The following is a 144179-nucleotide window of genomic DNA, read 5'->3' as shown; positions in this document are numbered from 1 at the left end:
ATGATAACCTCAGGCAAGGTCTTCTTCCAAGGTGTGTACCCAGTCAGTCTGCATCATTCATGCTTAAGTCACTTCTACCATCTAAATAATGCTCTATTTTTCTGTTCAGTGGTGACATCTAAGTATTTAGGTAATATAATTTTTCTTAAACTGTAAATATGGTTTTTCTTATTTTAAAAATGTAAAACACTCACGATGGCAGCCCAAACCAGTAAGACATGCTAGAGAGAATGGGGCAGAAGAAATATAAAATGTATACCAAAATAGATGGCCTATTTATTCAAGAACATTTTTGGTTTTGGTTAACATTGTGAATAAATTGAAATTGTTATTTTTTACATGGGAAATTGCATTTCTAACAAAACATATATAATGATAATGGAAATGAAACACAAGTTGTTCATAAATACAATTCTCTTAATCTATATTTTAGGACATTTTATGACTATATCAGTTGCTATTTAACCATTTGTGTATCATAGCATTAAATAGAGCCTCAGTAGTCCTCTGTTTATTGAAGCCGTGCAAGTTTTCAATTTATTCTCAATATAATCATTGGATAAGTCTTTCCTTAAAGTAAGGAAACTGCATATTAGTTATCTCTGACTATTTTGTTTTTTCTGGTAACCTAGACATCCAGTCTTAAATTTCCAGCAATAGTGCACACAAGTAAAAGTAAATAACAATGTAATACATATTTATAGAAGAATCCTGTTTATTTTAAAGTTAAAGGATTTATAAATTTATAAAAATTGGTTAACTTATAAATAAATGCAACACTAAAATTATATTGTTATTTAAATGTGTCTATAAAATTCCATGTTTTAAAAAATATTTCTTTGCATTAATTACATTATTCAAAAGACTATGTAAATATTTTGTCATATAGGTAAAATTTTAAAGGCATTATCAAACCATAGCTTTAAGTTGATGCTGAGGTGCAATCATTTTAACTGTAACATTAAAAAATAAGAAACAAACTTAGGATAACCAAGATATAAGATACAATTTATGAAACACATGAAACTCAAGAAGAACGAAGACCAAAGTGTGGACACTTTGCCCCTTCTTAGAATTGGGAACAAAACATCCATGGAAGGAGTTACAGAGACAAAGTTTGGAGCTGAGACAAAAGGATGGACCATCTAGATACGCCATATCCAGGGATCCATCCCATAATCAGCATCCAAACGCTGACACCATTGCATACACTAGCAAGATTTTGATAAAAGGACCCTGATATAGTTGTCTCTTGTGAGACTATGCCAGGGCCTAGCAAACACAGAAGTGGATGCTCACAGTCAGCTATTGGATGGATCACAGGGCCCCCAATGGAGGAGCTAGAGAAAGTACCCAAGGAGCTAAAGGGATCTGCAACCCTATAGGTGGAACAACAATATGAACTAACCAGTACCCCGGGGCTCATGTCTCTAGCTGCATATGTATCAGAAGATGGCCTAGTCGGCCATCAGTGGAAAGAGAGGCCCATTGGTCATGCAAACTTTATATGCCTCAGTACAGGTGAACGCCAGGGCCAAAATGTGGGAGTGGGTGGGTAGGGGAGTGGGGGGGAGGCTATGGGGGACTTTTGGGATAGCATTGGAAATGTAAATCAGGAAAATACCTAATAAAAATATTTTTAAAAATTAAGAAACAGCTGATTATATTTTTATTAGTAGTATTTTGAGTGAAATTATTATTAATTATTATTAATTATTAAAATTACTATTATTAGTTTAGTACATGCAGTAAGAAACTTTTAGATGTTTGTTCAGTCACTAAATACAGCTAAAATAACTAGAGTAAAAACATGTTTTATATTTATGTCAATATGTCAATTAATACAGAAGTAGTTGCCTTATAACTATTAAAAACATGTTTTACATTTATGTCAATGTAATTAATATAGAATTAATATAGAAGTAGATACCTTAATTTTCTCAAAATTGCTTGAAGTCAATTTCAAAATACAAATTTTTTTTTTAATTTAACAACAATTGAAGATACAGTCGTTTCTTAGGAAGATGAGAACAGATGAACCTCAGGATTCAGTTACGGATTCTTGGGCATATACTTAAAGGACCCTGCATTCTACTGCAAGGAAACTTGGTCAAACATTGTCATTGCTACTCTCGCCATAGTAACCAGAAATTGAAACTGACTAGATATGTCAAAGAATAATAGATAAAGAAAATCTGATAGAGTCACTCAATGTAATACTGCATAGCTTTTCTTAAAAAAAAAATGAAATCATCAAATTTGTGGGCAAATGTATGAAGCAAAAAATTATATTGAATGAGGTAATGCAGACCCCAAAAGAAAAAAATCCAGTAGATATTTGCTTATATGTGGTAATTGTCTCTTAAATTTTCCATGAGCAAGCTATAATCTTTATAACCACAAGTTTAGGTATAGATTTATTGAATCTGAGGGAGACCAAGGTTATAAGAAGGTGATCTAAATGAAATTGCCAAATAACAAGGGATATGGATCCCCTACTGAGCAACTTTATTCATCAAAAGAAATCCCCAGGACTCCATTTCTGCGTGTGTGTTACATCTAATTGAGTTATTGGCCTAAGCGGCCTCATGAGAACTCTAAACCACCTATCTACATCCAAGGCTATCAGTTTTTCTAAAAAAAGAAAAAAAAAAAGGCAAGGAGTTATGCTGAAGTCAACAGCTACACCTATTTGAACATGGAGAAATTGACCCGATGCCTACCACTGAGCCAAACTGATCCTTCACCACTAGGAATGTTCATAGGAGTAGGAGATAGTCTGCATCCTTTGAGTAAACACCAATCCAGCTACAGACCATTCAATCTGCAGTGATTATCTGTCTGTAAGATCCACTAGTTAAATACTTGCAAAAAGTTATGGAACTTGCCAACAAATATGTGATTGCATTTAAGGAACAGTGAATAATAAGGAACTCACCCAACAATTCTAGGGTGACCAAGGACCTGAGTTTTGATTAGCCAGTCCCTTAGAAGGAATCAAATTCTTCTGGTCTCCTAAAGAATTGCAGTAGTAAAATGACACTAATGCTATTCAACTGTATAAATGGAACAGTGTCTTATTTAGCCATCATCAGAGACACATCCTCCTACAGTATATAAGAACAAATTCATAGCCTCACTATCAGACTTTATGAAAATTGATGATAGATATATGATAGATAGGCAGATATAAATAGATATGTTAATAAATATGTAGATAGGCAGTCAGGTAGATGGATAGAAGGTAGATGATAGAAAGTTAGACACATAGATATGTAGATAGATAATTTATAAATGATAGATTATAAACAGATGATAGATAGGTAGATAGATTATAAATAGCTAGATGCATAGATAAGTGGGTAGGTGATTGGTAGATAAATAGATTTGTAAATAAATTATAATAAATAGACAATTAGATGATAGACATATAGATAAATGATAGGTAAATACATAGATGATAGAATAATTATAGAAAGAAAGAAAGAAAGAATGAGAGAATGAGAAAAAGAGGGAAAGAGGTAGATAGATGACACATAGATAGACAGACAGACAGATATATGAAAGCTGGGATTCCCAAAGCAGATATGCGTGAATAAACAACAAAGGTAAGTTAAACATGTAACTATTGTATAAGTATGAAAAATCAAAGGTCCAAAAGAATGTTTTATCTCTGCTTAACATGATAAAACATGATAAAAGGACTTCCTGAAGCAATAACATACAATTTTATGTTGATTATAATACACGCAAAATGTTTATCCTCAAAGCCAAATTGCTATATTAAATTAGTATTATTTAAAAAACAAAACAAAACTGGTTAACTGGTTTTCTCTACTATTCTTTTTTTTTTTATTTCAAAAGATGCATGCTGGTCTCACATGGCCACCCAAGGGACAATGTGACATCCCTGAATCAGAGCTAGTAGGGCATGTGTCTTCTCAAGTGCTGATGTTTGTTATAGGTGTAAGGATTATTTGTATAATATTAAGCATATAATTATAATATATAATTATAATATATGTATACACACACACACACACACACACACACACACATATCTTATGTTCTTCCTTTGGGGAATGATATCCTTGCCAAGGTTAAAGACTCTATGATAGTCAGAAACACCATCATTCCAGGAAGGATGAGTGTATTTGGTGTTCCTCCGGAAACTCTTAATACTGTGACCTTCAGAAAAGCCCTTAAGTCTCGGAGAATAACTCTGAGAACAGAAGTTCTAGAATATGTAAATCAATGTAAGAATTGTTTTTTTACAGGATTTCTCAAATATGCAAAATGAAGGATGCATTTGAATTGTATGAGGGGTTTCACAGACCTGACCAAAAAAAAAAAAAAAAAAAAAAAAAAAAAAAAAAAAAGGAAGTAAAGAGATTTATGGAGAGGAGATCTCAGGGCAAGCTCCCACCCAGCTAAACTTATTGTTTGTTTTGATGTTGAAACAGGGATAGTTTTGACTTTTAATCTGGAATTAACTACAATCTAGAAAGGGAGGATATACTTATGATCCAAATCTTGGTTCTGGAAGACACAGGCTTTGGATCTGGATCATGAGGAATAGTGGTCTAAAAACTTTAGGCCCAGGCATAGTTATACACACCATTAATCCCAGGAAACAATGACAATCAGACTTCTGATTTCAAGGACAGGCAGGGATAAAGCAAGCTCTAGGTGAAGAAAAGTTTAGGTTCAGGTCTGGTGGTACATGCTGTCAGTCCTAGAATTTAGGAGAAAATTTATGTATATCTTGGGGATCGAGGTCTGTCTACAGAGCAAGTTCCAGGACAATCTGGCTTAGGCAGTGAAAGTTGGAAAACAGAAAGATTGTGATAATGTAATAGAATACGGGAGCCATGTTCCAGTTCCAGCAAGCAGCAGAACTCTGCAGCTCCAGCCATGTGGTTCTGTCTTCAGAATCAAAGGACTAAGGTCATAAAATCCTCATTTGTGGGATAATCAAAAGAGAACCTGGGGTAAAAGATAGAATTGATAAGCAATAATTCATAAGGAAGTAGCTTATATAAAATAAAAACTGGGCTCTGGCCTTCCAGAGAAAGCTGTCTCAAGGAGACAGCTGTCTTGAGCAGAACACAGAGCTGGTAGCTTGCATCTGAGCAGCCAAAGCTTTTAAGTTCAAACTCCATTTTAGAGATTCTGACCTAAGTTTGAACTCGGGAAAACCAACAGGCTGGTGCCTAACATTAATTTCCAAGTTGTCTCCCAACAAAACCTTAGCCTGGCTCCAGTCTCTAGGCTTATCCTCAATAAGATCAGAGTTTCAAGGGTACACCTCAGTAAGACCAGTGTCTCTAGGTCATTTTCCCAACAAACATGCACCCCAGGTTTCAAGCCTACCCCTTGTCTAACGACCACCAATACACCACAGTAGCTTTCCAATTAGATGTTTTGACATGTACTCTCTGCTTGATTCTTACAATAAAGCCTTGTTTTATATACTAAATATTACTATAAAGTAATTTGGTAGTGGGGATCCCCCACTACCAAAACCATTCTGCCTGACAGTGGTACATTGCGGGCAGGGGAAAGGCAAGCTAGCTGGAATAGAATAAAGACCCTGCTGTGAATTGCATCAGATGGGATCCTGTCTGTTTTGGGAGGATCACTGACATTTCCCTGGCACAACACATCCATCACGGACTCAAAGATTGTTCATCAGCTGCTCCCGAATCCCCTTCCACAGGATACCCAGCCAAGCTGAGGCTGGTCCTCAGCATTTGCATGCTACCAAAATCCACATAATCTGTATTTAGTTTTTGTCTAAAAAAGTAAGAAATTTCAAACAGAAATATGACAAAAACAAAGGAGTTCTTTTGCTTAAGAACAGAAACTCTCCCAAACTAGAACTTTCTCCCTACATGGACAAAAAGAATTTAAATCAGGTAGAAATATAGTAAACTGATTAGTTATTTACTCATTTCTATTTCTAAATTAAGATGGATCTTTTTTTAAGTGCTAAATCCTTGATATTGGACAATAAGCATTCTGAAACTGACATCATTTCAAGATGCTATGGATAAATAGCTCATGTCAAACTTCATTTTAGCCATCGGTTTGCGTTAATTCCATCCACACTAATTTTATAATTATTTATTGAAGTTGCTCTACTGAATCATTTGAAAATTTTAAGAAACAAAGCAATTATATGTATAAACAGAAATTTTATAATTTTATAGAATGATACTGTTGTGTTGACTGCTTTTGTCATCAAATTAACATTTTAGTATGATACATGATGAAATAATAAAATTAATATTGGTAACAGAATTTTCGGTAAAATTAGTTACCGTGCTATATGCAATCAAGGTAACAAAAATTGTACTTAGATATAGATATTAAATTCATAATTTTATAGTGAAACAACAAATTAAAATATCATCATGTAATCATAGGATTAAATATCTAAAATATTGAGTATTATATGAATTTTATCTATAATAAGAAGAACAATAATTGTAGCTAATGGGATGCCAACACACTTGAGAAACTGACATTGTATCTATTATCAGAGAGGAAATAATAGGCATTACTTTACTGCAAGCAAAATTTGCTAAAAGAAAAAGAATCAACTATTATAAAAACTTTTTTCTTTTTTAATTAATTTATTTTACAGATCAATCTTTTTTTAAAAATTTATTTATTTTACACCTCCTCTCCTTCCAGTCCCACCCTCATGTGTCCATCCGCTCATTATCACATCTCTTTCTCCCCAGAGAAGAGGAGATCCCACATGGACACCAATCAACCCTTGCACATCAAATAGCAGCAGGACTAAATATAGCATCTCCCATTGAGGCCAAACAAAATAGCACAGCTTGAGAAAGGGGATCTAAAGGTAGGCAACAGAGTCAGAGATAGCCAACACTCTCATCGTTACAGGGCACATATAAAGACCAACATTCATATCTGCTACAAATGTGTAGGTAGCCTAGGTTCAGACCATTCATGCTCTTTGGCTGGTATTTATTCTCTGTGAGGCCCCATGGGCCCAGGTTAGTAGACTCTGTAGGTAACCTTGTTCTAGACCCCTCTGGCTCCCTCATCTTTTTACTCACTCTTCCACAGGACACCTCTAGCTCTGTATACTATTTGGCTGTGGGTCTTTGCATCTGTTGCCATCAACAGGATAAAGCCTCTCAGAAGACAGCTATGCTAGGTTCCTGTCTGCATGCATATCAGAGTATCATTAATAGTTTCAGCAGGTGGCTTTCTCCCATGGGGTGGGTCTCACGTTGGTCCAGTCATTAGTTGGCCCTTCCTTCAATCTCTGTTCCATCATCCTTGCACATCTTGTAGACAGGAAGGAGATGCCTCATTAGTATTGGGAGGCATTCCAAGACTCTCAAGTGCTTGCCAAATGAGTTTCTCTCACAAGAAAGGAAACTGAATCTGTAAGAAGAAAAATTATAGGTACAAGAACAGCTAGTGCACCCATGCAGGCTTATCGGTTAGACATTTTAAACGTAGGGTAGTCAATAGCTTGTGAAGACCCACACCTGTTCTGCTCTGCTTGTGTTCAGTCTGTGACTGTTCTTGATCATAAGTTCTAATATTTTTCTTCAGAAACATTCTTTCATTTATGGTTTGTTTCTGTGATTAGAGGAGTGTTAATCTGTGCTTTCCATTGCTGCAACAAATCACATCTCAATAAATTTGTGGCTATATTAGACACAAATGGCTTTGATTTTCCTATTTGTCCTTCTGACCATATATACTAGACCGGTCTTGCATTTTGTTTTACCTTAGCTAAAGTTCCATCTCTTGATGCAAAATATTTAACTCCCGGAGAGGTCAATCTGGATGGCAAGATTTTGGTGAAATTATTATTACAGCTGTTCCTATGTCTACCAAATCTTCGTTTCAATTCCATTTAATTTATTTTCAGCTTTCATTTCTATTCATTTACAGTATTTACAGAAAATCCTTCTTTCAGATTCTCTCTTGAATTTTTCGTTTTATGTACTGAAACTAGCCTGACATTAATTATATTCAAAGTAGTGTTGTTTTAAACAACAGACATTAAATCTTTTAAGTGCTCTATGGCTTAATTTCTCTGAATGATTGAATCAAATTTCATATTGATGCCTGAAGGACCTCACCCACCCACCCAGGGTGTTTCCCAATGGCAAAGGTTTACCTTGCCTGTACCTTGTTGATCTGCATTCATTACTCTAGTACTAGCCTTTGCAGCAACCTCTGCACTCTACAGAAGGCTGGGAGCTTCTTGATGGATTATATCTAGAAATAACATTGTTTCTAGGAACACCTTGACTACAATCCCTTTTCAAATGACCTTGTTTACCACAAACAAAGCATCTGCATTTTGACATTTTTCTTAAGAGTTTTTTGAAATTACTCCTTCTATTAGATTAGCATCAGGCATATTAGATCTCCAATCCGTTTCTCTATTGGTGCTGACCTTGCCTTTAAAGATCTAATCACCCTTTTGCATTTTGAATTAGCATTTTCAAAAGCCAAAGTTACTATCAGTTTCAGTAGGTGTAAGACCCTCATCCTAGTTGCCTGTAGGTAAGTCTTCCCCTAGTGGACGTCATATGATGGTGTAGAACATTCAACTCCTCCTGTACCATACCTACCTGGATGGTGTCATGCTTCTGACTTAATGATAATTGACTGAAATTGTTGAACCTGTACTAAAACACAGGTGAAGACAGAATGAGAAGAGAATGAGAAGGAGCCAGAAGATTAGAACAGATTGCCAGAGTTAGTGTAAGGGCAAGCAGAGCAATTTAGTAAAAAGCTGAGAGAAACAAGTTTTAATCAGTCATTTTGAAGAGGAGTTTGTGTCAGAACAGCTCAGTTAAACCAGGCAGCTGGAGTTCAGAAAGAACTAGAAAGGAAAAGCTTATGCAAATAAAAGTTACTTTAACACACGTTTATGAAATATCTCTTACACTTAAGATACTAGAACTTTTGCTGAACTTGGCTAGATTTTTATGGAAATATCTTTTACATTTAAGAGACTAGAACTTTTGTTGAATTTTTAATGTACCTTAAGGTCACTTAAGACTTAAGGACTGATTACCTTACTGTGTAATCAGCCTGTTTGTTTAACCTTCTTCTAAAAGAACAATATAACATCCAACATTACTTGCTTTGGATTTTTCAGGCACTAGGCTTTTAAAATCTAAGCTAATGCATAACTTCTAATTTGTCTTAGATATTCTTCCATGGTTTTGACCCAGAGAGCAATGCAAGTATTTAATGGTAATCATGAAAACAAATACCAAGTCAAATGTGAAGTTACAAAACAAACATGCTCTCTAAATGTTGAAGTCATCATGAATTTTGCCTGTTTCCAGTAATGTTTGTTATATGGATCAGTTGGTGTCAGTTGAAGTCAGTGGCTCCTTTAATAGTAAATCTTTGTGAAATTTTTCTGCATGCATTCCTCATTCTTTCCCTCATGTGTATACATACTGTCTTGTTCAGTAAAATAAGAGAACATGGCACTTTGCTAGTGACAAAGTCACAGGATGGTATTCAGGAAAGCACAAATTCAGGCACAGAAAACAATGGGTTGAAGATAGGGCAGAAACCCAAAGCTACACACTGATGTAAATTGTGAAGGGAACAGTGAAAAAATTCAAACTTAACCTAGTTTTTGTTCAAACTAGCTCAAGAAAAAGTGTTTTTATTTCTCTTTTAATATGACCAAGTTTAGCTAGGCTGGGTCCTTCACACTACATGCCTTTCAGTAACATCATCCAAACATAGTACAAGAAATTTCAAGGAGAGAAGGCACAAACCTTCATATCAAGGCAGAAAACGCATTCCAATAGGAATAAAAGGGTCCCAAGTACATGCAGAAGAGTTAGCAATATTCTCCCTCCCTTTTTTAGAAGTTCCACAAGAACAGCACGCATCACAATCATAATATATATGCCCAGAGGACATAGCTCAGACCCATACAATATCATTGATTGTTGCTTCAGTCTTTGTGAAACTGTATGAGCGCTGCTTAGTTGATTTGGTGAGTCATGTTGATGTGGTGTCTTTGATCCCTCTAGCTCCTATAATCCTTCTTCCCCCTTTTCTGCAGAGTTCCTATGGCTTCTCCTAATATTCATGTTTGAGTCTTTACATATACTCCCATCTGTTGATAGGGAATGACTCTCTGATGACAATTGACCATTATACTTTTTAAAGACAAAAATAATTCATAATTATGACCTTTTGTATTTCTAAGCTTGTAGTCTCACATAAAATATATATCAAATAGTCTTGTCATTTACTGAATCCATAGTTGAAAACATTGCTTTACTATGTCAGAAATGATTGGAACACTTAATGGAAATCCACACCTCATGACATATTAAGTCACTATACTACAAAGAAGAAAGAAATAAAACTATAGCAGCATTGTAACAAGAAAATTATTTCTCTACCTCTTTGGCAAAATATATCTTGAAATAGAAAGAGATAAGAAAATTCAGTGAAAAATATTTTAATAGTATATTCTTGAAATTTCTTTTCTTTTCTGAAAAATTTTGCTCTATTTTTATAATCACCACCACTGTCATCTGCATCATCATCATCATTTGTTTTATGTCTATTCTGTTGTAAGAGCAAAGACATTGTCTGTAGACATGAAATATAATAGCATGTTAGTATATGGAGACAGATCTCTGCTGGATCAGAGCATAGAACAAAAATTGAATTGCTGTCAGTCTGACACTCAATAGCCATTTTGTGCAGAAATTTCTTGTGAAGGTAGTCATTGCACAAGAAATATTTCCATTTTTTCTATTATAATTAGGAACTCAAACAAAAGACAAGGTTTATTTAGAAGAAAATAGAAAAATGGTTTGCTATAGTGAACCTAATTTCCTTATAGCTTTTCTGGGGACACAGCAGTCTACTTTGTGTGGACAATAAGAAGGGAAAAGGGAAAAGTGACTGAGGAAAACTGAGCATAGAATTACTGGGAGTGGTTTTGTTCAGAGATGATGACTAATTCAACACGGATGGGAATGATTTTTCAAAGATCATGAAAAATTTTTACATGGGAACTCCATCTGATGAGCCATTGAACTTAGACATGCTATTAATCCATATGTTAATAAATCAAATAAAAATAAAAGATGAGGCATTTAGCGTGTTAAAGTATTCCTTGTCATGGTTACTATACAGTCATTAAATTTTCAATTTCAGGCTCCTGAGTGTGGTGGTTTGAATGAAAATGGCCCCAATAGACACATAAGGAGTGACATTATTGGAGATGAGACCTCCTATGAGTAGATGTGACCTCGTTAGAGGAAGTATGTCATTGGAATTGGCTATGAGGTTTCAGAAGCTCAATCCAGGCCAAGCATCACTCTGTTTTTCTGATGCCTACTGATCAGAAAAGACATAGCAACAATATCTCCACTACCATGTGTGATACCATGCTTCCTACCATGAATATAATGGGCTAAACCCCAAAACGAGTAAGGCAATACCAATTAATTTTTTATAAGTGTTGTCCTGGTCATGGTATCTCTTCACAGTAATAAAGCATTAACAAAAAACAGAATTTGTCACCAAGGACTGGAGTATTGATGTTATTGATTGACAGGTTGGACTTGTTTGGAGAAATTTGGAACACTTGGATTTGGATAAAAGAAGAAAAAAAAAAACCTGATAGGACAGGATTGGAGAGTTGGCCCAGTGTTTAACAGCACTTCTTATTGTTGCAAAGGTGCCAGTTCTATTCCCAGCACCTACATGTAGGCTCACTATATCCTCAAGCATGAGCATGTATGGTGCACAGACACACATGGAAACAGATACACATAAAATAATAATTAAAAAAACTAAAATAAAATATATGATTGGACATTTTGAGGGGGCCTTAATGGGCAGCATGGAAGCCGTGGTACTGAGGATGGTTTGAACTGTGGGGACATACTTCACGAGGTTCCAGGGGACAACAATATTGATATGTGGCCTAGAGACTATTCTTGTAAGATTTTAGTGAATAATATGACTGATTTTCCTGCTTGTCTGAAAATTCTGCCTTATGTGAAATTGAAGAGATTGGGTTAATTACATCTACAGAGCAGAGGTGATTTCTAAACAACCTGGTCCTCAGGTTATTAGTGTCCATCTTCCTCAAATCTATAATGAAAAGGAACAAACTGAGCAAGGAAAACTATAAAGTATAGCTTGTGGAGAAAAAAAAAATGTACCAGAAAGTATCAATAGATTAAAGAAAAGCCTGATTCTAAGTGGAGTACTGAGAATGCTAATCTCAAAGCAAGATGCCACCCAGCTAAGCTTCCAACATATAAAAAGGAATTAAAGAAAAGCTTATGGCTTGGAACAGTGGTACACAGACTTTTTATCCCAGATATCAGAAGACAGAGAATGGCTGATCTCTGAGTTCAAATCCAGCCTAGACTACAGAGCAAATTCCAGGACAGCTTAATTTAGGCAATGAAGGAAACTGTTCAAACAGAAAGCTAATGAGAATTTATTTGAACTACACAGCCATGTTCTACGTCTAGCAAGCAGTACAACATTGTAGCTTCAGCCAAGTGGTTCTCTGTTTAGAGTCAAGGATACACTAATGCAGTTCTTGAATCTCCATCTAGGGCTGAAGGAAGTCCCTGAAGCCAGGCATTGCAGATCTGTGCACCAGATCCAGAAGGTCTCTGGCACAGCCCAGTAAGAGTGATCAAGTGAAGGGGAAAGGGCACAAGCAAGGAGGGGGAAGTACAGCTGCCACTGCTGGTCTGGTGCTGCTGCTGTCCTGGCCACCAGCGTGGTATAGAGCTGAGCCTGTGGACGGCTTGGCTAATAGTCAGAGGTCCAGGGGAGCTTCTAGCAGTGAAAGCTTCAGGAAAGCATTCTCTTCCCAAGAAATGTTACAGCTCTTACATGGCCGATCCTCTCAGGTGATGGAGTCATTCTCACTTACCTTTATTCCTTCTGGATAGGATCTGATATACACTTTTGGGGTGGGGTGGGGTCTGACAGCAGATTCTTCCTATGGGTTTGGTCTGAGATGCTAGGGATGCCTCATCTGCATATGTCGGGGCTTGGGGCGCTGCTCCTACATGACTGATGGTCACAGTTATCTCTATGGGGGTGGGGGATACAGCTATATGAGAGGGGGCCTAGTATTCCTTCATTTTCTGGGGGTTTTCAACACCGCTCAACCTTGCCAGGTTTTCCTCTCATGGTCTACTGCCCCACAAGGCATGTGTCTGAGTTATTCCTGGATGGATCCCCAGAGAAGCCATGCATGAACCTATAAAGAGAAAGCCTGGCTTGTCTTGGAGACCCTAAGTTGATTGTGATTCTAGAATGTGGCACGAGTGCCAAGGAAAGCTCGAAACAAGGTGTTTAGCAAGGCCAAGTGAGAAAAGAGTATGTTGCCTTCAACCAAAAGTAAAAGTAATGGAAGACCTGAAGACCAATTTAATATGAGACTTGGAGATGTAACGTTTGAAGCTTGCCCTGCTGCTGTCTGTCTTGGTTTGGTCTTGTATTTCTTCACTATACCCTCTTTCCTCCATTTTCAAACAGTAATGTAAATTTGTTGTGACTTTTGTTGTTGGAAGTATGTGATCTGCCTTATTATATTAATTTTGCAAGGGTCACAGTTAAGAGGCTGACACGAGTCTCTGAAGAGTCTTTGGACATTTAAACTGTTTTGAGAGTGTTAGAAACTATGAAGACTTTTGAGTTTGAAATAAATGCATTTTGTATTGTGATACAGCTATAAACCTAAAGGGGTCTGATAGTAGAATGTGGTGATTTAAATGAAAATGGTCCCCATACACTCATCAAGAGTGGTTCTATTGAAGGTGAGACCTAGCTGAAGTAGATGTGGCCTTGTTGGAGGAAGTATGTCTACACGGGGGGAGTGTTGAGGTTCCGGAAACTCAAACTAGGCTCAGTGTCCACTCTCTCTTCCTGATGGAAGAAAGCAGAGTTGAGCAGAGGAAGAGCTAACAATTTATCTGATGATTTTTATAAAGAACACTGGGATGAAACTCCTTTGAAGAAAGGGACTGAGAGTGGGTGAGTGACACGGGGCTCAGAAGAGGCAGAGCCTGTCTCCATATAAGCAAGGGCAGCCAAAGTAAGGAACACGACTGAAATGAAGTTTTCAGAGTTAACATGGCTGCAAGTGATACCACAAGGGATGGTGGTGTCACCTGACAGCTACCTTTGAAGTGTCTTATCAGGCTTAGAGGATTTAGGTTCCTGTGGCTATTTATAAAGAACCAAAAAAATATATATATAGAAAAGAAAAGAAAAACAATCAAATAGGAGTGAAAATTATTTCAGCATTCTTGAGACCACTTGGACTGACTCTTTGAAGAAGCTTTCTGCCTTTGGCAGTCTACCATTTCTTGGCCAGGAACATTCCCTTTGTGACATGTGCTCCTGTGTAGTTTTTGCCAGAGGCATTCCCTAACAACAGAAGTTTTTAAAAACTTTCATCCTACCTCTCTTTCCCTTGCTTTCTCTTTCTCTAAGTTTATGTTTCCTCACAAATAGAGGAAAGATATGGGTATATAGATAGATTCCAAACAGATAATCTCTTACGAAACATTTCAGTCTTTAATTGCCATAGACTAAATAGTTGTATTCACTTAAGTATCTCAAGTCAAGTAACCTCATGCCTTTCTTTGAGGTTTGTGACAACAATAAGTTAATATTTTTTTCTCACACAAAGACACAAACACTTATGTATGCTCATTTCTCCAGTTCAGAATCAGGATTAGCTGATCAGTACATTTTGAGACTTTTAATCATATAATTTACTCCATTTCCTGGATCAAATTGCTTTTACTAGATATTGTTACTTGTTTCTTTTTTCAAATTACTTTAAAAATTTTTATTTGTATATAATATAGTTTATATTTGTATATAATGAATAAATATGCCTGGGTTGGTTTTGATAAGTAAAATAACCAAAATTAACCAGGGATGAATATTCGCTCATTGCAGAAGAATTCTTATAACACCATTTTTAATCTCCAGCCATGTATATTTGTACATTTGAGTTGATTTTTTAAAATTTTTATTCAAGTGATATTATATATTATTGAAATCTTTAATAGCTGACATTTTATGTTCAATATAGTATTTAGTAAGTAGTCCTTATAGCTTTTGTCAAAGTTATTGAGTACCAAAATTGATCATCAAATATGATTCCATTGGAGAGGCAAGATGAGAGCCTATTGAAGTTGTTATACTAAAGTATTTTAGCTCTGAGGGGGAAGCATTCACCAATAGAAACCTTGCAGCTCTGTAAGGAAAGATTTTCCCAAAACAAGGATTGCAGCTATAGGCAGGATAGCTTCCTCCAAAAAACCTGTTGCAGCTCTGAAGGGAAAGGTATCCTGGAATCCCAGAGCCATTACACAAGAGGTTTATTAGAAAAGACACAGAATTTGTTCAGGCAAAAAAGAAAAAGAAAAGAGCAGAGACACTGACAAGTTTATATACGGTTTCTTGGTGTGGAGTTTTCCAAGATGGAGATTTTCAGAGTGGGGGTTGGTGGGATTTCAAATCCTGAGTAATGGGTGCATTTTTTTTGAGTGTAGGTATTGGTAAATTTTAAGCCTCAAGAATTGAGTTTGTACTTTTTTCTCTAGAAACAGTTCCAAGAATATTTCACCTCATTGATGTTGGTCTTTTCTTCATCACTAACTTTGTAGTTTCAACTGACCAGCATCTATTATTCTAGTAAAGCAAAGGTTTTACTTTATTGTTTCTGGTCTCTAGTAATCCCAGGAAAGTATTCAGTCCAAGAAACCAGAACCAAAACTTCTTCACTCAAAAAACCTGGTTAAGTCTTGCTTCCCTCTAAAATTTCACAAGCCAGCTTCTGTCATTGGCACTGTCTTAACATCCTTAGATTCCAAGCTCCTGCAGAATCTCCATGTGAGCTCACAATGCTCAGTGGATTTTCTAGCCCAAAGTTCTAAAGTCCTTCCGGAATCTTTTCAAAATTATGTCGTATACAGCAGTACTACAAAATACTGGTACTAACACTATTGCTGATAAGAAACATCATGGCCAAGGGCAACATGGAAGAAAAGGAGGGAGTGCTTATTTCATTAATAGTTCTGTATAACATGTTCATTATCAAAAGCAGTGTGGGCAAGACCCTAAGCATGGCTGGATCTTGGAGGCAGGAACTGATGCAGAGGCTATGGAGGGATGCTGTTAATTGGCTTGCTCCTTGTGGCTTGCTCAGATGGCTTTCTTATAGAACCCACAAACTGCCCAAGTGTGGTCACTCACAACATGAGCTAACCCCTCCACATCAATTATTGATTAAGAAAAATACCATGCAGGCTTGCCCAAACCACCATCTTAGTGAGATATTTTCTTATATGAGGATTGCTTGTCTCCAGTGACTCTTTGTTAAGATGACACAAAACTACCCAGAACAACCTGTTTATAACGACTGTAAAAAAACTATTTTTTTTTATTGACCTAGAATGTTTTGACTTATCTTACACGCGTTCACGACCGGCCAGGAAGAACGCAGCAAACCGGAATCTTCTGCGGCAAAGCTTTATTGCTTACATCTTCAGGAGCCAGAGAGCAAGAGCAAGAGCTCTATTGCTTACATCTTCAGGAGCAAGAGAGCAAGAGCCAGAGCAAGAGCAAGAACAAGAGCAAGAGAGAGCAAGAGAGCAAGAAAAAGAATGGCGAAACCCTGTCCCTTTTAAGGAGAATTATCCTCCGCCTAGGACGTGTCACTCCCTGATTGGCTGCAGCCCATCGGCCCAGTTGTCATCAGGAGAAAGGCAGAACACATGGCGGGAAAACTGCCCCTGCATGTGTGCAGATTATGTTTACCACTTAGAACACAGCTGTCAGTGCCATCTTGTAATGGCAAATGTGAGGGCGGCTCCCCACAGACTTATACCTATCTCATTCTTTAAATTCATATCTGCTTCTCAGGTCAGATAAATGAGTTAAATGGACTACGGTTGTCAAAACCAACTCTGAAATTGTCCTTACCAATGCAATTGTATTGATCCAATTCAAGCTTTGTTCTCAATGTGTGTATCATGATTTACTCTCCAGGGAACTTGGCTAGTTCTCCTTTGCATAGATAACCCAGGCACATTTTACTGATATTATGCTAATTTGACTGAATCATTAAGCACTGGCAATTGCATATGAATGTATTGGTAAAATACCTGTGAGATAGCTTAAAATAAATACTATCACGGTTTATGAACTTTGTCCTAAGGGAAACTTTTATTGGTTTAGTAGTGTGAAGAATGTAGATATACTAACCTGAGTACAATCCAATATGGAAAGTTGCTTATGTTATTTTCTACTTCTAGGTATAAACACAAACAAAGGGGAAAAAAGGCAATCAACTGACATCTCTCGCATCACTTTGGATGTTGCGATTATTATATTTCTCGATTGGTGAGATGGTTTGAATGAGAATTTCCCCACAGGCTCTAATATTTGAAGACTTCTTTCCATTTGGTAACAGTATTTGGGGAAGTCTAGGCCATGTGCCCTCTCTGAAGTAAGGACATCAGTGAGAGCAGGCTTTGGATTTTCAGTAACTTTCTCCACTCACTCTTCATGCTTTCTAAATTGTGCAGTAGTTCAAGATAACGAGTTCTCAGATTCTGTTCCAGACATGACACCAACTCCCTACCATTTCTGTTCTTACATCAAACTATTATCCCTTTCAAGCTGGAAGCCCACATAAACCTTTCTGCTATGTGTTGCTTTAGTTAGAGTGTTTTATCACAGCAACACGAAAGTAACTAATAGAGCGAGATGCTCCACAAGCGCTTCATTGTTAAGTTATAAGAATGCCTATTTGTTTTCAGCAGAATCAGAAAAGAATGGTTTTCAATAAGTTTTCTGTGTCATGGAACCTGCTCTGAGACTTCAGCTACATAGAGGAACAGATCAAATTGGGTTTGGTGTGTCAGTTGCAGATAGAAGTGTGTTTTTGTCCCTGTAATATGTGAATAACAGCACATTCCTTTAAGATATTGGACCAAAGCCACTAGTAGTGTTTCTTTCACCTTTAGAAAGAATTTTTGACTTGATATTGGGCAGTAGTAAATGCTGAACGTTTAATAATGAACTCACAAGATGTTGTCCAAATATACATAAATGGCAGTTTGTCTTATTCATCAAAATATAAAATAGGGCATAGAATCAACTTATTTTAAATGAAAGTCATAAATATAAGACTAATCTTTGGAAGTTCCACATGTAAGTAAATTTCCTAATACACAGGCCTCTTCATTTTTTTATTATGAGAAACCCACCAAAAGCAAGAAATAATTATGATTTATATGTGACCAATAATATATAATTTCAGAGAAAATGAAGAGGAGCTTCAACATAGCCTACTACTAATATGTCAATAAACAATTGTGGGTAAAAGGGATCCTTGTGAAAGACAGGAGGCTGGCATCACACTGGCTGTGGATTTGGACAGCAAGGAGAAGTGAGCAGACATGTGAGTCTATGCAGATCTGAGGACTATTGCCACTTGCTTCATTATGTAACTAGAGAATTAGAAAGAAATAGAAAAAATGAATAAAATTCTGTAACAACGTTGTTTTTCTTGAAGTCTATTGGTAAAACGTATGTGGGGTTTGGAGAGACACCTCAGAGGTTAAGCACTGCACTGGCTGCTTTTCTAGAGAATCCTGATTAAATTTATATCATCTGTATAATAACCATCTACATCTCCAGGTACAAAGATACAAAAGGTGTTCCTGGCCTCTGTGAATTGCAGAAACATAAGTGAGAGGTAGCCATGTATACAGTTAAAGCATGCATACAGATAAAATAAAATTTAATAATGAAAAATAGAATGTATGTCTTATTAGTACTGTCACATCCTCTGAATAAACTTGATTAAGAACTATAAAATGAAATCCACTCAGACTGTGAAGATTCAGTGTCTTTTAGGAATGTTTATCTAAGGTTATCAGCCAAAGTCTCATGATCACTCTAGATTATTTTACAGAATGAAGTAAATTATATACTGTAAATAATTATATCATATTTGTGTTTACACAAAAGTATTTCCCAGTTTGAAATGGCATCTGTGGACTGATAAGAGATTTGGTGATAATTCACAACACTGATGATAGATTAAGTACTTCAGTATCTAGATGGAAAATATCCTTTAATACCCACCTTAGTAGTATGATCCTATTATAAACTTAATACAGTATATTAATGAACACAGAATTTCAGAGAGCATTGGACTAAATATAATAGAATTCAATAGTTTTAAGTTATTGTGCAGTCACTGAGTTAATAAATGTGTAGCAGGTGTTAATTATGTGTAGAATAAATTCAAAAAGTCTAATTTTCAAATAGTTTTAAAGAAAAATAGTTTTCTTAATTCTTTTAGAGGAATATGCATATAAATTGCAATGACCTGCTAATTTTGTAAATGTTATCCACACAAGATGACTTGTAAATGGCCTAGCCATACAGGAGTAATGAAAAGCTCTCATTAAAATTTCAAGTTATACTAAAAAGAGAGGATAAATTCTAGGAGTAATGGTTGTACAAAAACAAATTCATATTTATCTTTAGTAGAAATACATTGTAGTAGTGCAACTATAAACCACATTAATCAGCAACTACCTCCCCCCACCACCAAGCAACTACTTTTGAAAGTCTATAATCTAAAGAGTGAGTGGGGGTGGAGAGGAAGATCAGTAAATAAGCTTACTGCTTTTGCAGAGAATCCAAATTTGGTCCCCATTGCCCAAGTAAAGAAGCTCAAAAAGGCCTGTAACTAGCTCAAGGGCATCTGACATCCTCTTAGTGCCTCAATGGACATCCGCACATACACACATGCTTAAAGACAAACACTTTAAATTCAGAAACTTAAAACTTTCATGCCTGAGAACATGAAAGATCAGCCAATTCAATGAAAGTCAGAGCTCAGTGTAGAAATTGTCCATGCTTTAAAGTAAACTTCTTGAGGCATCCACTCTCTTTGTACAGAATATTATGAAAAAATACAATCAAGGCTTTTAAAGGAAGCATAAAAAATATGGTTGAAATTGAGACAGATAAAGAAGGCCTGAATAAAGCAAGATATATACAGTGTGGCAAAGGTAGCATGGTGATTAATGACACAGCCTTTGCAATCACACTGGCTTCATTTCAAATAATTCAAATCAGCACTGCAAGCTGTGTCACCTTGGACCAAGTTTCTAAGTGTTCCTGCTTTAGTGTCCTAATTTGTAAGATAGGGATATCATCATCTGTCCCTCATGTAATGACAAAATTTAAATGTCAGAATATATGTGAATGCTTATCAGAGATAAAGGCTCAGGCTGATTAAGTGCTTAGGAATGGCAGTTAGCAGAGGCATGAAGAAGAAAAGGCAATACTATAAAATTGCCGTAAATCTGCCTCTAAACAGATTTTGGGTTTTTGCTCTGTGAGTTCCACAGAACGTTTTCCGCATTACATGATTTATCTGGCATAAAGTGAGAGTTTTGCATACTGTTGCTCTTAAAAATTACAGCAACTTTCCAAGCACCTTCTCTAAAATTCTTTTATAAAGAGGTTCTTTCCTGGAGATTTGAAAGGATTTGGAAACCACTTGATGCTACCCTTTTCTGTGACACTTTGACAAAAAATAACTTTTTAATACTCTACATTATCTTTCATGCTTAAGCAATAAAACATTTATTCTATATAACCCATCAAGCATAGATAAAAACAAATTATTCACTATTGTTGAAATGTGCTCCTGTTAAGGGGTAGCAGCAAATTCTAATCCTGAAGGGGCTTGGATAGTATATCAGTAAGGGGCACTATTGGGTAGTCAGTAGAGCTGAACTGAAGAAATAGTTTCCATGAGAGAGAAGGCCTCAATAAAAAAGGTGGAAACCAACCAAGGAGTAAACTACAGGATGACATTTGGCATGTTAATTCACATACACATATGTTCTTACAGACCTACCCTCCTAAGTGTGCACATGTGCGTGTGCGCTTGCATACACACACACACACACACACAGACACACACACACACACACACACACACTATAAAATTAAGAACAATGCATTTCAATAAAAATGCTTAGGAAAAATCTATTATGTTTTCAGATGATGTCTATAGTCATCTTTTTTAAGAACACTAAAGAAAGATTCAGAATTATAGCTAATATGATTATTAAAGGTTATTTTTATTTAACTTTTTACATATGATGTAATTTGTATACTTTCTCATTCATTTGTTTGTAACCTCTTCTCCCAGGTTCATCTACATATCCTTCCCAATTCACCTTCTTTCTGTCTCTGTGTCTCAAAACTAATAAAAGCAGAATATAAAAGCAAGTGAAAAACTACATTAAGACGAAAAAATACTACAACAAATCAAAAACCACGCACCAATACACATATGTAAGTTAATTTGATCATGACATTTTAAGTAATATTTTAATTAAAAAACAAAAAGAGTCCATGTGTTATGGCTACCTGTTCTTGGGCATGGGGTGAGTCTATGTGTGATGGCTACCTGTTCTTGGGCATGGGGTCAGCTTTGGAGTGTACTTGCTATTCCAGCAACATTCTACTTAGGAAAACCAATTTTCCATTCCCAGTAGGGACTAATTGCTACTCTTGTCTTCCTTAGCGATGGAACTCTGTATTCATTTCTCCTTCTCAGTGCTCAGTTCTCTCTGCTCTTTTCTTGGGCCAGCCTTGTGCTTGCCACAGTACATGTGAGTGCACATGTGCATCCATTCTGTTGCTTTGGAAGACAATGTTTCAGTAGAGTTAGATACCACCTCTGGGTGGGGGATGGCTTGATAAACATCCCATTTAATGCTAGGTATTCCAAAGGCTCTCTCTCTCTCTCTCTCTCTCTCTCTCTCTCTCTCTCTCTCTGTTTACAATCATGACTTTCTATGTTAATTACCATCTACTGAACATAGAAACCTAGCTGAAGAAATTTGAACAGTCCTCTTATCTATAGATATAATAACATGTCATGACAAGTCATTTCATTGTTATGTTCCCTTAGCAGAGTAGAAATAGCAGCTCTCCCCAAGCCCCCACATGAGGATCTGTGACCTATCTAGCCTCAGGTTCTAGTCCAGTTTACAAGTATCAGGTATTGGTTCCATCTCATGAATTAGGATTTAAATCCAATAAAAATGTGCTTTGTTAATCCTAAAAAGATTTTAACATGATTTTCCCCATATATCTCTCAGACAGGCTACCGAATTAGGTCCCAGGGTTTGTAACTGGGTCAGTCTGGTGATTACTTTCTTCCTACAGTTCTACGCAAAGTCCATTCTAGCATCATGCCTGCAAGTCACTCGGGGTGGAACTTCAGTCTTTCACCTGTATGTTGATGGCATAGTAAGCAATACCCTCATGAATAGGGATGGCTCTATCATCAGGCTTTGCAGTGTAACCTAGGGGGGTGAAGACAGAAGCAGCCTGGGTCGCTTGTGTGGATGCAGGTGCTGGTGGTCATAAAGCGGTTTTGATACAAAAGGGGCTCAAATGTCTTTGACTGGGTCACGATTCTGAAGCGGTAGTAATCTGCTTGCTGGATGTTTTTGCAGAATAAATGATCCTTGTTCTCATAGAATAATTGTTTCTGGGATCTTCTGTCAGCAATTCTTAAACCCTAACACTATTTAACACATGTATGTGTTATTTTCAAAACATGGGGCATTTTAAAATATTCATGTTAAAAAAATCGCATCATTTGGTATTTAACAGTTTCAAATTTAAGCTGATTTTATAAGAAAGTTACCAAATTGAAAATAATAATATTTCCAAAATGTAGAAATATTCTTTACATTATATTGGTTAGACATACTAGCATTATTCCCTTGTTCAACTAAAATTAAATCCTGGCAACAGATATTGCAGAAATAAAACACATAAAACAATGTCTTAAGTAATATTGCAAATGAAGTAATATGATGTAAAGAATAACTAACACCCGGACAGACAAATCCTATCAATTATGATTGTATAGCCATTTCCTCCAATATTAAAATCTTCCATCTTGGAGGGAAGCTCATTAAAACACAGGTGCTAAAAGGGAGGAAAAACAACAGGATATTCTAAGATAGGATGTTTACAGTGAATTGAAACAGCAGGTTTTTCATAGGGGACATGAAACTTTCTCTCCTGCTGTAAAGATCCATAAACTCAGACAGAAAGCAACACAAAATGGTTTCAGGAAATCCCTGAAACTTATCAGATTCAATAGACACCTCCATTCCCATATATACATATGCATACATATATAGACACACACACACATAGACACACTCTCATTTATTTTATATATATATAATAAATGAGAGACCAAATGCCTATGTTGAAAATGCTCAGACCAGCCATACAATCTGGAAGAAACACAGGTCAGGCAGGCAGGCTGGAAGGTTGTCAGACTGACTTTCTACTTGGAAAGGGCTCTCTCCCTGAGAAGCTCACTTATGGCAGTGGAGCACATGTCCTGTTTCCAGCTGATGACATCTGTTGTCTTTGCTAATGTCGGATTTGGTGCTACAGCAGTGTTTGGGTCCTATCTGCTACTGTAAGTAACCTTCACTCATCATACTGTGAACAACCTCATTGGTTCACCAAGTTTTCGTTTGGTAGTATCTGTATTCTGGCCAGTCTTTGATGCCTTCTCTAGTGTATATACACATTTTAGTTTTATATTTTAAACTTCTCCCTAGTAAGGATGTTACACAACAACTGTGAAATGATCTGTACTGGCACAAGACTCTCTAAGTCTAAGTTCTCAGCACAAAGGAGGTTAATTTTCTCAGATGGACAAAAAGTAGGGAATAAGAGACAAACACTGGAGATATAGGATGAATGAGATGGAGGAAGGAGGCAAGGGAAAATGGGCAGGGATATTTGTCCCAGGCAACAAAGGACTACTTCTGGAAAGAAAGGAGACTGTTGCGGCCCTTAGTAAAATGGCAGCCTAGAAACATAAAAAAGGAAATTCCATGTTAAGATGAAGTGTTTAATTTTAAGTAGGCAGGTTTATAAAGGTAGCCAAAAGGGGGCTTTAGATTAATGGGCTTCAATACTTTGATAGTTGGAATCTGGTAGTCAGACTCAGGCAAAGGAAGTAGCCAAATAAGGGAACAGACCCTGTGGCTCGCTTTAGAAATGTAATTTAGGGGTGTTTAGCAAGAAAGAGGGAAGAGTGGAAGGGAAAGGACTGACAGAGCCATGGTTGCCATGCCTGGGCTCGCCAAGGTTCCTCAGTCTGGGTTTGGGGTGAATTCTATGCAGAGCCAGCTCCAGTTGCTTGAATTTGACTTGAAGCTGACAATCTGTAAATAAAGGCTCTGTGATTATAAAGAGCACACAACTGGAGAAGGATGAGCTCCAGGGGCACAGAGATGTGCATCTCTGCAGGAGGCTCATGCACACTGCTAAGCATAATCAAACTCTTAGTGAAATATTGTGAATATTTTATTGTGATTAAAATTCTAGCATGTTTAATCATATACAAGAAATAGGGTTAGAAGTGAATAAATGGCCTGAAGGTGTTCGATGCCCCAGTGTAGTGGAATGCCAGGGTGGGAAGATAGGAGTGGGTGGGGTGGGGGAGCACCCTCATAGAAGCAGGAGGAGAAGGAGGGGGTAGTGGGTTTCCAAAGGGTAGACCTGGAAAGGGGAAGTCATTTGAAATGTAAATAAAGAAAATATCCAATAAAAAATAAAATAAAATAAAATAAAATAGAAGGGAGTAAATGAACTTTGTATTTTAAGTACAAGGTAATAAAATCAGGTATTACTTATATTTCATAAGTAGATTTTTTAAATAAATTTAACCTCTAGATTTGTTTTTAAAATTGAATTTAACCTCACAATATTTTATGCATATGAGTATAGTCTTAAAAAGAGCCATACCTTGTGTGCAAATACAAAACAAAAAAAGAAGAAAAACCAAGAAAGTAGATATTCCTCAATTTTATAGTCGATGCAATCTTTGCATTTCTCTTTGTGACTTTCAGTAGCAGATTGTAATGTGTTCATGAACTCTTTTTGAAAAATTTTTATTACAAATCACTTATTCATTGTGTGTATGTGGCAGTGGAGTATTTGTGTGTATAAAGGATGACATACATATGTCACAACATGTGTGTACTTGCAAGCAATAATTTATAAGTGTTGTTCAATGGGAATTTGGGGCCTTGAACTCAGGTCTTCAAGATTTGCAACTATATATCAGTATATATTTTTCTGACAATATTCTAATTTCATTTTCTGCTAAAAGTTTATATTATGAGCTAATAAAATTGTGAAGCTTCAGTTTAATATGAAAATCAATTTGTATTTGACATGTACATAAGTATTTGTGTGTTTGTGTGCTGTGTAAATATCAAAACTCAAAATATCTTTTGCTGGGATCTGACACAGGACATAAGAATGCTTGCTGCAGAAGTCTGGGATCCTGAGGTCTGTCCACAGGACTGTGCAGTACAAAGCAAGGAAGATCTCTAGAGCTTGTCTGCTGTCATCCAGGCTCAACATGTACTGAAAAACCTTGCCTTAAGGGGTAATGACAAGAGTTATATAGCAGGAAACCAGGTAATCTCTGCTATCTTTTTACATACAAACATGCATACATACATACTTACATATATATATACATACACACAAACAAGCAAATACAGATACACACACATTTAGTGAAAGGTTAATAAGGCTAAAAATATGGTGATATCTTCTATTTGGACTAATGAATACATGGATGAACATTTTGAGATATAGTAGAAAAATATAAACACTAATCTCCATTTTTGCCACAATAGCTCATGACTAGACAAAAACGAAACATAACATTGAATTGATAGGGATAATCTGGGAGAAGTTGAAGGAAAGCCAAAAATATATATTGTAAAACAATTTTGAATAAAACATGCACTATAAATACATAAATCAATAAGCAAACAAACAAAATATTTTTTAAAAAAATGAAATATGAAGCCCACATCCCCTTGTTTCATAATAGAGGGTCATTTTCAACAGAGTAAAGTGTCCCATGTAAAACAACACTTTCCAAGCCTAGCATCCAAACTGTGGCTGTGAAGAAAAGGCTGGCATTTAAATTAAAAGGTAATCTCAGCTACCAAAAGATTGATATTATTAGCACAGGGTATTTTCTGTCTATTCTTTTTCCTGCACTGTATTTTCGTTCCATTTAGCTGGAGATGGTCTGCGTTTCTTTTGTCCAACTATACCACAAGGAGAAATTGCCAGATGCTCTAGATGATTTTAAATGGTCCCCACAGCATGCATGACAGGGTAATAGGATAGTGGATGTCTCAAGATGGTTCCAAATGTTCTTAGTCTTGTTTTGAGGTGGTATAAGTGGCTAGCTGCTGTTACAAACTTATTCACTGACTTGTCAAAAACCCAGAAAACAATTTGTCAGCTTCACACCATGTCTACACATTCATTTTATTTGTCCTGTGTTATCTGACTGTCATCCCCTCACGCCAGTTGTGATAGCCGTAATGAAGAGCTAAACACTTAAAGAAAATGAATGGAAGTAGGTTTTACCTGAAAATGTAATTTAAAGCCTAACAGGATTCTGTCATGAGGAATCTTTGTAACACAATATTGATAATATTTTTTCTAATTTTACTGTCTTTCTGTCAACCTAACAAACAACTTTAAGAAGTTTGTAAACACCTAGGAAATATTCTAAAATTAATACGTAGTTTGATGGCTATAGGTCATACATTAAATGAACTTGATACACTTGAATATGATGTATAATAATAATAAAAGGCACTTTAAATAGTTCTTTATATGAGCATTAAGCTTCAGAGAAAGATGAAGCTGAGTACAATCTACTTACACTTTACAAAACAGTGCAATCTAGTTCATGCTAAAATCAGTCTCTACAAATCACATAGAACTTTATTTTGGCGACCTGTTTCTTGAGGAATTTCTTTGAGAAGAATCAGACTGTCAAGATAATTTGGGAACTATTATATGCCTTTCATGATGCTTTGTTTCTTCAATTAATGCCAGTATAAATATTTCGAATGTGCATTTAATTTCCCAAGAACTGGAAGCTCAAGTCACCAGTCAATATTGTCTCTGTTACATTTAGTCACGGGCCAAACTGAAGAATATCTAAAAGTTGAATGAGTTTACCTTATGTATCTTCCAAAACAAAATATGCATAGCACCATCCAAAAAATATTTTAAGGTTCTTCATTGCACCTGATGACATGAAGTGGATAAAAAAACAAACAAGGAATTTGATATTTTCAATACAGAACACAGCATCATTCCTCATCAACATTGATTGATGTCAGTCAATTCCCTAACTCCATGTTTAAACAGGAAGCCATTAACAGAAGGAGCAGGCAGATGAAATCTATTGAAAAGCCAACCTTTATATAGATTATAAATTTTAACACCTCCCCTTTTAATGTCATTATTAATTTACTGTGTGTGTGCACATATGTGTGTGTGGCAGGTCCAATTGCACACTACATAGATCAAGTGTGAGGGCTGTTGGACGTTGATTGTCTTTTTACACTCAGCAAATTCTAGAGATGTAATTCAGGCTTTATGTTCATTTCTGAAGAACCAGTCTTCAGAAATGTTACAGAAAATCACAACCAAACAAAATGCAGAGTTGTTGAGTCCAGTCCAAATGAAGACAATATAACTCCATCACCTGGGGTTCAGAGATCATTGCCTAAGAGGTGGTGAAAGATTGCTAGAGCCATAGAAACAGGAAATTGTCTCTCCTAGAAATAATAGAAGCTATGTCCAAAAAAATCTCACTAACATGATTAGCAAAACATGAACTATACAAAAACAATTGCAATAGAAACCCTAACATAAACGTGGAAAGTCTCATGAAACTTAAAGCCAAACAAATGTATTAAAGTTAACAAAGGAAATCTGAGAGTAGAAAAAAAAAAGTCTTCCCTACGTATGTGCCCACAAATTGATTTTCCAATGGCAAAAGTTTGGATCTGAGAACTTATAGATACAAGTAATATTATATATAAATATTATATATATTGGGCATGTTTCAATTATATATTAAGAAAAAACATATATTGAAAAAGAGGCTATAAATTAGAACTAGATTGAGGAAATATATATGGGTGTGATTGGGGAGGGTTAAAGGAATGAGAAAATTATATTTTATTGTAACTTCAAAAAAATTAAATTAGAAGTGATATTAGAGTTGATGATATGAGAGGGAAATATTAAGTACAGAGAATATTTTGTGTAATCAAATACATTTATATACATAGTATATATATATATATATATACATATATAATTTTCTAAATTTTCAGCTGACATATAAATGCAGAGCAATGACAATGAATATATATGTCAGTGCCAATGCCAAAGTAAACTGACATTGCCACAAGGAATGAAACCAGGCTCAGATTGGCAGGGCAAAAGCAAGATTATGGCTGTAACAATTTTATTGAGAGCAATCAGACGTTTTACCCCTTTATCAGAAACAGAATATAATGGCAATTGCCAGGATCATTGCAGTTGCAGTTGCCAGGGTACAATGCAAGCTATACAGAGCACACAAGATTAATTTCTAAGACCAATTGTTCTGTCAAGTTTCCATGCTTCCTTGAATTCTAGGGGAGCATACAGAAAAACAACAAAAGGCCTGAATGCTTCACTGCTTGAGGTCTGCATCGGTCTTTCCAACACTGAAGGGCAGGCACATTGTATCCCAGAAGCCATCAACTCTAACCTGGAAATCCTATGACACTCCCTCTCAAAATTGTTAGGCTAAGCCTATGCAATAGTAGTTCCATGCATGTGAGAAAACTGGATGCCTTAAAAAATTGTACACATATAAACATTTAGATAAAATGTACGTTAGTTTGTGTGTCATCAAAATCATCAAGGTGAGATTTGACTTATGTTATTAATTTTATATATTTTATTATTCAAATTTGGAATAATTAATTTGAAATAAATTTAAAGAAAAAATAATAGTCCATAAAATATTTGTTCACAAATGTACAATGTTGGAAAAGTAGATAAATATGTTAGAAGTCATAGTACATGATGCTGCATGAAATATGTATATACTTTTACTATGCTTTAAGCCATATATAGATACACCAATTTCTTTTTTATTGGATATTTGATTTACATTTCATATATATATATATATATGTGTATATATATATATATATATAACTACATATTTTCTTTATTTACATTTCAAATGCTATCTGGAAAGTTCCCTATATCCTCCCCCTACCCTGCTCTGCCACCCACCCACTCCCACTTCTTGGCCCTGGCATCCCACTGTACTGGGGCATATAAAGTTTGCAAGACGTATAAATCTTTCTAAAACACAGGTTTTTTTTTAGTGTATTCTGTGATAATTTCATGTATGTACATAACTCATTTGCTGACAGCCACCCCCTCCCCCCATTACTCTCTCTTATCTCTTCAGTTCACCTAAACCTTGTCTTTCCATCAAGGCTCCTCATTATTTTAGATGCTTTAGTGATCTACCTTGTTTCATTAAGCTTGCTGACTTGTGCATGGGTAAGGGGTTATGTACTGGAGCAAGGATACCTCATCAGTGGCTACACCATTGAAGAAAATGTCTCTCCTTTCCCCAGAAATCATAACTGCCAAAAGTTCTTCATCCAGGGTTGGGACCTCATAAAGTCCTTCTGAATTGATGCTGGCCCATCTACTGGCTTGGCCCAGCTGTGTACTGGTAACCACAACTGCAGGGTTCATGAGTGAAAAAGTCATGTCGAGAAGACAGCATTTCTTCTTCTTCTTCTTTTTGTTTTTCCTACTTTTTAAAATACATTTTATTAGGTATTTTCCTCATTTACATTTCCAATGCTATCCCAAAACTCCCCCATACCCTCCCACCCACTCCCCTATCCACCCACTTCTACTTTTTGGCCCTGGCCTTCCCCTGTACTGGGGCATATAAAGTTTGCAAGTCCAGTGGGCCTCTCTTTCCAATGATGGCCAATTAGGCCATCTTTTGATACATATGCAGCTAGAGTCAAGAGCTCCGGGGTACTGGTTAGTTCATAATGTTGTTCCACCTATAGGGTTGCAGATCCCTTTAGCTCCTTGGGTACTTTCTCTAGCTCCTCCATTGGGGGCCCTGTGATCCATCCAATACCTGATTGTGAGCATCCACTTCTGTGTTTGCTAGGCCCTGGCATAGTCTCACAAGAGACAGCTATATCTGGGTCCTTTCAGCAAAATCTTGCTAGTACATGCAATGGTGTCAGCGTTTGGAAGCTGATTATGGGATGGAACCCTGGATATGGCAGGCTAAAGTTTGCAAGGCCTAGGGGCCTCTCTTCCCATTGATGGCCAACTAGGACATCTTCTACTACATATGTAGCATTTTCTTCCCTGCCCCCAGGAACCCCCTCCTTTTATGAGGGTGTGCCCCCACCCACCCACCCATGCACTCCCACATCCATGCCCTTGATTCTCCTACACTAGGGAATCTCTATTGAGCATTAATAAAACCAAGGGCCTCTCCTCCCCTTGATGCATGACAAGGTCATCCTCTGCTACATATGCAGTCAGAGCCATGTTTTCTCCTTGGTTGATGGCTTAGTCCCTGGGAGCTCTGGGGAGTCTGGTTGGTTGATATTGTTGTTCTTCCTATGGGGTTGTAAACCCCTTCAACTCATTCAGTCCATTCTCCAACTCCTCTATTGAGGACCCCGAGCTCAGTCCAATGGTTGACTACTAACATCTGTCTCTGTAAGGCTCTGGCAGGGCATCTCAGGAAACAGCAATATTAGGCTCCTTTCAGCAGGCACTTTCTGGCATCCACAATAGACTCTGGGTTTGGTAACTGTATATGGGAAGAATCCACATGTTGGACAGTCTCTGGATGGCTTTTCCTTTAGTGTCTGCTCTACACTCTATCTCCATATTTGCTCCTGTGAATATTTTGTTCACCTTCTAAGGACGACTGAAGCACCCACACTTTGGTATTTCCTCTTCTTGAATTTCGTTTGGTCTGGTGATTCCTCAGAAAATTAGACGTAGGTATACCACTCCTGGGCATATACCCAGAAAATGCTCCAACATGTAATAAAGACACATGCTCCACTATGTCCATAACAGTCTTATTTTTATTAGCCAGAAGCAGGAAAGAACCCATATGCTCTTCAGCAGAGGAATGGACACAGAAAATGTGGTACATTTACATAATAGAGTACTACTCAGCTATTAGAACAATGAATTAATGAAATTCTTAGGCAAGTTAAGGGAACCAGAAAATATCATCCTAAGTGAGGTAACCCAGTCACAAAAGAACACCAAAGGTGTGTGCTCACTGATAATTGCCTATTAGCCCCAAAGCTCCAAATACCCAAGATACACTCATTTCTTAAAATAGCAGAAAGTGTGCAGCAGTCATGCAAGAGGAAGAAAACAATAATACAATTGCGTTGCTGAAGAGTTTCACTCTTTGTGTAACTCTCCAATGTTATTGACAAAAATCACAATTGACTTTGACTCTGGGAATGCCTTTTGTTTTTTTTCTTTTCTTTTTTTCTTTTTATAAAACAGACATGAAAATTGACAGACCAAAACATGAATCAGAAAGAGAATCTAAGTCTATACCCTTTAATTCAGAAATAATTTTCTTTTTTTTTTCTTTCCATTTTTTATTAGGTATTTAGCTCATTTACATTTCCAATGCTATACCAAAAGTCCCCCATACCCACCCACCCCCACTCCCCTACCCGCCCACTCCCCCTTTTTGGCCCTGGCGTTCCCCTGTTCTGGGGCATATAAAGTTTGTGTGTCCAATGGGCCTCTCTTTCCAGTGATGGCCGACTAGGCCATCTTTTGATATATATGCAGCTAGAGTCAAGAGCTCCGGGGTACTGGTTAGTTCATAATGTTGTTCCACCTATAGGGTTGCAGATCCCTTTAGCTCCTTGGCTACTTTCTCTAGCTCCTCCATTGGGAGCCCTATGATCCATCCATTAGCTGACTGTGAGCATCCACTTCTGTGTTTGCTAGGCCCCGGCATAGTCTCACAAGAGACAGCTACATATGGGTCCTTTCAATAAAATCTTGCTAGTGTATGCAATGGTGTCAGCGTTTGGATGCTGATTATGGGGTGGATCCCTGGATAAGGCAGTCTCTACATGGTCCATCCTTTCATCTCAGCTCCAAACTTTGTCTCTGTAACTCCTTCCAAGGGTGTTTTGTTCCCACTTCTAAGGAGGTGCATAGTGTCCACACTTCAGTCTTCATTTTTCTTAAGTTTCATGTGTTTAGGAAATTGTATCTTATAACTTGGGTATCATAGGTTTTGGGCTAATATCCACTTATCAGTGAGTACATATTGTGTGAGTTCCTTTGTGAATGTGTTACCTCACTCAAGATGATGCCCTCCAGGTCCATCCATTTGGCTAGGAATTTCATAAATTCATTCTTTTTAATAGCTGAGTAGTACTCCATTGTGTAGATGTACCACATTTTCTGTATCCATTCCTCTGTTGAGGGGCATCTGGGTTCTTTCCAGCTTCTGGCTATTATAAATAAGGCTGCTATGAACATAGTGGAGCATGTGTCCTTCTTACCAGTTGGGGCATCTTCTGGATATATGCCCAGGAGAGGTATTGCTGGATCCTCCGGTAGTACTATGTCCAATTTTCTGAGGAACCGCCAGACGGATTTCCAGAGTGGTTGTACAAGCTTGCAATCCCACCAACAATGGAGGAGTGTTCCTCTTTCTCCACATCCTCGCCAGCATCTGCTGTCACCTGAATTTTTGATCTTAGACATTCTGACTGGTGTGAGGTGGAATCTCAGGGTTGTTTTGATTTGAATTTCCCTGATGATTAAGGATGTTGAACATTTTTTTCAGGTGCTTCTCTGCCATTTGGTATTCCTCAGGTGAGAAATCTTTGTTCAGTTCTGAGACCCATTTTTTAATGGGGTTATTTGATTTTCTGAAGTCCACCTTCTTGAGTTCTTTATATGTGTTGGATATTAGTCCCCTATCTGATTTAGGATAGGTAAAGATCCTTTCCCAATCTGTTGGTGGTCTCTTTGTCTTATTGACGGTGTCTTTTGCCTTGCAGAAACTTTGGAGTTTCAATAGGTCCCATTTGTCAATTCTCGATCTTACAGCACAAGCCATTGCTGTTCTGTTCAGGAATTTTTCCCCTGTGCCCATATCTTCAAGGCTTTTCCCCACTTTCTCCTCTATAAGTTTCAGTGTCTCTGGTTTTATGTGAAGTTCTTTGATCCATTTAGATTTGACCTTAGTACAAGGAGATAAGTATGGATCGATTCGCATTCTTCTACATGATAACAACCAGTTGTGCCAGAACCAATTGTTGAAAAGGCTGTCTTTCTTCCACTGGATGGTTTTAGCTCCCTTGTCGAAGATCAAGTAACCATAGGTGTGTGGGTTCATTTCTGGGTCTTCAATTCTATTCCATTGGTCTACTTGTCTGTCTCTATACCAGTACCATGCAGTTTTTACCACAATTGCTCTGTAGTAAAGCTTTAGGTCAGGCATGGTCATTCCACCAGAGGTTCTTTTATCCTTGAGAAGAGTTTTTGCTATCCTAGGTTTTTTGTTATTCCAGATGAATTTGCAAATTGCTCCTTCTAATTCGTTGAAGAATTGAGTTGGAATTTTGATGGGGATTGCATTGAATCTGTAGATTGCTTTTGGCAAGATAGCCATTTTTACAATGTTGATCCTGCCAATCCATGAGCATGGGAGATCTTTCCATCTTCTGAGATCTTCTTTAATTTCTTTCTTCAGAGACTTGAAGTTTTTATCATACAGATCTTTCACTTCCTTAGTTAGAGTCACGCCGATTTTTTTTATATTATTTGTGACTATTGAGATGGGTGTTGTTTCCCTAATTTCTTTCTCAGCCTGTTTATTCTTTGTGTAGAGAAAGGCCATTAACTTGTTTGAGTTAATTTTAAATCCAGCTACTTAACCGAAGCTGTTTATCAGGTTTAGGAGTTCTCTGGTGGAATTTTTAGGGTCACTTATATATACTATCATATCATCTCAAAAAGTGATATTTTGACTTCCTCCTTTCCAATTTGTATCCCCTTGATCTCCTTTTGTTGTCGAATTGCTCTGGCTAATACTTCAAGTACTATGTTGAAAAGGTAGGGAGAAAGTGGGCAGCCTTGTCTAGTCCCTGATTTTAGTGGGATTGCTTCCAGCTTCTCTCCATTTACTTTGATGTTGGCTACTGGTTTGCTGTAGATTGCTTTTATCATGTTTAGGTATGGGCCTTGAATTCCTGATCTTTCCAGAACTTTTATCATGAATGGGTGTTGGATCTTGTCAAATGCTTTTTCTGCATCTAACGAGATGATCATGTGGTTTTTGTCTTTGAGTTTGTTTATATAGCGGATTACATTGATGGATTTTCGTATATTAAACCATCCCTGCATCCCTGGAATAAAACCTACTTGGTCAGGATGGATGATTGCTTTAATGTGTTCTTGGATTCGGTTAGCGAGAATTTTATTGAGGATTTTTGCATCGATATTCATAAGAGAAATTGGTCTGAAGTTCTCTATCTTTGTTGGGTCTTTCTGTGGTTTAGGTATCAGAGTAATAGTGGCTTCATAAAATGAGTTGGGTAGAGTACCTTCTACTTCTATTTTGTGAAATAGTTTGTGCAGAACTGGAATTAGATCTTCTTTGAAGGTCTGATAGAACTCTGCACTAAACCCATCTGGTCCTGGGCTTTCTTTGGTTGGGAGACTATTAATAACTGCTTCTATTTCTTTAGGTGATATGGGACTGTTTAGATGGTCAACTTGATCCTGATTCAACTTTGGTACCTGGTATCTGTCCAGAAATTTGTCCATTTTGTCCAGGTTTTCCAGTTTTGTTGAGTATAGCCTTTTGTAGAAGGATCTGATGGTGTTTTGGATTTCTTCAGGATCTGTTGTTATGTCTCCATTTTCATTTCTGATTTTGTTAATTAGGATTTTGTCCCTGTGCCCTTTAGTGAGTCAAGCTAAGGGTTTATCTATCTTGTTGATTTTCTCAAAGAACCAACTCCTCGTTTGGTTAATTCTTTGAATAGTTCTTCTTGTTTCCACTTGGTTAATTTCACCCCTGAGTTTGATTATTTCCTGCCGTCTACTCCTCTTGGGTGAATTTGCTTCCTTTTTTTCTAGAGCTTTTATATGTGTTGTCAAGCTGCTAGTATGTGCTCTCTCCCGTTTCTTCTTGGAGGCAGTCAGAGCTATGAGTTTCCCTCTTAGAAATGCTTTCATTGTGTCCCAAAGGTTTGGGTACGTTGTGGTTTCATTTTCATTAAACTCTAAAAAGTCTTTAATTTCTTTCTTTATTCCTTCCTTGACCAAGGTATCATTGAGAAGAGTGTTGTTCAGTTTCCACGTGAGTGTTGGCTTTCTGTTATTTTTTTTTTTTTTGTTATTGAAGATCAGCCTTAGTGCATGGTGATCTGATAGGATACATGGGACAATTTCAATATTTTTGAATCTGTTGAGGCCTGTTTTGTGACCTATTATGTGGTCAATTTTGGAGAAGGTACCATAAGGTGCTGAGAAGAAGGTATATCCTTTTGTTTTAGGATAAAATGTTCTGTAGATATCTGTCAGATCCATTTGTTTCATCACTTCTGTTAGTTTCAGTGTGTCCCTGTTTAGTTTCTGTTTCCATGATCTGCCCATTGGTGAAAGTGGTGTGTTGAAGTCTCCCACTATTATTGTGTGAAGTGCAATGTGTGCTTTGAGCTTTACTAAAGTTTCTTTAATGAATGTGGCTGCCCTTGTATTTGGAGCATAGATATTCAGAATTGAGAGTTCCTCTTGGAGGATTTTACCTTTGATGAGAACAAAGTGCCCCTCCTTGTCTTTTTTGATGACTTCGGGTTGGAAGTCAATCTTATCAGATATTAGAATGGCTACTCCAGCTTGTTTCTTCATACCATTTGCTTGGAAAATTGTTTTCCAGCCTTTTATTCTGAGGTAGTGTCTATCTTTTTCTCTGAGATGTGTCTCCTGTAAACAGCAAAATATTGGGTCTTGTTTGTGTAGCCAGTTTGTTAGTCTATGTCTTTTTATTGGGGAGTTGAGACCATTGATCTTAAGAGATATTAAGGAAAAGTAATTGTTGCTTCCTGTTATTTTTGTTGTTAAAGTTGGCATTCTGTTCTTGTGGCTGTCTTCTTTTAGGTTTGTTGAGGGATTACCTTCTTGTTTTTTCTAGGGCATTGTTCCCGTTCTTGTATTGTTTTTTTTCTGTTATTAACCTTTGAAGGGCTGGATTCGTGGAGAGATAATGTGTGAATTTGGTTTTGTCATGGAATACTTTGGTTTCTCCATCTATGGTAATTGAGAGTTTGGCTGGGTATAGTAGCCTGGGCTGGAATTTGTGTTCTCTTCGTGTCTGTATAACATCTGTCCAGGCTCTTCTGGCTTTCATAGTCTCTGGTGAAAAATCTGGTGTAATTCTGATAGGCTTGCCTTTGTATGTTACTTGACCTTTTTCCCTTACTGCTTTTAGTATTCTATCTTTATTTAGTGCATTTGTTGTTCTGATTATTATGTGTCGGGAGGAATTTCTTTTCTGGTCCAGTCTATTTGGAGTTCTGTAGGCTTCTTGTATGTTCATAGGTATCTCTTTCTTTATATTTGGGAAGTTTTCTTCAATAATTTTGTTGAAGATGTTTGCTGGTCCTTTGAGTTGAAAATCTTCATTCTCATCCACTCCTATTATCCGTAGGTTTGGTCTTCTCATTGTGTCCTGGATTTCCTGGATATTTTGAGTTAGGATCTTTTTGCATTTTCCATTTTCTTTGATTGTTGTGCCGATGTTGTCTATGGAATCTTCTGCACCTGAGATTCTCTCTTCCATCTCTTGTATTCTGTTGCTGATGCTCAAATCTATAGTTCCAGATTTCTTTCCTAGGGTTTCTATCTCCAGTGTTGCCTCACTTTGAGTTTTCTTTATTGTGTCTACTTCCCTTTTTAGGTCTAGTATGGTTTTGTTCATTTCCATCACTTGTTTGTATGTTTTTTCCTCTTTTTCTGTAAGGACTTCTACCTGTTTGATTGTGTTTTTTTCTGTTTTTCTTTAAGGACTTGTAACTCTTTAGCAGTGTTCTCCTGTATTTCTTTAAGTGATTTATTAAAGTCCTTCTTGATGTCCTCTACCATCATCATGAGATATGCTTTTAAATCTTGGTCTAGGTTTTCGGGTGTGTTGGGGTGCCCTGGACTGGGCGAAGTGGGAGTGCTGGGTTCTGATGATGGTGAGTGGTCTTGGTTCCTGTTAGTAGGATTCCTACGTTTATCTTTCGCCATCTGGTAATCTCTGGACTTAGTAGTTATAGTTGACTCTGTTTAGAGATTGTTCTTCTGGTGATTCTGTTACCATCTCTCAACAGACCTGGGAGACAGATTCTCTCCTCTGAGTTTCAGTGCTCAGAGCACTCTCTGCTGGCAAGCTCTCTTACAGGGAAGGTGCGCAGATATCTTGTTTTTGGACCTCCTCCTGGTCGAAGAAGAAGGCCCAAAACAGGGCCTCTCTCAGAAGCTGTGTTGCTTTGGCAGTTCCCAGAAGCTGTCTGGTTCTCTGGCGCACCCTCTAACCTGTTCAGACTAATTTCCTAAGTTCTGCTGAGTCCTGGAACCAAGATGGCGACCGCTGCTACTGAGGCTGAGGCTGCCTCCCAAGCCAGGTGGACACCTGTCCTCTGGTCCGGACAGTGGCTGGCTGTCTGCGGCCCGCCAAAGGTGCTGCCTCAGCGGCTCTGTGCTTCCGCCAGTCCCAGAAGCTGTCCGGTTCTCTGGCGCACCCTCTAACCTGTTCAGACTAATTTCCTAGGTCCCGCGTTGTCCTGGAACCCAGATGGTGACCGCTGCTGCTCCAGAAATAATTTTCTATGGTTCAGACCATATGTGTGGACTTTAGCTTTTATTCTTAATATTGTAAAGGGTGGACAAACATTTAGAAGAGAATTTTGCATATTTATTTTAAAGAGTTTTTACTGTCTGATGATGCTTTATAATGTATTTATGAAAATTGTATGCATTAATTATTCACAATTTGTTGACTTCATTTTACTGTATTCTTTAATTTTGAAGATTTCTGTAATTCTTTTTAGAAACTTTGCAATTGCTGTATGCAAATGGGATTAAATATAATTCCCAAGATATCCCAATACATTTTATTTAATTTACTTAATTTACTGTTGTGTTATGATATTTTTCCTTATCTATATCCAAATTTCAAAATATAATAAATATACTCTTTAAAATATGTTCACATACTTTTTCATGAAAAAAATACAAATCTTTTCAATTTATTATGAATTAACAGTTAGATTGACATTGAAATTATAAGAAAAACATTTCATGTAAAAGTTAATTCGAATAATGTAGTGTATATATACATGAAAAATTGTGTGTTTATATCAGTTTATGTATACATTAAACAATATGCAGTAATGGAATAAAGGTTATTACAAAGATAATCTTAATATTTTGTGATTTATTAAGATTATATTTCATTAACTTAGCTATGTTATCTTTTACACATGAGAAATAATAAAAAAGAAGGTATCATTTAAGATAAGAGCATCTCATCTATTCCTTTTTAAAGAAACTCTATGACATATTCAATAAGTGTTTGTTACATGTGAGAAATTACTTTGAGTATCATAATATTTGTATATTGAGATGCTTCATTAGAAAGCAATCAGTATCTCCTTATAATTACATCAGGAATAAAAATACAAAACTTTATGTAAATTGATTTTAGGCATGCAATATTCCCAAAGTTATGAAAATGAAAATAGCATTATTCAATAGTTTGGCAAGCAGATTGATAAATAGCTCTAGGGCACACATTAATTCAACATCTAAGTTTGATTTTAGTATAATACACACAATCTAACATTTCCTTATAGAAATGTATGTACTACAAATTACTTGTATGAGCAGTGTATCTTTTTGTCATTGACCTCAAACATAAATTTTATTCACTAATAAAACCAACAGAATGTATATTAATATATAAAAATAGTAGCACTTTAATGTGAAATTTTCATTTTATATAATTAATGGTGTTGTCTTTAGAATTGATTGTTTGCTATTTAATTAGTAGTAACTATGGGGAAATGATAGAATGTTTAAATTTTACAATCAATCTATAAGTATAGACAATATCCAATTGTCAGCAAGCATTACTGTTGATGTTTTTGTAAACACAGTAAACCCTCCCAGAAATAAAAACCATGTTTATACTGTCTGTCCAACTGTTTATTTGTTTTGTTGTGTTTTGTTTTGTTTTAATCCTTTTTAAAATTATTTATTAGGTATTTTGTTCATTTACATTTCCAATGCTATCCTAGAAGTCTCCCATACTCTCCCCCACACTTCCCCTACCCAACCCCTCCCACTTCTTGGCCCTGGCATTCCCCTGTACTGAGGAATATAAAGTTTGCAAGACCAATGGGCCTCTCTTTCCAATGATGGCCAACTAGGCCATCTTTTGATACATATGCAGCTAGAGTCAAGAGCTCCGGGGTACTGGTTAGTTCATAATGTTGATCCACCTATAGGGTTGCAGTTCTCTTTAGCTCCTTGGGTACTTTCTTTAGCTCCTCCATTGGGAGCCCTGTGTTCCATCCAATAGCTGACTGTGAGCATCCACTTCTGTGTTTGCTAGGCCCTGGCATAGCCTCAAAAGAGACAGCTATATCTGGGTCCTTTCAGCAAAATCTTGCTAGTGTATGCAATGGTGTCAGCGTTTGGAGGCTGATTATGGGATGGATCCCCGGGTATGGCAGTCTCTAGATGGTCCATCCTTTCGTCTCCGCTCCAAACTTTGTCTCTGTAACTCCTTCCATGGGTGTTTTATCCCCAATTCTATGAAGAGGCAGAGTGTCCACACTTTAGTCTTTGTTCTTCTTGAGTTTCATGTGTTTTGCAAGTTGTATCTTGTATCTTGTGTATTCAAAGTATCTGGGCTAATGTCCACTTATCAGTGAGTACATATCATGCAAGTTCTTTTGTGATTGGGTTACCTCACTCAGGATGATGCCCTCCAGGTCCATCCATTTGCCTAGGAATTTCATAAATTCATTCTTTTTAATAGCTTTGTGTAAATGTACCACATTTTCTGTATCCATTCCTCTGTTGAGGGACAACTGGGTTCTTTCCAGCTTCTAGCTATTATAAATAAGGCTGCTATGAACATAGTGGAGCACATGTCCTTCTTACCAGTTAGAACATCTTTTGGCTATATGCCCAGGAGAGGTATTGCTGGATCCTCTGGTAATATTATGTCAAATTTTCTAAGAAACCGCCAGACTGATTTCCAGAGTGGTTGTACAAGCTTGCAATACCACCAACAATGGAGGAGTGTTGCTCTTTCTCCACATCCTCTCCAGCATCTGCTGTCACCTGAATTTTTGATCTTAGCCATTCTGACTGGTTTGAGGTGGAATCTCAGGGTTGTTTTGATTTGCATTTCCCTGATGATTAAGGATACTGAACATTTTTTCAGGTGCTTCTCAGCCATTTGTATTCCTCAGGTGAGAATTCTTCGTTTAGCTCTGAGTCCTGATAATGGGGTTATTTGTTTTTCTGGAGGCCACCTTCTTGAGTTCTTTATATATATATTGCATATTAGTCCCCTATCTGATTTAGGATAGGTACAGATCCTTTCCAAATCTGTTTGTGGTCTTATTGTCTTATTGAAGGCCTCTTTTGCCTTACAGAAGCTTTACAATTTTATGAGGTCCCATTTGTTGATTCTCGATCTTACAGCACAAGCCATTGCTGTTCTATTCAGGAATTTTTCCCCTGTGCCCATATCTTTGAGGCTTTCCCCCACTTTCTCCTCTATAAGTTTCAGTGTCTCTGGTTTTATGTGGAGCTCATTGATCCACTTAGATTTGACCTTAGTACGAGGAGATAAGTTTTATTGTAAATATTGTAGCATATCTGTGATAGTTTGCTTTAAGTTGTTATGATAAAACCCTGCCCAAAGAATGAATTGGAAGTAATGTGTTTCCATCATATAGAACCCAAGGCAGGAATCTAAAGCAAGAACTGAAGCTGACACCATGGAGGGATACTGGTTTACTGACTTGTTCTACCTGTCCTACTTAGTTTTATCATCATTGTTATCAATGATACTCCATTTTGTAAATGTACCACATTTTCTGTATCCATTCTTCTGTTTAAGGACATCTGGGTTCCTCGAGCTTCTGTCTATTATAAATAAGGCTGCTATGAAAAGAGTGGAGCATGAGCATGAGTCTTTGTGATATGGTGAAGCATTTTCTAGATATACAGTCAGAAGTGGTATAGCTGGGTCCTTAAGTAGAACTATTGCCAGTTTTCTGCCATATTGTTTTCCAAAGTGGCTGTACCAGCTTGTAGTAGAGGAGTGTTCCTCTTTATCTTCATCCTGGCCAACATATGTTGTCACCTGAGTTTTTGATCTTAGCCTTTCTGATTGGTGTAAGTTGGAATTCTAGGGTCGTTTTGATTTGCATTCCCCTAATTATTTTGAACATTTCCTTAGGTGCTTCTCAACTATTCAAGATTCCTCAGTTGAGAATTCTTTAACTATGTACCCCATTTTAAATAGGTTTTGTTGTTGTTGTTGTTGTTGTTTTTCAGAGTCTAACTTCTTGAGTTCTTTTCAGTTTGCTTTTTTATACAATCCAGAATCACATGCCTGGAATGCCATAACCCACAGCGGGCTAGACTCTCTCTCAGCAATTAGTAATGAATGACACACCAATGTGATGATGAAAATTCCCCAAAGGAACTTCCCTCTTCCAAAGTGACACTAGTTTTGTCCCAAAAAGGAAAAATAATGCAAATCGTTCCATTCTTATCTCTTTGTACAAAGCTCATATCCAAGTGGATAAAGGACCTCCACATAAAACCAGAGACACTGAAACTTTTAGAGGAGAAAGTGGGGAAGAACCTTGAGCACATGGGCACAGAGGACATGTTCCTGAACAGAATAACAGTATCTTATGTTCTAAGATCAAGAATAGACAAATGGGACCTTATAAAATTGCAAAGCTTCTCTAAGGCAAAGGACACTGTCAATAGGGCAAAAGGCAACCAACAGATTGAGAAAAGATCTTTACCAATGTTACATCTGATAGAGGGCTAATATCCAATACATACAAAGAACTCGAGAAGACAGACTCCAGAGAAACAAATAAACTTATTTTAAAAATGGAGTACAGAACTAAACAAAGAATTCTCCACTGAGGAATCCTGAATGAGTGAGAAGCACCTAAAGAAATGTACAACATCCTTATTCATCAGGGAAATGCAAATCAAAACAACACTGAGATTCCACCTCACTCCAGTCAGAATGGTTAAGATCAAAAACTCAGGTGACAGCAGATCCTGGAGAGGATGTGGAGAAAGAGGAAGACTTCTCCATTGCTGGTGATATTGCAAGCTTGTCCAACCACTCTGGAAATCAGTTTGGTGGTTCCTCAGAAAATTGGATGTAGTACTGCCTTAAGATCCAGCAATACCACTCTTGGTCATATACCCAGAAGATGCTCCAACATGTAATAAGGACATATGCTCTACTATGTTCATAGCAGCCTTATTCATAATAGCCAGAAGCTGGATAGAGCCCAGATGTCCCTCAACGGAGGAATAGATATAGCTGTTGATTTGATAATCCTGCCAGTTACCCCGTGTTTCATCCTATGGATTAAGACATCAATCCAATCAAAATGTTGTTTAATTTCATGGTGCTCATGCTACCAGTGTCAGTCTAAGCATCATTGTAGCTAGTGGCAGCATGCAGACATGGGAAAAGCTGATGATTACATCTTGGTACAGAATTGGTTAAGTGGAGTGGGCAGTTGGGAGGACAGGTTCAAAGAGACATAATGGGAGGAGTAGCTAATACTCAAGGCATTTCAGAATAGTCCTCATGAAATCAATTATTGTTGAGGCTTTCTAAAACATGCCTGTATATAAAATGGCTTTAAATGTGATGCTATAATGAGATGACTATGCCCTATTATAAAGTAAACAAGTAAACAAGGACAAACAAATAAAAATCCCAGTGCCAGGGTTGGATTACCTCTTCTGCAGAGGCAGTTCATTGAGTTCCCTAGATTGCCAAATATTGTAGGTCTATGTCAAAGCTTTATGTTACCTGCCAGAATTTGTTAATAAGACACTATTGCTGAAGATACCATATACTTGAGTCATAAAACATGGCAACATCAACTAGTTTTGATGACATGCCTAATACATTATTTTACAAGTTCTATAAGATGACATGCACATTACTTAAGAAAAGTGATCCATGTTGCTTAGCTGTGAACTTTGTATGTCCAGTAATGACCAGAATCCTCACACATGCAATAGTGACCTGATTGTCTTTGGAGTAAATTCCCTACTTTCTGGTCAGACCTTATACCACAAGATTAAACTTATACATGACACTTGTTTAAGAGCCACAAGCCTAATTAGACAGATCATAGGCCTTAGGGAAGAAATTATGACTATTGTTATTTTAAGTGGATATCTTTGCATAATGTTTGTGCACCTTTAAAGGGTATCCTTATGTTATTTAACAGCTGATTGGTCGCTTTCTTATCTTCTTTCAATCTGGGCACAGCATTGTAAAGCTTATGTCAATAAGTTCTTGTCTCAATTTTGAGGAAATAGTTCTTACCATTTATTCTTTGCCTTGTCAATAAATGCTGTTCATCCAAAGGCTGGGAAGAAGAGAGAATAGAGCAGGATGTCTGCTAGCCAGGGTTAGACAGGGTTGGGGGGGGTAGGTTGGGAGAGGAAGGGAGATTCAGATTGCCACAGGAGGGAGGAGAGGGTCAAGAAGATACCTTGGGAAAAAACATCTGAAGCCCAAAGAGCCATCATCATCATCATCATCTGAAATATCATGGATACATGGATGGGAAGTTGTTAGATTAGCCTATGAGGGTCAGATAGAACATTTAACTACTCAGCTATTGAGGTATAGTTTAAAACAAATCTTGGTTTTTCTGTGTAGCTAATGGGAACTACCAAAGTGTAAGGTGAGAAAGAATTAACTCTACTACTTACTTTTATAGGACAACAAATCACTTTAGAGTTTATCAGATGAAAATTGAGGTCCATGGACAGTGGGAAAAACTCCAATTTGTTAGCTGACTCCATATTAAACCTACTTGTCCCCAGTGTGAACTGATTAATAGAAATACCACAAACTATTCCAGAGTGAAACTGCCCTGGGCCTGAGCCAATTAGGGAATAGAGAGTACTTGGCAAAAATTCCAGAGGTGATAGATAAAACTGCTCAAGCTGGCTGAAGTCATCACTGACCAATGCTCATGTGCCAAATAAGGCAACTGTCAGGCTGGAGAACCCTGCTCCACCCTTGTCAAAGAAGGCAACTGCTAGGTTAGAGATACCCATCCCCTGCTCAAATTAGTATTGAAAAAATCTTTCTAATTGAGGCTAGAGGCTCTCAGCACAAATAGACTGCTTTAGAGGAGTCTTGAGGTATGAGCTTAAGATAGAATAAAGGCTTCCTGCTTCTGCATATGGATTCAGAATTCTGGTGGTCTTTGTGGACCTGAAGTTCTGAGCACTACAAAGTAACTCATAATTTAAACATAAAGTTTTGTATCTCTCAACCATTGTCATAGTAGTTTCCTTTTGCACTTAATGACACGTTTGGTTTGGTTTGGTTTGGTTTGGTTTGGTTTGGTTTGGTTTGGTTTGGTTTGGTTTGGTTTGGTTCAGTTTGTTTTTTCCAGACAGGGTTTCTCTGTGTAGCCCTGGCTGCCCTAGAACTCACTTTGTAGACCATGTTGGCCTCGAACTCAGAAATTCACCTGCCTCTGCCTCCCAAGTGCTGGGATTAAAGGTGTGCACCACTACGCCTGTCTTATTAAAGGGCACTTAATTGAGGGTTACTCAAATCTGGTCAAAGTGAAGAAAATGAAAGACCCCAGAATGAAAGGCCCAAAGTTTGAGACAGTGGACCTTGCCACCAGACAGAAGAACTTAAGCTTGTAACAAGTTCATAAGTCCAATAAATCTCATAACTGAGAATGGCAAGAGTTAGAACCAGCTCCAGACCCAGTCCCTTTCCTGGAACATGTAACCAGGACACCCTACTGGGAAGCCCATGACAACACCTGAAGTGCTTCCTAATGCAAATAGAGGATCCCTAATATCTCAGACTGGGCCAATGTAAACGTCTACCCCTAGATCCCACCCCAGCCCAAAAGTTTTTATAAGGTCCTTGTCCATGGTGAATACAGTCCCCACGTTATTTCACCAATGATCATATGCAAGTATCTCTATTATTGAGCTGTAACTTGAACTCTTAGGTTTTTTTTTTTTTCTCCCTAAGAATTTGCTCTGAATCCAGCTCCCAGCTGCCTGCTATGTCTTCCCACCTACCAGCAGCCCTGGGGAAGCAGCAGGGAAGAGGTACAACAGCCAGCCATGCCCCAGTTTCTTTTCAGAGAGCTTTAACTTTCCTTCTGGCTGGCCAGATTAGAGATCCCAGACCTTCACTATCCTGCTATGCAGGGCACCAAAGGGGACATCTGTTCGAAAAGACATCCTACTTAAGCCTCCAAAGACTCAGAACCATTGTAAAAGAGTTGTCATAAATGTTGATAGAGACAAGGAAGGTGAATATAATAGGTCTTTTGCACATAGGAAAATACAGTTTGTGACAACATATACATATTTTGTACATGTTTAACTCAAATAAAAATTTAGAATGGGAAGGGATGTTGGGGATGAAATCTTACTACTAGTTGAGGAGCTATTGGTAATTTTTAACTTCTGTCATAGGAAGAGCCAGTTTTCTACAGGGGCATGACTCCTTGTAAGTGAAGCAGGGGCTAGTGGACAGGGAACACTTAAAGTATGTAAGGGTAATGCATATTTAACTCAATATGTATTTTTTTAAATTAAAAAAAAGAAGTTGTGTGGGTATAAATTGGAGGTTGATCTGGGGCCAATAGGAGGAGAGAAGTGAAGAGCAACCCTCCACATAAAGTCTGCCTACTAGTGCAATAATGGCGAGACAGTTCATGGTAATCAAGTACTCTCTTGAAAGGATCTAAGTCCTAATCCTAAAGTGAAAAAATCATGCATTTTACTCTAAACATAGCCTAATCCCGTTGCCCTAATAGAGAAGCTGTTGACATTGCTTTTTGGAATGATCAAAAACCTTCTAAAATTTATGTTAACATAAGTAGATTTATACTGCTCTCAAATTTGACCATAGCATCTTATTTGTAATATAGGCCATATAGTCTTAAATAAATGTAATAAAAGTGGTAGGAAAAAAAACATATCTATTCTATCTGGTATAGCTAATTATTAAAAAATCCATATATAAAATGATGGACATTTAATTGTAAAATTTCATATACAGAATATGAGATAAAATTATGAATATCTGTCTCATGCTTATAATTTCATTATCCTGATCATGATGAACTTTGAAATATGGAGAGTGCCTGGTAAATAAAGTGAAGGAACAGAATTCACCATACTACATTCTGAAACTCAAGAAGAAGGAAGACCAAAGTATGGATACTTTGTTCCTTCTTAGAAGGGGGAACAAAATACCCATGGAAGGAGTTACAGAGACAAAATGTGAAGCAGAGACTGAAGGAATGAGCTTACAGAGACTGCCCAACCTGGAGATCCATCCCATAAACAACCACCAAAACCAGACACTATTGTGGATACCAACAAGAGCTTGCTGACCCAACCCTGAAATTGCTGTCTCCTGAGAGGCTCTGCCAGTGCCTGGCAAATACAAAAGTGGATGCTCACAGCCATCCATTGGACAGAGGACAGGGTCCCCAGTGAAGGAGCTAGAGAAAGTACCCAAGTAGCTGAAAGAGCTTGCAGCCCCATAGGAAGAACAACAATATGAACTAACCAGTATCTCCAGAGCTCCCTGGTACTAAACCACCAACCAAAGAAAACACATGATGGGACTCTTGGCTCTATCTGCATCTGTAACAGAGGATGGTCTTGTCAGTCTTCCATAGGAGGAGAGGCCCTTGGTCCTGTGAAGCTTATATGCCCCAGTATAGGGGACTGCCAGGGCCAGAAAGCAGAAGTGGGTGGGTTGGTGAGTGTGTGTGTGTGGGGGGGGGGGGGGGAAGATAGGGAGTTTTCAGAGGGGAAACTAGGAAAGGGGATAACATTTGAAATGTAAATAAAGAAAATATCTAATAAAAAAAGATTATTTATAATATATAATATGCTATGGGTCTCTGTATGGGACTGTGAAAGTTAACTTGGTTCCCAGTTGAGCTAAGGCTGGAAATCCTGGAGACCCTGATGGTAGGCATTTCACCTGTTCCCAGGCACCAGGCCCCTATCACTAGCTGCAGGCCCCCCACATATTTGTGGTTATCAGTCATTTAAGGTCAATGCCCCACACCCATCCACTTGTAGAAGACATTACCTATGTTCATGTAGGCTCAAGACAGACCTCCATTTTAATGAGGTACCTAAAGGCCTGGAGGGCTTAGCCAATAAACTTTCCTTCCCTAACCTTCTTGCAAAAGATATTTAACCTCAGGTCCACCCTGAGAGTGGGGTATGGTTTTACTCATCCACTTTCCAACATGACAATAAATGCCTTAAAACCATGGGCTGCCTCTTCTCATTGTGATCTGCAGTGGGGAACCATGGAGAAGGCCTTCACCTATAAAGCAGCTGCTAATCTCCCATACTCCTCAACACCAAGCCCAAGCTTGCTGCTGCTGTCAACTCAAGGACTATCACTATGGGACCAGTCTGAGCCCCTTTTCCTTCCCTGGCCCTGGGCTCGATCCAGCCCATGGCCCCAACTCCTTTCTTAGCTCTTCAGTGGCATCCAGCAATGCCTTGGTTTCCTGGCATCAGCAATGCCTGAGAACCAGAAGGACCCCTGCTTCTTCACAGACCCAGGAACCCCTAAGCCACCTCTGGCTGTCCCATGCCTCAGACTGTGCTTCTCTGCCACAGAGTGGTATCCCCGGGCCACAACCCTACAGCTCTGAATACAAGCTAGAAAGGTGAATTTTTCTATATAATCATAATTATATAGTATCTTATCATTGGATCTACTGAAAATATTCTCATTATGATTTTCACTTTGAAAAGATAACTTGACCAAACCTACAGCTCTACAAGGGCACATCATTACCATGCCACACTTCTAACAGTCTGAACATGTTTATGCATTTCCCTATTGACTCTTGCATTGTGTTGTTATTAATATGGTATTAATACAATCTCAAGTATACTTTAGAGTAAACGATTTTATCTTAAATGCAGACTATAATTTTTCTATATTCTTAATGTCAAACATCTGTTTATTATTCACATGTGGAATTTGTTTAGTTGCATTGCTTTGCTCTCCTTTTGCATGATTAGTTCCCATAATTCCACCATTATCACCGTTATGGTTTTAAGTATTTCTTCTATCACTCAACATGCCTGGTGATTATGAGCAAATCTTTAGGCATATATTGTTAAATCATCACGTAAATTTATTCACCTTTTTCATCTTTGTGATGTCTTTATATTACTGTACTTTTGTAGTATGCTTGATTAAACAAAGAAGGAGTGGAATAATGTAGGTTTTTTTTTTTAGCTGTCTGAGTGCTGACTCTTCTTCTTCCAACAAATTACTTGATTCAGTATTGTGCCATCATATTGATGTTTTTTTCTTGTATTTCTTCCTAAGAAACATTTCCCAATGATTTGGTTAAAAAGAAAGGTTTAATGTGCATAATACCCTATCAATGAAATAAAATTCAAATGTTCATCATTTCCTAATTGCATGTGGTTTTATTATAGCATATATATTTGAACTTTTTTCATTGAAAACCTACAAACAGGTGTTGTTTTGGCTATGAAGTAAATGAGGCCATTTGATTTACATATTCAAATATTTTAATTAGTAGCGAGGGACTTACATATTTTTGCTTTGTTTAATTAAAAATACTTTTCATGGACAGGCACAATTTATTATTTCCTATTTGAAAATAAATTTCACCATTTCTAGAAAATATGTCTTTGTGTATTTTAAGTACCTAAGTAAAGCAATAAAAGCAGAAGTGGATAGTTCAAACAGCTCTTAAGGGTAAATCAGCTAGGACCATTCTTAGTACAGTAAAAATGCTGAGTCCACAGTTTCAGTTCTTTCACCACATAAAAGGACACAATAAAAACAGTTGTGAATCATCTGACTCCACAAAAGATTGGATACTAGCCTCTATTATAGTCAATAAAATGGTACTGTGCTGTTCGTCTTCTACATTTTTCTTAATTTAAGGTTTTATGCTATAATGATTATTCCTTAATATGGCCACAGTTGAATTGGACTGAATTCACAAAATGTATTCAATTTTACTGATCTACTCATTTCCTAAAGCTTTTCCGTGTTTCCAATGACAGTATCATCATGTCTCTGTACCTAGTAAGATATTTATAGAGTTTAAATATTATAATTGCCTTTAAAATTGGAAAAAATATGACCCCATGTAAAAGTTAATGAAATTGCAACTTCTTCCCACATGCACAGAAATGTGTCTTCAGTAAAATATGTTTTAAAGTAAAATATTCAGAAATAAAGATACCATCAACCACAAAGAAGGAAAAACATAATAAGGACTCATGAAATATGCTGCACTCTGATGCAGCTGCATGAATTTTACTAAATTAGGGGGCTTTAGAAATAAATTTGTGCTAGTATCTTTGTCTAGAAAAATGTAGTAGATATCTGATATGCAAGAATCAAGCAGACTCAGTAACCATGGAAATAATATCATTGGTTATAAAATTATATTGTAAAATTCCATGTATCTGAAATGCAAAAATGACTAGAACTTACTGGCGATAGAGACAGTATATGAATTTCTATTTTGAAACATAACAATGTAATATGTAATTATATGATCAACTTTCATGTATTACACTGAACTAGGCTCTTTGAATACAAAAATGCTCACATATATATTCTTAAACCCAGCTTTAATATACTATGTAAAATTTCTAAAGAAGACAAAGAAATTTCACATATGTTCAACAAACATGTGCATAAAATCCTATGTTTACCAGAATATAAAAACTAAAGAAACTTACAAATTTCCATATATTGCATTGCTCTCTTATTTATGAAAATAATTCACAAACCTCTTTTTTAAGACTCAAATTTAATTCCTTTATTCTTTTCTTTCTTTATTTTTATTAATAATTTTATTCATTTACATTTCAAATGATATCCCCCTTCCTGGATACCTACCCCTTCGCAAGCCCCCAACTCTTCCCCTCTGTCCCCCTCCCCTTTGCCTCTATGAGAGTGCTCCTCCACCCACTCACCCACTCCTGCCTCACCCTCTAGCATCCCCCAATGCTGGGGCATCAGGCCTCCCGCTCCTCCATTGATGTCAAATAAGGCCATCCTCTGCTACACATGTATCTGGAGCCATGGATCCCACCATGTATACTCTTTGGTTGGGGATTTAGTCTTTGGGAGCTCTGGGTGATTTGGTTAGTTGATATTGTTCTTCTAATGGGGTTCTAATCCCCTTCTGCTCAATCGCTCCTTCCCCTAGCTCTTCCATCTAGGTCCCTGGATCAGCTCAATGGTTGGCTGCTTCACAAACATCTTGAAACACCTAAGAATGCATGCATATCAATGCATACCTACAAAACAACAGTTAATTAGGAGTTCCTCCTTGCTTTTGAGCTTCAGCTTACAACCAACTCAGTGAGTCATTCTTAGTCTGGCATCAAATCAGTACTAAATATAAAACAAACAAAAATTTCTACACGTTTTGATTACAAATCTATGAGAAATATCAATAAATAATGTTATAACCAAAGTATTTTCCAATTATCACCCACATTGTTTTGACTACAATGTTATATCGTTTGAATTAATTTTAGTGTATTTGAAATAAAGTACTTTTCCTAATTTGAAAGAATGTTGATTTATGTGTTCATAGTGATGGACTGAGCAAATTTTAAAAACATAATATGAAAAGCAGTTTGGGCACAAAAAATAAAATGGTACTATAGAAAAATGAAAGACTGTGATTTGTAAACTAAGTAAATTTTGCAAGTAATGAAAAACTGCATTTGTGTTTGTTTTGATGTGCAAGCACTACAGACAAAATATTTCTTAACCAAAAAAACGAGTTTTAAAAAGAAGGTCTTTCTGTGGAAACTCCCAACCCTGTTAGTTTAGATGGCCAACCCTCACCTCCTTACCTATCACTGTATCTTTCTCTTTTCATGGCTATGTTTTTGAACCTCAGGGACCTAGTCAGTTGGACTTCTCTTTTTTAGAATATATGGAGATGATTTTTAAAATGTGGGCTGTGCAGGAGACACAGTTTAGTAAATTTGTAGATGAACAACCCAATAACTTTTTTTAAAATCAGAAACAATGTGGCTTACTGATGAATACACAAAATAGATTAAAAGTATATGCCCCAGTACAGGGGAATGCCAGGGCCAAAAAATGGGAATGGGTGGGTAGGGAAGTGGGGGGGAGGGTATGGGGGACTTTTGGGATAGCATTCTAAATGTAATTGAGGAAAATACGTAATAATAAAAAATATTTAAAAATTTAAAAAAAAAAAAAAGAAAAGAAAAGCAGTTTGACCAAATCCCTCAGAAAACAACTTTCTGGATGATGGACTTACCTTGGTTCATGGAATTAGGGATTACTGTACATATCCCATGACTTGTTTGATTCTAAATCCAGGTCATATATTGTGTGATGACAGAATATCGAGCATGTAACAGAGGATGCTCACTTTTTATCACACAGGAAAAAGAGATTTTAATACAGGAATCTGATCTGCCAAGGGATTCCCCTCCAAAGACCTTCTAGGACTGTATGGCCAAGCTGGAATGACATTATCTTTTATCCTCTGACTGGAATACAGACATAGCTTTATGCACACTTTTAATTCCAAACAATAAAGAAAAGTTTGTTGAAGGACTAGAGGACAATTCAGATGAAGGAAGTTAAGTTGAGTTTCGTTGAGTTCACTCAATTCATATCTGTTCATGCAGTCAGTGCATTTCAGTTTATGGAACTCAGAGGCAGATTTTCCAAGCAGAGAAATTTAGTGAGAAGCTTTAAAAAGCCAATTTGAATCAGTCAGCTTGAAAGACTAGATTATATGGAGGCTAGAAGCCAGAGCTAGGCCTAAGAATGGTTAGAATAGAGAAAAAAATGCTCTGTGCTCAGTCCAAGCCATTTAGTGCCCTGCTTGTATATGGCTCTCATATTATTATTTCTTCTGAAAAAAAAATCTGCCACCCAATATAATTGAAGAAGAAATCCCACCAACATTGCAGAAAGTAGAAGACATCTGACAGAAATGTTGAAGAGGACATGAGACATCAGACAGAAAGACACAGAGGAGAATTTCGTAATGTTAATCCTCTGACTGACATACTGGTGCACTCTTAGGACACACCTTTAATCCCAAACAATTAGGGTAAAATTATTTTTTAGAAGAAAGCAGGCATATTTGAAAGTAACATCTAACTGAGGAGTAGACCAAGTGGCAAATCAGAGAAATCCTTTACAGAATGAGTCAGAGATAGGATACAGCCAATTCTTTCAAGAACAGCAGAGGAGGCAGTTTTACCAGGACAGTGTTACAGAAACTGGGTGCAGGGAAAGACAGAGTGAGCTCGAGAATGAGAAGGAGTCAGAAGATTTAAACAGAGTGACAGAGTTATTTTGAGGCCAATCGGAACAATTCAGTTTAGAAGACAAGAGAAGCCAGTGTGAATCAGTTTGAAGAACAGTTTTGAGCCAGGATAACTGGTGTGGAACAGTCAGCCAGAGTTCATAAAGAGCTAGAAAAAGTGAGTTTATTCATCAGTAAGCATATGGTGAGTAAGTTTACATTTATGGAGAAATATATAGACAAAGGCAAGGTGCAGCCCTAAAGGACAAACTCCTATGACCTTGATCCTCCAAAATCAGTCCTATCTTCTAAGCTTTTCAGAGTCTCCATACAGCTCCACCAATGGAGAGGCAACTTTTTATCTTGTGCATAGCATGGTCATCACAGAAAATGTTAATCAAAGTGAGAATGTTCACAACATCTGCTGTATTTTTATCTCTGGAATTATAAGATATTATTTCCCCCCCCCCGTAGGATTACTAATTTTATTAGCTTTTAAATTTTAAATTTATTCAAAATATCTAAAATCCTTTATAGACATTTGTTGTTGAGGCTTGATCTAATGTCACAAAAATTAGAAAGTCACGAGTTTTTCAAGGATTAGATGATCTTTATACTTTTTAATTTCTTTTTGATATTATTATATGACTACTTAATTTATCACTTGCTCTTACTTGCCCAAAATTTCTTATTTTATTAGCAATTCTTTAAATTCTTTATATTTATACAAAGCACATTTCTTAATCGATACATAACTACCTCTCTCAAATCCCCTGAGTGATACCCAATCTCTCTTCTAACTTCATGTCCTCTTCGCAATTTTATTTTTGTCAATCATTACCTCTTGATTCTATTTGGCTGTCCAATTATGTGTATCTGTGGCTATCCATTGGTCCATGAGCAAATTTCTAAGCCTTGAAGGAGAGTCATTCTCCTTCAGCAGTCTTCATGACAAGGGGTTTAATTAAGAAACTCATAACCTGTCAAAGAGCTGAAGATAAGTTATACTGAATACTCAGCTATAACAGGGTAATAGATATTTACCTCTAACCACCCTTAGTTACAGTAGTTACTCAGAAGAGCAAGCAAAAATAATGTTAAGAGTGATGGTTGAATGCCAGACGTGATGGCGCACGCCTTTAATCCCAACACTCGGGAGGCAGAGGCAAGTGGATTTCTGAGTTCGAGGCCAGCCTGGTCTACAGAGTGAGTTCCAGGACAGCCAGAACTACACAGAAAAACCCTGCTTCAAAAAACAAAACAAAAACAAAAACAAACAAAAAAAGTGTGATGGTTGTAAAGGAGGGCATTAAAATGTTAATTTTATGAAGATATATTTTTATTTTGTGTGTGTGGCAAGGTATGTGCACATAAGTTCAGGTACATGTCTATGGGGCCAGACATATGGTATCTAACTCAAGCTAGAGTTTACATGCAGTTGTGAATTACCTTATGTGTTTTCTGGGAATTGATCTCACCTTTTATATTATTACATGCATTATTATAATAATAAAGACTTTGTGTGGGAAGCCACATGTGCCATTGCAGAGAGGCGCTGACTACTACTGGCCACCATGCATAAGTTTGGACAAACAACCTATGTGTACATATGCAGTAAAGTTTTTTGCAAAGACACTGCCTGGCCCGGGCATGATAATGAGGCTTTGAGAGTATAACCAATCAGATGTGAGACATACAAATGAGGTATGATAATGAGGCTCTGTGAGGTACAGAGAGAGAGAGTAGCCAATCAGATGAGGAACATGCAAATGAGGCTTAGTGCATAACCAATCCGGGTGTGAGACATGCCTCTCCTAGGCCTATATAAGCAGCACCAGTTCTGGCTCTGTGTCTAAAATCAAGCTCTCCCAATAAACATGTGCAGAAGGATCCTGTTGCAATGTCGTTCTTGCTGGTCGAGTCCAGCGCATGCAAGAAGTGGTGCCGAAAACCCGGGACAAGAAATATCTTCAGGCACGAGCGAAGACCCCCTGCTACAGGGAGGATTCAGAACTGTATCACGGGGAAGGAGTGGTTAATAAAGGTTCCCGTAAAACAGACAGCTGAGAAGGATTCGGCTGGATTCAGAACTCTTCAGCTGGGGAACGGTGGTACCGGTAAGTATAAAGAAATTAAGGTAAGTCTCTGAGAAGTATGCTTTCTTACGCAGTAGGTCTGGTAATTGTTGCTGGGTTTGTGTGGGACCAGCTGTTAAGGAAGGGCAGCGACTTTGTAGGAATACCAGGAAGGCATATCAGAAACAGAGAGAAAGGAAAAAGAAGACGCGTGCAGAAAAATAAGTAACTTAAGAAATATAAAAAGAGAAAAAGAAAGGAAGCTAAAATATAAAGATACAAAGATAATATAAAGATACAAAGGATAATATAAAGATACAAAGGATAATATAAAAAATGAAGAACAAAAAATTAAGTCAATTTACCCTCCTCAGGAGGACTTTGACTAAAGAGGCAGCCTTCATCAAAGGCTTAAAGATAGCTCTCAGGGAAAGAGGAGTAACTGTTAAAAGCAGCCACTGTGCAGAATTCCTAGAAGGAGAAAAAATGAAAATAAGCTATTTCAGAGCCCTCCTAGGGACAGACGGAAAACGGGAGACATCCTGCTTCCTCTCTGGCTCCTATGGAGATATTTTTAGCTTCAGATATGATATCTGTGTTCTATTGTCTGTTTTTGGTGCACCAAATTGTCTATATATCTGTCAACTCATGTTTGTTTTTTCTTGGATGATTGAATGATTGTTGTTCTGTGTTTAATGTTGAAAAATATAAAAATCAGTCTCAGTCTGCACAGCGAAAATTGACAAGTTAGCTGCACGGTGGCTGGGAGTCAAGTACAACTGAAAAAGCCCTGCTGAGGGCTGATTACAAATGGAGCTTTTAAAGGAGCAGGCAGCCATTTGCTTGTAACAGAAAGTTAGCTTAAAATTGGAAACTCAAGGTTGGAATTATTCTAAACAACATAAGAAAACAGGTGATATACAAAAGCAGTGTACAAAGAGTAGAAAGAGTAGATTTGAAAAGAAAGTATTCCTATCAGATCACCATGCACTCATGCTGATCTTCAATAACAAAATAAATAATAGAAAGCCAACATTCACGTGGAAACTGAACAACACTCTTCTCAATGATACCTTGGTCAAGGAAGGAATAAAGAAAGAAATTAAGGACTTCTTAGGGTTCAATGAAAATGAAGCCACTTCATACCCAAACTTATGGGACACAATGAAAGCATTTCTAAGACGAAAACTCATAGCTCTGAGTGCCTCCAAAAAGAAACTAGAGAGAGTATACATTAGCAGCTTGACAACACACCTAAAAGCTCTAGAAAAAAAGGAAGCAAATTCACCCAAGAGGAGTAGACAGCAGGAAATAATCAAACTCAGGGGCGAAATCAACCAAGTGGAAACAAGAAGAATTATTCAGAGAATCAACCAAACGAGGAGCTGGTTCTTTGAAAAAATCAACAAGACAGACAAACCCTTAGCCAGACTCACTAGAGGGCACAGGGAACGCATTCTAATTAACAAAATCAGAAATGAAAAGGGAGACATAACAACATATCCTGAAGAAATCCAAAACACCATCAGATCCTTCTACAAAAGGCTATACTCAACAAAACTGGAGAACCTGGATGAAATGGACAAGTTTCTAGACAGATACCAGGTACCAAAGTTAAATCAAGATCAGGTTAATGATCTCAACAGTCCTATATCCCCTAAAGACATAGAAGCAGTCATTAATAGTCTCCCAACCAAAAAAAAGTCCAGGACCAGATGGGTTTAGTGCAGAGTTCTATCAGACCTTCAAAGAAGATCTAATCCCAGTTCTTCATAAACTATTCCACAAAATAGAAACGGAAGGTACTCTACCCAACTCATTCTATGAAGCCACAATTATTCTGATACCTAAACCGCAAAAAGACCCCACAAAGATAGACAACTTCAAACCAATATCCCTTATGAATATTGATGCAAAAATCCTCAATTAAGTTCTTGCTAACAGAATCCAAGAACACATCAAAACAATCATCCATCCTGACCAAGTTGGTTTCATCCCAGGGATGCAGGGATGGTTCAATATACGGAAATCCATCAGTGTAATCCAGTATATAAAAAAACTCAAAGACAAAAACCACATGATCATCTCCTTAGATGCTGAGAAAGCATTTAACAAAATCCAACACCCATTTATGATAAAAGTCTTGGAAAGGTCAGGAATTCAAGGCCCATACCTAAACATGATAAAAGCAGTTTACAGCAAACCAGTAGCCAGCATCAAAGTAAATGGTGAGAAGCTTGAAACAATCCCACTAAAATCAGGGACTAGACAAGGCTGTCCACTCTCTACCTACCTATTCAACATGGTACTTGAAGTCCTAGCCACAGCAATTAGACAACAAAAGGAGATCAAGGGGATAAAAATTGGAAAGGAAGAAGTCAAAATATCACTTTTTGCAGATGATATGATAGTATATATAAGTGACCCTAAAAATTCCACCAGAGAACTCCTAAGCCTGATAAACAGCTTCAGTGAAGTAGCTGGATATAAAATTAACTCAAACAAGTCAATGGCCTTTCTCTACACAAAGGACAAACAGGCTGAGAAAGAAATTAGGGAAACAACACCTTTCTCAATAGCCACAAATAATATAAAATACCTAGATGTGACTCTAACTAAGGATGTGAAAGATCTGTATGACAAGAACTTCATGTCTCTGAAGAAAGAAACTAAAGAAGATCTCAGAAGATGGAAAGATCTCCCATGCTCATGGATCAACAGGATCAATATAGTAAAAATGGCTATCTTGCAAAAAGCAATCTACAGATTCAATGTAATCCCCATCAAAATTCCAACTCAATTCTTCAACGAATTAGAAAGGGCAATCGGCAGATTCATCTGGAATAACAAAAAACCTAGGATAGCAAAAACTCTTCTCAAGGATAAAAGAACCTCTGGGGGAATCACCATGCCAGACCTAAAGCTGTACTGCAGAGCAATTGTGATAAAAACTACATGGTAATGGTATAGCGACAGACAAGTAGACCAATGGAACAGAATTGAAGACCCAGAGATGAACCCACACACATATGGTCACTTGATCTTTGACAAGGGAGCTAAAACCATCCAGTAGAAAAAAGACAGCATTTTCAATAAATAGTACTGGCACAACTGGCTGTTATCATTTAGAAGATTGCGAATGGATCCATTCCTATCTCCTTGTACTAAGGTCAAACCTAAGTGGATTAAGGAACTCCACCTAAAACCAGAGACACTGAAACTTATAGAGGAGAAAGTAGGGAATAGCCTTGAAGATATGGGTACAGGGGACAAATTCCTTAATAGAACAGCAATGGCTTGTGCAGTAAGATCGAGAATCGATAATGGGACCTCATAAAATTGCAAAGCTTCTGCAAGGCAAAAGACACTGTCAATAAGACAAAAAGACCACCAACAGATTGGGAAAGGGTCTTTACCTATCCCAAATTAGACAGGGGACTAATATCCAATATATATAAAGAACTCAAGAAGGTAGACTCCATAAAATCAAATAACCCCATTAAAAAATGGGGCTCAGAACTGAACAAAGATTTCTCACCTGAGGAATACCGAATTGCAGAGAAGCACCTGAAAAAATGCTCAACATCCTTAATCATCAGGGAAATGCAAATCAAAACAACCCTGAGATTCCACCTCACACCAGTCAGAATGGCTAAGATGAAAAATTCAGGTGACAGCAGATGCTGGCGAGGATGTGGAGAAAGAGGAACACTTCTCCATTGTTGGTGGGATTGCAAGCTTGTACAACCACTCTGGAAATCAGTCTGGCAGTTCCTCAGAAAATTGGACATAGTACTACCGGAAGATCCAGCAATACCTCTCCTGGGCATATATCCAGAAGATGCTCCAACCGGTAAAAAGACATATGCTCCACTATGTTCATAGCAGCCTTATTTTTAATAGCCAGGAGCTGGAAAGAACCCAGATGCCCCTCAACAGAGGAATGGATACAGAAAATGTGGTACATTTACACAATGCAGTACTACTCAGCTATTAAAAAGAATGAATTAAGGCAAATGGATGGACCTGGAAGGCATCATCCTGAGTGAGGTAACCAAATCACAAAGGAACTCTCACAATATGTACTCACTGATAAGTGGATATTAGCCCAGAAACTTAGGATACCCAAGATATAAGATACAATTTGTTAAACACATTAAACTCAAGAGAACGAAGACCAAAGTGTGGACACTTTGCCCCTTCTTAGAATAGGAAACAAAACACCCATGGAAGGAGTTACAGAGACAAAATTTGGAAGTGTGACGAAAGAATGGACCATCTAGTGATTGCCATATCCAGAGATCCATCCCATGATCAGTTTCCAAACGCTAACACCATTGCATACACTAGCAAGATTTTGATGAAAGGACCCAGATATAGCTGTCTCTTGTGAGACTATGCCAGGGCCTAGCAAACACAGAAGTGGATGCTCACAGTCAGCTATTGAATGGACCACAGGGCCCCCAATGGAGGAACTAGAGAAAGCACCCAAGGAACTAAAGGGAACTGCAACCCTATAGGTGGAACAACAATATGAACTAAGCAGTACCCCAGAGCTCTTGTATCTAGCTGCATATGTATCAAAAGATGGCCTAATAGGCCATCACTTGAAAGAGAGATTCATTGGACTTGCAAACTTTATATGCCCCAGTACAGGGGAATGCCAGGGCCAAAAAGGGGGAGTGGGTGGTTAGCGGAGTGGAGGGGGATGGGTATGGGGGTGGGTATGGCAGACTTTTGGTATAGCATTGGAAATGTAAATGAACTAAATACCCAATAAAAATGGAAAAAGAAAAGAAAAGAAAGTACATATCTTTACAAATAGAAGGAAAACCCTTTCAAGGTATAATGGATACAGGAGCAGATAAAAGCATTATATCCAGTAAGTGGTGGCCTGCTTCTTGGCCTGTTAATCAATCGTCACATAGCTTACAAGGATTAGGATATGAGGCTACCCCAACTATAAGTGCAAAATCCTTACAATGGCAAGATAAAGAAGGAAGGCTTTTTCAGGCTTATGTACTCCCTTTACCTGTAAACTTATGGGGAAGAGATGTGTTGTCAGCCATGAACTTTATACTAACTAATGACTATTCTCAAAAAAGCAAGGTAATGATGAAAGGAATGAGATATATACCTGGACTAGGTCTGGGGAAAACATTACAAGATAGAATTTCACCAGTTAAAGCCACAGAAAAAGCAGTCAAGAAAGGGCTGGGGTTTTTCTAGGGGCCGCTGAGGAGCCTTTGCCCATTCTGTGGCATAAGGAGGACGCCGTGTAGGTGCTTCAGTGGCCTTTACCCTCTGAGAAGTTAAAAGCAGCTAAAGAATTAGTACAAGAACAATTAGACCTGGGACATGTGGAACCCACACAATCACCCTGGAATACCCTCTATTTTTGTTGTAAAGAAGAAGTCAGGTAAATGGAGATTGTTACATGACCTAAGAGCCATTTATGCATAAATGCAAGTTATGGGTCCTGTACAAAGAGGACTCCCTCTACTCTCAGCTCTACCTAAGGATTGGAGAATTATAGTAGTAGATATTAAGGATTGTTTCTTTTCCATTCCATTAAATAAGAAAGATAAACCTAGATTTACATTTACCTTGCCTTCTATTAATCATATGGAGCCTGATAAAAGGTACCAATGGCGGGTATTACACCATGGAATGGCAAATAGCCCTACCATATGCCAGTTATATGTAGGAAAAGCTTTGCAACCAGTTAGGGATGGTTTCCCCTCCTTAAAAATTTGTCACTATATGGACGATATTGTAATTTGTGGACCTGAAGAAGAAAGTATACAGCAAGCCCATCGCACTCTGAAACAATATTTGCAAAAACAGAAAGGGGGAATAGAGGCTATGATGCCAAAGATGGCTCTATACCTTACAATATTTACTCTTAATTTTTTAAAATTGGATGATGCTGGAAGATCACCTGCTGAAAGGCACGGACAATGGCCTCAATCACCCAAAAAAATGGTCAAATGGAAAAATTTCCTTGATAATAAATGGTATGGCCCAGATCCTATCTTAATCAGATCCCAGGGAGCTATTTGTGTTTTTCTGCAGGGTGAAGAAAATCCACTTTGGGTCCCGACGCGACTGACAAGGACCGTGAAAGAGCAAGATGAACCCCAAGATGATCCTCCTGCTCCTGATGATTGAGACCGGGATAAGTATACCTTTGTGGGCCATAGTAAGATCATGGCCAGTTCCTTTACTGGTACATTCCAATTCTTCTACCTTGCCTTTATTTTTTGCAACAGAATGTTATTTGGATGCGCCTTGTGCACGACAAAGTCCTCAAGAGCCATGGGTGAATAATAGTACTAGTTTTCATTTGAATTATACACTATGCTTTGTGCATAATGTGGATAAACCTTTTACACCCTGTATATTTTTAAAGAAAAAGATTATCTCTAATTGGGCAGATCCCCTTAGCCAAAATAAGGTGAGCTCTGGAGTGTTGTTTAATGCTTTAACACAAGTTGCTCAAGGAGCGCATTCAGGCTCAGGTGATTTTGAAAATAATATAACTTCACCTATAAACATCACCACTATTATGATAAAGGGAAAGGTGACCATTCCCAAAAGATCACGGTGGCCTGTTGGCAATGCTACTGCTATACGCAGCATACCTTGGTGTCATCCGGACCTCGCATTTTCCTATAGTTTTTTCACCTTGTCAATCAAAACCTTTTTCCTCGGAAAGAAATAGCAAAGGGCTTTGTTTTGTCACCTCCACTAGATTTTGCTGTAATGAACAATAAAGGAGATGCTACAGGGAAAGAAAATATTTGGCCATATTACCAATGGATTTTAAGTAATGAGGCAGGTGCTAGTACCAGTTTGTCAGCCTTTGCATTGCTGACTGGAACCTTTCATGAGATATTGAATGTTTCTGCCACACTTTCCAATACCTCTGCTCATTTAGATAATGTGACAACTAATAGAATTTTCAGAAATATGACTATTTCTCCAGTAGAAGTTTGTGTCAATCCTCCATTTTTCTTTATATTGGTTGAATTTCAAAATAATACAGAATGGTTAGATTGTACAAATGTCACTTGTTTTTTGATGCAATACTGGAATGGAACCACATTCTTAGCCTTAGTGGTACATCTACCAACCTTTGTCCCTGTGCCTGTTGAGGCAGATCCAGAGAAGTTCCCGATAATGAGTCTTGTTCAGCAAAAGAGAGGTTTGGGAATCACAGCTGCCATTGTTACAGCCATTGTGGTTACCGAAGGAACTGCTATGGCCCATCAAATTAATACTGCTGACACCATAAGTCAGATATCAGAGAAATCATCTGAAGCATTGCTTACCCTGCAAAGGGTGGATTCTCATATCACCTCAGGGTTAATGTTAGTGAATCAGACAGTGGATATTTTACAACATAATATGGAACAGATGATGGATGTTATACAAATGAGTTGTGTGGCATCCACATCGCATGTGTGCATTACTCCCAATAGGTATATTAATAATTATTTTATTAAAAGTACAGACCTATCGAATTACCTGAAGGGGAACTGGTCGCAGGAGCTGGAAAGGTTGCAGACGAGGCTGCAGATACAAATCCTGAATCTTAATCCAGAGTGGAACCAGTGACCCTTGGAGACTTTACCTCTTGGCTTACTTCTGCTTTTTCTTACATTAAGGAATGGGTGGGAGTGATTTTGTTTGGTGCTGCCATATGCTGTGGACTGGTGTTCATGCTCTGGTTGGTATGCAAATTCAGAACCCAACAAAAACATGACAAGGTGATTATAACTTAGGCACTTTTAGCTATTGAAAACAGCTCCTCCCCTGAAATTCGGTTATCTATGCTCAAGAATTAGTCGGCATCTGAGTTCTCTGCTCTTGTACTCCACGGCACTGAGATGAGAGAGACTCAACGATCATTGATCAGCCCTTGCACATCACTGAGGTTTCCTCATTGCAAGCGATAGGGTGATCATGATTTCCCCACTAATTCATTTTTTGGCTGGCCTCTTTTGCAGAGTTCGCCCTAGGGCATTTAGCAGTTACTGTCACACAGCACTGTGGTATCCAGAGACGGCAACTTTCCTAGAGCACAGTCCAACCTAAGACATAGGGCCCGGTGGCGATAGGGTTACCCTATGACAGGTAAGGCTGTGACATTAGAGGAACGACCTAAAACAGGAGCCATGGCGGTTGGACATAATTGCACAGGCCTAGTCCAGCCTCATTTTATTAAAACAAAAAGGGGGAGATGTGGGAAGCCACATGTGCTGTTGCAGAGTGGCGCTGACTACTGCTGGCCACCATGCATAAGTTTGGACAAACAACCTATGTGTACATATGCAGTAAAGTTTTTTGCAAAGACACTGCCTGGCCCGGGCATGATAATGAGGCTTTGAGAGTATAACCAATCAGATGTGAGACATGCAAATGAGGTATGATAATGAGGCTCTGTGAGGTACAGAGAGAGAGAGTAGCCAATCAGATGAGGAACATGCAAATGAGGCTTAGTGCATAACCAATCCGGGTGTGAGACACGCCTCTCCTAGGCCTATATAAGCAGCACCAGTTCTGGGCTCGGGGTCTCTTCACCTCTACAATCAAGTTCTCCCAATAAACTTGTGCAGAAGGATCCTGTTGCAGCATCGTTCTTGCTGGTCGAGTCCGGCGTGCGCAAGAACTTTGTAGTATATACATATCCATATATGTTATCATATGTGTTGTATGATACATATTTTCCATATATTTTATTTTATATGATCCACATGTGTTACAATAACAAAGATGAAGATGCTGGGAATTTTGGGAGTCATTGTAGGATGCTTTAAGCTAAAGAAAAATTGGAAGTACTTTAATAAAAATAAGTGAATTTATAAAATTTTGTAAGTAAAATTTTCAAATTATATTTTAAAAGCTTGAGGTAAATTTTGAGAAATATTTTTATTCTATAAGACCATTCAAAATTATACTATAGCTAACGTGGCTCAGTAAGTGGTAATTTATACTGCTGAATTTAATGCACATCAAACTTTGTACTATATAATTGTCCAAAAGTAGAACATGAAGGAACAGAAATATATCGGTACATGCATTTTGGCATCAAAAAGAGAACTCTCAGTTGATCCTCATTTCATGATGATAAGATTTAAGGAATCATTAGAAAGTCTTAAAATTACTCAAATCATAGTTCATGTGGGACCATGTAGTCAGTTTGAATGAGAAATCCCTTTGAACATGAAAAGATGTAAACAAGTGGAGCTGAAGACTACAGTATGTGCATAGTTATATCATATTACTTTCACAGAGTGCAAAACATTCCCAGTTTTCTAATTATTTTTCTCAATACCCCACCTGTTAAATATTAACTTTCTTTTGACTATTATGTAGGAGAAGAAATATGTCATGGTGTTATCCTGCCCAACAGCAGAATAAATCTAACTCTGAATAATGAAAATGTTATGTTTACTGTGTGGAATTGAGAAGTTGGAAATAAAATACATGAGTAAAACCATCTGTACATAAAATGATACAGAGCAGGATGCAGAGGGCAGTAGACCACAACTCTGATATTACTTGTGATAGAATCTTTCCTTTGGATTTTAGCACACTGCCTCTGGTATTAAGAAAGTGAGGTTTCATATACTCCTTGTTTCACAAATAGTGTTCATGAGTTGGAGGACTCATCAATACTGGTCAAGATTGTGATTTAATATCCTTTTCAACATAATGTTTCTCAGCAGGAAATGATTTTGTCAATTTATTTCTAGTCGCAGACATACGAAATGACACTATTAGGGATCTATTCAAGATAGTAATTTTTACTTTTATATTCATTCCTCTGTCCTCACATCATCCCCACCATCAATTTGTTGCTCACTTCTTTGTGGCAAATCAACGAATTTCATTGTTTGGAAAGTAATGGAATTTATCTGGCTTGGATCTGATCTTCTTGCTGATATATTTAGCGAAAGTCAAATTGTCATTCTACCTTTCCTCTTGTCAATTGCTTTGTTCATATTGCGATATTAACCATAAAAAAGCTAAATGTATTCAGCTGGGGAGGATATTCTTGACTATGTGTTTTAAAGGTTCAAATACTATTAATGTATTATTAGTATGTCTAGAATTGCTATTCTCCACATTTCATTTAGATAGACTTTTGGTTTATAATGAAAGCATACTACCTCTCTGTAAACTACATTTTAACCTTACGTGAAATGTAACTGAATTGTATCTAACATTAAGTATGGTAATGTGCTTTAGATAAATTAGGGATTATCCATAATGAAAAGGCACTTCTTCCAAATATATGGAATATGATTACTTTTATTGAAAAAGTCAGATGATAAATATTTAGGCATTGCAGGACATTGGACTTTTGTCACAGATATTCAATGAGTGTGTCCGTGTAGCAGAAAGGAAGGCATTGGCAAGGGATAAAGAAACCCGCACCACTGTGGTCCACTGATGCTTTGATTCTATAAGCAGCAGCTTTCTATGCTTAGCTTATGAGCTCCTTTGCCAATGCCTGCCTTGGATGATGCAATTCAAACTTATGGAAGAAGCTCAGATGTCAGAATAGCCTTTCAAAACAGAATTGCCTCTCCAGACCATACAACTCAGTGGTAGAAAATCCATCGTTTATATTCTCAGACTATTCTATTCTGGAGTCTTCGCTTATAACATTTTACCTCACCCTGATCTTATACCTATCCTATCAATACATATACAAACCATTCAAGGATATGTGATTCAAATATCATTCAATGCCTTTTTTATTTTTTTAAATTTTCTCTCACACTCTTTGTAGTTTTACATCTTTCTCTATTTAGGAATTCTTTTGTTTTACTGTTTTATTTTAATTATTGCATTTCATTTACACATAAGCTGTAAGTTTACAAATATAAGCCATGTCCCACAGAAATCTGTGTTCCTTGAAAGAGCAATAAGTTTTTTAACTACTAAGCTGTTCCTCCATCGCCTGCAATTTTTTTCTTAAAATATTTACTTTATTTAGAGGAACATTAGAAGTGCTGTTGAATATGGTTTCTCATAAATATGGATATTTCCTCTCATTATCCAATATAATAACAACTAAGCAAAGTCATTTACTGACAATTTCATTGACATTTATAGAACTGAAGTAATGAGTTTTGATTCTATAAAAGTTTAACTAACTTGCAGAAAACATAGCTAATGGATGGAGGACTGAATATCACAACTTTAGATTCTCAAAATAATAAAATATTCGCTGTAGGATCTACTGGGTAAATATGGACAGTAACCAATTTTCTATGGCTCTACAGAGACTTTTTGTTGCAGAGTACTCTCTTTTACCCTAAAAAATTATAGAAAATATGAATGACTGCAACTGCTTTCTGTTAGTCAAAAAAAAGTAGTTTATGAATTTTGAGTTCAACTTTGTAGCTCAAATTTGAAAAAATTAAAAATATTTTAAGGAAACATTGTTTCTCCCCTCCCTTTTGCCCCCACCACTAGCAGTGAGCAGAAGAGATGCCCCTGTTGGGATCATGAAAGCTGAAGAACTAGCCCAGCATCTCACCTGCCAAAGCACTCAGGAGAACAGGCCCTGCACCTCACCTGGGCAACACAGTAGAGCTGTCCCTGCATGTGGTGGTTGAAGGTGATCCAGCTCCAAGGGCATGAGTGTGGAAGAGCAGGCCCTGCCTCTTTCTTAAGTGATGGTAACAGTGAGGAAGAGAGTCCTCCCCCAATCTTTTTCTCCTTTTTCTGTTACCATAAGTAGCAGGCAACAAATATGGCCCTGTCTGGTTCATGAAAGGAGGAGAGGTGTCCCTGTCCCTTAACAGCTCTAGCACTTGGGAGAGCAGACCTTCCATGTCACCTGGGCAGCACAATAGAGCTGACCCGGAGGGCAGGTTGGGCGAGCAAAAGAGACAACCCTGTATTTTGTGTGTTGGGCAGTGGTGCAGAAGAGGGAGAGATGCCCTGCTCCCCACTCTTGTCTCTCACTATCTATGGTAGGCAAGAGAGCTGGTTCTGAAGTCACAAGAGTGAGAGAACTTGCCAGGTGCCTTCCAGCTATAATACTGAAGAGAGTGTGCCCTGCATCTCACCTAGGTAGCAGGGTAGAGCTGGCCCTGATTTGATGGAGTTGCTTGTTTGAGAACAGGAGGGCCAGTGGACTGACCAGCTCAGATAACGCTTAGGCTCAGATCCAAGGTTTTAATTGATTCATCCTAACATTTATTCTATCAATGAATTCTTGAATGCATGAAGGGGCTGGTTCTACAGATTCAAAACCCTATGACGTAGGGCAGTAACAGTATATCTGAGAGGAGTCCCAGTGAGTGTCGATAGAGTACCCAAAGTCAGAGGCCTCATACCAGATCATCAAGTCATTGCAATGAACATTTGCAATCTAAGAAGTGTGGACCAATGTGTACATTTAAGGGAACACCGTGATGCACTATAGGTTCTATAATGAGATTTTTCTCCATTGGGGAGGAAGTTTGCACAGAGGAGAGTGAGTATGGCAGGAAGGGGAAATGAGTAGAATTGGGGGCTCATGATGTGAAAGCTACAAGGAACCAATAAAATGTTTTTAAAAAGGAAAACATTGTTTCAATATATTTAATGTTTTTAAAATTAGTGATAGCATTGTAGCAGTATATAATATAAAATAGTCATTTAAATTGTGTTAGTAGTACTGCAAATATTGTTTATAATAATTTTATTCATCAGAATTAATCGTATGTTGTCTAAGTTCATTGAAAAATTTTAAACATGTTATTATTTGTTTTTCTCATTTTAATATTGTGTTCCTGTAAACAATGTATCACTGCAATGTACACTTTGGACTCACTACTAAAATTTCTCCAAGATGTCCCTAACATAAAAAGAAAATCTCTAAATGTAGATATACTCGCTATATTGTGATTATGTTATTTATAACCTGAATCTGTAAGTGTGTTAATCAGCCAGGAATTTAATGCAAAAAGTTTAGAATCTTCCTTTCTTGAACACAGAAGATTCTTAAGTCCCTGTAGAAGTGGACTGCTTCCTACATTTTAAAAGTATGACACTGCTCCCCACCACCACAATACACTGAGTAATGGCATCCAGAGAGAGAGTACTATTGGACCTACATTGTCTACTGCGGTTCCTACAGAACATGACTTGTCCTGCAATAACAGTAGACTTGGGAAAAGGCAATCTAATAGCCAGCCCCTTAAATAGTTTCCTCAGCCAGATAGTGATATAGTTATGAGAATGTAAGACAAATAGAGTAAATGTGCTATTTATATGGTTCATTCTGATAGCAATAACTGGTTCTAAGCAACTCTATTGGTTGGAAAGTCGTGAATACTGCAAATACATAGAGAGAGGAAAATGTATAAAAATGAGATAAGCATGCTGTGCTTGTGCCGGCACATAATGTCTTGTAAAATTAACTGTCACACTTTAAAGCTTAATATTAAATCACTCAATACTATAACAAAACAAATATGGAACTTATGGTTCAAAAATTACATGAAATTTCTATATCATTCAAAAGGACACAAAACGGAGAAATGTTGTTACATAGAGTTAACTGAATACTATTATTTCACACTACTAGACAGATTTTGTAGATAACAGAAGAAATTAAGGTAGTATTTTTTAACAAGCACTTACACAATCTGTATGATATAATAGGAAAAATGTGCTATAATTATGTGCCAATTCAATAAAGTTACATATCATAGAATAGTAGGATACCTTCATAAAGTATAAGAAACCTATTAATTTTTGGTATTCTGAATAATAAATATACTTTGAAAATACCCCAAATGATTTGTAAAATATAGTTTATTTTTAATGCTGTTAAGTGACTATTTGAAGAAATGAATTTCTACTCCAAGAACATTATTTGGAACTATAATCTTATTTTAATTTAAAATTAGTTAATACTGCCAATTTCTTTTACTTAGGATATGGATGAAAAATATAGGGAAATACATATCCAAATATTATGAAGAAAATTAGAGGCCTAGGAACCCTCAGTCCCAAATGGAATGTCTCAATAAAATCTTTCCCATAATAGTCTGAGGACCACAGTAGAAGAGGAGATGGAAATAGTGTAAGCATCAAAGGGGATGGAGGACAATAAGAAGAGAAGGCTCTAAACCAACAGCATGGACACTCATGTAAACTCTCAGAGATTGATGAACTGGCACAAGGCATACAAACACAAGCTCAGGGCATACAGACACGTGTAAGACAAAATTTAAAAAAAGATGATGAAACATTAATGTACATGATATTTGGTATTATATAGCAACAATGTCTACTTCAAGGACTCTTTTTTAATCTATTTTTCTATTTTTTTTTTTTTACTTATTTACTTAAAATCCCAGTCACAACACTCCTCCTTGTCATCCCCTCCCACAATCCTTCCCCCACCCCCTCTCTTTGTCCTCTAAGCCTGTGGGGGACCCTGTGTATCTCCATCCCAGACAAGCACATCAAGTCACTGTGAGGCAAGGCACTCCCTCTATCACTGAGGCCAGACATGGCAGCCCAGCTAGAACATATCTGACCTACAGGCAAAAGCGTCTGGGATAGCCCCTGATCCTGTTGTTCAGGACCCATGTGCTGCATATATGCAGGGATGCCTAGGCCCAGATTCTGTATGCTCTTTGGATAGTATTTCAGTCTCTGAGAGCCCCAAGGCTCCAGGTTAGTTGACACTGTAGGTCTTTTTATGGAGTTCCTATCACCTTCTAGCATGTCATCCTTTCCTCTTCTTCCTTCCCTAAGAGTCCCCAAACTCCATCCACCGTTTGGCTGTGGGTGTTTCCATCTATTTTAGATGCCTGGAGCCTCTCAGAGGACAGCAATGATAGAATCTTGTCTGCCAGCATAACAGAGTATTATTAATAGTGTCCAAGATTGGTGCTTGCTGGTAGAATATGTCTCAATTTGGGGCAGTTATTACTTGGCCATTCCCCTGGACTCAGCTCTATTCTCCAGCTTTGTATTTCATGTAGACAGTATACATTTTGGATTGAAAGTTCTGTGGGTTGATTGGTACCCTTATACTCTACTGAGGTTTCTGTCTGGCTACAGGAAGAGGAGGCATCTTCTAGTTCCATATTGCCAATGCTGTGTGTAACAGCTAAGTTTACCCACATTGAGTTATCAATGCCTCCCTTATCCCAAGTCTCTGTCTAGTCTGGGAAATGTCCCCAACTATCTATTCCCCCTCCCCCCAGTCACAGATTTCCATTCATTCTCATGGCCATCTGAAAATTTCTCCTGTCTTTTCCCACACCTGATCCTGATCCACCCCATTTACCATCCAATCCCCTCTCCCACTGAGGTCCTTCCCTTCAACTGACACTAAAGACTATTTTACACCCCCTTCCCAGTGAGATTGAGGCCTCCTCCCTTGGGCCTTCCTTCATGTTTAGCTTCTTTGGGTATATGGATTGTGGCACAGGCATCATGTGTTTTATTCACTTGAGTACATACCATGCATTCCTTTTTGGATTTGGTTCTCTCACTAATGAAGACATTTTCAAGTAACATGCATTTGCCTGAAAAATTCGTGATGTCTTATTTTTTAATAGCTGAATAATATTGCAATGTGTAGATGCACCACATTTACTTTATCTATTCTTCAATTGAGGAACATCTAGTTTTTGTTCCAGTTTCTGAAGATTATGAATGAAGCTGCTATGAACATAGTTGAGCATTTATCTTTTGGTTATATGCTCAGAAATGGTATAGCTAGGTCTTGAGGTAGAACTATTTCCAGTTGTCTGAGGACCCACCAAATTTATTTCTAAAGTGATTGTTCAAGTTTGCACTCCCACCAGCAATGAGGAAGTGTTCCCCTTGCTCAACATCCTATCAGGCATGTGCTATCTCTTGAGTTTTCAATCTTAGCCATTCTGTGGTGTGTAAGATAAAACCTCAAACTTGTTTGTTTTGGCTTGCATTTCCCTGAAGACTAAGGATGTTGAACATTTCTTTTTTCTTTTTTCTGTTTTCTTTTTTCTTTTTTCCTCTTTCTTTTTTCTTTATTCTTATTTCTTTTTTGTTTTTCCTTTTTTCTTTTTTCTTTTTTCTGTTTTCTTTTTTCTTTTTCTTTTTTCCTTTGTGTGTGCCAGGGGTGTAAGCTGACAGCTCTGTAATCTGCTTGAGACATTCTCTTGCAGAACAAAGCCTGGTCTTTTATTTAGATAAGCTACATCCTTAGGAATTGCATATAAATTTGATCATTTATTGCAGGTTCCCTTTTGATCGTTCCATGAATGTTTTTTTATGACATTAGCAGCTTAACTCTTAAAGATAGAAATTGACAGGGTGTTGGATTTTTATCAAATGATTTCTCAAATCTAATGAAATAATCATGTTGTTTTTTTTTTTCTTTGAGTTTGTTTATATAGTAGATTACATTGATGGAGTTCCATATATTGAACCATCCCTTCATCCCTGGGATGAAGCCTACTTGATCATGATAGATGATCATTTTGATGTGTTCTTGGATTCAGTTTATGAGAATTTTAATGAGTATTTTTTCATCGATATTCATAAGGGAAATTGGCCTGAAGTACTCTTTCTTTGTTGGGTCTTTGTGTTGTTTAGGTATCAAAGTAAGTGTGGCTTCATAGAACCAATTAGGTGGTGTTCCTTCTGTTCCTATTCTGTGGAATAGTTTGAAGACTATTGGTATTAGGTCTTCTTTGAAGGATCCTGGTTTTATTGACTCTTTGTGTAGTTCTTTTTGTTTTTACTTAGTTGATTTTAGCCCTGAGTTGGATTATTTCCTGCCTTCTACTCCTTTTGTGTATATTTGCTTCCTTTTGTTCTAGAACTTTCAGTCCTACTATCAAAATGCTAGTGTATACTCTCTCCAGTTACTTTTGTTGTCACTCAGAATTATGAGTTTTCCTCTTAGCACTGCTTTCATTGTGACCCATAAGTTTGGGTATGTTGTAGCTTCATTTTCATTCAATTCTAAAATGTCTTTGATTTCAAAAGCTATTTGTGAAAAAAAGTCTTGGGAAGATCAGGAATTCAAGGCCCATACCTAGAAATAGTAAAAGCAATATACAGCAAACCAGTAGCCAACATCAAACTAAATGGAGTGAATCTTGAAACAATCCCACTAAAATCAGGGACTAGACAAGGCTGTCCACTCTCTCCCTATCTTTTCAGTATAGTACTGCAAGTCCAAGCCAGAGCAATTAGACAACTAAAGAAGGTCAAAGAGATACTAATTGGAAAGGAAGAAGTCAAAACATCTCTACTTGCAGATTATATGGTAGTCTATTTAAGAGATCTAAAAAATTCCCAGAGAACTCCTAAAGCTCATAAACCAGTTCAGCAAATTTGCTGGATATTAAATTAGCTCAAATATATCAGTGCCCTTTCTTTACTCAAAAGATAAACAGGCTGAGAAAGAAATTAGGCAATAGCACCTTATACAATACTTACAAATAATATAAAATATCTTGGTGTGACTCTAACCAAGAAAGTGAAAGATATGTAGGACAAGAACTTAAAGTTTCTGAAGAAAGAAATCAAAGATGTCAGAAGATGAAAAGATCTCCCATTTCCATGGATTGGTAGGATTAATACAGTAAAAATGCCCATCTTGGCAAAAGCAATCTACAGATTTAAGGCAATCCCCATCAAAATTTCAACTCAATTCTTCATAGAGTTAGAAACAACAATTTGCCAACTTATCTAGAATACCACAAAACCCAGGACAGCAAAAACTATTCTCAACAATAAAATAACTTCTGGGAGAATCACTATCCCTGACCTCAAGTTGTACTACAGAGCAACTGTGGTAAAACTTACATGGTATTAGAACAATGACAGGCAGGAAGATCAATAGAATAGAATTTAAGACCCAGAAATGAACCCACACATCCATGACTACTTGATCTTTGACAAAGGATCTAAAATCATCCAGTGGAAAAAGACAGTGTTTTCAACAAATGGTGCTGGTTCAACTGGTGGTCAGCATGTAGCAGAATGCAAATCGAGCCATTCTTATCTCCTTGTACAAAGCTCAAGTCCAAGTGAATCAAATACCTCCACATAAAAACAGATACACTGAAGCTAGTAGAAAAGAAAGTGGGAAAGAGCCTCAAGCACATGAACACAGGGGAAATTGTCCTGAACAGAACACCAAGAGTTTATGCGCTAATATAAAAAATTGACAAATGGAGCCTCATAAAATTACAAAGCTTCTGTATGACAAAGGACACTGTCAATAGGACTAAAGGTCAACCAACAGATTGGAAAAGGATATTGACCAACACTACATCTGATAGAGGACTAATATCCAATATATACAAAGAATTCAAGAAGTTAGACTCCAGAGAACCAAATAATGCTATTAAAAATGGGGTACATTGATAAACATAGGATTCTCAATTGAGGAGTACACCAAATGGCTGAGAAGCACCTTAAAAAATTATTCAACATCTTTAGTCATTAGGGAAATGTATGTCAAATCAACCCTGAGATTCCACTTCACTCCAGTCAGAATGGCTAAGATCAAAAACTCAGGTGACAACAGATTCCGGCAAGATTGTGGAGAAAGAGGAACACTCCTCCACTGCTGGTGGGATTGCAAGCTGGTGCAATCACTATGGAAACCAATTTGGCAGTTCCTCAGAAAATTGGACGTGTTACTACCTGAGGATCCAGCAATACCTCTCCAGGGCATATACCCAGAAGATATTCCAACTGGTAATAAGGACTCATGTTCCACTATGTGCATAGCAGCCATATGTATAATAGCCAGAAGCTGGAAAGAACCCAGATGTCCTTCAACAGATGAATGGATCTAGAAATTATGGTACATTTACACATTGGAGTACTTCTCACCTATTAAAAACAATGAGTTTATGAAATTCTTATGCAAATGGATGGAACTAGAAAATATCATCCTGAGTGAGGTTACCCAATAACAAAAGAACATCCATGCTATGCACTCACTGATAAGTGGATATTATCCCAGAAGCTAGGAATATCCAAGATACAATTCACAGACCACATGAAGCTCAAGAAGAAGGAAGACAAAAATGTAGGTTCTTCAGTCCTTTTTACAAAGTGGAACAAAATACCCGTGGGAGGATATACGGAGACAAAGTGTGGAGCTGAAACTGAAGGGGAGGCCATACAGAGACTTTCTCACCTGGGGTTCCTTCCCATATACAGGCACCAAATGCAGACACTATCTTGGATGCCAACAAATGCTTGCTGACAGAAGCTTGATATGGCTGTCTCCTGAGAAGCTGTGCCAGTGCCTGTCAAATACAGAAACAGATGCTCACAGCCATCCATCGGACTGAGCACAGGGTCTCCAGTGGAGGAGCTAGAGTGTTGGGAGCCGCGCCCACATTCGCCGTTACAAGATGGCGCTGACAGCTGTGTTCTAAGTGGTAAACAAATAATCTGCGCATGTGCCGAGGGTGGTTCTCCACTCCATGTGCTCTGCCTTCCCCGTGACGACAACTCGGCCGATGGGCTGCAGCCAATCAGGGAGTGACACGTCCTAGGCGAAGGATAATTCTCCTTAATAGGGACGGGGTTTCGTTTTCTCTCTCTCTTGCTTCTTACACTCTTGCTCCTGAAGATGTAAGCAATAAAGTTTTGCCGCAGAAGATTCTGGTTTGCTGTGTTCTTCCTGGCCGGGCGTGAGAACGCTATTAAGAATTGGTGCTGAAATCCGGGACGAGAAATTCCGGGACGAGAAAAAATCCGGGAAGAAAAAACCCGGGAGGAAACTCGGGACGGGAGTTTCACCGGCGCAAGGAAGATCCCTCATTCCAGAACCAGAACTGCGGGTCGCGGTAATAAAGGTTCCCGTAAAGCAGACTGTTAAGAAGGATTCAACTGCATGAATTCAGAACTTTTCAGCTGGGGAACGGCGGTAACCCGTAAGTATAGCTTTACAAGGTACGCCTGGCCTTGAACTTTCTAAGGAAATTCAAGACAGTCTATCAGAAGTAAAGTGGAAAATAGCTTTATAAGATATGTTTGGCCTTGAACTTTCTCTAGTGTTAGAAGCCCTTTTGTTCCTTTTCACATGTTATCAAGTGATTAAGATAGGGCTGAAAATTCTAGAGGAAATTCAGGACAAGCTATCAGAAGTAAAGTGGGGAGAGAGAGTAGGAACAAAGAGGAAATATGGTACACAAAATAAGTATACAGGCCTTTCCAAGGGTCTTGAACCCGAGGAAAAGTTAAGGTTAGGTAGGAATACCTGGAGAGAGATTAGAAGAAAAAGAGGAAAAAGGGAAAAGAAGAAAGATCAATTAGCGGAGGTCTCTAGGAAAAGGAGCCTGTGCTCATCGCTGGATGGGCTCGGGGAGCCAGCTCTTGGTAGCTCTGAATCAGATGATGAATTCTCCTCTGAAGAAACAGACTGGGAGGAAGAAGCAGCTCATTATGAGAAAAAAGGGTACCAGCCAGGTAAAGTGCTAGCTAATCAGTTAAGGAAGCCAAAAACGGCTGGCGAAGGCCAGTTTGCTGATTGGCCTCAGGGCAGTCGGCTTCAAGGTCCGCCCTATGCGGAGTCCCCGCCCTGCGTAGTGCGTCAGCCCTGCGCAGAGAGACAATGCGCAGAGAGGCAGTGTGCAGACTCATTCATTCCCAGAGAGGAACAAAGGAAAATACAACAGGCATTTCCGGTCTTTGAAGGAGCCGAGGGTGGGCGTGTCCACGCTCCGGTAGAATATGTGCAGATTAAAGAGCTTGCCGAGTCGGTCCGTAAATATGGAACCAATGCTAATTTTACCTTGGTGCAGTTAGACAGGCTTGCCGGCATGGCACTAACTCCTGCCGACTGGCAAACGGTTGTAAAAGCCGCTCTCCCTAGTATGGGCAAATATATGGAATGGAGAGCTCTTTGGCATGAAACTGCACAAGCGCAGGCCCGAGCAAACGCAGCTGCTTTGACTCCAGAGCAGAGAGATTGGACTTTTGACTTGTTAACGGGTCAGGGAGCTTATTCTGCTGATCAAACAAACTACCATTGGGGAGCTTATGCCCAAGTTTCCTCCACGGCTATTAGGGCCTGGAAGGCGCTCTCCCGAGCAGGTGAAACCACTGGTCAATTAACAAAAGTTGTCCAGGGACCTCAGGAGTCCTTCTCAGATTTTGTGGCCAGAATGACAGAGGCAGCAGAGCGTATTTTTGGAGATTCAGAGCAAGCCGCGCCTCTGGTAGAACAGCTAATCTATGAGCAAGCCACAAAGGAGTGCCGAGCGGCCATAGCCCCAAGAAAGAACAAAGGCTTACAAGACTGGCTCAGGGTCTGTCGAGAGCTTGGGGGACCTCTCACCAATGCAGGCTTAGCGGCCGCCATCCTCCAATCTCAGAACCGCTCCATGAGCAGAAATGATCAGAGGACATGTTTTAATTGCGGAAAGCCTGGGCATTTTAAGAAAGATTGCAGAGCTCCAGATAAACAGGGGGGGACTCTCACTCTTTGCTCTAAGTGTGGCAAGGGTTATCATAGAGCTGACCAGTGTCGCTCTGTGAGGGATATAAAGGGCAGAATCCTTCCCCCACCTGATAGTCAATCAACTGATGTGCCAAAAAACGGGTCATCGGGCCCTCGGTCCCAGGGCCCTCAAAGATATGGGAACCGGTTTGTCAGGACCCAGGAAGCAGTCAGAGAGGCGACCCAGGAAGACCCACAAGGGTGGACCTGCGTGCCGCCTCCGACTTCCTATTAATGCCTCAAATGAGTATTCAGCCGGTGCCAGTGGAGCCTATACCATCCTTGCCCCCGGGAACCATGGGCCTTATTCTCGGCCGGGGTTCACTCACCTTGCAGGGCTTAGTAGTCCACCCTGGAGTTATGGATTGTCAACATTCCCCTGAAATACAGGTCCTGTGCTCAAGCCCTAAGGGCGTTTTTTCTATTAGTAAAGGAGATAGGATAGCTCAGCTGCTGCTCCTCCCTGATAATACCAGGGAGAAATCTGCAGGACCTGAGATAAAGAAAATGGGCTCCTCAGGAAATGATTCTGCCTATTTGGTTGTATCTTTAAATGATAGACCTAAGCTCCGCCTTAAGATTAATGGAAAAGAGTTTGAAGGCATCCTTGATACCGGAGCAGATAAAAGTATAATCTCTACACATTGGTGGCCCAAAGCATGGCCCACCACAGAGTCATCTCATTCATTACAGGGCCTAGGTTATCAATCATGTCCCACTATAAGCTCCATTGCCTTGACGTGGGAATCCTCTGAAGGGCAGCAAGGGAAATTCATACCTTATGCGCTCCCACTCCCGGTTAACCTCTGGGGAAGGGATATTATGCAGCATTTGGGCCTTATTTTGTCCAATAAAAACGCCCCATCGGGAGGGTATTCAGCTAAAGCAAAAAATATCATGGCAAAGATGGGTTATAAAGAAGGAAAAGGGTTAGGACATCAAGAACAGGGAAGGATAGAGCCCATCTCACCTAATGGAAACCAAGACAGACAGGGTCTGGGTTTTTCCTTAGTGGCCATTGGGGCAGCACGACCCATACCATGGAAAACAGGGGACCCAGTGTGGGTTCCTCAATGGCACCTATCCTCTGAAAAACTAGAAGCTGTGATTCAACTGGTAGAGGAACAATTAAAACTAGGCCATATTGAACCCTCTACCTCACCTTGGAATACTCCAATTTTTGTAATTAAGAAAAAGTCAGGAAAGTGGAGACTGCTCCATGACCTCAGAGCCATTAATGAGCAAATGAACTTATTTGGCCCAGTACAGAGGGGTCTCCCTGTACTTTCCGCCTTACCACGTGGCTGGAATTTAATTATTATAGATATTAAAGATTGTTTCTTTTCTATACCTTTGTGTCCAAGAGATAGGCCCAGATTTGCCTTTACCATCCCCTCTATTAATCACATGGAACCTGATAAGAGGTATCAATGGAAGGTCTTACCACAGGGAATGTCCAATAGTCCTACAATGTGCCAACTTTATGTGCAAGAAGCTCTTTTGCCAGTGAGGGAACAATTCCCCTCTTTAATTTTGCTCCTTTACATGGATGACATCCTCCTGTGCCATAAAGACCTTACCATGCTACAAAAGGCATATCCTTTTCTACTTAAAACTTTAAGTCAGTGGGGTTTACAGATAGCCACAGAAAAGGTCCAAATTTCTGATACAGGACAATTCTTGGGCTCTGTGGTGTCCCCAGATAAGATTGTGCCCCAAAAGGTAGAGATAAGAAGAGATCACCTCCATACCTTAAATGATTTTCAAAAGCTGTTGGGAAATATTAATTGGCTCAGACCTTTTTTAAAGATTCCTTCCGCTGAGTTAAGGCCTTTGTTTGGTATTTTAGAAGGAGATCCTCATATCTCCTCCCCTAGGACTCTTACTCTAGCTGCTAACCAGGCCTTACAAAAAGTGGAAAATGCCTTACAAAATGCACAATTACAACGTATTGAGGATTCGCAGCCTTTCAGTTTGTGTGTCTTTAAGACAGCACAATTGCCAACTGCAGTTTTGTGGCAGAATGGGCCATTGTTGTGGATCCATCCAAACGTATCCCCAGCTAAAATAATAGATTGGTATCCTGATGCAATTGCACAGCTTGCCCTTAAAGGTCTAAAAGCAGCAATCACCCACTTTGGGCGAAGTCCATATCTTTTAATTGTACCTTATACCGCTGCACAGGTTCAAACCTTGGCAGCCACATCTAATGATTGGGCAGTTTTAGTTACCTCCTTTTCAGGAAAAATAGATAACCATTATCCAAAGCATCCAATCTTACAGTTTGCCCAAAATCAATCTGTTGTGTTTCCACAAATAACAGTAAGAAACCCACTTAAAAATGGGATTGTGGTATATACTGATGGATCAAAAACTGGCATAGGTGCCTATGTGGCTAATGGTAAAGTGGTATCCAAACAGTATAATGAAATTTCACCTCAAGTGGTAGAATGTTTAGTGGTTTTAGAAGTTTTAAAAACCTTTTTAGAACCCCTTAATATTGTGTCAGATTCCTGTTATGTGGTTAATGCAGTAAATCTTTTAGAAGTGGCTGGAGTGATTAAGCCTTCCAGTAGAGTTGCCAATATTTTTCAGCAGATACAATTAGTTTTGTTATCTAGAAGATCTCCTGTTTATATTACTCATGTTAGAGCCCATTCAGGCCTACCTGGCCCCATGGCTCTGGGAAATGATTTGTCAGATAAGGCCACTAAAGTGGTGGCTGCTGCCCTATCATCCCCGGTAGAGGCTGCAAGAAATTTTCATAACAATTTTCATGTGACGGCTGAAACATTACGCAGTCGTTTCTCCTTGACAAGAAAAGAAGCCCGTGACATTGTTACTCAATGTCAAAGCTGCTGTGAGTTCTTGCCAGTTCCTCATGTGGGAATTAACCCACGTGGTATTCGACCTCTACAGGTCTGGCAAATGGATGTTACACATGTTTCTTCCTTTGGAAAACTTCAATATCTCCATGTGTCCATTGACACATGTTCTGGCATCATGTTTGCTTCTCCGTTAACCGGAGAAAAAGCCTCACATGTGATTCAACATTGCCTTGAGGCATGGAGTGCTTGGGGGAAACCCAAACTCCTTAAGACTGATAATGGACCAGCTTATACGTCTCAAAAATTCCAGCAGTTCTGCCGTCAGATGGATGTAACCCACCTGACTGGACTTCCATACAACCCTCAAGGACAGGGTATTGTTGAGCGTGCGCATCGCACCCTCAAAGCCTATCTTATAAAACAGAAGAGGGGAATTGAAGAGATTTTACCCCGAGCACCAAGAGTGTCTGTGTCTTTGGCACTCTTTACACTCAATTTTTTAAATATTGATGCTCATGGCCATACTGCGGCTGAACGTCATTGTACAGAGCCAGATAGGCCCAATGAGATGGTTAAATGGAAAAATGTCCTTGACAATAAATGGTATGGCCCGGATCCTATTTTGATAAGATCCAGGGGAGCGGTCTGTGTTTTCCCACAGAATGAAGACAACCCATTTTGGATACCAGAAAGACTCACCCGAAAAATCCAGACTGACCAAGGGAATACTGATGTCCCTCGTCTTGGTGATGTCCAGGGCGTCAATAATAAAAAGAGAGCAGCGTTGGGGGATAATGTCGACATTTCCACTCCCAATGACGGTGATGTATAATGCTCAAGTATTCTCCTGCTTTTTTACCACTAACTAGGAACTGGGTTTAGCCTTGATTCAGACAGCCTTGGCTCTGTCTGGACAGGTCCAGACGACTGACACCATTAACACTTTGTCAGCCTCAGTGACTACAGTCATAGATGAACAGGCCTCAGCTAATGTCAAGATACAGAGAGGTCTCATGCTGGTTAATCAACTCATAGATCTTGTCCAGATACAACTAGATGTATTATGACAAATAACTCAGCTGGGGTGTAAACAAAAGTTTCCGGGATTTTGTGTTATTTCCATTCAGTATGTTAAATTTACTAGGGCAGCTAATTTGTCAAAAAGTCTTTTTCAGTATATGTTACAGAATTGGACGGCTGAATTTGAACAGATCCCTTCGGGAATTGAGACTTCAGGTCAACTCCACGCGCTTGGACCTGTCGCTGACCAAAGGATTACCCAATTGGATCTCCTCAGCATTTTCCTTCTTTAAAGAATGGGTGGGATTAATATTATTTGGAGATACACTTTGCTGTGGATTAGTGTTGCTTCTTTGATTGGTCTGTAAGCTTAAGGCCCAAACTAGGAGAGACAAGGTGGTTATTGCCCAGGCGCTTGCAGGACTAGAACATGGAGCTTCCCCTGATATATCTATGCTTAGGCAATAGGTCGCTGGCCACTCAGCTCTTATATCCCATGAGGCTAGTCTCATTGCACGGGATAGAGTGAGTGTGCTTCAGCAGCCCGAGAGAGTTGCACGGCTAAGCACTGCAGTAGAAAGGCTCTGCGGCATATATGAGCCTATTCTAGGGAGACACGTCATCTTTCAAGAAGGTTGAGTGTCCAAGTGTCCTTCTCTCCAGGCAAAACGACACGGGAGCAGGTCAGGGTTGCTCTGGGTAAAAGCCTGTGAGCCTAAGAGCTAATCCTGTACATGGCTCCTTTACCTACACACTGGGGATTTGACCTCTATCTCCACTCTCATTAATATGGGTGGCCTATTTGCTCTTATTAAAAGGAAAGGGGGAGATGTTGGGAGCCGCGCCCACATTCGCCGTTACAAGATGGCGCTGACAGCTGTGTTCTAAGTGGTAAACAAATAATCTGCGCATGTGCCGAGGGTGGTTCTCCACTCCATGTGCTCTGCCTTCCCCGTGACGTCAACTCGGCCGATGGGCTGCAGCCAATCAGGGAGTGACACGTCCTAGGCGAAGGATAATTCTCCTTAATAGGGACGGGGTTTCGTTTTCTCTCTCTCTTGCTTCTTACACTCTTGCTCCTGAAGATGTAAGCAATAAAGTTTTGCTGCAGAAGATTCTGGTTTGCTGTGTTCTTCCTGGCCGGGCGTGAGAACGCGATTAAGACTAGAGAAAGGACTCAAGGAGCGGAAGGGGTTTGTAGCGCCATATGAGTAACAACGATATGAACCATCCAGTACCCTTAGAGCTCCCAGGGAATAAACCACCAACCAAAGAGAACACATGGAGGGACCCATGGGTCTAGCCGCATATGTAGGAGAGGGTGGCCTTATGGGACATCAAGGAGAGGAGAAGGCTCAATGCCCATGTGTAGAGGAATGCCAGGACAGGGAAGTGGGAGTGAGTGGGTTAGTGAGCAGAGGGGGATAGTATAGGGGGGGGGGTTCAAAGGGGAAATGATGAAAGCAGATAACATTTGAAATGTAAATTAAGAATATATCTAATAAAAATGTTCTTCGAAAGAAAGAAAGAAAGAAAGAAAGAAAGAAAGAAAGAAAGAAAGAAAGAAAGAAAAAGGAAGGAAGAAAGAAAGGAAAGAAAGGAAGGAAGGAAGGAAGGAAGGAAGGAAGGAAGGAAGGAAGGAAGAAAGAGAGAGAAAAAACAAACTGAAATACAAAGCATATTCAAAGTAAATTAAACAGACAGCAAATACATATACATATACATATACATATACATATACATATACATATACATATACATATACATATACTTTTATACTTACTTATACTTATACATATACATATATATTTTAAAATAGCAAATACTATGTGATTCACTGGGCACAGTGCTTGTTGTTTTCAGGTCTAGATATAGAGGCTATTTTTGTGTGATAAAATTAGCTTTAAATATACTTTTTATAAAAGGTTTTCAAATTAGCAGCCTTTTGTTTGTGCCAATGCAAGCAGTATTGAAATTCAATTTTATAATTCTTAGCTAACTCAATATAATCTACTGATCTTTGCATTTTTCTTTTTTTATCTCAACAACTTGAAAGCTCATTATTGGAAAGTATTAAGCAATCCCAGAAAGTCGGAATACCTAGCTATTATCTGTTTTCTTGTAACTGTTAACGGTTTCCATGGACGAGATCACCATGATCACCATCTTACCACTAATATTATAGAACCAACTACCTGAGACTTTTTTTTTTTTTTTTTTTTTTTGCTTTTGTTCATTCAGGATTTCTTTACTGAGAGTTCTCTGTTTCACTCTGTACCCCATTTTTTCCCATTTTTTGGAGGGTTGTTAGTGTCTAGTGTCTAATTTATTGAGTTCTTTATAAATTTTAGATATCGTCCCTCTGTCAGAGTTTGGTTTGGTGAAGATCCTTTCCCAACCTGTAGATTGCAGTTTTGTCCGATTGTCAGTGTCCTCTGCTTTACAGATCCTTTGCAGTTTCATGAGGTCCCATTTATAAATCGTTGATCTTAGAGCCTGACCTGTTGGTGCTCTGCTCAGAAACTTGTCTCCTGTACTGATGGGTTGAAGGTTATTTTCCACTTTCTCTTCCATGAGTAATAGTATATCCAACTTTATGTTGAGGTCCTTGATCCACTTGGGCTTGAGTTTTGTACAGGGTGATAAATATGCTTCTATTTGTGTTCTACATGTAGACATTCAGGTAGACTAGCACCATTTGTTAATGATGCTTTCTTTCCCATTATTTGGTTTGTCTTCTTTATCAAATATCAGGTTTCCATAGGTATATGGGTTTACTTCTGGGTTTTCATTTCTATTCCATTTGATCAAAATGTCTGTTTTTGTACCAACACCACGCAGGGTTTTTTTGTTTTGTTTTTTTGTTTTTTTGTTTTTTTTGTTTTTTTTTTTTGTTTTTGTTTTTGTTTTTGTTTTTTTTTTTTTTTGTTTTTCACTACTGCTCTGCTCTGTCGTATAGCTTGAGGTCAGAGATAGTTATTCCTGTTGAAGTTATTTTATTGTTCAGAATAGTTTTAGTTATCCTGGGGCTTTTGTTTTTCCATGTGAAGGTGAGAATTTCTATATTTGTGTCTGGGAAGAACTGTGTTGGAATGTTGATGGAAATTGCATTGAATCTGTGGATTGCTTTTGGTAAGATGCCCATTTTCACTGTATTAATCCTTCCTATTCATTAGCATCTTTTCATCATCTGAGTTCTTCTTCACCTTCTTTATTCAGAGACTGAAGTTCTTGTCATACAGATCTTCCATTTCCTTAGTTAGAGTTACAGTTACAGCAAGATATTATTCTTAGTTATAATAAAGCATCTTGTTTCTCTAATATATTTCTTAGCCCCTTCAACATTTGAATGATGGAGGGCTACTGATTTCTTTGAGTTAATTTTGTATCCAGTCACATTGATGAAAGGGTTTATCACATGTAAGAGATTTCTGGTAGGATTTTTGGGGTAGTTTACTTATACTATCATATTATCTGCAAATATTGATACCTTGACTTCCTTCTTTCCAATCTTTTTATCTCTTTGATCTTCTTAAGTTGTCTTACTGCTATGGCTAGAACTTCAAGTACTATATTGAATACATAGCGACAGTGTGGGTAGCATGTCATGTGTACAATTTTAGTGGGATTTCTACAAGTTTCTCTCCATTTAATTTGAGGTTTGCTATTGGCTTGGTATATATTTCTTTGAGTATGTTTAGGTATGTGCCTTGTATCCCTCTAACACTCTTAACATAAAAGGTATTGGATTTATCCAAAGGCTTTTACAGCCTCTAATGGGAGATGATGATGAGGGTTTTTTTTCTGCCAGTTTGTTTATATGTGGATTATATTGATGGACGTTTGTATTGAACCATCCCTGCATCCCTGCAATGGTGATTATGATGATGAATACTTGATCATTAATGATGACATTTTTTATTAGATATTTTCCTCATTTACATTTCAAGTGATGACATTTTTATGTGACCTTGGGTTCTCTTAGAGGGTATATTATTGAGTATTTTTGAATCAATATTCATAAGAGAAATCAGTCTGAAATTCTCTTTTTTATTGAGTCTTTTTGTGGGTTAGATATCAGGGTGAGTGTGGCCCCATAGAATGAGTATGTTCCTCCTGTTAATATTTTGTGGAATGTTTGGAGAGTATTGGCATTAGCTCTTTTTTGAATGTCTGGTAGATTTCTGCACTAAAATCATCTGGTTCTGGCCCTTTTTAGTTGGGTGCCTATTAATGGCTACTTCTATTTCTTTAGGACTTATAGGACTGTTTAAATAGTTTACCTGACCTTGTTTTAACTTTGGTAAATATTATCTAGAAAACCTTCTGTTTTGTTAACATTTTTCAGTTTTGTGGCATACCAGATTTTTAAGAAAGACCTAAAGATTGTTTTTCTGTTTTTGCTTTTGTTTTTAATTTCCTCAGGTCTATTGCTATGTTTCTCTTTTCATTTCTTAATTTATTTATACTATCTTTCTCTTTAGTTTTCATAAGGGTTTGTCTGCCCTTTTGATTTTCTGAAAGAACTCGTTCTTGGTTTTGTTGATTCTTTGTATTGTTCTCATTGTTGTTGTTGTTGTTGTTTTGTTTCTAACTGATTGATTTCAGCATCGGTTTTGTTTGTTTCCTAACTTCTAGTTCTCTGTTCTGTGAGTGCTTTTCCTTCTGCTTCTTTTCCTTCTCCTTTTTCTGCTTATTTTCTTTCTTCTCCTCCTTCTCCTTTTCTTTCTCCTTCTCCTTCTACTTCTCCTTCTCCTCCTCCTCCTTCTCCTCCTCCTCCTTCTTCTCCCCTTCCTCTTCTTCCTCCTCCTTCTTTTTCTACTTTTCTTTTTCTTTTTCTATTGATTTAAGATATAATTTTAAATTGCTTGTTTGAGAACTTTCTAATTTCTTTATGGAAGTGCTTGTTGGTATGAACTTTCCTCTTAGCACTGTTTTTATTTCACAATATACCCCTAAGTTTAGGTATATTGTGCCTTCATTTTCATCGAATACTATAAAGTCTTTAATTTCTTTCTTTATATGTTCTCTGTTCCAGAGATCATTGAGAAAAGAGTTACTTAATTTCCACGAGTATGTAAGATTTCTTGTGTTTCTGCTGTTAAAATCCAGGTTTGCTCACTGGTGGTCTAATAAGATACAAGGTTTAATTCCAATTTTCTTGTATCTGTTGAGGCTTCTTTTGTGACTGACTCTATGGTAAATTTTGGAGAAAAATTCATGAAGTACTAAGAAGAAGGTATGTTCTTTTGTGTTTGAGTAAAATATTCTGTAGATGTTTGTTATGTCAATGTGATTCAAATTGTGTGTTAATTTTGTTATATTTCTGTTTAGATTTTGTCTGGATAATATGTCAATTGGTGAGAAATATGGAGAAATCTCCCAATATTAGTGTTTGGGTTCTGTCATGTGATTTAAGCTTTAGAAATGTTTCTTTTACAAATGTGAGTATCCTTGAGTTTGGGGCATAGATGCTCAGAGTTAAGATATCTTTTTGGTAGATTTGTTCCTTTGATGAGCATGATATGTCCTTCTGCATCTGTTTTGATTACTTTTGGTTGAAAAAATGTATTTTACTGAATATCAGAATGACTACTCAGGCTTGTTTTTTGAAACTGTTTCCTTGAAAAAACTTTTGCTTTACTCTGAGTTAATGTCTATCTTTGTTACTGAAGTGTGTTTCTTGTATGTAGCTGAATGATGGATCCTGTTTTTTCATCCATTCTCTTTGCCTGTGTCTTTTTATTGTGAATTGAGAGCATTGATGTTGAGAGATATTAATGACCAGTGATTGTTAATTACTGTTATTTTAATATTTTTGCTGTTTGTGGTGGTGGTGATGATTGTGTGTGTGTGTGTGTGTGTGTGTGTGTGTGTGTGTGTGTGTGTGTGTGTTTCCCCTGTTTTTGCTGATATGGAAATACTTATTTCTGGTGTTTGCTTGGATGTAGTTATCTTCTTGGGGTTGAGGTTTTCCTTCTAGTATTTTCTGTACAGCTGGATTTATGGGTAGATATTATTTTAATTTGTATTTTTCTTGAAATATCTTGTTTTCTCCCTCTAAGAGAGTTTTGCTGGGTATAGTAGTCTAGGTTGGCATCTGTCATTTTCTAGAGGTTGCAAAAAAAAAAAAAAAAAAAAAAAAAACCCAAAAAACAAAAAACAAAAACAAAACAAAACAAAACAAAAAAAACCTTTCCAGGCCCTTCTAGCTTTTAGAATATCTGTTGAGAAGTCTGTTGTAATTCTCATAATTTTGACTTTGTTACTTGACATTTTTGCCTTGCCACCTTTAATATTTTTCTTTATTCTGTAGATTTTGCTTTTTTGAAAGTAGGTCTTATACTAAAATTCATAGCACTAAGTGTCATCATAAGAAAATTGGAATGATCTCATACAAGCAATTTAAAAGTTCATCTGAATTCTCTAGAACATTAAAAAATAAAAAGAAACAACCACCCTACAGAGGAGTAGAAGGCAAGAAACAATCAAAATCAAGACTGAAATTACCTAGAAACAACAAAAACAATACAAAGACTCAAGGAAACCAAGAGCTGGTTCTTTGAAAAAATCAACAAGATAGACAAACGCCGGGCCAAATTAACCCAAAGAAAGAGGGGCAGCATCCAAATAAACAAAATCAGAATCCTAAAGAGAAATATAACAATAGACACTAAGGAAAATCTAAGAATCTTTAGATCTTACTTCAAACGCCTATATTCCAAAAAATTGAAAAATCTTAATAAAATTATTACACAGATAACATTTGCCACAGATAAATCAAGATCATGTAAACTATTTAAATAGCATCATAACCTCTAAAGAAATAGATGAAGTCATTAAAAGTTTCCCAACAACAACAAAAAAGCACAGAGTTTTTAGTGCAGAAATCTATCAGACTTTCAACAAAGATGTATTGAATTCAACTTTCCTGTGAAAAAGGAAGCTCTCACCTTGTCTGCAAAGAACAGAGAAGATGTTCCTGTGAGTGTGCTGCAAAAATTGAAGTCCAAACCTTAGGTAAGTGTCATCATAAGTGTTTTCCAGCGTATTGATGTTTGACTTTGAATAACTCTGGATATGATAAGTGTAATTCATTATTTTAATTAAAATTCATAGTTATCTGATCATTTTGTCTTGTATACCTGTATATACACAAAAATTTCATTTAACATGTTTTAGAGTCTTTTACATTTAGTTAATAATATAACTATAAAATAGTGCTTTGATTTACCATTATAATATCTTTTCAATATTTTAATATAAAAATGTGAACAGTTATATATAAAACAATATAAACAGTAAGTTATTAAATATATTGCTGAATAATAACAGAAGGTAATATATAGTATGTATGTTTTTTAGCATGAATGTTAGAAAGGAGAGAAAACAATGATATTTTCTTTATATATACTTACTACTTAACAAAGTGTTTCTGTTCTAGAGATAGGAAAAATAGTTGACCATCCAAAGCTCACAGTTCTACGAATTTTGAGGAACAGAATCTGTAGAGTGATTGTGAGCTGTGGACAAAGGACTCATTCAATTCTCTTTCATGTCAACTTACCAATATTTCAACTTCAAGAATGATTAAAATGTTCTTTAGAGACTTGAATAAGTTCATTATCAAGTCAATCTGCAATTATGATATGAAGAACAAAATATTTATATAAAGTCTCAAACACATTATGTAAAAAAATAAACATATTGCATTTTGATAATGGTTATGTTAATTAAATGACATCAGAAGTAACACTGACAGTAAATTATATCAATCTTTCTTTCTTTACCTAAAAGTACTGGACTTTCTAGAAGCATGGGACAAAATACATGAATGTTAAGGGTTTTTTTTTTTAAATGAACCTTAATGAATAATTTTACCTGTGTAATTTAAACTGTCTTGTTGGTTGTGATTTTGATTGTCATCAACAATTCTTGACTAAATGTCTAGTAGCACACACACACACACACACACACACACACACACACTACTAAAATAGATTTTGTGACAGTAGTGAAATTACTCTTCTACATATACAGAACTATCTTCTGTGCTGTTCAATATTTTAAACAGAAAAGAATCTTCTATGATGGCTAAATATATTTCAAATACCTAGCCTCTCCATATTATTTTGTATTCTTTTTTTCCTTATATTTATTATTATTTTTTTTTAGAATTAATTTTTTATTAGGTATTTTCTTCATTTACATTTCCAATGCTATCCCAAAAGTCCCCCATACCCACCCCCACAATCCCCTACCCACCCACTCCCACTTTTTGGCCCTGGCATTCCCCTGTACTGGGGCATATAAAGTTTGCAAGTCCAATGGGACTCTCTTTCCAGTGATGGCTGACTAGGCCATCTTTTGATACATATGCAGCTAGAGTGAAGAGCTCTGGGATACTGGTTAGTTCATAATGTTGTTCCACCTATAGGGTTGCAGATCCCTTTAGCTCCTTGGGTACTTTCTCTAGCTCCTCCATTGGAGGCCCTGTGTGATCCATCCAATAGCTGACTGTGAGCATCCACTTCTGTGTTTGGTAGGTCCTGGAATTGTCTCACAACACACAGCTATATCTGGGTCCTTTCAGAAAAATCTTGCTAGTGTATGCAATGGTGTCAGCGTTTGGAAGCTGATTATGGGATGGATCCCTGGATATGGCAGTCTTTAGATGGTCCATCCTTTCATCACAGCTCCAAACTTTATCTCTGTAACTCTTTCCATGGGTGTTTAGTTCCCAATTCTAAGATGGGGCACAGTGTCCACACTTTGGTCTTTGTTCTTCTTGAGTTTCATGTGTTTAACAAATTGTATCTTATATCTTGTGTATCATAAGTTTTTGGGCTAATATCCACTTATCAGTGAGTACATATTGTGTGAGTTCCTTTGTGATTGTGTTACCTCACTCAGGATGATGCCCTCCAGGTCCATCCATTTGCCTAGGAATTTCATAAATTCATTCCTTTTAATAGCTGAGTAGCACTCCATTGTGTAAATGTACCACATTTTCTGTATCCATTCCTCTGTTGAGGGGCATCTGGGTTCTTTCCAGCTTCTGGCTATGATAAATAAGGCTGCTATGAACATAGTGGAGCATGTGTCCTTCTTACCGGTTGGACCATCTTCTGGATATATGCCCAGGAGAGGTATTGCTGGATCCTTTGGTAGTATTATGTCCAATTTTCTGAGGAACCTCCAAACTGATTTCCAGAGTGGTTGTACAAGCTTGCAATCCCACCAAAAATGGAGGAGCGTTCCTCTTTTTCCACATCCTCGCCAGCATCTGCTGTCACCTGAATTTTTCATTTTAGCCATTCTGACTGTTGTGAGGTGGAATCTCAGGGTTGTTTTGATTTGCATTTCCCTGATGATTAAGGATGTTGAACATTTTTTCAGGTGCTTTTCTGCCATTTGGCATTTCTCGGGTGAGAATTCTTTGTTCAGTTCTGTGCCCCATTTTTTAATGGGGTTATTTGATTTTATGGAGTCCACCTTCTTGAGTTCTTTATATATATTGGATATTAGTCCCCTATCCGATTTGGGATAGGTAAAGATCCTTTCCCAATCTGTTGGTGGTCTTTTTGTCTGATCGACGGTGTCTTTTGCCTTGCAGAAGCTTTGCAATTTTATGAGGTCCCATTATCGATTCTCGATCTTACAGCAGAAGCCATTGCTGTTCTATTCAGGAATTTTTTTCCCTGTGCCCATATCTTCAAGGGTTTTCCCTACTTTCTCCTCTATAAGTTTCAGTGTCTCTGGTTTTATGTGGAGTTCCTTAATCCACTTAGATTTGACCTTAGTACAAGGAGATAGGAATGGATCAATTCGCATTCTTCTACATGATAACAGCCAGTTGTGCCAGCACCATTTGTTGAAAATGCTTAATATAATGGTTAAACACACTTTTTAAAACCAAAATTCTTTTAAAATTGTGTACCAAGGTCTTAAATAAGCAAAATATTGTAATAAAACTGTATTTTTTGCTTATAAAACCCAGTAGTTTTTATTATATAAAATGAATATACTGTGGAAAATTGTGTTGATTTTTTATTCTTTTCTGTGTGCTGTACTTTAAAGCAGTGTGATTTCAAATTCTGCTCAGAGTTTACTTCTAGCATTTGTTTTAGGTGTGTTTTCCAGACACAACTTCCAAGGAAGTAGAAACTGTTTTCCATCTAATTCCCCCATGGAGTCTATGGCACACACCATGAGCCCTGTAATCTGCTCTAAAGCAATACTGTATACATGATGTTTACCCGCATACATTTTTTATGACCATTTGGAGGCTTCGATTCTGCAGGGAACCCATTTTGCTTTTACCCTGGGATCTTTTTTCATCACAATTAAACAAAAGCTCCCCTACAAGCCTGGCGGAGATAAAAGGGATTGCTTAACCTCTATTGCATCAGGCAGGTGATGGCAGATCCCCATCTATTTCAGAAGCAAACTTCAAACTAGGCACTGGTGATTTCCTTTCCATGCTGAAAGGCACAGCAGACATTATGTGTCCCACAGCAGCAATCTCTAGCTTATTATTTAGCTCCATGACAGCAAAAAGGAAAGTTAAACCTGAAGGATTTGAAATATAAGTAAACACAAAGAAAGAAGTGTGTATGACTACTCTTGAATTATAAAGCACATTTCAGCAAAGACACACACAATATTCTTCTTCTAGGAAAGGTATTTTGGTGGTATACTACCCATTGTCTTGAAAAAGAAAGATGAATCAATGAATAATTAGGTACATAAATATATGACAGGGATTATACACATATATAAGTGAAAAGCAAAAATAGAGTTTAAAGGAACAATTTTAAAAAAATAGTTTCTAAAACTTTATTAAAATATCAATCTTCCTACTACAAATATAGCATAGACTACTACTGGAACTACACTGTGTTGTGTGTGTGTTTGTGTGAATGTTTATATAATTAAATTATTTCTATCCCCATCTACCTTGCAAATAAATGAGACTCAGACTATAATTTATTGGTTTAGCTTTTACAAAATTACTGAGGGATTAACACTAATATAATTTTCTAATCACGAGACAGGCGAATTTTCCAGGTGTGCTCCCCAAATACTTGCTCTTTGTGTCTTCCTCCAGCATTTCTACACCACCGTCCTGTTCTCAGAGTGCACTTTGCTTAGGCACATGGTTCCAGTCCATATATAATAGAGACCTTCTGTTTCCTCTGACTTCTTCCATCCTCCTACCTTTTCTTTCTTTTGTGGTCACCACCTGTGACCTCCAGACAGGTAACAGGACCACCTCTCTCTATTATCCTCAGTGATTGGATATAGCCATTTTGATTATACCAATACATTTACACTGGGGAATATGTTTGAACAATAAAAGGTGGTATACTTGAGAATTCACTCATGTTAAGGCAACCAAATCTTGGGATACAGAATTCAGCATTTGAATACATTGCAGCACCTGACCAACCCACAACACATACACATGTACACAAATACTGAAACACACACCCACATACACACACCCACACACACACACACACACAAACACACTCATATATGTGTATGTAAAAGGATATGAATATATATATGCATATGTATATCTGATCTCAAGACAAGAAAGAAGTAATTAGATTCAAATATTCAATAATAATCAGCATCATGGAAAATCTCACCAAAGTCCCTGAGATTTTTAAAAGGGAGAGTTTGGCCCAGGCTCTGCTTGCATACTGCATTCTCTTTACAAAGTTTGAGGTTATTGAAGAGGCTTCTAAAGGTCACCCGAGTGGAAACAGAGTTTGTAATGAAGCGTCATTTTGTTTCTCTGTGAAAAGCATCACTCATGATTTCTATCTTGACAGTTACTTGGCTGGACTGTTTATCTTTTAAATTAGTTTTCAAACTCTTGTATTCCTTACAGAAATATGGATTTTTTTCCCTAAAATTCTATTAGAACGTTTATTCTAAGTGACAATGGCAGATGTTTTGTAATCTAGTATATTTGATGGTTATTCTATAAAGAAAATTTAGTCATATCTCTATTTCAGGAATTATGTGGCCCGGTTGCTAACAGGCTGTGATTTGCATGTGAAGCTTTAAAAGACATTGTGGGATGACAAGGATGTTTTTGTCACTTTAACGAAGCAAGTTTTATATTTTATGAACCACAGCCTATTATTTTACAATCTATTAAAATATATTTAAATAGGAAAAAGTACTAACAGCAAGACCTACTTTTTTTTTCCATATAAGTTACTTTAATATAAAACTGTAGCCATCCCAGCACTCGGGAGGCAGAGGCAGGCAGATTTCTGAGTTCAAGGCCAGCCTGGTATACAAAGTGAGTTCCAGGACAGCCAGGGCTATACAGAGAAACCCTGTCTAGAAAAAACAAAAACAAAAATCAAAAAACAAAAAAACAAAAACAAAACAAACAAACAAACAAAAACAAACAAAAACAAAACAACAACAAAAAAAACTACTGTAGCCACAAATACACTAAGCTAAACATGTGGTTCATTGCATAAGTATCCCAGGAACTGTTCAAAGTCCAGTGATACAATGGGCAAGCAGTCATTGTAATGAAAAATAAAAAAACAAAGGGTTCCTATAGAGGTTTTATTAATAAATAAGTCTTTTATGCTGCACTTTTCAAAACAATATAATTAATTTATTACTTAAGCCTTATATTTATCCAATAAAGAGGCAAAGCTTATAAGTAAAACACAAGTCACTTACTGTGACAAAAAGATTGAAATTAAAGCAGTTAGCCTTAAAGTGCAGCCCGTTGTGCTGAACACCCATCTGTTATATCCTCAGTGTAGTGAGTATTTTGGTCATCCATACTTGACAGCGTTTATTTACAAATGGTCATTACAGCAATGGCTGACTTGTATTCAACACCATCTGCATTTATAATTCACATTACAACTTTCATGTTTAATACAGGGTTTGACGTCAGACCTATTAGGTTCACTAAGCATTTTTATTACTGGTATGGCCTTGCTGAAGTGCCTTCTTTGCTCCATATTGAACTTCAAATAAAACTCATACATGTGATAAGAACATTTACTATCTAAAAACTAGTATTTAAAAAGTAAAATAACTATGAAATAATACTGAGTATTATTATCTACACCAGTGTTTTGCTCTTTTTTTTTCTTTCTTTTTTTAAAATTAGGTATTTTCCTCATTTACATTTCCAATGCTATCCCAAAAGTCCCTCATACTCTCCCCCCCACTCCCCTGAGTGGATCTGAGTGGATCACAACTTCTGCCAGGAGGCAGGTTCAAACACCAGGTATCTGGGTGTTTTGCTCTTTTTATAGGACTATTTCTGCTGTATTAAAAGAACTAGCATTTTTTTAAAAATTAGGATTAAATATGCACAAGAATAATGACATTTTCAGAACAATTTTATAATATTCACCATATTTAAAATAAAAGCACACTTAATATTCCACCATTTTGTATCCTTTAATGTATCATGTGGATTTTAAAACCTTATAAGAATTACCTATTTTGTCTGGCATAATTAACCTATTGTATTTGAAGCAACCAAAGATTTCAAGGAAACTAGAAATGTTCCTGTTTGCCTTATAATTGTATTTCTTTTAATAAAAAAGAATAAACTAATTTCAATAAGCACACACGTATATACTCACACACACACACACACACACACACACACATACATACATACATATGTCAAAGTACAAGTAATTTTTTAAACAATGCCAATGTCAGTGAGAAGCTATTTTCAGCTTATGCACAGGTATGGTGAATATTTCCCATCTCTAAAGCAGAATTCAGGAATCTGCTTTTCATGTTTTATTTTCAAAAAATGAAAATAGACTGAACACATTCAAACACAAATCACAAATACAGAAGTTAAATGGAGCTGGAACATAACTACACCATATAGTTTCTGAACTATATGCTTATATCTTAGAAATTCTATGCAAAGAGCAAATGCCTTTTAGCAATGAAATGGATACATCATTGTTTTATGATTATTTGGAAGCAAAGAAACATCAAGTAAAGAACAAAAGGTTTAAGATAAGATACTTCCTAAACATCAGAATAATTGATTTTCTGTTTTTGTCTGGTGTGTGTGTGTGTGTCCATGTGCCTAATTTTATGACTATGTGTGCACACTCACACATCATGAGGAGTCCAGCAGTCCATGCAAGTCCCTTCATCTATTGTTCTCTACCTTAGTTTTTAAACAATCTCTTGCAGAACCTGAAATTCACCTTCTGCCACACAGCTTCTGCAATGGTTTTGTCTTATTGTCTACAGCACTGGGGTAATATCTGCACACAAGTGCACTGGGTAAAACTTAGACTCTGGGGATCTAGGATCAGGACTCTTGTTTGCAAAGCAAGATCTTTACCCACTAATCATGTCCTCTTAAGTCCTGAATCACTTTCTAAACATCTTTATAAACAACTTTAAAACTATTTGAATAATCTTACTTTAGTTCTGTAGGAAAATTCACCACTGTCATTAATTTCTTTATTTTTAGACGTGATAAGAAACTGTGAGTGATTACCATTAAATGTAGAAAGGAGACCCCAAAGAGCCTCTGACACATGATGATTAGGAACAGCTGTATGGATTTTAAAGCTCTAGTAATTTATTTCCGACCACTTCTTATTCGACAATTTTTGTGTGCCTGAGAGACAAATATATCTCATTTTGATAGCATCCATTTTATTTATCCCCAGGAAGTAGGTAACTGGGGATTCAGTAACTTAGAGGACACAACTCATTATGCAAATCATGAAATCACTGAAGCCTTGAACAAGACCCAGCTTCATTAGAATCTTTGCCAGTCTGCTATGGTATGTGCAAGGCTCTTGGTATAATGTATACAAACATCTCTGTAAGGTATTTTTATTAATTTTTTTGAGATTAGAATATAAATTATTTCTTTTTTCCTTATCTTCTTTACAGGCACTCACTCCTATTTAACCCTAGCCTCTGCTGTGCTTTCCTTCAAATTCATGGTTTCTATTTTTCATCAATTATATTATTGTTATTATTATTATTAATACTATTACTGTTATTAATATATATGTATATATGTGCATATATGTGTATTTCTATATACATATATAACCATCTTAATCTGTGTTCTATTATTTATATAACAAATGGTTAGATAGAGTATTTTAACTTATTTCATTAAAAATGTCATAGAAATAAAAGAAATAGGATAAATTGTCTTCCTCAAGGAGAGCACACCAATTGGTTATCCAATAACAAATGGTTATCCCTGAAAAACATACATGCATGTAACATAGTAAAGGCTAAGCAGATTGTACTATTATATTTACTATATATATTATATGTATGTATATATGTGTATGTATGGATATATATATTTCACATATATGTGTGTGTATATATATATCCACACACATATATATGTGAAATATGCGTGCATTTCATTAAAGGAATAGACCTATGCATTAAACATTCCAGGTTCTTCTAGTTCATATATGAGAGTACAAGATGTCTGTGTCTCCTACAGTGCATATAGAGAGGTATCCATAGCTTTTATAAGCTGCTCAGTGCAGTATCCATGATGTGTCCAGAAGATAGCGTTTTATAGCATTTCTCCAGTCTTGTGGCCTGTACATTCTTTCTACCTCGTCTTCCATGATGCTCCCTGAGCTGTGGGTTGGGAGATATTGATCCCGATGTGCTGTTTAGGTCTGAATATTTTGTCTCATAGTTCGACTCAGTGTGTATCTGTTTATTGACTGCAAAATGAACGTCTCAGACGAATTTGTTTTTCATTTAAATTTCACGTAATTATTTTGAGTGAGATTTGATAAGATGAATAAATAACAGGTATAAGTTTGATTATGGTCGTTGAAATTCTGAATTTGATCAATTTAGTTTATCAAAATGTACTAAATTGGTGAAATTCATGAACATTGGAATCTAAAATACTTAACTTTGAAAAGAGTGGGATAGTAATGTGCCGAATCAATGTATTCTTAATGAGAACCAACTAAGTGATCTGATCTAAAGAAGTTAATATATCTTAAGTGTAGCTTGTGCTGCCTCCTGAGGCCACATGATCATCACCTGTGGTGTCACCAGAAACCCCATCCCTCACTTGATGCTCTGCCTTTCTACTGAAGGTGGACTCTACAAGTTCCTTCTCCCCATTGTAGGGCATTTCATCTAAGGACCCTCTTTGAGTGCTGAGAACCTCTTATCTTCCTGGTTTCTGGTATATTCTAAAGAGTCCCCTCACTTCCTATCTCCTGAGGTTGCCTGTTTCCATTCTCAAAGAGAACTCTTAAAATCATGCTACATGTGTAGCACAGGCCTACCGCATCTGGTATCAGTTTGAGGGAAAGGGCTTAGACCTGTTGAAGCTTCAAGGCCAAGAGAAGAGGGAAGTGCTAGATTGGGTGGATGGGTGGGAGAGCACCCTCTTAGAGGCAAGGAATGGGGATGGGGTGGGGGATTGAAGAGGTAAGACTGGGAGGGGGACGACATTTGAAATGTAAACAAATAAAATGATTCATTAATAAAAGAAAAAAGAAAAAAGAAAAAAGTGAGATAGTTATGCTGATGTTAGCTCTCCACAATTGATGGATTCGGGTGGGGATGCAGGAGGAGAATGCATTCTAATTAAGATGCAGGCCATTGAAAGTTTGATGATTCTCCAATGAGTCTACAGATAAAGCAAATTTTATTTTAAGTTTTCATTTTAATTAAATGTTTTATAGGGGAGGGCACAAGATTGAGTGAACAGACATATAAGGATTGGGGTACATGATGTGAAATTCCCAAAGAATCATTAAAAATATGTTGGAAAACAAAATCTGTCTGAACTGAGTAATCTTAAGTAAGGCAACAGGCATGAGCTGATAATGACTGCCTAGCATAAATATTAACTTCTCTAAATCTAAAGAGAAAAATAGGAGCATCTTAGCAAGCTTTATTTCAAAATATCTTCAAAATTCTATTTAAAAATTTTTGATTATTACTTACCAATAAACCATTAATATTAAGAGAAAATCCACAAAATAGGTGTAAATAATTAAAAACTGTTTAGTTAACAAGTTTTTAACCTATGTACCATAAAATATTCTAATCTCAACAGAAACAACACTACAAATTATCAACAGTAGAGTAAATGGCATGCATTAATAAACATGTGAAAATGCAAATCCGAGTGAAATGAGATATAATATCACCCTAGTGACTATTTCCAGAAAGAGGACAATATGTGATGATGAGATTTTAAAGAAAGAAAATTCCTCTAAATTTTTTTTTGTTATCAAATATTATAATACAACAGCTACCAGAGCATGGGGACTGTTAGGGTGTTGAAGTTGAGAAATGGTAAACATTTGCTAAATTACAAGAAAACAGAATAATAAAAAGCTCTCCTATTACATAGAAGTGTGACTGCACATAATGATATAGGCTCTCATTTACAAACCTAGAAACCTCTTTCATGAATATGTTTTCCAGAAAGGGAGAATAAATTGAAGCTTATCTGATTTTACCCTCTATCACACATTACAAATGGCATCATAAGCTGCTTGGAAATACATTTATATATAAACTTTTACCCTTGGTAAAGCTCTTACAATAATCATGTAAGTGAAACTTACAAAAGTAATTCATTATATTTATCTTACTTTTTTCTGTGTTGTGTGTGCTAACATGAAGCTAAAAATGGAATTATTTTACAATTATGAATAAAGTTGAAATTAATTACAGTAGACATTTCCAATAAAGAAGAAAATCACAAAACAATCAATTTTTGTACATATGTTTTTGGCCTAAGTATGTATACATCACTTCAATATGTAAATTTTAATCTATATTAGTAAAAATATTGGAATTTTAAACAATTTTTATCTGCAAAGAGATGTGTGTAATGTGTAGGGAATTAATTTAGTATGAACATTTTAAGAACATATAAGTTCTTAAAATATAAGAATTTATAACATAAAAGTTCTTAGTATGAACATTTTAAGAACATATAAGCAATTATGTTTTCTGAAATCATCACGAATACAGTATGTAATCCAAGTATAAAAATGCAAATGTACCCAAGTTTCTGCCTTTTTAGGGTTTTTAAAATGTGTATTTAACATTATGAATTAAATATATTAACTTAATTTATCATTATACTTTTATGGGAAAATATTTTATTACCAATAAATCATTAAAATATCATTATTATAAATAAGAATTGGAACAGTAATTCTGATAGAGTATTGTTTCTTGGATGTGTCAGTTTTATATAACATACTGACATGGTAAAATACTAACCACATGCTGCATTCTCATAAACAAAGTAATTTTGTCAGAAATTGTGACTATAGAAGAAAATATAAACACTCATGGTCTTATGATGTTGTGTTTAATTTACCAGTAACATCAGAAATATGATGCAATTTAAGTAAAAAAAAATCCATATACTTTGAATAAACTGTTTCAAAATAAATAAGTTGCATTAATTATAAACACATTACAAATAATTTTGAAATATGTTTGTGCTAATACATACCCATATGCATGCACTGAGAGTCTCAGCACATACAGTAGTGATAATCAAAGATGACGACATCATGAATTTATTGAGGAAAAATGCTGAATGGTAGAATCTGCTTCCCCACATTTAGAAACATTATATGTATAATTTAAGTAAAATATTCATATGTAAAAACCAAAACTGTGAATGGAAAGGTAAGATATATTGAGGATGGGAATTTATTATTGTGTTACTTTAGAAAATAAATTAATTCTAATGAATAAGAATTTAAAGTTAAATTTTGTTCAATCTGTATGCAGTGTGTCAAGCTTCTTTCAAATGCTGGTCTTACCTAAAGAACTGTTGTAATACTGTTGCTAAAAAATAAAAAAAGCTTTAGAGAAACTGTGTTGCTAGTATTTTAATCTGAAACTTTACTTTTATCTACTACATAATCATTTACCTATAGAAACATCTGAAGGCTAAAAAATGACAATATGAAAGGCAATTATAAGAAGAAAAATAATTACCAATGAAATTGCAAAGTTTGCCTAAAAATATTAACTCTAATTCATATGCACTTGCAAGCATGCACCTGTGTCCAAAATCATATACTAACTGTAATGATTATGTTTGCACTAATATTCCAGATCTGATGGAAGAGATACTTACAGCCCTTCTTTCCTATTTATAACACCCTCTGTGTACTACATGCATTCAATATTTGTAATGAGGGAATATACTTTCTAATTCATGCTGTCCCATTCTGCCAGTCAAAAAAAAAAAAACAAAACAAAACAAAAAACTGTAGGCTAAATGGTCTAGTGAAATTGTTATTAAGTTGACTACTAACATAGAGGTCATAATCTATGGCCACAGGTTACAATTTAATATTCTTTTTCTTGAATACTTATTTTAACTATATAGTTTGGAGTATGAGGCAAAGTGAGAGTCCTCAGTTATTATTCAAAAATTTAATGAAATATGTACATATACATATTCATGAAATGCATGCAATCTCATAAAATTTATGAAATAGTGTAGTTCAGGAAACATACTTAATAAATTGGACCATGTTAAACTTAATTTATTTTGTCTGGCTTGAACAATTAAGACAATTCAAATATGACCCAGGGACTCTGACATCATGCTTGCAAAAGCCTAGTCTGGAAGAACTAGAGATTACTCAAAAGTTAATAGCTCTGATTGATCTTGTTGAGTATCCACATTTTAGATTTCTTAACCCACATATGGTAGGTAGTTCCAACCCATCTATAACTCTACTTCTGAGGAATCTGATATTCTCTTCTGAACTCATGGGCAGTAGGCATGGCATATATTTGGTATATATACATATATATGGGCAAGACATTCATTAAAAAAAAAATAAATGGTTCTAAAATAATTGTCAAGCCAGATTACAAGTGGTTTTGAGTTTTGTTTGGCTTGTTTTTTGTTTTTTGTTTTTTTTTTTGTTTTTTTTTCAAACCACACAGTGAAGAATTAGAGAACATATCCTAGAATCAGGATAAAGGGCTCAGTTAGGAGTATGCTTTTTGCTGAGTACTCAAAACCACCCTAATATTTGAGCTCTAAGGAATCAAAGACTCCCTTCTGGGTTTCATGGAATCCTGCCCTCACAATCAAACATAAACTCACAAATATATAAAACTATACGGAAACATAAAAATAAAAAACAATTCATTTTAATACAAAATAGTCCACCAGTTAATTAAAATGTGCCAAAATCAACAACAACATGAAAATATTATCTTTACAATATACCTTTAATAAAATATAATATTAAAAAGGATGATGCCACATGTCTATCTTCTTCTTGTTCCTTTTAATATTTTATACACAATATATTTTGATCATACCCTTTCCTCTTCTCTAAGTCCTTCCAGATCCTCCCCATCTCAGTATACACCCAACTATACAGTCTGTCTTTCTCTAAAACAACAGTTTTTTTAAAAGTAAAAAAAAATAAATAAATAAATGGTAAAGTATTATAAGAATGTTGTACATTAAAGTGGCAGGGAAATGTAAACAACAACAACAAAAATGCCTTACCTGTGTTAGTCAAGTCCTACTAAGTAAAAGTTCTCCCTGGAGTGCAGTTGATTTACCAACTGTCACTCTATTGTACAAAACTGATTTTCACTTTTCGATGGATATCATTTGCCAACAGCTTCTTGGTTAGGGGTAAGCCATTCTTCCTAGTTCCCCTTCTCAGTGCTAGGACTCTGTCTGGATTGAATTTGTCACAGGTCAGAAATAAATTTTCAGTTGAAAGTGGACCAGCAGCACTGGATCAACAGTGAAACATTCACACATTTTTTGATGGATAAACAAATGATTCAGGCCTGTTGTAAAGCAGTTTGTCAGTCTATGACAACACTAAACACATTCTTGGCATTTAATCAAGCAAGTGAAGTCCTTGCTACTTACTCAAGGGAATTTAAAACTATCATCCACATTTATAATTTATGCAGATGTAACATAGCAATCAATTTCATTTTTAATTGACTAAAATTGTTGACAACCGAAGAAACCTTCAGAAGATGGATGGATAAACTTGGGGAATCTGTAGTTGTGGTGTCTGTGGGAACTGCAATTAAATTAGCAATGAAACAACTATTGCAAGGGAAGAGATTGAAATACATATTACTGTATATAAAATTAAAATTTAAAAGGCTTATGTTTATGATGTGGCATTCTGAAACAGCCAAACGATGGTGACTGTTCAATGATTCATTCATTCTAGCAACTGGAGATGAACATAAAATGGTTCTCAAAAATAATGACCTAATAAGGTACATACACTAATAAAAAATAAATTATATATTTATATACAAATCATTTTTTAAGGAAGCATTTCTCACTTAGGGAGAATAACTATTAACTATACCCTTATCGGGCTCTATTTATTCTTTTCCAAATAAAATGTGATGGACATTAAATAAATTTGATTATTAGGACATTTTTAAATTATCTATACTTGTCAGTGTTAAACCTGATGTTGCTTACAGTAATTTTTTTGATAACAACAGCTACTTTAAAAAGGTTACACAGTTTATATTTTTAACTTTAGTACTGATAACATTCTATTGTCTTTTGAAATGTTTAAGTCAACAAGCAGTAGCCAAAAAAGGTAATATTTTGTCATTTTGAGGTACATCAGAGCAAATTATTACAATTTTGAATTTCATCATGCTTTTCATTTTAAAAATTATAAATCCATAAATTTAAGCATGCCCTAGTTATTCCACAGCATCATTACACATTTTAACTTCGGTCTTAGCATTCTGCAGATGGCGCAGTGATTGATGACTTACCAAGCCTTTTCTGTGGCTGTTATGCAAGGTTGACTCCTAACACTACACTAATGACACACAGTATTGTAAAGTACAATTGGACAAAATTTGTCTCACACACATCTTTTCAAAACGTGTCACAGATGCCTTGTCCTCAGAAAAATCTGTGAACATTCTGTACTTTTGCTGAATGTCACTGTGGTATGAAGTAGAGAGCACAGAGAACCAAAAACAGAAAATAATATAATAAGCATAATTGATAAGCAAGCAAACAAACAAATGGCACCTATTTACTATATCATAGAAGAAAGAATTACCATTTGTCACATTAAGAACATGCTCTCTACATCACTGGGGACCATTATTAAGTCTTTCACATGTTGTAAACTGGAGTTTCTGTTACATTTTAGTTTCTAAATGCATTCTCAACCTGGATTCCTAATGTCAAATGTATGTGCAGAACTACGACAACCAATTATATTTTACTCAGAGCAAAATTACCAACTAATAATACAAAGAGTAACTGTGATAATTTCCTAAGGACATACCATCAAAACCCATTGTTAAATTGAGGTTTTATACAGCATCATAATGTATTCGATAGCTGTTCAGAATGTTGTTATTCAACTTTGCATAAAAGCACAAAAATTAAGTAATCTACTCTTCTTTTTTATTCAAACTAGTTAAGCTTTCATTATTTACTACTGAAATAGTAATCATAGCTACTTAAACTTTTCTTGGAGTTTATAAGAAATAGGTACTTCTATCCCACAGACACTTGTTCAACTATGTTCACAGCAACCTTTTTCATAATAGCCAGAAACTGGAAACAACCTCGATGTCTCTCAACTGAAAACTGATAAAGACATTGTGGTACATCTACACAGTAGAATAATATATGGCTACCAAAACCAAAGATACCATGAATTGTGTAGGCAAATGGATGTAACTTGAGAATATCATCCTGGGGGAGTGTGATAACCCAATCCCAAAAGGACATGCATGTTATGTATTCACTTATAAGAGGATGGATATTAGCCCCAAAATATAGGTTATCCACACTACAGTTCAGAGACCCAAAGTAGCTAATGAAGAAAAATATAGTGTGAATGGTTGATTTTCACTTAGGAGGGGAAATAAAATAGTCAGAAAAGACAAAAGGAGGGAGGGAACTGAGTGGGAGAGGGGATGTGGAGGGGAATTCAAGGCATTGAATTCAGGGTGAGGTGTGGGAAGGGATAGGACATATGACCAGATAGCCATGAGAATAAATGAAAATCTGCAACTGACCGGGGTAGGAACTGGGGGCAAATCCAGTTTTAGACAGAGACCTGGGAAAAATAGGTGCCCAAGAATCAAAGGGCTTGTCCTTAGTTGTGACTCCTAGAATGGAAGATGTAGAACCTGAAGAGGCCACCTCCTGTAGCCAGGTAGTGGAGTGACACCCATAAAATTTTAACCCAAAATTTATCCTGGATACAAGAAATGCAAGGACGGTGGATGAAGCAGAGACTGAGGAAAGGCTCAACTAAACTGTCCAACATGAGACTCATCCCACAGCTAAGCACCAATTCCTGACACTGTTAGTGATACTCTGCTATGCTTGCAAATAAGAGTATATCATGGCTGTCCTTGGAGAAACTCCACCCAGCAGATGGCTAGGACAGATGAAGACACCCACTGCTGAACAGTGGATTGAGGTTGGGAATCTTATGGAAGGAGTGGGAAGGATTCCAGCCCTGGAAGATAGGAACTGCACAGGAAGCTCAACAGAGGAACTAACATGGACCCCTGGGGCTCGCAAAGCCTGAACAACCAAACAAAGAGCATAGAGGGCCTTGACCTAGGACTCCCTGCACATACATAGCAGATGAGCAGCTTGGTCTTCATGTGAGACCCCAACAACTGGAGTGGAGATTAATCCAAAAGTGGTGGCCTGTAATTGGGATATGTTCTTCTAGCTGGGTTGTCTTGTCTGGTCTCAGGGACCTACCCTCACATAGGTAGAGGGATGGGGAGCAGGGAAGCTCTCAAAGAAGAAAGGAAGGGGGATGAGAGGAAGTATTGTGGTTGGAGAGGATCTAGAGATGGGCAGAGAGCTGGATGTAAAGTGAATAAGAAACAAGAAACAAACAAAAAACCTAAACAAACAAACAAAATGTAAAAATCAAAAAAATCAAGACAAAACAGAAAAATAGTAGCTGCTATATAACTGTTAAATTTGAAAAAAGAATAGATACTTAACATTAAAATAAACTAGACATCATTAAAAAATATATGATAGTATTTCAAAACTAAAATTTTGAATAGCTCTGAGATCTAGAAATCTCTTATAGGATATGCATGTAAAATAGTCAAGATTTCAGTAAGATATTGGATATATATATATATATATATATATTTGTGTATGTGTGTGTGTGTGCGTATGTGTGTGCGTGCGTGCGTGTTAAATCCCGAAATTTGCCATAATAGTATTGTTTAAAATGTCGGCTTTCAACCTTCCTAAATCTGGGACTCTTTAATGAAGTTTCTCATGTTTTGGTGACCCCATATCAAAAAGTTATTTTTGTTATTATTTCACAATGATAGATTTTTCTACTGTTTAGAATTATAATGTAACTGTTGTTAGAGATAAATATTTCCCAAAACATTAGGACCCATAGGTTAAGAACCTCTGTTTAAAAGTAGCATATATAATAAATAAGAATATCCATCACTTGGCAAATGGATGAAGATAATATTACCATTTAAATGAAGTGCTGTTATTAATACTAATATGTTCTACTATTTGCCCATCAGATTTACCAACGTTCTGCTCTTGTACAAAGCTTATAGGTGAAGAAGCTGTGAGGAAAGACTGTATGTGGAACCTCTGCATTATTTTCCAGTGTTTGGTTAGGCCAGAGTACTATAAAAATTAGGTGCATACATTTGCTAAGAAATGTATTTACTCATGATATAGCACACGTGCATGTATGGACATAAACACACACAAACAAACACACACACATACACACACACACACACACACACACACACACACACACACACACACACACACAGCATAATCAGCCACCAAAAGAAGAGAAATATGATCATGAATGACACCATAGAAAGTCTGACATGGGAAGATACTGCCATCTCATTTTTCATACATTCGGAACCTAGATCAAACCACAGAATCACAGAGGTTAGAATTTTGGTGCCCCAAGAGGAGTAGACGGCAAGAAATAATCAAACTTAGGGCAGAAATCAACTAAGTGGAAACTAAAAGAACTATACAAAGAGTCAAGCAAACCAGGAGCTGGTTCTTTGAGAAAATCAACAAGATAGATAAAACCCCTTAGCCAGACTCACTAGAGGGCACAGGGACAGTATCCTAATTAACAAAATCAGAAATGAAAAAGAAGATATAACAACAAATCCTGAGGAAATCCAGAACATCATCAGATATTCAAAAGGCTATACACAACAAAGGTGGAAAAACTGGATGAAGTGGACAACTTTCTAGACAGAAACCAGGTTCCAAAGTTAAATCAGGATCAGATTAACGATCTTAACAGACCCATTTCCCCTAAAAAAATAGAAGCAGTCATTAATAGTGTCCCAACCAAAAAAAGCCCAGGACCAAATGGGTTTAGTTCAGAGTTCTATCAGACCTCTAAAGACGACCTAATTCCAGCTCTCCTCAACTATTTTACAAAATAGAAACAGAAGGTACACTACCCAATTCATTCTAAGAAGCCACAATTACTCTGATAACTATACAAAGATTCAACAAAGAAAGAGAACTTCAGACCAATTTCCCTATGAATATCGATGCAAAAATACTCAATAAAATTCTTGCTAACTGAATCCAAGAACACATCAAAACAATCATCCATCGTAACCAAGTAGGATTCATCCAAGGGATGCAGGGATGGTTTAATATATGGAAATCGATCAACGTAATCCACTATATATATAAACTCAAAGACAAAAATCACATGATCATCTCATTAGATGCTGAGAAAGCATTCGACAAAATCCAACACCCATTCATGATAAAAGTCTTGGAAAGATCAGGAATTCAAGGCTCATACCTAAACATGATAAAAGCAATCTACAGCAAACCAGTAGTCAACATCAAAGTAAATGGAGAGAAGCTGGAAGCAATCCCACTAAAATCAGGGACTAAACAAAACTGCCCACTTTCTCCCTACTTATTCAATATAGTACTTGAATTCCTAGCCAGAGCAATTAGACAACAAAAGGAGATCAAGGGGATACAAATTGGAAAAGATGAAGTCAAAATATCACTATTTGCAGATGATATGATAGTATATATAAGTGACCCTAAAAATTCCACCAGAGAACTCCTAAACCTGATAAACAGTTTCAGTGAAGTAGCTGGATAAAAAAATTAACTCAAACAAATCATTGGCCTTTCTCTACACACAGGATAAACAGGATTAGAGAGAAATTAGGGAAACAACACCCTTCACATTAGTCACAAAAATTATAAAATACCTTGGTGTCACTCTAACTAAGGAAGTGAAAGATCTGTATGACCAGAAGTTCAAGTCTCTGAAGAAAGAAATTAAAGAAGATCTCAGAAGGTGGAAAGATCTCCCATGCTCATGGATGGGCAGGATCAACATTGTAAAAATGGCTATCTTGCCAAAAATAATCTATAGATTCAATGCAATGCCCATCAAAATTCCAACTCAATTCTTCAATGAATTAGAAAGAGCAACCTGCGAATTCATCTGGAATAACAAAAAAACTGAGGATAGCAAAAAATCTTCTCAGGTATAAAAGAACTTCTGGGGGAACCACCATGCCTGACCTAAAGCTTTACTACAGAGCAATTGTGATAAAAACTGCATAGTATTGGTATAGTGACAGAAAAGTAGACCAATGCAATAGAATTGAAGACCCAGAAATGAACCCACACACCTATGGTCACTTGATGTTTGACAAGGGAGCTAAAACCATCCAGTGGAACAAAGACAGCATTTTCAACAAATGGTGCTGGCACAACTGGTGGTTATCATGTAGAAGAATGCAAATGGATCCATTCCTATCTCCTTGTACTAAGGTCAAATCTAAGTGGATCAAGGAACTCCACATAAAACCAGAGACTCTGAAACTTATAGAGGAGAAAGTGGGGAAAAGCCTCAAAGATATGGGCACAGGGGGAAAATCCCTGAATAGAACAGCAATGGCTTGTGATGTAAGATCGAGAATTGACAAATGGGACCTCATGAAACTACAAAGCTTCTGCAAGGCAAAAGATACCGTCAATAAGACAAAAAGGCCACCAACATATTGGGAAAGTATCTTTACCTATCCTAAATGAGATAGGGGACTAATATCCAACATATATAAAGGACTCAAGAAGGTGGACTCCAGAAAATCAAATAACCCCATTAAAAAATGGGGCTCAGAGCTAAACAAAGAATTCTCACCTAATGCCTGAGAAGCACATGAAAAAATGTTCAGCATCCTTAATCATTAGAGAAATGCAAATCAAAACAACCCTGAGATTCCATCTCACACCGGTCAGAATGGCTAAGATCAAAAATTCAGGTGACAGCAGATGCTGGTGAGGATGTGGAGAAAGAGGAACACTCCTTCATTGTTGGTGGGATTGCAAGCTTACACAACCACTCTGGAAATCAGTGTGGCGGTTCCTCAGAAAATTAGACATAGTACTACCAGAGGATCCAGCAATACCTCTCCTGGGCATATATCCAGAAGATGCCCCAACTGGTAAGAAGGACACATGCTCCACTATGTTCATAGCAGCCTTATTTATAATAGCCAGAAGCTGGAAAGAACTCAGATGCCCCTCAAGAGAGGAATGTATACAAAAAATGTGGTACATTTACACAATGCAGTACTACTCAGCTATTAAAACCAATGAATTTATGAAATTCCTAGGCAAATGGTTGGACCTGGTGGGCATCATCCTGAGTGAGGTAACAGAATCCCAAAAGAACTCAAATGATATATAGTCACTGATAAGTGGATATTAGCCCAGAAACTTAGGATACCCAAGATATAAGAGACAATTTGTAAAACACATGAAACTGAAGAAAGAAGACCAGAGTGTGGACACTTTGCCCCTTCTTAGAATTGGGAACAATCACCCATGGAAGGAGTTACTGAGACAAAGTTTGGAGCTGAAACAAAAGGATGGACCATCTAGAGACTGCCATATCCAGGGATCCATCCCATAATTAGCGTCCAAACGATGACACCATTGCATACACTAGCAAGCATTTGCTGAAAGTACCCTGATATAGCTATCTCTTCTGAGACTAGGCCGGGGCCTAGCAAACACATAAGTGGATGCTCACAGTCAGCTATTGGATGGATCACAGGGCCCCCAATGGAGGAGCTAGAGAAAGTACCCAAGGAGCTAAAGGGATCTGCAACCCTGTAGGTGCAACAACATTATGAACTAACCAGTACCTGGAGCTCTTGTCTCTAGCTGCATATGTATCAAAAAATGGCCTAGTAGGCCATCACTGGAAAGAGAAGCCCATTGGACATGAAACTTTATATGCCCCAGTACAGGGGAATTCCAGGGCCAAAAATTGGGAATGTGTGGGTAGGGGAGTGGGGGGGAAGGGTATGGGGAACTTTAGGGATAGCATTGGAAATGTAATTGAGGAAAATACGTAATAAAAAAAATATTAAAAAAATGGGGTACAGAGTTAAACAAAGAATTCTCAACTGAGGAATACCAAAGGGCTGAGAAGCACTTGAAAAAATGTTCTTCATCCTTAATCATCAGGGAAATGCAAATCAAACAACCCTGAGATTCCACCTCACACCAGTCAGAATGGCTAGGATCAAAAATTTGGGTGACAGCAGATGCTGGCAAGGATGTGGAGAAAGACAAACATTCCTCCATTGCTGGTGGGATTGCAAGATTTTACAACCACTCTGGAAACCAGTCTGGTCATTCCTAAGAAACTTGAACATAGTACTACCAGTAGATCCATCAATACCTCTCCTGGGTGTATACCCAGAAGATGTTCTAACTGGTAATAAGGACACATGCTCCACTATGTTCATAGCAGCCCTATGTCCCTCAGCAGAGGAATGGATACAGAAAATATGGTATATTTACACAATGGAATACTACTCAGCTATTAAAACCAATGAATTTATGAAATTCCTAGGCAAATGGATGTATCTGGAGGATATCATCCTGAGTTAGGTAACCCAATCACAAAAGAAGTCACTGATATGTATTCAATGATAAGTGGATATTAGCCCAGAAACCTAGAATACCTAGGATACAACTTCCAAAGCACAAGAAAATCAAGAAGGAAGACCAACTCGTGGATACTTCATTCCTCTCTAGAATAGGGAATAAAATATCCATTGAAGGAGTTGCAGAGACAAAGTTTGGAGCTAAGAGGAAAGGATGGACCATCCAAAAAGTGCCCCACCCGGTGGTCCTTTCCATAATCGGCCACCAAACACAGACACTGTTGCATATGCCAGCAATATTTTGCTGAAAGGACCCTGATATAGTTGTCTCCTGTGAGGCTTTGCCAGTGCCTGGCAAATACAGAAGTGGATACTCACAGTCATCTATAGGATGGAACACAGGACCCCCAATGTAGGAGCTAGAGAATGTACGCAAGAGCTGAAGGTGCCTGCAACCCTATAGGTGGAACAACAATATGAACTAACCAGTAACCCCAGAACTCATGTCTGTAGCTACATATGTAGCAGAAGATGGCCTAGTTGGATATAATTGGGAAGAGAGGCCCCTTGGTCTTGCAAACTTTATATGCCTCAGTACAAGGGAATGCCAGGGCCAAGAAGTGGGAGTGAGTGGGTAGGGGAGCAGGGTGGGGGGAGGGTATAGAGGACTTTTAGGATAGCACTTGAAATGTAAATGAAGAAAATATCTAATAAAAAATAAAATAAAATAAAATAAAATAAAATAAAATAAAAAGAATTTTGGTGCCATCTATTGAGAATAAGAGAAACAGGTAGATATTTTTGTAACGGTGTAATCTTTCTGTAACATAATGAGAAATTTAGGAAGATCAAACATATGCCATTGCTAGAATAAGTAAGTGGGTTTAGATATTTAAAGTTCTATGAGAGTTAAACTTCATCCTTATGTGCTCAAGAATAGAATATGAATAATCTTTTCAAAGTAAGCATGGGTTTAGTCATGTCTGTGTACTTTAAACACATACAGATTTTATATGTTGATTTTACATAGATAAAGTATGTCATAAACAAATAATACTAAAAGGTCAGAAAATTCAAACAAACTAATAATGCTGACTGGAACCTGTTAAACTTTGCTTCCCCCATTGTTTGGAATATGTGACACTGATGAAACTCTGCAATGTATACAAACACTAGTTTAAGAATTTTATCCTAAGTCCTTTAGTCCTTTACTTTTCTATGTGTGAGACACATTATATTGAAAGAGCCACATTTGTAAAACCTCTCATAATATTGATCAATCTTCTCTCTTTTCAAGAAATAAGAAAATATTTAATATAAAATATCTAGAAACATTAAGCACAGTGGAGAAAAAAAGCCTTACAGTGTAGGACATAATTTCAAATACTTTCCTTATCATTCTAGCATGCTTATTTTTGTGTATATATCTTGTATATATCAGTGTGTTACACTAATCAATCCTCATTTTGTCAAGAAGATAAACTAAAACTATACCCATGAAAGTTTCTTTTCAATAAATTTTAGATTAATTAAAAACAATCAGATTTACTCTGGGAACTTATTTGCAGTTAATTTACGATTTACCAAATGAAGTACACTTCATAAACAAACAAATTTCAGTTTAGGAAGAAATTTGTATGTTATAATTAAAATACATAAAGTACATTAGATAATAGTCAATAGATCATACAAGTTTAGAATAATTTCTGAATGGTCAGACGGGAAACTCAAACCTAGTGAAATGCTGAAGGTTTCGTATCATAAGGGAGGCTTTAAATATAATTCTAACCCAGGAAGCAATAAAAATTTAGAACATTGCAGGCCTCTAAGGCTTTGTAGAAGTTTCCTGCTCCAGTCTTCACCCCTGCCCCCAGCAAGTGCATATTTCTATTCATTCTCCTGTTCCTTTGAACTTCTCCCTGTCTTCCTGCTTTCCTGATCCTAACCCCTTTTCCCCTCTTCCTCCTCTATTCTTTCCAGATATCTCCCTCCCTCTGCCTCGCTTGATTATTTCGTTCTCCCTTCTAAGTGGGACTAAAGAATCCTCACTTGGGTCCTCCCCCTTTTTTAACTTTTTTTTTAAATTATTATTAGATATTGTCTTCCTTTACATTTCAAATGCTATTCCCCCAAACCCACTATAACCCACCCCCCTGCTCCCCAATCCACCCACTCTTGCTTCCTGGCCCTGGCATTCACATGTACTCGGGCATATGATCTTCGAAAGACCAGAATACCCAAGATACAATTTGCAAAACACATGAAACTCAAGAAAAAGGAAGACCAAAGTGTGGATACATCGTTCCTTCTTAGAATGAGGAATAAAATACCCTGAAAGGAGTTACAGAGACAAAGTTCTGAGCTGAGACTGAAGGAAGCACCATCCAGAGATTTCCCCACCCGGGGATCCATCCTATATACAACCACCAAACCCATACACTATTGCATATGCCCGAAAGATTTTGCTGACAGGACCCTGACATAGCTCTCTCTTGTGAGGCTATGCTACTGCCTGGCAAATACAGAGGTGGATGCTCACAGTCATCCATGGGATAGAACACTGGGCCTTCCCTCTTGTTAAACTTTTTGACCTCTGTGGGATGCATTCTGTGCTTTTTGGCTAATATCCACTTATCAGTGAGTATTTTTCCTTTCTAAAAGAAATATAGGTACAAAAATGGATCTGAGACTGAAGGAAAGGTTATTTAGTGACCGGTGCAACTTGTGATCCATCCCAATGGTGGGCACCAAATCCTGCCACTATTACTAACTTCATGCTGTGCTTGCAGACAGGAGCCTAACATGCCTGTCCTCTTAGAGGCAGTACTAGCAGCTGACTAATACAGATGCAGATACTTACAGGCAACCATTGGCCTAAGGTTCGGGACCAATAGGGAAAAGTTAGGGGAAGGATTGAAGCAGCTGAAGGGGATGGCAACCTCATAAGAAGACCAACAGTGCGAACTAATGTGGACCCCTTGGAAATCCCAGAGACTAAGCCACCAATCAAGAGCACAGATAGGCTGGTCTGAGGATGGCAGAGGACTGCCTTGTATGGCCTCAGTAGGAGAGGCTGTGTCTAATCCTATAGAGACTTGGTGCCCCCGGAAAGGAGGGGAGCACCCTCTCTGAGGCAGAGGGGAGGTGGAGGGGGGTTGAAGAACTCTGGTAAGAGAGACCTGGAGTCTACAGTGAGATGACATTTGAGACGTAAATAAATAAAATAATTAATTAAAAAACCCTTTTCCTGCAACAAATCACATCTCTAATTATACACCAATTGATATGTCTGCTTAACTGTATGCCTGTTATATTTGTATACTCCATGTCAAAGTTGTTGGGATTTATATTTTACTAAGGTTAAAAATATTGAATTGTCTTGTAATATAGCAGTTTGTAATCCCTGTCCTTTAGCATTTATCTCATTCAAGGCCTTTAGATTTTCTTTGGCAATTAGATGAGAAACCTTTTTGGATTACGTTTATAAATCTTCATGTCTAGAGTTGAAGTCACTTCTTTTTCAAGATGCCACAAGAATCCCTTGTGCGCTTGACATCTATTGATCTCATCTACTTAATGGTTTTCCTTTCCACTATAAATCTACGCCCTGGTCTTATTTCAAAATGGTAATGACTCTCTTGATTTTCTTTTATCTTAAAAAGAATTCACTCTGACACTTTAGCATTTCAGTTGAACAGCAGTATAATTAGATATCATTTCAGATGAGATCAAATAAATTACCATATTCCCTACAGTAAAGTCTACTCAAATATTGCCTAAGGAACCACCAAAAAATTTAGTGTAAATACTCTTAATTTTAGGGGAAAAAAAAAAGGACTATCAACAACATGTTAATTATTCAGGAGTATGTGCCCATAACTTCAAATTCTGGACAAATAAAATTATCTCACTAATCCTACCTTTCATTGTTCTTCTCTGATGATGAAGATAGTAAGCATTCAATTCTTTAACATAAAATTTAAAATGTTATTTACTAATTATAACCGGAATACTTTTCTTTACAAATTGGGGTTTCAGAAGCAGAATGGGGAAATTGTGAATCTGAGAAACTCCTAGAATATAGTATAAAACTTACCTGTAAAATTCAGTATCAATTTAACATGATGCTAAAGATTAAGAATATTCAGCTTATTGGATGTTTTTTAATTCTTTTTTATTGCATATTTTATTTATTTCATTTCAAATGTTATCCTCTTCCCCATTTTCCTCTCTGCAAACCCACTATCACATCCCCTCTCTGCTTCTATGAGGGTGCTGAACCACCCACCTACTCGCTCCCACCTCACCACCCTGGCATTCTCCTGCACTGGGGCATCAAGCATTAACAGGACCAAAGACCTCTCCTCCCATTGATGCCAGATAAGGCCATCCATTGCTATGTGTGCAGCTGCAGCCATGGGTCCCTCCGTGTGTACTCTGGTTAGTGGTTTAGTTCCTGGGAGCTCTGTTGGGGTCTGGCTGGTTAATATTGTTGTTCTTCCTATGGTGTTGCAAACCCCTCCAGCTCCTTCAGTCCTTTCTCTAACTCCACCATTGAAGGCCCTGTGCTCTTCCCAATGATTGGCTGCAAGCATCTGCCTCTGTGTTTGTCAGGGTATGGCAAAGCTTCTCAGGAGACAGCTATATCAGGGTCCTGTCAGCAAGCACTTCTTGGTATCCACAATAGTGTCTGGGTTTGGTGTCTGTATAAGGGAAGGATCCTGGGGTGGAGCAATCTCTTGATAGCTTTTCCTTCAGTCTCTGCTCTACAAATTCTCCCCATATTTCCTTTAGACAGGAATAATTCTGGGTTAAAAATTTGGAGATGAGTGAGTGACCCAATCCTGCAAGCAGGACCTTGTCTAACCTTTGGATATGGTCTCTACAGGTTCTCTCTCCCCTTTTTTGGGCATTTCAGCTAATCTCATCATCATTGTGTTCTTGGAGCATCTTGTTTTCCTGCCATCTGAGACTTTGTAGTGGCTACCCCCAGTTCCCCATCCCTCATTGGTACAAACCTCTGATCAAATTCCTGACCCTCTTTATGTCATCTCTTTCTCCTCCCATACCTGATCCTGCCCCACTTTCCCCCTCCCTCTTCCTTCTTCCTTCCAAGTCGTTCCCACCCTATACCTCTGATCAGTATTTTGTTCCCCCTTCTAAGAAGGACTGATGCATCCTCACTTTGATCTTTCTTTATTTTGATCTTCGTGTGGTCTGTGAATTGTATTGTGTGTATTTAGCTTTTAGGCTAATATTAGCTAATGTATTAGCTTCTGGGCTAATATCCACTTATCAGTGAGTGCATAACTTGGGTTATGTGTGTTCTTGACTTGGGCTACCTCACTCAGGATGATCTTTTCTAGTTCCACCTATTTGCCTAAGAATTTCATGAATTAATCATTTTTAATAGCTGAGTAGTTCTCCATTGTGTAAATGTGCCACATTTTCTGTATTCATTTCTCTGTTGAAGGACATCTGGGTTCTTTCCAGCTTCTGGCTATTATAAATAAGGCTGCTATGAACATAGAGGAACATATGTCCTTGTTATATTTTGGAGCATCTTTTGTGTATATGCCTAAGAGTGGTATAGCTGGATCCTCAGGTTGCCCTATGTCCAAATTTCTGAGGAACTGTTAGACTGATTTCCAGAGTGATTGTACCAGTTTGCAATCCCCCTCACCCCCAGCAATGGAGGAGTGTTCCTCTTTCTCCACATCCTCGCCAGCATCTGCTGTCACCTGAGTTTTTGATCTTAGCCATTCTGACTGGTGTGAGGCCAGGATGTTTTTTGTTTGTTTGCTTGTTTGTTTGTTTGTTGTTTTTGATTTTTTCCATACTGTATTTTATTATGTAAAGGTAAAATTTCCATTATACACAGAAAACGATATTTCAGAATTTTCTATCCTTACAATTCTACCTTCTCTAACTTTTTCCCACTCTTTCTTTCAAGGAAAAAAAAAGGAAACTTCTGTTCTTTCTCTTCTACCTCAGAACTTTGGCTCTATATTTTTTTTTTCCCAAGATAAGTAGAACTCCTCTGTCATTCTGATCCCCACATAGTAAAGTGGTTGCTTAGAAATATGTGAATAAAAGAGAAAATGCACCTGAGTTTTCATATTTTAAATATTTGCCTTGTTCCATTAGAGTTTTCCCTCCCCAGTAAATGTGAAAATCCGTGATTCCCGGGAATCATTCACTTAATCTGAAACAAAACATGCATTTATGGAAAACTGGTGAATAAATGAGAAGGAATCTTCAAATAAGAGGAAATTCTACCTTCTCCGGGATATGCAACATCTCCCTTTTTTTAAACCATGCACAGTCTGTTCTCTCTTTGCAGATAAATACTATTTTACAACATCCTTTAACAACTCATTCTTTTAGTAGAAAGAATCGCACAAACATAAATACTGCAACTCAGAAGCTTATGACAGAAGAAGCTATTCGAGGTAACTGATATAGCTCCATAATAACATGACAGGAAATAAATTGGTTCTTGCAGATAAGTATAAGGATAAAAAAAAAAAGCATGCTTTTTTTTCTTATAATTCAAATTACAGTGTATACCAAAAAAAAAAAAAAAAATCTACAGCATGATTTAGTGAGATAATAATCTACAGAAACCCAAGCTATGCCTGGAGAATTCCTCCGAGTATTTTAATAACTTGATTATAGATTTTGCATTTCAAATTTAAGCTTCACATTAGATATTCCAAGTAAAGCTTTGATATTTTGACAAGTTAAAAGCACATCTATACTTTATAACCTATTAATACAAGTTTAAGAAGCTGTCCTAGCCAAGATTTTCTCTTTCAAGGTGATGAATATCTTAATAAAACTTTTAATCTCACTTTAGTTTTGCATAAATTCCTGCATTTAAAAATAAAGTACACAATTGTAATTTGTCTCCTAATGTCTGATTTCTTAAATCTGAATATTATTCTAAATGATAAGGAGTAATGTGCTTGAAAGAGTATGTTTTAAAATTAATAATCTAATAATTTAGACAAAAATAACAAAATAATTCAACATATATTCTCCATTTAAATAATTGCTTTTTGTCTTCTATTTATCATTAGTTTGTAACATCTAAATTAATTGTATAAATATGTTTGTGATTAGAATCATAAAAATATATCTATATATATAATTTAAAAATTTAATCTTTTTTTTTAAAAATAAAATACTTCAGGAAGTTTAGCCAATCACTTCATGAGGTAAAGCTTGTAAAAAGGTCTTTTTCTTCATTACTTTTAAAGAATACATTAAAGATAAAGAAAATACATTATTACAGATTTCACTGTATTGAAATAGTCACGCTATATTTTTAATGTGGTAAAAATGATCATTAAGCCCAAGTTTTATACCCTGTGTTATCCCCTACTTTCAGAAATGAAGAAGGAACAGATTATTTCTGTGATAATGGCAATATTCGAAAGCAATTTTTATAATTTACTTGTATTTGTTTATTCTATATGATATCCATTTCTTTAAAAAACAAACCAATCAACCAACCAAACAACCAAACAAAAAAACCAGAAACAAGTAGGACGTAATGGTGAATGCCAGTTTTATTGAAGCCAAAAAAAGTATTATTGGCAAGAAATACACTTATTGTAAAAATCTATGCTGAGGCAAATACCTAGGTCATCCAATATAAAGTCATGTAACCAAGTAAAGATGTTTATTAACTCCTGTACTATACTTAACGAATTATTCAAAACAGGTCACAAAGGCTTAACTTTTAAACTATCGTCTTTGAAGGCACATGGTATGAATAATATCGTTTCAGATTCATGCATTAAAAGCCTATTATCATTAGTTTCAAAGTAATAAATATATATATGTGCATGTGTGTGTGTGTGTGTGTGTGTATCACATTCTGTTTTACCTAATCAATGCAATTAAAATTAATATGAAATGATCGTTTTATAAACATTTTAGGTGAAAATATTACAATTAACTCTACATCATTTCACTTGAAATAATGAAAATGTGCCTCATTTTAATTCAATACTAATTGACAAAGCATGTATAACTTTAACAGCTGGTGGTGTAAAATAAAATATGCATTTCAGCTGATTATAATTCTGGGTTCTCTGAGAAGTTGTTATTTAGACTTTTGTGAATTTATAAATGTGACATGATGTTTAATAGGCTATGAAATTTGATTTCCTGATATAATCACTGTAGTATCTGTTCAAACAGCTGCTTATAGCTAAAGTCCCTCTTTCCCTAGTTAGGTGCTGCCCTCTAAAGACAGTTTTAAGTCATTTCCATTCAAAACCATCTTTTTTTTTTATTTTATTTTTCTATAACACCAAATCAATATAAACATAGTCTCATAACTAAAGAAAACTCTGCTTTAATAGATCTGTGCATTTCATGTAATTTCTACAAAGAAGTGTCAATTATAGATGATTCTCTTTAATGTTTAGTTATTGATTTTATTGCCAGATGTAATTGTTTGAATCTGTATGGAAATTAAATGGGTGACTCTTAAGAAAAATAAGTAAAGGATTATGTGACTCTTTAAAGATGTAACTTGAATAAATTAATAGCTAACATTTTACTTCAAAATTAAGACAGATCATATTTGCATACAAAGAGAAAATAGCCAAGAATATTCTATCACATTTTTAATAAATTTTATCTATTATATATGTTCATGCATTTGTATTAAAAGGAAAAAACAGTCACAATTGAATGAATTATGTGTAATCTTTAGATAATAAAATGAATATGTACCCTAAAAATATACACATAGTTGTATGGTTATTGCCTTAAGAAATCTTCAAATCCTAAATCGGAGAGGCCAAATTGAATGAAAGTCACATGAAGTAATTTCAGAAGCACGTTTCCTTCAGAAGAGTATTTTATTATTCTATGTAAAATATTATTTGATGTTTAGAATTCATATTTACAAAATAATAGTTGTATTTAGTATGCAATGGTATTCTCTACTACATTAAAATCATACTTTTAAGAAGTTCTTTAAGTTCTAATGGTTACTTCAAATAAGATTATAATATTTTTACAATAATTACTGGATTAGTATTTAATAAAACTATTTTGATTGCTAAGTAAGTAAAAATGATGAAGAATTATAATTTTCATCACTCTAGAAGAGAGACCTATTATTTAAAGCACTTTCTACACAAAATGTACAATTGATTAATATAGAATGTTCAATTTCTGCCACAGTATAACAACTATATTTGAAAAGATAATTTGTTAATTGACAAGTAACTTACACTGTCAGATGTTGTCAGACATAGTAACATACATGACACATACCTGAAATGTTCATCTACTTTTAACTAATTCAATTATCTTTAGTTGATCTTCATATGTGGACGTTTTCACTCACAGTTCTTGAATAGTATGGTTTAAGCATTTGGGAGAATGGTAACATTAAGGAAAATATAGTACTACAATAAAAATCACATATCTGGGTTGCATTACAGATATAAATTCTTATGGAGTGCTCAGTTCTAAAATATCTACTTATATAACTATTAAATCTGAGAGGTTACTTTTTAAACTAAGTAAATGGAGAGAATAAACACAAAATGCATATATAGGGTTAAATATCAACTTGGTAAGTGTAACATAACTTTATCATACTTCCATATCTTGAGATGTAGGTAAATGACTGTAGCAAAATTAAAATTGGCATTGTAAATAATTTCGTGAGCTTTATCATTTATGAAATTAGAGAATACGATTGAAACAAAAGATACAGGACAAAATGAGTAAAGGAAGGTTAGTTGAGTAAGCCAGGTTAGTTTTCTATATAATGCTGCTATCTTATCACCTCCATATCCTTCACGGAAGTGAACAAACCCTTTTCTCCCTGGCGGTCCGTTCTTTATGATCTCTACAAAACTCTTGTACTAGAGCACTAAGTTGCCAGCATGAAACCACGTAGGTTAATGATCATTCCTTGTCTAGTTACAGATGTGAAATAAAATAGAATCTTAATTTCAAAGTGTTCTATATGGCTGCTAGAGTGGTAAATATTCCTCTAGTATTAATATGTACCCTTAGAAAACTATAAGAATGATGGAATGTATACTTCAGGATGTATAGTCTTTCCTAAAATGTAGAGCAGTTACATAGAACTTTACACAAAAATTAAGTTTATATCATTTTATATATACATATATATATATACATACATATTATATATATATATATATATATATATATATATATATATATTCTAAAGATAAGTATGAAAAATGTCTTCTCTAATGTACTTTAATTTATATGCTTATAAAATAAAACAATTTCCTTGTATTTTTATTTACATTTCAAATGTTATCCCCTTTCCCGATCCCCCCAGAAACCCCCTATCCCACCCCCTCCTGCTTCTAGGAGGGTGTTCCCCCACCAACCCACCCACTCCTGCCTCCCTGCCCTTGCATTCCCCTGCACTGGGACCAAGGGGCTTTTCTTCCATTGATGCCCTACAATGTCTTCCTCTGCTACATATGCAGCTGGAGCCATGGGTCCCTCCATGTGCACTCCTTGGTTGGTGGTTTAGTTCCCTGGAGCTCTGGTTGGTTTATATTGTTATTCTTCCTATGGGGTTGCAAACCCCTTCAGCTCCTTCGGTCCTTTTTCTAACTCCTCCATTGGGGACCTGTGCTCAGTCCACTGGTTGGCTGCAAGCCAACCCCTCTGCATATGTCAGAAACTGGCAGAACCTCTTTGGAGACAGCTATATCAGGCTCCTGTCAGCAAGCACTTGTTGGCATCTGCAATAGTGTCTGGGTTTGGTGACTGTTTATGGGATGGATCTGCATGTGGGGCAGTTTCTGTATAGCCTTTTCTCTGCTCCACACTTTGTCTCTGTGTCTCCTCCTGTGGGTATTTTTTCACCCTTCGAAGAAGGACCGAAGGACCCAAACTTTGGTCTTCCTTTTTCTTGAGCTTCATGTGGTCTGTGAATTGTATCTTGATTACTCTGAGCTTCTGGGCTAATATCCACATATCAGTGAGTGCATATCATGTGTTTTCTTTTGTGATTGGGTAACCTCACTCAGGATGTTCAAATATATACATGTATATATAAATATATACATGTATATATATTTTAATTTTGAACATACAGATGTCAGTAGTCCAAATATTATGCAATTTTGTGCCAAATAGAATTTTGCAAGTATACACAGAGAATACCTGAAAAATTCTATTTGGCACAAATATACTTGCATATTTATCATGATTACGTTCTCAACTGAGATCTATTTTTATTATAAAAAGCAAAGTAGCACGTTACCGTCCTCTCTCTAAAAACATGCTTCTGTGTGTAAGTTTTAGGGTTAAATTACTTACTCTAAGATCCAAAAAGAACTCAAGAAAACTCACGAAAGACTGTCCCTAACAGAAGTATGCAGGGAACTGAAAACAAACTCAAGACTGACTTAGCTAAAAATTATCTGTAAGGAAAGAATAAGACATAAATGCTGTTGTTGTTGTTGTTTTCCTGAAGTGTGGCAAAGTGCATGAGTGTGCACATTAGTGAATAATCATCGATGTTTTTATTTATTTAAGCACAATTTTAAAAGGAAAAATATAAACGTTAAACTATCATAATTACTTAAAGAATAAAATGATGTGTTTATGAATTTATTTTTAGTCTAAAAATTTAAAAGCATGATGTTGATTTAAATATATACATATGCATGTTTTACATGTGTATGTGTGTAGTTGCATGTGTTTAGAAGAATAATATATTAAGTATACTAAAAAAGACAGTGAGTTGCATTGTGACAACAGTATGACCTCAATCTACATTACATATTTTAGATACAATTTTATTTCTCTATTTTAAGAGCAATCAAATGAAGAACAACACTAATGTAATTGAACATCACTAAGGAATGAACTCATTATTTTAAAATGTTATTCATAAGAATGTTAAAAGTATTTTATTTCTTATTAAAAATAATTATTCTAAGAGTCTAGGATGAAATGGCTAAGCACAAATTGCAAACCTAGTGTTTTCTCATAAATTTTCTTTGCACTTGGGATAAAAAGACATTAAATTGGGGTCTTAAGAATACACTTTATAAAAAAATTAAAAATGGATATGCTTTATTTTTACACATGCCAGATACTCTTTCAGAAGATGTAGGTTCAATCCCTAGTGCACACAGAATGATCCACAACCATCTGCAACTTTTGCTCCATCTTCTGACTTTCATGTGCACCAGGCATGCACTTGGTTCACAGACATACCTGCAAACCAAATACTTATACACATGAAATTAATAAATAAAATGTAAAGAAAGCCATTAAGTTATATAATTAGCTCTTTGTTGTCTTAGACGATGGGGTGATACATGAAAAATACCAGAGAGCAAATAGTGGGTTAGGACCAGTGGCTCCATCAGATTTTCTGTACCCACAAATCAAAAAGCTTGGTTCACTAATGCAAGTTTGTTCCCAGTACTAGAACTGCAGAGAGAGATGAATTTAGGGGTCTCATCAGATAGCTAGTCTAGAAAAAAATAAATGTTTTTCAGGTTCAATGAAAAGCCTCATCACTACAAAGTAAAAGTAATAGGAAAGTAATAGAGGAAGATGCAAAGAATGAACTTCTGGTTTCCATGTGTGCACATAAAGATGAGTAACCAGCACACATATTTATATGCATCTGCATTCATCTCAACACACACACGCACACATCAAAATAAATAGTGATGGTGACAGGTGAGCCTAAGTTCATTACATTTTCAAACATGATCAAGAGGCATTCTCACTAAAAGGAAAAATATAAAACAGGTAAACCACTAAAGATAGACTGAAAAAAGTGTTTGTAGAGCCCATGTGTATTGAAAAATCAGTTATACTTCTATAACAAGATGAACATTATCACCAAAAGTCAGCGGAAATATGTGCTCATTTTGCCAACAAAAGTGTACAGATTACTAAAAGTGACACAGAATGTGCATCAATATTATTTTGTAAAATGGCAAATAACAAATGTAAAGAAAGATACTTTATCACACACACCTCAATGAATATAATGAAGAAAGAAAGAAAAATAAATGTTAATATCTATATAGACTAAACAGAACACTCAACCTATGGTGGGTTATCAAATGACAGTCACTTCATGAACAATTTAACTACTTGAAATGTTAAAAAATAAAATGTAATATAACTAACCCAGGAATCAATCATAGATAGATAGATAGATAGATAGATAGATAGATAATACACAGCTATAATACACACACATATCTACATCTACATCTACATCTATATCTATATCTATACATATATGTGTCCTTTTATACCATATATGTAATGTATACTGTCATATATGTATGTATATATATATATATATATATATGTGTGTATGTGTGTGTGTGTGTCTGTGTGTGTGTGTTTGTGTATTCCAAAAGTGACTCCATCACTAAGCATTATTAATATGACTTAATTACAGAGAAATTCAAACATCCATCAGTTTTATATTTGTAGACTATATAGACAAAAGAGAATATATCTAGATAATGCAATATGATTGTGGAGTTAAGCGAGAAATTACAAGTGAATATGATCATAAAACATTGTATAAAATTCACAAAAAAGTAATACAATTTTATTTAAAATTACGCTCACCATGTATGTTACTACATGTAAATATTCAAAGAACCACACGACTTTGAAAGTCTATATATGGTGATTCCTTTTCATACTCAATATCCAGAAATTTTACATATATATATATATATTGTTTTTTCGAGACAGGGTTTCTCTGTGTAGCTCTGGCTGTCCTGGAACTCACTCTGTAGACCAGGCTGGCCTCGAACTCAGAAATCCACCTGCCTCTGCCTCCCAAGTGCTGGGATTAAAGTCGTGTGCCAACACCTCCTGGTGAGAGCTATATTAATAATGGTTTTGTTAATGTCCTGGTATTGCAAGGAAGTTGACTGAAGTAAAGAATTAGCAACTTTACTGAAGGCTTAAAATATTCTGCAACTTTCTCAGGTTAAAAGTTTCAGTTTCAAAAAAGTTACATGTAACATGAAGTTGGTATGAAATAAAATTTATACCAGGCTACTCATATTTGTCATGACACCATTTACAAAAGGAAAATTAAGGAATAATTGTAAATGCTTACCAACAAATAGTAGCTTGCAGTGTATGCTAGCAATATAACTCTATAAAAAAAACATATGAAACCTTACTATTATTGAAACCAATGAAGATTTAGATCTAGAAAATATGATGCATTGTATTCAATGTTGTAAAGTAGTGAACAGGGGGAAAAATGAGAGATGAGCTTAAACTGGCCAACACTGGTGACCTTGAAAGAATAGCTACAGCAGGGAGAGCTATTGGGATTCTGTAAAGGAGAAGAGTAAGAGACAATTTTGAAAAAGATAATCCACAACCCTTCCTGAGAAATGTGGTACATAGAACAAAGTGGTACGTGTGTGTATGTGTGTGTATGTGTGTGTGTGTGGGGTATGTGTGGGTGTGTGTGTGTAAAAATATCTATATGTATAAAAAAGTGAGTCGGATGGTGAAAAAAAGTCACTTTCTAAGTCAAATGATTTTTTTAATAAGAGGAAAGACATAAATACACAAATAAAATGTGAGAGTGAAGCTATTTATGGTTTTCAATATTACAAGCATTAATGTTCAAATGGAGTGTATGATAGAGATTTATAGCAGTCAAATGGTAACTAAGACAAATAACTAAAACATTTTAAAATTTAAAATACAGATTATATTCCTTAAATCACTCATGTTAGAAGAAGCTGATAATAGACTGTCTTCTGTAAAAGTTATAAAGCCTAGATGACCCTAAAAATGTGACAACAGTAAACAGGTGAGACAAGCAAAGTACAACTGAAATTGTCCCAAGTGGCAGCCTAGGAGAGTTGAACATTCTCTAGGGCTTTTCTTAGATTGATTTGTTTAGGACCCATTATGATTACAACAAGGCTGAACTGGGGCAGGAGGAAGCTCTGCAGCAGAAGAGCTCATTGGAAGAGACGCAATCTGGAGTAAGATGACAGTCCAAAAAACAATAGTGATGGAAATCTAGAAGTCTGTGTGCCATTTTGCTTCTAGGAACGGTCAGCAACTTGTCAGGCAGGAAGTAAGGTGGGCGACTGCATAGTCCAAGGGACAGGAAAAGAATCTGCTCAATACAAAAAGCTGAAACAATACCCGTGATCACACTTAGTGATATCTTCTTCCCTGTCTCAGGGAAGGGAATGAGAAGTGTTCTCCACTGGTTCTGCTATTTCAACACATGGTCCCCTTTGAGTAGCATTGTTTTGGGAAGTTTATGAGGTGTAGCCTTGCTGTAGCAAGTATTCCACTAGGGAGTGTGTGTGTGTGTGTGTGTGTGTGTGTGTGTGTGTGAGAGAGAGAGAGAGAGAGAGAGAGAGAGAGAGAGAGAGAGAATATGAGCCGATTTATTTCTGGCTAGATAATATTATTAGGATCACATTACTTGAGTCTAGTCAAGTTAAATTTTTGCCTGACAACTGCATTTTAGTACCGTTTAAGTGTGTTGCTAAGGTCTAAAAACTTTTGAAATTATGTTTTCTATTGTCTTAACTTTAATGTGCTCCTCCATTTTTATTGTTGTTTTATTTTTATTATTATTATCGTTAATGTTTTTGGTGATTTAATTTTTTTTTTATAAAATTTAGGATACACTCCATATTCCATTCCCCACTCCCGCTCATTCACCCTCCCACTGTTCCACATTCCACACCTCCTCCCCAGCCCTCCTATCTCCATGTGGATGTCCCCATCCCTGACCCAACCTGACCTCCAAACTCCCAGGGGCCTCCAGTCTCTTGAGGGTTAGGTGCATCATCTCTGAGTGACACAGACCCGGAAGTCATCTTCTGTAGTGTGTTGGGGGCCTCATATCAGGTGGTGTATGCTACCTGGTTGGTGATCCAGTGTTTGAGAGTTCTCAGGGGTCCAGATTAATTGAGACTGCTGGTTTTCTTTCAGGATTGCCCTTCTCCTCAGCTTCTTTTACCCTTCCCTAATTTAACAACAGGTTTCAGCTGCTTCTGTCCATTGGTGGGTGTAAATATCTGCATCTGACTCTTTCAGCTGCTTTTTATGTCTTTCAGAGGACAGTCATGAAAGGTTCCTTTTTATGAGCCCTCCATAGCCTCAGTAACAGTGTCAGGTCTTGGGACTCCTTCTTAAGATGGATACCACTTTGGGCCTGTTGCTGGAACTTCTTTTCCTCAGGCTCCACTGCATCTCCATTCCTGCATTTCATTCAAACAGGAACAACTATGGATCAGAGTTTTGACTGTGGGATGGCCACCCAATCCCTCACTTGATGCACTGTCTTCCTGCTGGAGGTGGGCTTTATAAGTTCCCTCTCCCTACTTTTGGGCATTTCATCTAAGGTCCCTCCCTTCATGTCCTGAGAGTACCTTACCTTCCTGGTCTCTGGTGCATTCTGGAGTGTCCCCCCCCCCCAAGCTCCTATTTCCTGAGGTTGCCTGTTTCCATTCTTTCTGCTGGCCCTCAGGTCTTCAGTCCTTTCCCCTCACCCAATACCAGATCAGGTTCCCCTCTACCCTACACTCCCCTACCACAACCACTTTCCCTCCCAGGTTCCTCCCTCCCATCCACTTGTGACTGTTTCTTCTCTCTCAAGTGGGACTGAGCCATCCTCACTTGGGCATTTCTGCTTGTTGACATTTTGGAGTTCTGTGGACTGTATCTTGTGTATTCTGCACCTTTTTTAAATTTTTATTTATTTTATTTATTCTATTTATTTATTTATTTATTTTGCTAATATCCATTTATTAGTGAGTACAAACCAGGCATGTTCTTTTGGGTCTGAGTTACCTCACTCAGGAAGATATTTTCTAGCTCCACTCATTTGAGTAGTATTTCATTATGTAAATGAACCACATTTTCATATCCATTCCTCTGTCGTGGGACATCTAGGTTGTTTCCAGCTTCTTGCTAACACAGATAAGGCCTCTATGAACATAGTGGTACATAAGCCCCTGTGGCATGATGGGACATCTTTTCAGAATATTCTCATGAGTGGTATAGCTGGGTCTTCAGGTAGAACTATTTCCATTTTTTTGAGGAATCTCCAGATTGATTTCCAGAGTGGATGTACCAGTTTGCAATCCCACCAGCAATGGAGGAGTATTCTTCTTTCTCCACATCCTTTCCAATATATGTTTTCACCTGAGAATTTGATCATAGCGATTCTCATTGGTGTAAAGTGGAATCTCAGGGTCGTTTTGATTTGCATTTCCCTGATCACTAAGGACTTTGAACATTTCTTTATGTACTTATCAGCCATTCAAGATTTTTCAGTTCTGAATTCTTAGTTTAGTTCTATACCCCATCTTTTTTATTGGGTTGATTTTTTAGTGATTAACTTCTTGAGTACTTTATATATTTTGTATATTAGCACTCTATGGGATGTGGGATTGGTGAAGTTTTTTGCCATTAGTAGGTTGCCTATTTGTCTTATCAACTATGCCCTTTGCCTTACAGAAGCTTTCCAGTTTTATGAGTTCCCATTTATCAATTCTAGATGTTAGAGAATGAGCCATTGAAGTTCTATTCAAGAAATTACCCCCTGTGCCAGTGAGTTCAAGGCTCTTTCCCACTTTCTCTTCTATTAGATTCAGTGTATTTGGTTTTATGTTGAGGTCCTTTATCCACTTGGACTTGAGCTTTGTACAAGGTGACAAATGTGGGCCTATTTTCATTCTTCTACATACAAACAGCCAGTTAGACCAGCACCATTTATTGAAGATGCTTACTTTTTCCATGGTATATTTTTGATATCTTTGCCAAAAATCAAGTGACCTTAAGTGTGTGGTTTTATTTCTGGGTCTTCAATTCTATTCCATTGATCTTCCTGCTTATCTCTGTACAAATACCATGCAGGTTTTATTACTATTGCTTTGTATTAAGGCTTAAGGTCACAGATGGCGATTCCCCCAGCTGTTCTTTTATTATTAAGAATTATTTTCTATATTCTGGATTTTTGTCTTTCTACATAAATTTGAGAATTACTCTTTTCATATATTTGAAGAATTGTGTTGGGATGTTGATGGGGATTGCATTGAATCTATAGATTGCCTTTAGTAGAATGGCCAATTTTTACCATGTTAATTCTGCCAATTCATGAGCATGGGAGTACTCTCCATTTTCTGAGATCTTATTAGAATTCTTTCTTGAAAGTTTTGAAGTTATTGTCATACAGGTCTTTCACTTGTTTGGTTAGAATTAATCCAAGATATTTTATATTATTTGTGGCTATTGTGAAGGGAGTTGTTTCTCTAGTATTTTTCTCAGGCTGTTTATCCTTTGTATAAGAGAAGGCTACTGATTTATTTGAGTTAATTTTATATCTGGCCTCTTTGCTGAAGTTGTTTGTCAACTGGAGAAGTTCTCTGATAGAACTATTTGGGTCACTTATGTATACTATCATATTATCTGCAAATATTTCTTCTTTACCAATTTTTATCCCCTTGATCTCTTTTTGTTGTCTTATTCTTTTATCTAGCACTTCGAGTACTATATTGAGTAGATATGGGGAGAGGGGGCATTCTTCTCTCGTCTCTGATTGCAGTGGGATTGTTTCAAGTATGTCTCCATTTAATTTGATATTGGCTGTTGGTTTGCAATAAATTGCTTTTATTATGCTTAGGTATAGACCTTTAGTTTCTGATCTCTTCAATACTTTTAACATTGTGTTGTATTTTGTCAAGTACTTTTCTGCATCTAAGAAGATGATCATATGATTTTTTTTTTTGCTTTGAATTTGTTTACCTACTGGATTACATTAATGGAATTTCATATATTCAACCAACCTTGCATCCCTGGCATAAAGATTACTTGATCATAGTGAATGATGGTTTTAATGTTTTCTTAGATTCTATTTGCAAGAATTTTATTAAGTGTTTTTCATTAATATTCATTGCTACGCTCTCCGGTCGAGTCAACTGGACAAGCCGAGAGGCTTAAAAGTCACTCATGAGGCAAAAGAGTTTCAAGGAAGCTCTCCTCCTGGAGTCTAGCGTTCCCTACCCATACAGTAATTTTTCACTCCCGCGTTCCATTCCCGCATTAGTCTAGTGTATGGATCCACGTGCTCTCTTTCAGTATTTTCCTATTATAAGTGCTTTTTAAAATTGAATTCTGACATGGCTAAAGCCTTCAACCAGTGTTCCAACAGTCCAAGGGCGTCCATGACCAAGATCAAGGGTTTAGAATTCAGCAAGATTGTAAAAGCTAAGTCACTCCCTTACACAGGAATTTACCATCACTAAGGAAGAAGGAAGTTTCAGACCAAACGAGAAACCAGAATAGATACTATAGCAGAGTTACACCCATACACACGTTTTTACAACGGCCTAAGGGGAAGGTGGACTATACAAGCGACTAAAATAGGAACTATGGCAAGAACGCAAAGCCCTTGACCCTGGCTTCTAAGATTAGTGAATCTTAGGTGGAGCCCTTGTTGATCCCAGCTGTTATCAATGAATTCTATCCCAGGTGGTTCCCGTTAGACCTTTTGTGTTTGCATTCCTCTGTTTTATGTAAGATTCCGGTTACCTCAATTGTACCTTGCGAATATGTCACCCAACTTCCTTATTGTCCTCTGCATAAAAAGTCTGATGCTCGAGTTGTAAAATTACACTCAGATTCCACACGAACTCTCCTGTGTGTGTCTGTTTGTCGCTCATCCATGCTTTGCTCACCCGTGTCAAGAGACCCCGTTCCACGCAGACACAGGGACCCAGAGGGTCTGCGGCAATTCATAAGTGATATTTGTCTGAAGTTCTCATTTTTGGTTGGGTCCTTGTGTGGTCTAGGTATTAGAGTAATTGTGGCTTCATAGAACGAGTTAGGTAGTGTTCCTTCTGTTTCTATTTTATGGAATAGTTTAAGAAAAATTAGAATCAGACCTTCTTTGAAGGTCTGCTAGAATTCTGCACTAAATCCATCTGGCCCTTGACATATTTTGGTTGGGAGGTTTTCAATGACTTCTTCTATTTACTTGTATGATATGGTCCTGTTTAGATAGTTTGCCTGCTCTTGATTTAAATTTGTTATGTGTTATCTGTCCCAAAAAACATCCATTTCATATAGATTTCCAGTTTTGTTGAGTATAGGCTTTTGTAATATGATCTTATGATTTTTTTTTAAATTGCCTCTGTTTCTATTATGTCTCCCTTTCCATTTCTGATTTTATTAATTTGGATACTGACTCTTGTCCCTTTGGTTATTTTGGCTAGGGGTTTATCTATCTTGTTGATTCTCTCAAAGAACCAGCTTTTTGTTTTGCTGATTCTTTGTATTATTTTCTTTGTTTCTATTTAGATGATTCCAGCCCTCAGTTTAACTATTTCCTGCCTTCTACTCCTCTTGGGTGAGTTTGCTTCTTTTTGTTCTAGAACTCTCAGGTGTGCTGTTAAGTTGTTAATGTAAGAACTCTCCAGTATCTTTACCAAGGCACTTAGTATTATGAACTTTCCTCTTGGCATGGCTTTCATTGTGTCCCAGAAGTTTGGGTATGATGTATCAACATTTTCATTAAATTTCAGGAAGTCTTTGATCTCTTTCTTTATTTCTTCCCTCACCAAGTTGCCATTGCATAGAGGATTGTTCAGTTTCCACATGTATGTGGGCTTTCTGTAGTTTTTGCTGTTATTGAAGACCAGCCTTAGATCATCGTGATCTGTTATGATGCATGGTATTATTTCAATCTTCTTGTATCTGTTGAGGTTTGTTTTGTGTCCAATTATATGGTTGATTTTGGAGAATGGTACCATGAGGTGCTGAGAGGAAGGTGTATTCTTTTGTTTGAGGGTAGATACCTGTTAAATACATTTTGTTCATAACCTCTCTTAGTTTTACTATATCTGATTAGTTTCTGTTTCAGTGACCTGTCCATTGGTGAGGGTGGATTGTTGAAATCCCCCACTATTATTGTGTGGGGTTCAATGTGTGTTTTGGGTTTTCGTTTCTATTGTGAATTTGGGTGCTCTTGCATTTGGGGCATAGATGTTCAGAACTGACACTTTCTCTTTGTTGATTTTCCCCTTGATGAAAATGAAGTATCCTTCATCACACTTGGTAACTTTTGGCTGAAAGTCCTTTTTATTGAATATTAGAATGACAACTCCTGCTTGTTTCCTGGGACCATTTGCTTGGATTACCTTTTTCCATCCTTTTCCTCTGAGACAGTGCCTTTCTTTGTTATTGGGGTGTGTTTCTTATATGCAGCAAAATGCTGGATCCTGTTTGAGTATCCATCTCTTAGCTTATGTGTTTTTTAGGTGAGTTGAGTCTATTAATATTTAGAGATATTAAAGAGAGATTACTGTTGGTTCCTGATATGTTTCTTTTTGTAGGTGACTTTATGTCCTTTTGATTCTCTCCTTTTGGCTTTGTTGTTAGATGCTTAATATATTGACCTTTCTTTGGTGCAGGTATCTTCCTTGTTTTGAAGTTTTCCTTCCAGGGTTCTCTATATGAATGGGTTGGTAGGTAGATATTGTCTGAATCTGGTTTTGTCCTAGAATATTTTTTTTCCGTTTATGTTGAATGAGAGTTTTGTTGGGTATTGTAGCCTGAGCTGGCATTTGTGTTCTCTTAGAGTCTGCTTGACCTCTGACCAGGTTCTTTGGGATTTCATAGTCTTTGTTGAGAAGTCTGGTGTATTTCTGATAGGTCTACCTTTATATGTGCTTGACCTTTTCCTCTTGCAGCTTTTAATATTCATTCTTTGCTCTGTACATTTAGTGTTTTGATAATTATGTGACAAGAAGATTTTCTTTTCTGGTCCCATTTATTTGGTGTTCTATAGGCTTCTTGTACCTTTATGGCCATCTCTTTCTTTAGGTTGGGAAAGTTTCTTCTATGATTTCTTGAAGACATTTTCAGGACCTTTGAGCTAGGATTCTCCTTTCTCCTCTATTCCAATTATTCTTAGATTTGGTCTTTCCATTGTGTCCTGAATTTACTGGATGCTTTTGGTTAGGAGTTTTTTATGTTTTGAAATTTCTTTGAAAGTTGTGTCATTCTCTTCTACATTAACTTGTATACCTGAGATTCTCTCTACTACCTCTTGTATTCTGTTGGTAATACTTATGTCTGTAATTCCTGACTTCCTTCCTAGGTTTTCTATTTCCAGGTTTTCCTCCATTTGTGTTTTCTTTATTGTTTCTACTTCCACTTTTAGGTCTTAGATCACTTTATTCAATTCCTTCACCTGTTTACCTATGTTTTCCTGTATTTCTTTCAGTGAGTTATTGAAATCCTCCTTAAAGGACTCTATTATCTTCATGAGATAGAATGTTAGGACAGATTCTTGGTTTTAAGGTGTGTTGATGTATGCAGAGCTTGCTGTGGTGGGAGAACTATGTTCTGATGATGCCCACATATTTTGATGTGTGTTGGTTATAATCTTCAACTTGCCTTTTGCCATCTGGATATCCCTGGTGTTTGTTGGTCTGCGTGATTTTATGGAGTCTGCCTCGTTTGTCCCTGGGTTGCTTCAGGTCTCGAGGTAGGCCCGTGGCCCTGACTATATCAGACCACCTGTGGGGCCTTCCACCTGGGGTCTCTTCACAGGAGCAGAGAAGCTCCTGATTTGTTGTCCTGGCTCTAGTACATCTCCTGGGAGACCTTCAGAGGATTGCTCTGAGTGTAGAGGGTCCTCTAGGAAGGATCAGGTTATGGAATCTTCATAAAAGCAGACCAAAATAGGAGTCTGCCTCAGCAGCAAGGACCAGGCAGTAGAGGTTGACGAGATGGAAGGGTCCGTTAATCGTTTTTTTTTTTTTTTTAAGTCTAGTTATTATCTTCTTCCCAGTCCCCCTTCCCTTTCTCCAAGGGATGTCCCCATCCCCACTACAGCCATGCCTCCTCACTCTCTGGGGTCTCAAGTCTTTCCAAGGTTAGGTGCATCTTCTCTTCTGAGGCCAGACTAGGCAGTCCTCTGCCGTAAATGTGTTGAGTGCCTCATATCAGCTGCCTGGCTGGTGGCTCAGTGTTGAGAGCTATTAAGACAACTCTTGATCTCTAAATTGGGCCTCCCCCCCCCCCCCGAGAAGAAAAGAGGGTCAAAAGCGGGCCACCGACACATGGATTCCGAGAAACACGGGATGTTCCAGCCCTAGGTCATCGCTGATGTCCTGACCACACCCTGATACCTGATACCACCAAGTTCCTGCTTCCCCGTGTAACTGCCAAAAGAAAGAATTTCTATTGCCCCCTTTTCCCATAAGTACTTCTCCTTTTGCTTGTATTGCCCCACCCCTCTCGCTGATAAGTGTCTGTACTTCCCCTTTTGCTTGTGCATTTAAGCCTTGGACCTTTCTCAATACATCAGGGTCTTGATACAACTTCAGAACAGTTTCTCATACAAGACCCTCATCCCTCTCTACGCCCCCATTTGGTTCTTAGGAGGAGGTCCCCTCGAGACCCTCAAATAACTGGACCTGCTGGACGGGTCAGCTCAGTGTCTGAGAGATCTCTAAGGTCTAGGTTAGTTGAAATTGCTGACCTTGTTATGGTGTCACTCTCCAGTCTTTCGCTAATTCAACCACAGGGGTCTCCAAATTCAGTCCATTGGTTGGCTGCAAGTATTAGCATCTGTCTCAGGCAGCTGCTTGTTGGGCAGCTTCTGAGGGAATCCATGATATGCTCCTGTCTGTAAGCACACCATAGCATCAGTAATAGTGTCAGACCTTGAAGCTTCTCCTTGAGATGGATCCCAAGCTGGGCCTGTCACTAGACCTCCTTTCACTCAGTCTCTTCTCCTGTTTTGTCACTTCTGTTCTTTTAGACAGAAACAATTCTGGGTCAGAGTTTTGACTATGGGAGGGATAAGTTTTTCTCCTCCATCTTAATAGTCCTGAAATTAACTCACAATGATATTAAAATTCAAATTAACCCATATTTTCTATTTTACATTGAGCCCCCTTTCATTTCTAATAAGTATTCTGAAATTAAAATATATCATCATTCATTAGATTAAAAAATTGGATAGGTTGGATAGAGCATATATGAATGAATACATTAGTGTATTGGTGGATGAATGGGTTGGTGAAGGATGATAAATGGACATTTAAATAGGTAAATAGATAAATGAATGGATGGTTAGGTAGACAGATGATTAGATTATAGAAAGATTGACGAGTATATTAAAAACAGGCATAGTTACTTTTAAAATGTCAGAAATATTTTCTGAATCATATTACCCACCATTCTCACAAGAAGGCATGTAATTATATCATTTTAATATAATATCTATAATGTAATCCTACATGTCTGCTTATTATATCTTGATATATTTGTCACTGAAAAGTTCCATTCTAATTATTCTCAATCAACTTAACAGTTATTTTTACAAACTTTCCCAATGTAAGGAAAAATATCTACTACTTTTTATTTTTCTTGATATTAAAAATAATTACATTACTTCTTTTATTTTATTTGCTTCAAACCTTCCCATATAATCCTTTCTACTTGCCATTAAACCCAGCTCTTCTTTTTTAAACTAATTTTTATTTCATATATATATGATTTCATATATATATATATATATATATATATATATATATATATATAAAATTAGATTATATACCTGGTCCTTGAACAGGTTTTATATACACACATGCTTGAGCAATTCTCTAAGAATTACTATTAACTTGTATAAAATTTTAAGTTTCACCACTCACTATGCAATTACAGCCCTACTATCCTAGATTTTAGATGAAATACTAAAACTCTAATATACTAATTTCTAGATTTAATTCAGTCATATGATGTAAATTAGATGTTTTCAAATGTTGTGGCATCATATCACAAAACAGTTATATTCAATTTTGGATATGTTTGCTGCTCTCATAATCATTTTATCATTAACCATAATCATTTTGTTATTAACCTTTGAATGATTTTAATGTTTTTATTGAAAGTATTCTCCCAAGTGTTCCATTGGGTATAAAAGATTCAAAATGTGAGGTATTGCAAGATAGTTGCTATAGTTTCTTTGCAGGAATCATATAAATGGTATGATCGAGCAAAAACAAAACAATACAAAACAAAAACCAAATTATCACATTGAAGTTTGCCAAGACAAATTGACAGAAGAAAGGGAACCCAATATGGGGCACCAACAGTTGTAAACCCACTAATTCACCCAAGCAGGGATCCCATAAAATCACTAAAGTGCAAGTTATATTATAAGTGCAATAGACCTGGCATAGACACAGTGCATGCTGCCCCAGTCTCTGTGTTTTATTATTACCCTCTTCCTCTTAGTTTAGAGGTCCTTATCTTTCTTGTTCTGTGTCATGTCTGGCTCCTACATTTCTTCTGCTTCTTCTTTGACTGGGCCTTCTGAATCTTAAAGCGAGGGATCTTATAGAAACCTTGCATTTAGGGCTAAGCATTCCAAGGTTTCTTACTCTCTGCATAACGTCTGGTTGTGAGTCTCTAGGTTTCATTCCATCTGATGCAGGAGGTATCTTCTCTGACAATGGCTGAGCATGGCACTGATCATTGAGTATAGCAGAATATCGTTAGGAATCATCTCATCTCTACATCTCTTCCCCTGTGCTTTTAGCCCAGTAAGATTTGGTTTTAAACCTCATCCTTAAGCTACTTAGTCTTTGGTTCTTGGTTATCCAAGAAGTGTTATTCACCTAGTGGAATAGTCCTTAAGTTAACTCAGTTATTCATTGTTTTGTTTTGTTTTTGTTTATTTTATTTTATTTTTATTTTTGGTTGTTCTGTTTTGTTTTGTTTAATGAAAGCTTAGGCCTTATAGCTTAGACTTGTTCCCAACTAGCTTTCTTAACAAAATTAACTCATGTTCTAGTCTACATTTGTTATATGGCCTGTTATCACTCAATATGCCCAAGTTCCTCTGAGACTGGCTGGTGAAACTCTTGTGTCTGGTTCTTCCTCACAGTTCCTATTTATGCCCTAAAATTTTACCTTTCCTCTCCTGTCTTTCTACAGATTATCAGCACTTTATTAAATCAACCTGAAGATGATGGAGAAGAATGTTTACAAAATACTCTGGTGGGGGGGTGGTCCAATAAAAATAACAATGACAAGGCTGGCTCCCATACTACCCTCTGTACTTGTCAAGAAACCAACATTTGAATAATACAATGACAACCTTTGTACAACAAAGGTACAAAGTGTATCCTATCTCCCCATTTTGTCCAATAAAAGGCTTTTCTTGAAGCATCAATGCACTATATACAGTAAGAACAATTATGAGAATTGTCAGGTTAGAATTCACAATGTCTAGTCCATAGGTATTTGGCAACTTTAGAGAAACTACTCCACTATGTATCCTATCTTGGTGAGTTCAAAGTTCTGTATCTAAATCACTTTCTGTTATAACTTGCATTATAATCCTAAAAGTATATTTCTTGACCTTAAAACATTTACATAAATCCAAAAAATTTAAGCTTGATACCTATCAAGTCTTCAACCCCTTCATTGACCTGAGAATAATATATATTACCTGAGTATAGAGTAAAAGTTGAGCAAGAAGTTTTTAAAACTATAGAAATGACAGAGACTGATGGGTTCCTAGACAGTCACTCAGGATTCCGCTGCAATGTTAGAGCATCCATCTTCAGTGTATATTCCCAAAGTATCTGACAGACCTTGCTGTGAAGTGGGAATTATGAAGAACTGGCCCACCTTGTCCTTGCAAATTTCAGCAGCAAAGTTCAGCATTCCACTTCCTAGCATCCTGCCTAACCGCAATTTGAAGACAATGCTCTGAGCAGTCTAGGCAGGGGCTGGTTTTGACCAGTGGCTAACTTTGTCATATTTGAAGCAAATTCCATATAGAGATTCTTGAATGACCAACATCTTCTTTGAAATAGAATAGAGTACTGTCAAGAGTAGATATGTCTCACTGTTACAAAAAAAGGGTTTTATTAAGAAAACATCTTAAATGTCATAGGCTGTAGATATATGAAGTGTTTGAAGAATATCTAAAGTATTTCTTATTAGGCAAACATTGATTATATCTAGTTATTTTCTATCCGCTTAACTTTAAAAACATCTATAGAAAGCTAAATAAAGCTTATTTCTACAAATAACTATACTAGTGCCTAACATGACCACAAGTTTGGTTGACTGAAATGAGATACATATGCATAATACCTTAAACAGGAATTTAAACATAATATAGGATGTTGTAACAAAAATAACCTTAAATCCCTATCAATATACAAAATTCTATCCCAATGTGAAATATTTGAGACTTGACATTGCTTTTTAGTCTAAAAGTAGATTAAGTAATTACTCTTTAATCCTATCATTTCTATATTCTCCTCTTTTTCTGATTACTCCTCTCTCCATAGCTTCCTTTCCCAAACACTAGATAGGAAAGGAAGAAGGATAGAGGAAAAAAAGAAAGAAGGAACAATATTCCTGTATCTAACCTCCATCACTTTGTCTTCTCCCTGTCTAAAACCATTAACTACTTACAACCATTACCCCTAAAGGACAACAAATATCCATCTGACACTGAATGACAAAAAAAAAAAAAAACAAACAGAGAAACAAAAAACCCAACCCAAAACACATTTTAGGGAAAGTGATTGTCATTCTCTAAAGCATTGCTTTATGGTTTGGGGGAGGTATATCAGCATCTTTCGAAGGACCCTAATCAATCGAGCTATTGACGAAGTCCTGGGTGAGCTAGCTTTATCATTTGATGTCCTATTTCTCTACAATCAGAAAGTGCAGAGCTTAAGTCTTGGCTGGCACAGTTTCTGAGTCAGATCATCTTAGCTCAGTCTGGATTACCTGTGCTACCTGACTTGTCTTCATTGGTGTCTGGTCCACTTGCTTTGAAACCCATAACCTTTTAAAGGTAATATACCTATCTGTATTAACACCATCACAGAAGCAAGGGAAGGGGGATAGGATATGGGGTTTCAGCGGGACCAGAAAAGGGGATAACATTTGAAATGTAAATTAAGAGAATATTCACTAAAAAAAGAAATAAATATTCCACTGTCAGACATTCTCATAATTTGAACAACAACAATAAAAAAATCTCTTTTACTTCAGAGACTTCATTTTAATGTTTTCAAATTAATAATTTCTTTCTATGATTATGTACTTCCAGTTTCTTTTCTCTCTTAGCAATTATGCACATTCTAACACACTGTATCTGTCTCCTGTCACAAGCAGTCACTGGTGTTCCTTCTGTGGCTCAGCTTAGCCCAGGATGGTTGCAAGCAGCTCCATCCCCCTAGCTTTGTTCTGCAGGCTGTCCTTGGCAGTTCTGGGCTAGCTCATGATTGGCAGCCTCTCTGACATGCTGACCCTCTGTTCTGCTGCAGGCTTGTATCCATGAACTGTACTTACAGCAATGGGAAGTTGCTCAGTTTGATCTGCAGCGTGTGCTCCTCTGCCTAAGTTTTGATTTCTCGCTACCACATTGGAATCCACATATGCTCAGACTGTTCAGACTCACCAGCTCCCAATAATGTCACAGAGACAATTTTATTATTTATGAAAGCTTAGCCCTTGTAGCTTAGGCTTGTTCCCAACTAGCTTATATAACTTAATTAACCTGCTTATTCTAGCTCGCGGTTGCCATGTGGCCCATTTCTTCTCACTATGTCCTGGTATGATCACCTTCCTCACTGTCTAGCTAAAAAAAAAAAAAAAAAAAAAAAATCTCCCCTGCCTGATTCTTTCCCAGAATTTCTTCTTTGCCAGGAAGTGTGGCCTTTCCTCTCCTTTTCTGCGCAATAGGCCATCAGGTCTTTTTTAAACCAATCAGGAGATGATGGAGAAGAATGCTTACAAAATACTCAGGGAGGTGATGATTCAATAAAAATAACAATGCCGAGATCCACCCTGTACTCATCTCAGAACTGATACAGAAATCACCATATGAATAATAGAAAGACAGTCTTTATACAAGGAAGAAAAGACTACCCCAACAATTGGTTATTCCCCTGAGCTTTTTGCCTATGCTGCGGTAGGTTATTTTGCAGGGAGAAACCATTGTAGATAAAGACATGGTGATTTGCTGAATATTTTTGGTTTTGATAACTTGCAGAGAATCTTTCTGGAGCAAAACCACAGACCATACAGGTGAAATACGGTCTCAATGTTCAACATGTTCTGTGTCCGCTGTCTTCAACAATGAGCTCTTGCTGTCATTTTGTGGAGAACAATATATAAAGAATGTTCAAATGCAGAAATTCAACCCTAAACATACCTTGAGAATAAGTCTGATTTGAGTATGTGAACTCAAATTTTATATCATTTAACCCTTATTTCTATGTGTAATAGTATACTTTCTGGCTTTAACTCATATGGAGGATGACATTTCTAACTTTCATGTACTAACATTTTGCTTGTAACCATGTAAATCATATTTGGAAATATAATTATTAAATTATTTAAACTTTCTGGAGGAGACGCACTTGGTCTTATGAAGGCTCTATGCCCCAGTAGGGGAATGCCAGAGCCAGGAACCGGGAGTGGGTGGGTTGATGATCAGGGGGACGGGGTGAAAATATGGGGCTTTCAGAGGGGATACCAGGAAAGGGGATAATATTTGAAATGTAAATAAAGAAAATATCTAATAAAAATGTTAAGAAAATAAGAAAAGAGAGTTTTGTTCTGTATGTCCCCTTGAAAGTTAATTAAAAGGTCTTAGGAACATAACTAACATTGGATATATTAGATTTCATTCTACAGAAAAAAAAAGATACTGAATCAAGTACCAAATTGAGGTACATCTTTGCCATTTGAATCATAGATCTAATGAGTAAAGAAACTGACAAAATTATCCTATATAAATGCAAGACTTATTTATCTCAGCTTCTTTCACACAATGATGAATTAATGTTATGAACATATATTCAGTTACTTACTGTGACACACCAATAAAGGAGTAAGCCTACATAACATTGACCTCTTCATACCATCTGAGGATTATTTTTTCTATGCTTAAGTCATTTTTATTGGATATTTTCTTTATTTACATTTCAAATGTTATCCCCTCTCCAGTACCCCCCCCCGGAAAACCCCTATCCCATCTCCCCTGCACCTGCTTCTATGAGGGTGCTCCCCAACCCACCCACCCACACACTCCTACCTCCCCTACCTGGCATTCTCCTACACTGGGGCATTAAACCTTCCCATGACCAAGAACCTCTCCTCTCCTTGATGCCAGATAAGGAGAACAAAATGTCAGATTAAGTAATGATGTATAGTCTTTGGATTCTTCTATTCTGTCTTTTCATTGTTACATACACTCTTTACCTTACCTAGTATCTTCTGATAACTATCTATCCATTTTGAATGCATTTATGGGAGCAAGGCCCTTGGCAACATTCTCAAAACAAGGAGAATGCTTTTATGAATGTGGACGTACAGCAGATCAGGTTCAAATGCACCATATCCAGTCAATAACAAAGATTACTCCACCAAGGTTGGAGAGAAATACCACATTATTAACTTCAAAAGACTATTTTTACAGGTGTTTCATTTTGTAGAAGATTGATGTTGTTCAGAAATCATATAATTCACCCATTTAAGGAACACAATCCAAGGGTATAAGTATTTTCAGAAAATTTGTACTTATCACAACTGATTTAAAACATTTTTATTTCACATAATCCTCAGTGATAGACAAGCACTATTTTACTCTGTATATAAAACTTTGCATAATCTATCAATTTTGTTTAAAGGAATATATTGAGCTCTGCAGCATTTATGATTGGTTTTATTTATTTTACTTTTACCATTTTCTAGGGTTTACATATACATCAGTTATTTAGTACTGAACTTCTTTTTATTTACAAGTAATATTCTATCAAGATATACTTTCTGCTGCAAAAATTCTTTTATTCATATATCTCAGTTGCAATACATTTAGTTTCTTAACAATTTATGATATCATAAACAATGCTTTTAAGCATTGGATAACAAGCCATTAGTTGTTTATAATGGTTCATTTAGGGCTCCAATCTTTTCAGAGTCCATTCATCCACAACAGAATGCCAAATCTTAGTAATTTTGCAGGGTTTTCCCTTAAGAATTCAAAGGTATATCTCCCTTTCATAGAGTGTGTGGCAATGCTCTATGATGAAATAATATCTAACAATGTATAAAACTAAAACTTTTACTGAACTTCACACTCAGAACTTGTGAACAAAATGTTCAATACATCTTAAGCTCACTTAAGATTTAAGTTCTATACTGCTGTGACATAGCCTATTTGTTTTATTTGGTTTTAAAGGGACAATATAAATATCAACCTTACTTACTTGTATTCCCTATGCAATCAAATTTACAGCCTGTGCAAGTGCAAATTGTATACACTACCATGTTATGCATCATTGTTTCTGTATAAGCTATGATATTAATTGACTGAAAACAGAAAATAGTTGTTGATAACAATAGAATAAATGAAGTTTCATTTATCCATAAAGTATGATGGAGCATCATGTGGGTATATGCCCATGAGCTATATAGCTGGGTCCACAGGTAGAACTATTTCCAATTTTTTGAGGAACCTTCAGATTGATTCCAGACTGTTTTTTAACAATTTGCAATCCCACCAGCAATGGAGAAGTGTTCCTCTTTCTCCACATCCTCACCAGCATGTGCTGTCACTTGGATTGAATCTTAGCCATTCTGATTGGTGTTAAGGTGAATTTCTCAGGGTCATTTTGATTTGCATTTCTCTGATGACTAAAAATTTGAACAATATTTTAAGGGCTTCTGGGCCATTCAAGAAACTTTGAAATAATTCTCTTCTGTTTAACTCTGGATCCCATTTTTTAATTGGGTCATTTGATTTTTAGAGTCTATCCTTTTGAATTCTTTATATATTTTGGATATTAGCCCTTTATCAAATGTAGGGTTAGTGAAGATCTTTTCCCAACTTGTATATTGCCATTTTTTCTTATTGGCAATATCCTTTGTCTTAAAGAAGCTTTTCAGTATTTTGAGATTTCACTTGTCACATTTTTGTCTTAGAACTTGAACCACTGGCGTTCTGTTCAAGAATTTTGCCCTTGTGCCAATGTATTCAAGGTTATTTACCATTTTCTCTCTAACATAAGGACAAGTACTCCACTATATTAATATCAACCTTATTTGTAATAGCCAGAAGCTGGAAACAACCCAGATGTCCCTCAACTGAATAATGAATATAGAAAATGTGTTTCATTTACACAATGGAATAGTAGACAGATATTAAAAACAAGGTCATCACGAATTTTGCAGGCAAATGGTTGGAACTAGAAAATATCATCCTGACCAAGGTAACCTAGTCCCAAAAGGACATGCATGGCATATACTCAGTGATAAGTAGATAGTAGCCAGAATACTCACGGTACAACCTATAGATCACAAGAAGTTTAACAAGAAGAAAGGCCCAAGTGAGTCTATTTCAGTCCTACTTAGCAGGGGGTAGAAAATAACCTTGGGAGGAAGAGGGAGGGAGAAACATAGGCGGGTGAGGTGGAAGGGAATGAATATGGGGTAAAGATCAGCTATGGGAGAGACAGGTGAGGAGTCCAGGAGAATGAATTTAAATATGCAGCTGCAGAGGATGGAGGAATCCCAGAGACCTAGGATGTGAGAGGCTCCCAGGACTCAATAGGGATTAAAAACTGACTTTAAAAAGAACCATATATTACATATAATATGTATATTATATACAATTATACTGTATAACTGTATAATTATATAATTTATATATATTATATATATACATATATATATAGTAGTTAATTGATAAGTAGTGATGGTATGATTTCTTGAGGCAATTCAAAAGCTGAAAAAACAAGTGGCATGATACATGTTTTGAAAAATTACTACAAAGTAAAAGGTAATAAGGAGAGTTAGGTGACAGTTATCAGTAATATTAGAGGCATCTAAAAATGTGTTGTCATGAATAATGATTGTAAAATATCATTGCAAATATGTTATGGTGTTATATACTAAATCAAGGAACTGAACGTGAAACATTCAACAACGGTCAGTAGGCAGTTGTATACTGAAGAAAGAGAAAAGACAGCAATAATGTATACATCCTAAGAAAACCCAAAATCCAGGTGGCTTTATAGAGCAAGAATCACACATGCTTTCCATTCACTGAAGATGTAATGGAGAGGTGCTGAGGAGTTTTGTGTAGATGAGGTGTGAATCAAATATCTATTTTAAAAAGCTTCATTGGATAATATGCAGAAAAGAGGCAGAAAATCCCAAAGGCCAAACAGAAGCAATGGTCACTCTTTACCACGTCTGAAATCAAGAGGCAAGTTGGGGAGTGATGTAAGACATAACTTTGATCTGCTTCAGTACTAGAATAAATTAGCTTTAAATTTCGATTGAAGGTAGCAGAATTTAATAACAACCACAATAGATATTTTACCAACTCTCCAATTAATTTTGCATGAAGTATTGAATAGTTTGATGCATTACAGAATATTTATATTATTATTATTGTATAAATTAATGTTACAGGATACATAATGAAAATATACTTTAATACCAAAGCTTTGGTTTTTAGTGCTGAGTAAAATGGCTTGTGCCTGCTGTTTTTAAATGTTGGATAAGAGAAAAGTATAGTAAGAGACAAGTCTATGTATTCCAACAAAAATAAATGTGTAATGTCACAATTATGTTAAGAGCCATTGAAAAGAAATATCATGGATAGAACCAAATCTTCTCTGTACAAAATGTGCTTGCAGTTACCTTGCCCTATTTGCACATAACCACTGAAGCTGGGTCCACACTCCAGTAATTCACTAGCTGGGACCTCCGGCCTTGCAGAGAGGGCACAAATGAATCATGCTTCCACAGCACTCCGGTGACCTTCATTTTACATCACTGTCAGGGAGATTCTGATAAATTCAAAATGATTAAATCAACTAATTTATAACAAATTTCAATCCACTAGAAAATGAATTGGTCTACATTTGTCTTGCAATCTTCTGGTAGTCATTATGCAAGTAAATATTATTGTTCCTTTTTGCTTTTTAGAAATTAGAGGCAATTCACATTGTTGTATTAAAATAGTTTTAAACAGCTAATGGATCATAGGAACTCTTTGTGACATAAAGTGAATACTTTAATGCCATCACTATGAGGAAGTAATTTTCTTCATACATTCAAGGGTAATAGAATCAATAAGCATGAAAATATATACAAGCAAGTATAAATGATAAGACAAAAACAATACATATTGTTCTCACTTTTGATTTTATTGTTTTATTTTGAATACTATGAATATATATTAATATAATTTATACCTAACACTTAATGAATACAAATCAAATTATATATGTGTACTTCATAAGATTCTCCTAATGAAAAGGTGGGAGACAGAGAAGTCTCAAATGGAACTACCTTCAAAACATTTTCCCTTTGTTGCACCAGTCTTTCTCTGTAGGTCTCACTAAATTGGTTAATTCTATGTAGGCCAATCTTGCTGAAGACACCCAGATGTTCACATTCCTAAGTTTCTCAATTACTAGAAATTAATTTATGGAACACCAACCCCAGTTCAAAACTCCTTTCTCAGTGTAAAATCAATAGTTTTATTTACCCATGATCCTTGATCATCTTGTTTTTGTTGTAGTCTTGTATTTTTCCGAAGTTGGGAGCTTTGTCCTCTCTGTACTTCTTTTCTTCTGTTTCTATGTACATCTTCATTTCGATTTTTCAGATGATGAGATAATATATCCTTGATTTGAGGGAAAAAAACACATTTCACTAAAATCTATTGAAAGTGAAAAAGAATGAGAAATTGGGATTTCAAAAGAAGGAAAATAGTAGTTTTTTTGACCAGCTAAGCCATGAAGTTCTCCATCAGGCCTTTCGTCTTGGAGATCAGAAAAACCCTCAAAGAGGGGAG

This window comes from Mus musculus, chromosome 14, assembly GCF_000001635.26.
Source record: "Mus musculus strain C57BL/6J chromosome 14, GRCm38.p6 C57BL/6J".
In the NCBI taxonomy this organism is placed as follows: Eukaryota; Metazoa; Chordata; class Mammalia; order Rodentia; family Muridae; genus Mus; species Mus musculus.
This window is presented reverse-complemented; position numbering follows the sequence as displayed.